Source organism: Perca fluviatilis, chromosome 14 (assembly GCF_010015445.1).
Source record: "Perca fluviatilis chromosome 14, GENO_Pfluv_1.0, whole genome shotgun sequence".
In the NCBI taxonomy this organism is placed as follows: Eukaryota; Metazoa; Chordata; class Actinopteri; order Perciformes; family Percidae; genus Perca; species Perca fluviatilis.
The window spans coordinates 8,702,966-8,837,006 of NC_053125.1; the positions used below are offsets into that span (position 1 = coordinate 8,702,966).

At 40.7% G+C, this 134,041-nt stretch overlaps 13 protein-coding genes and 3 pseudogenes across 17 annotated transcripts; 6 read left to right on the plus strand and 10 right to left on the minus strand.

Moving 5' to 3' along the window:
* Positions 1-2,684: 2,684 nt before the first annotated feature.
* On the plus strand, positions 2,685-4,432 carry LOC120572374. Its single transcript, XM_039821672.1, has 7 exons — positions 2,685-2,830; positions 2,946-3,293; positions 3,446-3,487; positions 3,761-3,799; positions 3,886-3,996; positions 4,173-4,207; positions 4,307-4,432. Exons 1-7 carry the CDS (start codon positions 2,788-2,790, stop codon positions 4,409-4,411), a joined length of 723 nt encoding a protein of 240 aa, XP_039677606.1. The 5' UTR covers positions 2,685-2,787; the 3' UTR covers positions 4,412-4,432.
* Positions 4,433-12,175: 7,743 nt separating this feature from the next.
* On the plus strand, positions 12,176-18,482 carry LOC120572391 (T-cell surface glycoprotein CD8 beta chain-like). Of its 3 annotated transcripts, XM_039821693.1 has the most exons (8): positions 12,177-12,264; positions 12,335-12,402; positions 13,045-13,123; positions 15,584-15,791; positions 15,951-16,295; positions 16,411-16,521; positions 18,079-18,110; positions 18,274-18,482. In XM_039821693.1, the coding sequence occupies exons 4-8, from the start codon at positions 15,752-15,754 to the stop codon at positions 18,394-18,396; spliced, it is 651 nt and encodes a 216-aa protein (XP_039677627.1). In that variant the 5' UTR covers positions 12,177-12,264; positions 12,335-12,402; positions 13,045-13,123; positions 15,584-15,751; the 3' UTR covers positions 18,397-18,482. The 3 variants fall into 3 exon arrangements, with proteins under 3 accessions (XP_039677626.1, XP_039677627.1, XP_039677628.1); XM_039821692.1 differs by having other exon boundaries at positions 12,176-12,402; XM_039821694.1 differs by lacking the exon at positions 12,335-12,402.
* Positions 18,483-21,664: 3,182 nt separating this feature from the next.
* LOC120572389 (T-cell surface glycoprotein CD8 beta chain-like) lies at positions 21,665-24,019 on the plus strand. 2 transcript variants are annotated; one of them, XM_039821688.1, is made up of 5 exons: positions 21,665-22,126; positions 22,289-22,633; positions 23,049-23,159; positions 23,240-23,274; positions 23,383-24,019. In XM_039821688.1, the coding sequence occupies exons 1-5, from the start codon at positions 22,087-22,089 to the stop codon at positions 23,503-23,505; spliced, it is 654 nt and encodes a 217-aa protein (XP_039677622.1). In that variant the 5' UTR covers positions 21,665-22,086; the 3' UTR covers positions 23,506-24,019. The 2 variants fall into 2 exon arrangements, with proteins under 2 accessions (XP_039677622.1, XP_039677623.1); XM_039821689.1 differs by having other exon boundaries at positions 23,118-23,159.
* A 2,764-nt stretch (positions 24,020-26,783) lies between these two features.
* Positions 26,784-29,199, minus strand: LOC120572384 (annotated as a pseudogene).
* Positions 29,011-40,576, minus strand: LOC120573552. Its single transcript, XM_039823342.1, has 6 exons — positions 40,567-40,576; positions 31,897-32,019; positions 31,591-31,698; positions 31,095-31,439; positions 30,872-30,982; positions 29,011-29,218 (listed from the first exon to the last, which is right to left on the minus strand). The coding sequence occupies exons 1-6, from the start codon at positions 40,574-40,576 to the stop codon at positions 29,193-29,195; spliced, it is 723 nt and encodes a 240-aa protein (XP_039679276.1). The 3' UTR covers positions 29,011-29,192.
* A 3,078-nt stretch (positions 40,577-43,654) lies between these two features.
* On the plus strand, positions 43,655-45,935 carry LOC120572381. The gene is made up of 6 exons (XM_039821679.1): positions 43,655-43,700; positions 43,821-44,168; positions 44,621-44,665; positions 44,752-44,862; positions 45,670-45,704; positions 45,809-45,935. Exons 1-6 carry the CDS (start codon positions 43,658-43,660, stop codon positions 45,911-45,913), a joined length of 687 nt encoding a protein of 228 aa, XP_039677613.1. The 5' UTR covers positions 43,655-43,657; the 3' UTR covers positions 45,914-45,935.
* A 17,103-nt stretch (positions 45,936-63,038) lies between these two features.
* LOC120572395 lies at positions 63,039-64,843 on the plus strand. Its single transcript, XM_039821696.1, has 6 exons — positions 63,039-63,153; positions 63,269-63,616; positions 63,773-63,810; positions 64,212-64,317; positions 64,494-64,528; positions 64,634-64,843. Exons 1-6 carry the CDS (start codon positions 63,111-63,113, stop codon positions 64,736-64,738), a joined length of 675 nt encoding a protein of 224 aa, XP_039677630.1. The 5' UTR covers positions 63,039-63,110; the 3' UTR covers positions 64,739-64,843.
* Positions 64,844-70,726: 5,883 nt separating this feature from the next.
* On the plus strand, positions 70,727-71,640 carry LOC120573553 (vegetative cell wall protein gp1-like). Its single transcript, XM_039823343.1, has 2 exons — positions 70,727-70,819; positions 71,149-71,640. The coding sequence occupies exons 1-2, from the start codon at positions 70,727-70,729 to the stop codon at positions 71,638-71,640; spliced, it is 585 nt and encodes a 194-aa protein (XP_039679277.1).
* Positions 71,641-72,849: 1,209 nt separating this feature from the next.
* LOC120573554 lies at positions 72,850-75,454 on the minus strand (annotated as a pseudogene).
* Positions 75,455-79,247: 3,793 nt separating this feature from the next.
* Positions 79,248-81,342, minus strand: LOC120573555. The gene is made up of 5 exons (XM_039823344.1): positions 81,241-81,342; positions 80,405-81,097; positions 79,524-79,646; positions 79,391-79,434; positions 79,248-79,286 (listed from the first exon to the last, which is right to left on the minus strand). Exons 1-5 carry the CDS (start codon positions 81,242-81,244, stop codon positions 79,248-79,250), a joined length of 903 nt encoding a protein of 300 aa, XP_039679278.1. The 5' UTR covers positions 81,245-81,342.
* Positions 81,343-84,825: 3,483 nt separating this feature from the next.
* On the minus strand, positions 84,826-95,894 carry LOC120573556 (signal-regulatory protein beta-2-like). The gene is made up of 5 exons (XM_039823345.1): positions 95,846-95,894; positions 95,421-95,756; positions 86,504-86,635; positions 86,369-86,400; positions 84,826-85,043 (listed from the first exon to the last, which is right to left on the minus strand). The coding sequence occupies exons 1-5, from the start codon at positions 95,892-95,894 to the stop codon at positions 84,882-84,884; spliced, it is 711 nt and encodes a 236-aa protein (XP_039679279.1). The 3' UTR covers positions 84,826-84,881.
* A 9,771-nt stretch (positions 95,895-105,665) lies between these two features.
* LOC120573557 lies at positions 105,666-106,827 on the minus strand (the record flags this gene model as incomplete). Its single annotated transcript, XM_039823346.1, has 3 exons — positions 105,666-105,751; positions 105,830-105,943; positions 106,104-106,827. Coding segments are annotated over 3 exons (924 nt in total), but the record flags the coding sequence as incomplete, so codon positions are not given.
* Positions 106,828-108,125: 1,298 nt separating this feature from the next.
* LOC120572414 lies at positions 108,126-109,685 on the minus strand. 2 transcript variants are annotated; one of them, XM_039821709.1, is made up of 4 exons: positions 109,524-109,685; positions 108,689-109,393; positions 108,483-108,608; positions 108,126-108,404 (listed from the first exon to the last, which is right to left on the minus strand). In XM_039821709.1, exons 1-4 carry the CDS (start codon positions 109,576-109,578, stop codon positions 108,319-108,321), a joined length of 972 nt encoding a protein of 323 aa, XP_039677643.1. In that variant the 5' UTR covers positions 109,579-109,685; the 3' UTR covers positions 108,126-108,318. The 2 variants fall into 2 exon arrangements, with proteins under 2 accessions (XP_039677643.1, XP_039677642.1); XM_039821708.1 differs by lacking the exon at positions 109,524-109,685 and having other exon boundaries at positions 108,689-109,492.
* A 2,817-nt stretch (positions 109,686-112,502) lies between these two features.
* Positions 112,503-114,335, minus strand: LOC120572416. The gene is made up of 4 exons (XM_039821711.1): positions 113,981-114,335; positions 113,136-113,831; positions 112,947-113,054; positions 112,503-112,862 (listed from the first exon to the last, which is right to left on the minus strand). Exons 1-4 carry the CDS (start codon positions 114,033-114,035, stop codon positions 112,777-112,779), a joined length of 945 nt encoding a protein of 314 aa, XP_039677645.1. The 5' UTR covers positions 114,036-114,335; the 3' UTR covers positions 112,503-112,776.
* Positions 114,336-117,846: 3,511 nt separating this feature from the next.
* On the minus strand, positions 117,847-119,564 carry LOC120572415. The gene is made up of 5 exons (XM_039821710.1): positions 119,501-119,564; positions 118,666-119,370; positions 118,418-118,543; positions 118,289-118,332; positions 117,847-118,193 (listed from the first exon to the last, which is right to left on the minus strand). The coding sequence occupies exons 1-5, from the start codon at positions 119,553-119,555 to the stop codon at positions 118,074-118,076; spliced, it is 1,050 nt and encodes a 349-aa protein (XP_039677644.1). The 5' UTR covers positions 119,556-119,564; the 3' UTR covers positions 117,847-118,073.
* An 11,552-nt stretch (positions 119,565-131,116) lies between these two features.
* On the minus strand, positions 131,117-132,765 carry LOC120572417 (annotated as a pseudogene).
* Positions 132,766-134,041: the final 1,276 nt, after the last annotated feature.

Genomic DNA, 134,041 nt, shown 5'->3' on the forward strand with positions numbered 1-134,041 from the left:
TGTATCTCACGTTATGGCTCCGTAGCAGACGTTTTTGTAAAAATAGGCTAACAATTGTGTCATAACCAAGTGACTTACTGTCGCACAGTAGAGGAATTACCGTAAAGTACAGGAGAAGCTCGCAGGCAGTTTCGACTTCCATTAGCTGTTTAGGTTTAATTACTAATGTTAACTAGCATGTTAGTTAGCAATAATTAGCCTATGCTTATGTTATCTCCTTATATATACCTACACTCTCCGTCTCCGTCCGATTGGGAATGATTGAGATTTCTCTTGGCACAGCTACCAGAACACTTACAACTTTCAGACACGTTGCAGTAAAGCTGGCCATCACCGGAAAAGTGCTTCTAATAGCCTTCACTGGTCTCCGTCCAGAGTAACGGGCTCTGTTGGTCCATTATATATATATGTCAATGGCTATACCCCACACATGGGCAAGTCGCAAGCAAGTCTGAAGTCTTAACCTTCAAGTCTCAAGCAAGGCCAAGTCATTTTTTGTGACAATCAAGCAAGTCAAGTCACGTCATAGCTTTGGTCAAGCAAGTCACAAGTCAAGTCATACAAAAGTTTCCATTTTTAAACAAGCTAAAAGACAGTGGTTATGAACTGCTGGAGTTTTATTTGCATTTTTTACTCAAAAGACTTTGTGTCCACATACATCTGAAGAGTTTAAATTAACAGTTAAAAAAATCACAGCCTAAAACTGATATTAGGCCAACAATAAATCAACATTGTTCAATATGCCTCAAACATGACATTAAATCATGAAATTCCTTCAAACAATTAAAGTATAATGGTTCCTAAGTCAAATAATATTCTTCAAACATGCCTCACTTTTATGAGACAGAAACGCATCCTTTAACCTTTCCTTCTCTTAAAGAACAAAGCATATTCTTTGAGAATAGCTCAATCCCACCACATTTGCTTATCACATGGAATGGAAAGTATATGTTGATATTTGACAGTGTATTTGTGAGTGAATGTGTGCGTGTTTGAGAAAGAGTGAGTGACAAGTTATTAATATTGGTGAGTGAATGTGCGTGTGTGTGAGAGTGCGTTGTATGTGTGCCTAGCTTTATTCACATACTTACGTCTGCGTTTATGAGAGAGAGAGAGAGAGAGAGAGAGAGAGAGAGAGAGAGAGAGAGAGAAGCGCAGTTTGTGTTGTGTGTGTAGGCCTATGTGTGCCTAGTTTTATTCGCTCTACCGCCACCTTGAACAAAGAGGGGAGGGTGTGCTTATTCATGGCCAAAAACTGAAGGGACTTCTGTCCATCACAAACGTCCAAATAGTGGTTCAGCTGAATATGGGGACTGGAACCCGAATCTCTCCCGATTTGAAGTGTCTGATGAAATTCGACGTCGGAAATAAGTACTGCAGACCTTGCAAACTGCCGTTTCTTTTTTTTCTTTGCCTGGTCAGATGTGTAATCCTTATAGCCAAACTTTATTATTTTCTGTGCAGAGGGATAGGCACCGATTTATGTTTTCCTCCGTGGGTGCTCACACCCTTTACAAAAAAGGGTTTGCATTTCAGAACCTTAGGAAACGGACAGCGGCCGACACGAACACACACGCCATAATAAAGCCGTAAAGTAGGCCTAGCCTATAGGCTATCTTTCAACTCAGGACAGCGCCACTTCTCACAAATACAGATAGGATCGGAGATGAAAAGTTTCTAATCACACTATGACAGACGCTCCACAACTGCAGTGTTTAATTTTAGATTAACGTAAAAATGAACTGGCAGTCTGGCACTCGTGGGTGGTCAGTATTTTCCGTGGGTGCTCCGGAGATCGAGCACTCACGGTATCGGCGCCCATGAGAGGGATCCATGATGTTAAGTTAGGCTACTAGCCATAGCCAGTGTTGTTTACTGACGGTCTGCCGCCGCGCGCCTCGTCATCATATCAACGGTTCCTGCACATGCAACAGCACTCAAATCGTAAATTTAACTCCTCAATATCAGAGGGGGAAAAATATATTACAGAAAATAAAGTAATTTCAAGTCATTTGACTCAAGTCTAAGTCAAGTCTCAAGTCATGAATATCAAGTCAAAGTCAAGTCGAGTCTTTTATGAATGTTAATCAAGCAAGTCTCAAGTCCTAAAATTTGCGACTCGAGTCTAACTCGAGTCAAGTCATGTGACTCGAGTCCCCCATGTCTGCCAATCAGCATTCATTAGCAGAATGCTAGCGTGTTATGGGCTACAATGACTCCCCTGTAAGAAATCAAAAGGACATAAGTACTTGTTCATTCAAATTTCGACCTATAATCCATGTTGAACTTGCAAAAACTACAATCAAATCTGAAATTTCTCAACGACAATCAAAGACACATTTAGCAGACTAGCTCCATAGGGTCCCATTCATTTTGCACTGGACTGCAATCACCCCAAGTGGAACTCTGGTGGAACTGCAACCAAATTCGGTACAATGGGACTGAATAGGGAGTGGAACGGCTTTCCGTAGACCGGCTTTGGTTTAACATATAGACTGTCTGAAAGTCATTTTATGGTCAATATCAACCAAGGTTATGCGAATGTTATTTTGTATTAGTGGATTTGTTTCGACCGTCTTACATAAAGGCCTTGATGTATCTGTTGTAAATTGGATTCAATTGGTTTGAACATTACTCTGGCAGCTTAATAGGAAATGACCTCAAGAATAAGTTGTTCTGGTATCTGTTGAGGCGATCATTTGTTGTCAAAGACTCCACCTCTGAAGTTGAGAGCAGCCTTCCTGGAGCACAGTTAGACATCACAGAGCTGTGATCATACGCACCACGATGAAACGGAGCCTGATAACAGCTTTAATTCTCTGCAGCATCAGTAAGTACTGACAAGACTTTTCTCTTAACTTGATAACTTCCAGCATTAAAACTTATTATATTAATTAAGAGGTATTGTTTACCTTCCTATAACAAGTCTCTGCTGTTTGTTTCAGGCTGGATCTCTGTCTCAGGTTCTGAGTCTCACACTGAGACTGTGGAGGGTCGGCCGGGTGGAGAAGTCACACTCACATGCTCTAACACGTCTAACCGAGACGCTGCAACACTCTGGTTGAGAGTGGTCAACAGAACCAAGGCCAGCTTTATCTCTGTGATGTTAAGCTCTACAGTAAAACCTTTATACAGTGATGGAATTCAAAATGGAAGATTCAACATGAGTACCAACATCTCCACTCTCTTTCTCCAAATCAAACATGTGGATGTATCTGACTCTGGACTGTATTTATGTGGATTTTACATTGGAGGACCTTTTCATTTCAGCACAATACATTTCAATGTTAAAGGTAAGATTATAAAAATCCTGTGTTTTGTATTCTTTTTTATATATGCTAATATAATTGGCAAAAAAGAGAGCACATTTCATCATTTTAAAACAATAGTGATACCATTTTTCAAGGTAAAATCAGACATGAACTTATCTTGATTTTGTTTAAAGACAGTGATGATTCTCATGATGACGCTGACAGGAAGTCTGAAAGTAAGATTATCTTTCACATTTCTTTAGTTGTGCCGAGTGACTGCTAGTCCTTTTAAGATAAAAGCAATGTGTCTATCCTAACTTTGGTTAATGTTCTCACAGTTCTCAAGCCTGTAAATGATAAACAGTCAAAGTCTTTCTACGTTTGCTAATTTATGAATTGCCCAAAAAGAACACATGTGGCTATTTGAAAAGATTCCAAATAAGAGAGTGATACAATATTTCAAGGTATAATCAACAGTAAATATATCTTTTATTTTGTTAAAATAAAAGGCAGCGATGAATCTCATGACGACGACAGGAAGTCTGAAAGTAAGATTCAACATAAAAGATTGAATGTTCTCACAGTTCCTGAGCCAGTAAATGAAAACAGAGTAATTCTATTCTCTTTCTTTCAGCAGAGTCTGATGGAACAGCAAAGCTGATGAGTTTGATCCTGGGAGCTCTGACTGTTCTCCTCTTAATGGTCATCATTGGTCTGGTTGTTACAATCACGAAACTTCAGAAAGGTACTTCCTGAAAGCTACCCTTTCCATTTTGTTTTCCATTTTGATTTCTTCACTACTTCTCTAAAATTGTGTGAATATGTTGAAAGAAAAAGGTTTGCTGAAACAGAATAACAGCAATGTAACAATGAATAATGATTGTCAGTGACCTGATTGGATGTTTTGTCTCTTTCATTCAGCTGCCAATGAAGAACAGAATCCACAACAGTCTGAGGTGAATCAACTTTTATCATTTACTTATTAGTTGTATCATTTTAAATTGTGTCAAGTCATTTCGTTCAAGATAAGGGAGTGTAAATATTCTCTTTGACAGAACCGGGCCTCTGAAGAGCTGAACTACGCAGCTGTGGCTTTCCGTCCAAAAACAAGAAAAACAAGAGAAGTGGAGCCCAATGTTGTGTATGCTTCTACTAGATAGACTCAGGATGAAACCAGAGAAGAGGTTCACAACAAAACTGATGCTTTATCATATTCATCTGCAGATGGTGGACAGGAGGACTGACCATCACTTTGTCAAAAGAAGGACAAAAGATGTGCAACCTTCTTCCTAGTGCCGAAGTTTGAATTTGTATCTCTTTTAAAGATGTAATTAGTGCACATCAATCAATACCGAAAGAAGATTGTGTAAATGATGACTTGATAGCAGTGTGTCTATGCTGGTATGGGGAATACAATTCCAGAGATACAGCAGCAATCCAGTTTTACATTTGACTTACAAAATTAAAAATAAATAACTACTCGCTTTTCTTTCACTACTTGTCTCTATTAAACTCTGACACGGTTTCATCGGTAGTTCCACTTCCCCTCAGATAATACAAAGCAGCATAAGTCACAGGGAGGCAGTTTCTGTTAATGTCATGCACCTCATTGGAAAGTACTGCTTGCTGCATTAGCCTACTTGTAAGAAAGGTGCTATAATATCACGAGACACGCGGTTCAACCCAACCCAGTGTTGGCTGTATTTGGAGTACCGGGAGAGGACCGTCCTCTTACAGGACCCCTTCTCTCGGTAGCAAGATTCATAACCCTTCTAGCACCCACATTCATTCTATTGAACTGGAAACAGACACCACCTCCCACTTTCACTATGTTGATCATACATTATGCACAACCTGTTCTCACTCCGAATTCGTAAAATACAGACGCTTGGACAGTGGCTGTCAGCATCTGAAGTGATGAAAAAAAAGTTTGTATAATGTACCGGGGAGAGCAGCAGCTACACGGGGTTTAGCGAGTAGTATGTAAAGCCAAAATTCCGCGTGGGGAGGTTGGTTGGGGTGGCGGATGGGTCAAACACAGGACTTTCACCCAGGAGATCGGGGTTTGTGTCCTGAGTAAAGACACTTTCTTCTTTAACCGTTCCGTTATACCCACGTGTCACGGAAACGTAAGCCCACCCACCACCTATTCCTAAAACCAACTATCCCGTACTTGACGCGTGTCACAGAAATAGAAGCTAGGCAATACATATCCCCTTGGCTCCTCCCTTAACTCTTAGCTCTGATAACTACCTGTGTGTTCACACACACACACACACACACACACACACAAAGCTTGGATATGTGAACAAGTCAATTCAGAATACTACTGCACAGTAGTATATATACACTGTATATATTCCATTAAAAAAAAAAATCTTGAATTTTGATATGGCTGGGTGCTAATAGTGTTCCAATATATGTAGAAACACATGCAAAATATTTTTCCAGTACATGATGATTTAGGGGTGCCACCACACATCTGTTTTTGTTGGATAAAGTGGTTAACAGTGCTCAATGGTCACCATGGAGATCTGAGGTAAACAATACTACAGCTCAAGAAAACTGAGGTGATCTTTCTGTTTGAGGTGATCTTTCCGTGTTGGGTATGTATTATTACATATTACTATCACATCTGTAGTTGTGTCTTTGTATACTTATTTATCATAAGTCATATTTATAGGTATTGGTGCTCATTACATCTAGCTAACGTTAGCTAGCAACAGTTTGCTAACCACAGTTAGCCATCTATGTTGTTATGTGGTTGGAGATTCAGAGCGGCTGAAACTGCTTGGTGTCCCGGCGTCTAAGAAGCCGAACCAATGAGGCATGTGGAGTGATCGTTGCCCAGTTGACATGCAAGTTGCTGCAGGACTGGTGCTGCGCTGACCAGCTTGTCAACATGGCATTTGACACCAGTGCGTCAAACACCGGCCATCTCACAGCAGCCTGCATTGCCACACAGCTCTCACTGGGCCGACCACTGCTTTGGTCTGGGTGCCGGCACCACAGTGGTGAGGTCCTCCTGAACCGGGTTTTCACAGACCTGAAGGTGGAGTCATCACGCTCGCCAGAGGTTACCTTGTCGCCCCGTGAGAGAGAAAATGGAAGCTGTTACCACAAGAATCCAGCAGCCAATGGTCCTGCTACATTTCTGGCAACACCGAGCAACCACTCATCAGCAAATTTTACGTGCTGAACTTGTCAGGTATGCAAATTAAGTCACTGACCACAAGCGAGGGACTACCATGAGTTTGTGCAGCTGTGTGGTGTCCACAAGGCACAATGGATGCGCCAAGCTGCTCTATACTCTCAAGCTGGCTTTGATGGAGCAGCACATCGCGTTGCTTCCCCAGGGCACAATCACCACACGGCAGCAGGTGCCAAAGATTCGGGCATTTGCCGTTTTCAACACACACACACACACACACACACACACACACACACACACACACACACGGTTGACCTGTGAGAAAGCTGTAGATGCTGCCTGGAATGACCCAACACTCTACCACCACCTGCAGGCATACAAGGCTGTAGATGAGGGCATTGCAGCATCAGCGATCAAGGCGCTGGAGAGGCATCGCTGGTAATCGACAGGTGAGATGCTACCCCTGGCTCTCTTCAGCAGCAAGGTGCCCAATGATGACAAGCGTGCACTTGCCAGAGCGATCTTGGAGCACAAGCCCGCTGATCTCCCCATGCACATCCCTGAGCAGCGCTTTGGCACTGGCTTTGGCAAGCCAAAGTTCCCCACCCTCTTGCCAACCACCAGCATGGCTGACCTCGCCAATAAGGATTGCTGGTTTGGGATGCACCAGCTGAACATTGATCCAGAATTTATATCTCTCGATGTGAAGGAATGGACGACCAATGCTGCGTTCAAAAAAAGTGAGGTCAGCGTACGTGCAATGAACGTGGAATGACTGTGCCCGAGCGTGGCGTCAAGCTCACATCCGACTTTCGTCGCAGTGGCAAGGAAGGAGCAGCACCTGCAGAATGTGCTGCAGGCAGTTGAACATGACCGCAACCAACAGCCAAACCTTCGCCGCTGCAAACGCAAGCCAATCCCTGAATAGGACGGTTACTCTTGGGTGGCGGGTGGGGAGACATATCTGGGGGGAGACGCACTAGCTAGGTTCAGAGTTCAGGTTCCATTTCCTCGCTCTTTCTCCCTGGTGATGTTGCTCAGTGGAGCAGACTCTGGCACAGACTGAGCAATTAAGTTTGAAGTTTAGTTAGTGTCAGCTCTTACCATTAGGCCCTGTTAGTTGCCAGTGAGTTAGCCACTAGAGAGGGTTTGTTCTTTTAAGTGTGTCAGTATTGCCCCTTGTGTTTAACAATAAAGTCAATTAAACTTTATATGTGTGTCCGACATCCATCACTGCTGCACAAAATTCAGGGTAAGGCCACGTGAACATGTCCCATTGACCTCCATTCATTTTGTCTATAGGACAAATTAATTGAGAATCTTGAAAGTTGAATTCTGAGAAATGCCCAAGTTGCCCAAAGGGCAAACAAACAACTTTTACTTTGATAAGCCTATAGAACATGTTACTGTATAAAAGTTCACTGTACTCAACATTTCCAGGTCAACCTTTTGGCAATTAGACTAAAAAGTGCACATTTTTGTGCACAAAGTTCATGTGTTAGGTGGCACCCCTAAATCTCAATGGAATTCATTTTTATGTTAATTGGAACAAAATGCAATGCCAGCCAAATTTATCTCTCTCTCTCTCACTCTACAGATCACAAATAAAGGCTTCTAAACCAAATACTACACAACCTGATGCGTAACTTTCAGTAAGCAGGGTAAGCGGTGCTTACGGGCCCGGACCAATCAGGGGCCCGCGTGACTGGAAGATACTGATCGACAGCCGGGGCCCCCTATCGCATTTTATTACTTGCGACAATCTCAGCAGTCCCACGTGCAGCCACTGACTAACTGGGAGTGAGAGAAGATCAAATTAATTTCCTTGTTTCAGAGCCGTTCTCTTAATACATCCATGGACGAGACACGTGTGACTCGAACATCTCACATTTACCAACAAAACAGAGCGAAAGACCGTGCAAAACATTTTAGACCGTCCTGCCAACCTGTATACATTTTAACATCACTGTACACTGCAAAGAGTTTATGGTTAACTGCTCCTCAGATCTCTGCAGGGTAAATCCAGACAGCTAGCTAGACTGTCCAATCAGAGTTTTCTGCTGCATGACTAAAACAATGTTTTAAAAGTACACATGTTCCATCAAAACAAAGTTCCTTCCAGAGGCCATTAGCACCGCCCAAGACGATTTTGATTGTGAAATCCCAATAAACCAGAGCACGTTTGCTCCCATCCCAGAATGCTGTGTGCACTAGCCATACCTTCCTCCGCAGCGCTGTGGAGGAAGTTCTGGCAATGGGAGACTAAGGTGGTGCATACAGCACTAAATGAATGGAATACAAAAATTACAGTGCTTTACTTTTCATAGCTATGAGCGAATTGTTCATGAGAACAGCCTGGCCACTGTGGTCACAAACAGCACTGTCTGCATCTGTATCATTGATGAGATCTGAACCAGAGGAAGCTCGACCTTCAGCTCTCTGCATCATAACCACACACAACAGAGACCTCAATGTTCCAAGAGACACTCATCGTCACACTTTACAGACTCAATACGTGCACAAACTCACATCTCTGCTTTATGGTGAAAAGATGAATGCTGCAAGGTGACACTTGCTCACTTGTCTCGTATCAAAGTGTTTACTCTGCTAAAGGCTGCACATGATTCGGATATGACAGGTTGCACCAAAGCTACAGCAGGTGGAGACATGCATTTTAAACCTACGAAGCCTTTCATCTCACCCCCCCACACAGCTGCAATACCAGGGTTAATCAGCACCACACAAACACACAACATGTCACGTGTCAGCGCTTGCCCTATCAGCTAATGCCTGGCTCACATTAGAGTTTTAGGCCGATTTATGCCCGATTTACCCCTCCCGAGAATCTGAGAAAAAATCTTGTCGAGGACCTTGATCGGTTCCGATGTTCGGCGCAGATTATCTGGTAATGTGAGGCGTTCACAGATCGAATCTTGCACCTCCCGATCTGCTCGCCGACACATCGGGGCCGCCCCGATAATATCAAAGATGTTTGATATCTAGGATTATAATCGGGCGTGAAACGACTATGATACGTCAGTAGTTCCACAATAGCCAATGAGAGACTGGTCTGCAAGAACACAGAAGTGACGGAAACTTTTGAAAATGTCCGCGAAAGCAGCTGGCGTACGGGTCCGGTGGACAACTGAGTTGGAAGAAAGGATGGTGGAGATGTGGCAACAGCACGAGTGCCTGTTTAATGTCTCATCAGAAGAGTATCATAATCGGAATGATAAAGACAAGAGCTGGGGAGAGATCGCTTCAGATTTGGACCTACCGGGTGAGTGTACAAAGTTGCTAGCACACTAGCTAGCAAATGTAAACATTAGATCTAAGTCAATGATCATCTGCTACATTCAGGTCTAACAAAAGATGCATTACACATACCGTATTTTTCGGACTATAAGTCGCTCCGGAGTATAAGTCACACAGAACAACTAGCAGGGCGTGGAAACGTAACTGCATCGTTGACAAGCCCCTCCCGGCAGCACGTTGTTCAAGCCCCCCACCTGTGTACTCGTTCCTCCAGCTCTGGCCGTCTTGCTTTCAGCCCGCGATTAGCCGATTAGTTTTCTTTGGTTTCTTCATTGCAGTAAGAGTCACCTTTTCGCCAGTCCCTCACAAGTTTCTCCCTCATTTCAAACTTTCTTTCTGCTGCTCGATGACCGTTTTCGGCTGCATATTTTACTACCTGCAGTTTATCTCTTTTCTTTCTCAGTTGTCTTTAGGAGCAGCATATAGTTGTCACAAGCCTAGAGCGCCCTCTCGCGACTGTAGACTGTAATGTTTTCAGTATGAATTAACATTTAAAAACATGTTAAATTATATATATTTTGATATAAGTCGCACCTGACTATAAGTAGCAGGACCAGCCGAAGTAGGAAAAAAATGCGACTTATAGTCCGGAAAATACAGTAGTTTGTTTGAAAATGGTGGTGCCTGTACCCGGCTCACAGTCACTTGTTGGAGGCTAAACAACTTCCGCTGATAGCCGGCGTCCCGGAGCTCTGTAGCGGCTAAATACAACCAGCAACTTCTGCTCAGATTTTATCGTTCTATTGCTCTATAGACTGTTCACGTTACTATCACTTTCTGTCCTGTTGTTTCCCATCATGCCACTGTGGGTTCATATCATATCGTACGTAAACGTTTGCACATGATATCCTACGAAATTAGGCGACCCCCGGCTGATCCCGTGACGACCGGTTAAGTTTAGCTGTCTTTACAGTTAAATTTACCCGACAAAAGGTTACTGGGAGCTGGATTCAGAGCACCGTGTTGTTGCAGTTCGTTGCAATTGAGTTTAGTCGACAAAAAGTGAGCGTCATGCACCAAAATGGTTGTTAAGAGCCAAAACTAAAATGATTTGGATTAAAACACTCCCGGGAAATGAACACGCGTTTCCCGGGTAACATTTGTGCGTTTACCCTGGGATGCAAACCCTGCTCCCCAGGTTGAAAGTTCAGAGTTTTCAGTCCAGAGCGCTCTTTACAGCAGTGTCAACGCGATGCTAGTCTTTATCGACAACGTTTCATTTACGGGATTGTTCAGGTGGCGCTGGAAATTCCGTGGGATGTCCCTCTTTTTCGGCTGGCTGTCCGTTACCTTCCACTTTCTTTGTGGTGTTGTTCTAAACTCTGGTGGATTTATGAGGACTATGGTTAACTGCTCCTCAGATCTCTGCAGGGTAAATCCAGACAGTTAGCTAGACTATCTATCCAATCTGAGTTTTCTGTTGCACGACTAAAACAACTTTTAAACGTACACGTTCCACCAAAACAAGTTCCTTCCAGAGGCTATTTTGCAGCGGCACCGTGGCTCCGTCTGGCGTTAGCACCGCCCAAGATGATTGTGATTGGTTTAAAGAAATGCCAATAAACCAGTGCACGTTTCTCTTCCATCCCAGAATGCTGTGTGGACTAACCAGACCTTACTTCGCAGCACTGTGGAGGAAGGTCAATGCGAGACTAACGTGGTGCATACAGCAATAAATGTGTGGAATACATACGAATGACTGTGCTTTTCGTAGCTATGTGAACAAATTGTTCCTGAGAACAGCCTGGCCACTGTGGTCACAAACAGCACTGTCTGCATCTGTATCATTGATGATATCTGAACCAGAGGAAGCTCGACCTTCAGCTTTCTGCATCATAACCACACACAACAGAGACCTCAATGTTCTAAGAGAACAAAAATACTGTATATAGTGAAGATACGTTTTTAGAGACATGATCAGTAAGCCTCCAGTTCTAAAAACGATGTCACTGCTCCACTGATCACACTTTGTCACACTTAACAGACTCGATACTCACACAAACTCAACTCTCTGCTTTATGGTGAAAAATGCATGTTGCAAGGTGACACTTGCTCACGTACCAAAGTGTTGACTCTGCTAAAGGCTGCACATGATTCAGATATGACAAAATACAGCAAAGCTACAGCAGGTGGAGACATCCATCTCCTCTAAGACAGGCATTTCAACTTTTAATTCAATAACCAACATTGGCAAGGTAAGATTTAAACTGATGTTACTGATACAATTGTTGAATCAGCTTCTATTTTGTGAATGTAGCAGTATAGAAATAAGGTTGTCTTGTTGCAGTTAAGTGCGCCTGCTGACCACTAGGGCGGCAGTATATAAGTGCGGCCTTCCTTCTCGCGCTCCCACTGCTGCATCATTTCCGGGTCAGGTGTCTGTCTGTGCAGGTAATGCTCCGCGCTACTGCTGCGGCTATTGCTTTGTTTCGGCCTATTTATCTATTATGTCCTTATGCTTAAAGCCTGTGTGTTTTCACTGCAGAGCAGCGACCGAGTGCTCCGTGTGGCGTGCTCAGTTTTATTTCCTGGTTCTCTCGAGCGGTGGTAAGTGTTCAATCTCTCTTCTCTGTTTAAACAGAGTGCTATCCTGTAGCTAATACTAGTGTGGTCACAGGTAGAGGTCTGCTGTCGTGTGGGTCTTTCTCTCCCTCCCTCTGCTGTGCAGGTTTGACTTGAAAACAGGTATGCTACCTTAAATCTAGCCCCCAAAAACCTTCATTAATGTAGCTTAGCCATGCTAATTTTATGTTTATTGACAGGGAATGCACATCAGCTGGCTGAAGTCTACAGGTGGTGATTGATGTGACTCCACCACCAGCTGATTGGGGCCACTGCTGTTTTGTCTCCACTGCTAAATGCTGCTAATTGTACAGCTTTCTCTGCTGCCAACTACACAGTCTACTCTCTGCTGCTAATTGTACAGCTTTACCTACAGAGCCTTGTCTGCTGCTGTGTCTCGGCTGCTAACTGCACAGCTTTGTTTTTGCCGCGAACTACACAGCGTGTCGCTACTGCTTGGCACTGTTGTTGCTGGCTTTTGGTTTGCATGGTGAACTGCCGACACCAGACTTTTAACTTGTTTATTCCTTCAATTTTAGCTGAATGACTGAGGAGTTAATCCTTTAGTTTGCATTATTGTTTTTTTCTTTACTTTGTTGTTTTGATCAAGTAAATTGTTTTATTTTCTTTACCGGTTTTGATTAAGTAAATTGTTTTTGTTTACTTTATTGTTTTGGTTAAGCTGATTTTGTGAATTATTTCCTGTTTTGTAGTACATTTTTGAGATTAATTTTGTTGTAACCTCCTTTTGTTTGTCCTTCCCAGTGGCTGCAGGTGGTGCTGGTGAAGTGGTGCTGGTCTTCCTCCTTGTGTGCCGTGTTTCCTTTGACTTGGTGATCTCACTGTGTGTCTGGATGAACCCTTTTTCTTTTATCAATCCATCCATCCATCCACACACACACACACTTATTGAATAAACTATTTTTGTAAACTGGGAACCACATGTTTTTGCCTATTGAGTGGAACAAACCTGTGTGCTTTAAAGATCTTCGGCCTATCCCAAGTGGCGTTGTCGGAAATCTTAAAATCTCAGTGTCATCAATCCCATTCGCATTGCCACATGTACATTGTAGTCAAGCAAAGATCGGGGGCGTTTCTCAATACCAAGAATGCAAACTACGGACTTGTGTTCTTGGGGAGAACATTCTTGCTGGTTGTTCTTGGAAGAATAACTCGCAAGTTCACAAGCACAGAAAACGCTGTTAACAGTTTGAGACGATGCATTCTTCCTGTTATTGCTCAACACTCCCAGCACAGAGGCTACCTGCAAGGCTCCAAAATACCAGCTAGAAATAAAAACTACAACAATAGAACCACTTTGTATTAAAACAATCTCTGGACAAGAAAACCTTATAATGCTAAAACTATTGCAATAATATTGAAAAATAAAACTAATTGAGCTTTAATTTTATTGTTTATGGTTTAGCTCAAACACCCCTTATTCAAAAGCGTGGAACGCGATCCCTACTATTAGCATATACGTTTAAGTCAGTTTAAATTAAACAAATAAATAGGCATATGCACTGGTGTGTCCCATGTGTTCCTATTAGTGTTATGTGGAATTATCATTTCAATATTATTGTGGTGCACTGTATATGCCCAGGGAGATGGAAATTAGAAATTCCTTATCCCCTTTAGTATACATAACATGTCATAGCATGTTACCACTTTATGTAGGCTACAAACTGTTCATTTATCATAAAGACTGAAACTCAACTTCTAATAAATCAGAAAACAAATACACCAAAAATATGAACTAAATACAAAATATAATGTGGGCTATAGCCTATGGCATAAGTCTCCCGAAAGGAAACGGGTATATCTCAGACTAATATACAGTCTATGGTATATCTCTCCTGTGTGTGTGTGTGTGTGTGTGTGTGTGTGTGTGTGTGTGTGTGTGTGTGTGTAGTGTGTTAATGTATGTGTAGTGTTGGATATTTAAACAAACGATCCGAAACGGCGAAATAAAAGCCTCTTATTTACGGGACCGGTCTAGAAGACCTCCGTCTTACAGCGGGATCTCCGAGTGTGACTGTCCGAGCGCTGAGCAAGCGGCCCCGGCAGGCGCAAGCTGGCGGCCGCGTCATTTTATGGAGCTCCGAAAACTTTGGAGCAAATTGTCAATTCGGCAAAGATTTTCGCAAGACTGCCTATATTCTAAATCTAAACAGTTCATTTCTCGCCTAAAATGTTCTCAGAAGTGAATTTAGTGATGAATAAGATGGCGAAAATAGTTTTAAAAAATCGTTTTTGGGCTGTCTATGTACTGGAAATCCAACCATCGAATGCCGAAATGAATGTTGGGATACAGGTGCTGCGAAGTTCATACAAGTTACCAACCGATGTATCCTCGGTAAATGGGCGTGTCAAGAATACATCCGGGAATTTTAACTGTTCTTGGCGAAATGCGAACTTGTGTATTGGGAGAGTACTTTGGCAACACGAGATGACGTTTCACAGGGACACAAGCACACAAGTCAATAGAAGAACACATATTGGGAAACTCCCCATGACTAGCACTCTTCTGAGTTACTGGAGCCGGTTGGCCACTGTTCATCAGTAACATCAGCATCTCTGCACTTTTTCATTTTGTAGCCGTTCATATCAAATACAAAATGAAATGTACCGGTAAATACAAAACTTCCTTTAACATGACAACAGAAAAAAACTTGCTTCTGAATGGTGAGTCTCTTATAATTGTATAAAAGGACACAAAAAGCATGGCTCCTTCTGGTTAAGTCTTGATAAAGGAATATTAAACTGTAGCTTACAAAAGTCAGTGTTATGCTACGTACCAGTTATGGAACTCTAACACATGAAACTTGGCTGAAATGGGTTAAATGGAAGAAAAAAAAAAAAAAATATAACCACAGCTTCTGGTTTAACCTGTGGTAACTGGACATGGCGATATGAAATATCGTGGATACTTAAAAATGTATTTAAAAATACTACTGTTGGTGTATAAAGCACTGAAAGGTTTAGGGCCAAAATAGAATGTCTGATCTGCTGCTACATAATGAACCATCCTATGAAGAGCTCTCAGGTGGTCTGGGTCAGCTCTGCTCTCTGTCCCCAGAGTCACAACTAAACATGGGGGAGTTCAGTTTGTATGCACCACATATCTGGAGCAAACTCCCAGAAATCTGCAGGTACGGTGCAACTCTCACTTCTTTTAAATCAAGGCTGCTGCCTTTTTTTGAGTCATTGTTCAGTTCTTACAGTGCGACTTTTAACTCCTATTCAAAAATTACTTTGGATTGTCCAAAGTGTAAAACATAATTTTGTCCTGCTCTCCTTGCAGCTATCAACTTGAAATGGTTTTTTCGTGACAGCATTTCTATTGTGACTGTGAGCAGCCGGGTAGACAAACTAAAGATCAGCCCGCCCCTCTTTACGGTGAGACTTCTCTTACTGGAGCACAGTTCACTTCCAGGCGTTGAAGTGGTGCAGACATACTGTTCACACAAAGATGAAGCTCACCTCGATAACAGCTTTGCTCTGCACCTTCAGTAAGTACACTTTGGTTCTCAACACAATTGCTAGTTTTCCTTCAGTACAGCAATCTGCCAGAGCTGAAACTTCCAGACTGATTCATCAATGATTGAATGTGCGTGCATTGTGTTGAATTCCAAGTTGAAGTAAAGGAATGAGCATGTTGTTTGTTTCAGGTTTGATCTCTGTCTGTGTTTCTGAGTTCCACACTGTGGAGCTCCAGCCTGCTGAACAAGTCACACTGATGTGCTCCAACTTCAGCAGCTCTACCGGGCACATATTCTGGTTCAGACTGGACAGCAGACCCAACATCAGCCGTATCTCCTCTATGCAGAGCTCTGATTCAAATGCTTCACTCTACGATGGATTTCAAAATGGAAAATTTAACATGACATCCAACACCACTACCCTCTTCCTCAACATCACCCATGTGGATTTAGCTGACTCTGGACTGTATTTCTGTGGATTTTACTCAGATGGAAAGCCAATAATTGTTAGTGCAACATATCTAAAAGTTCAAGGTAAGATTTTTTTTTTTAACTGTGAAAAAAAAAAAAAAAAAATAGCTTATGTATACTTTCTACTAACAAATATGGACTGATCTCAACCCACAAGTTTCATTTTAATTTCCTGTAGAAGTGTTTGATGGAATAAAGAGTCCGACCAGTGTGATCCTCTGTGCTTTGACCGTTTTCCTTGTTCCAGTCCTCATCAGTCTGGTTGTCATAATCAGGAGACTTCATACAGGTAAAGCAGTTCTGTCAATATGATGAATTATTCCAGAACTCTTTGTTTGGTAAATTGCATTAACATCAATGGGCCTCATTCACCAACCGTTCTTACGAAGAAATGTGTTCTTAAACCCTTCTTACGCACTTTTTACGAAGATTCTGGCATTCACTAATGTTTTCTTAACTTGGATTTGTTCTTAGCTAAGAACAAAATCTACAAACACTGAAAAGCACTCTTATGCACATTTGAGTGATGACAATTTGCTCCAAATGATTGCTAACTGCATTTTATTTAATTCTACAGTCGTTTACAATGATAGTATTGTACTGTAATGTATTTCTGATCATTTTTTATAAAAAAAAAAAAAAAAAAAATCATATTATGCAAAAAAACTAACACTGCAATTTACATCAGCAATTAAACTGATTAAATCCTGCGTTATTTGGTGATTGATCGCTATTTATAGGGCCAACATGCAGTGGTAGAATGTAACAAAGTACAAATTCGTCCTAAGTGTACTTAAGTACATTTTTCACGTATCTGTACTTTACTTAAGTAGACTCAATAGTGCATAGCCTACTTTTGACTTTTACTTTGTTACATTTTGCAGCAATTATCTATACTTTCTACTCCACTACATTTCTACAATGTTCCGTTACATTTTCTGATCAGTTTCCCCCTGCCAAAACGTCTTCCTGACCGTCACACGTTTGTCTCACCAGTGAAGTTTTGTTGCCGTAGATACTGTATATATGGGGCACCGCTGATCCAGTGCTGCAGAGCCCGGGCACAGCGCCGCTGACCCTCGGTGATACAGCCTCCGGTAAAAGTGAAAATTAAAACATTTGTTTTTATTATTCCCGTTTTTAAATCATAGTTGCTATATCTATTTCTCTCCACAGCGTCGTTTACTCCTCCGCCAGGCTGCGTAAGACGCGTTCATATCTTATTTATTTGGCTGGACCTCTTACATCTACCCATCTGCGCTGCTTCACACACTTTATTTGCTTACTTGCATGGTTACAGAAAATAAAATACATCCATGAATAAAACCAACCGCATTCCGATTCTAACACATTTCCGTTTTATGCTGGTTAGGATAGGAACTTTTTTTAAAAGCCAGGCCTTGTTTGTGGTAGTGGACACCTTCTACTTTTACTAAAGTAAATATGTCTCTGGTTATTTGTACTTTTATTTAAGTACTGAGATTCAGTACTTCCTCCACCGGCGTCCGGCCTACCCCCGAAAACCTGTCTCCCAGGATGTGCACAGGAAGGTGTTGTGTCCTTATATGGCAATTTGTGGTTTTTTATGCTTTTTAGGTTTAAAGACTGAAAGTGCCACGCGTATGAAGAGGACGTGGGATTCATCAATCCTAAAAACATAGATGCGAACAAATCTGCTGTTTAAGAACACGTCATGAATCCAACGTAGACTTTTCTTAGGAACCTTCTTAAGAACATATTTAAGAGAAAACTTAGGAAGATATTGGTGAATGAGGCCCAATGTTTGAAAAGGATCAATTAATGAATGAAATTGACCGGATGCATTTTTTGTTTTTGTATGTTATAGCTGATAATGAACAGAATCCACAACGGACTGAGGTGAATTCCATTTAAATGTTGAATAAAGATTAAGGTTACATTTTCTTTTATGTTTTGTGGTTTAAATGTGCTTGAATCACTTCGGGTAATTTATGAGCGAATGGTTTTGTTTCTTCTCACCAACGTTGCAGTGTGTGACTGTAAATACTTTATTGATCTACAGAATGTGGGCTCTGATGATCTGAACTCTGCAGCTCTGAGGTTCCTTCCAAACACAATAAGGAACAGGAGGCCTGCATCAGAGAGAGAAGTGGAGACTCAGGTTCTTTATAGCGCCAGCAGATAGACACAAGCAGCAATAGGACTGTAACTCTCAGTGGAACTGATGCTCTATATTCATCTGCTGCCAGAGTCAATAGCAACATTCTTTTATTAAATAAAGTTCCTATACTCATGGTCAGTTTGCATTTCCTTCCTTGGGTTTCTTTCCGTTTCTCTCTTAGCAAAAACTCTTAGTGTCTTTCTTAGTGTCTGCCTCCGATCTTTATGAGAGTAATAACAATGAGGCTAGGCTAGCAAAGCTTTATTTTTTGGTTTATTTAGAATTAGATTCTGTATTTGTACAGACTGAAAGTATAGTAAGTAAATAAATAGATAGAATGAACCAGCGCCCTGCTGTGACAAACATGTTCTGTATGAGTTCCATCACAGGAAGTCTTCAGCCATGACCACAAACACCAAATGACTCGCTGTTTTCACTAACCAAGAGTAATGCTGCTATAAAAAATAAAAATAAATAAAATGACACAAAAAGCATATTTAAATCCTGGAACATTGTTATGTCCCGGTTCTTGGGCCACAATAAATAGGAGAGGGAGTGATGGATGTGTGAGAGTAAAGTGCAAACAAACCATAACGATAAACTGAAACAACATAACCAAACTTAACCAGCAGAAATGAAGGGAGAACTGGAACAACAACAACTAGCAGGCAGAGAGAGAGACACTGCAGCCAGGCTTAAATAAACTGGGAACACTCAGCTGTTCCAGGTTAGCCTAACGAGCACCAGAAATCTTTGATCTTTTAGATAGGTTTTCCCTGCGTGTTGCATTCAACATGAAAATGAGACTGCACTTGCCTGGATGAGTGCATGTCCTTCCTTCTTCTAGAAGGGTTTGTGCTGTGTTAAACTGACTCACCCAGACACTACATGTGTTGGCGTCTGAAGAGGTCTGCTTGCTTCGGTGGCCACGCCTTCTCTCCGGGGTACACTGCCCTGCGTGCTCCGTCGACGTCCTCGCTGGGCCAGCCCCCCGCTCTTCCTCGTTGTTGTACTTTAGGTTTCAAAAGTTGTATTTACAAAAGTTTGTATGGTAGGAGAACAAGAACAGTCAGTCAGCGTTTTGTCTTCGATAGTGTTCTCTGTGTAGAAGGCGTCTGGTTTGCGGCCGTCAGCGTGCGGTTTCCGCGACTGCCTGAGACATGAACAATCTGAGACATGTCCTGAATGAATCTCACCCCCCCACACAGCTGCAATACCAGGGTTAATCAGCGCCACACAAACACACAACAACAACACGTCACGTGCCAGTGATTGCCCTATCAGCTAACTTCTCAAAAGACCTCTCGTAACAATACACCGAAACATAACCAAACTAAACCAACAGAAATGAAGGGAGAACTGGAGCAACAACAACTAGCAGACAGACAGACAGAGAGAGAGAGAGAGACACTGCAGCCAGGCTTAAATAAACTGGGAACACACAGCTGTTCCAGGTTAGTCTAACGAGCTCCTGCAGAGTCAGACACACAGGTGAATCACATTAACACAGCCGTGGTCGTCACCAAGGTAACAATAGTTTTAAATTAGTCTTTATTTGATTTTAGTTTTGGCTTTATGATTTCATTTTAGTTTAAGTTAGTTTTACAAGTGTGTTTGCTAGTTTTACTTTCAGTTTTTCTTTAGGGTTTAGTTTTACAGTAGTTTTAGTGTTTGTTCTGGCCAGGAATAATGTTTTAATATTATGTAGCTACATAGACATAAAGAAAACATGGTTGGAGAATAGCCATGATGTTTAATGTTTAATTTTTGCGCTAATTTAGTGTCCGATGTGAAGCAGTTACGACACCATATAGCGCCATCCAGGGTGAGATTTGTGAATAAAGCAGATGGGGGGTGGGGTTTGCACAATAAAACAAAACATGCAAGAATTAAATCCCCCTTCCAATACCATAGATATAGAGCCACTCGGCCAGTAATACCAAAACACTTTTTTTTTATGCACTTCAATATCCAATATAAAATAATGTCAGAATGAAATAGCACAACGTGGTGTCAATATAAAACACAGCGCTTTCAAACCGGAGAGTGGAGTTCACTTCACGCCAGAATGAAGATGTGTGTGCAGCAGTGGTGGTGAGGAGTGAGTGTGACTGGTTTGACAGGAAGAGACAGCACCATGTGGTCTGAACACTGAGGGGGGAAATCATGAGGCTTCAAATCTCTGTGAGAATAAAGTCTGACATGAAGCAGTGAATACTGGCTAACTTTTTTCTGTCCTGTTTCCCATCATGCCACTGTGGTTTCATATCATATCGTACGTAAACGTATGCACATATGATATCCTACGAAATTAGGCGACCCCCGGCTAATCACATGATGACTAAGTTTAGCGGTCTTTACAGTTAAATTTAAAAAGTGAGCGTCATGCACCAAAATGGCACCAAAATAACTAGTTAAGAGCCAAAACTAATATGGTTTGGATTGAAACACACGTTTCCTGGGTGACATTCTTGCGTTTACCATATTATGCAAACCCTGCTCCCGAGGTTGAAAGTCCTGTTTTCGGTCCAGAGCGCTCTTATACAGCAGCATCAACGTAATGCTAGTCGTTATCGATTTAGTCAGTACTCGTTTCATTTACGGGATTGTTCAGGTGCCACTGGAAATTCCGCCGGATGTCCCTCTTTTTCGGCCGGCTTTCCATTAGCTTCCACTTTCTTTCTATGTTGGCATTCTAAACTCTGGTGGATTTCTGAGGACTATGGTTAACTGCTCCTCAGATCTCTGCAGGGTAAATCCAGACAGCTAGCTAGACTATCTGTCCAATCTGAGTTTTCTGACTCAGACTAAAACAACTTTTAAACGTACACGTTCCACCAAAACAAGTTCCTTCCCGAGGCTATTTTACAGAGGCAACGTTGCTCCGTCCGGTGCTTAGCACCACCCTAGACAATAATGATTGGTTTAAAGAAATGCCAATAAATAAGAGCATGTTTCTCTCCCATCCCAGAATGCTGTGTGGACTAGCCAGACCTTCCTCTGCAGCGCTGTGGAAGAAGGTCAATGCGAGCCTTCAGCTCTCTGCATCGTAACCACACACAACAGAGATATCAATGTTCCAAGAGAACAAAAATACTATACACTCACCTAAAGGATTATTAGGAACACCATACTAATACCATATTTGACCCTGTCCTATCAATATGGCCCAACATTTCTAAAGAATGCTTCCAGCACCTTGTTGAATCAATGACACAAAGAATTAAGGCAAATCTGAAGGAGAAAGGGATCCCCCACACCATTACACCACCACCAGCCTGCACAGTGCTTTCTGTCCCCATAGTCACAACTAAACATGGGGGAGTTCAGTTTGTATGCACCACATATCTGGAGCAAACTCCCAGAAATCAGAAAGGTACGCTGCAACTCTCACTTCTTTTAAATCGAGGCTGAAGACTTTTCTTTTTGATATTGCCTTTTTTTAAGTCATTGTTCAGTTCTTACAGTGTGACTTTTAACCCTTCTTCAAAAATGACCAAAGTCCAAAGTGTAAAACATAATAACTTTGTCCTGCTCTCCTTGCAGCTATCAACTTGCAATGGTTTTTTCGTGACAGCATTTCTATTGTGACTGTGAGCAGCCGGGTAGACAAACTAAAGATCAGCCCGCCCCTCTTTACGGTGAGACTTCTCTTACTGGAGCACAGTTCACTTCCAGGCGTTGAAGTGGTGCAGACATACTGTTCACACAAAGATGAAGCTCGCCTCGATAACAGCTTTGCTCTGCACCTTCAGTAAGTACACTTTGGTTCTCAACACAACAATTGCTAGTTTTCCTTCAGTACAGCAATCTGCCAGAGCTGAAACTTACACACTGATTCATCAATGATTGAATGTGCGTGCATTGTGTTGAATTCCAAGTTGAAGTGAAGGAATGAGCATGTTGTTTGTTTCAGGTTTGATCTCTGTCTGTGTTTCTGAGTTCCACACTGTGGAGCTCCAGCCTGCTGAACAAGTCATACTGATGTGCTCCAACTTCAGCAGCTCTACCGGGCACATGTTCTGGTTCAGACTGGACAGCAGACCCAACATCAGCCATATCTCCTCTATGCAGAGCTCTGATTCAAATGCTTCACTCTACGATGGATTTCAAAATGGAAAATTTAACATGACATCCAACACCACTACCCTCTTCCTCAACATCACCCATGTGGATTTAGCTGACTCTGGACTGTATTTCTGTGGATTTTACTCAGATGGAAAGCCAGTAATTGTTAGTGCAACATATCTAAAAGTTCAAGGTAAGATTATTTTTAAACTGCGAAGAAACAGATAGCTTATAAGCATTTTTTACTGTCACATATGGACCACCAGTTTAATTTAAAGGAATATCCCACCGTTTGTTGAAATAGTGCTTATCACGGTCTACCCTGGCTGTAGATAGGTGGGCCAACGCATTTTTTTGTCTCAGTGCAAGTAATTAGGTTGTTTTTTTGTCTTTTGTTGGCTCACTTTTACTCACAACATGCTAACCGGCAACATAGGATTCCATTCACAACGCTAAGTTAACTAGCGGTGGTGCTGCCGGTGTTGCACCGGACTAAAACAATGCATGCACAAAAAATGCGTTGGCCCACCTATCGACAGCTAGGGGAGACCGTGATAAGCCCTATTTCAACAAACGGTGGCGTATCCCTTTAATGATCTTTCTTGTAGAAGTGTTTGATGGAATAACGAGCCTGACCAGTGTGATCCTCCTTGGTCTGATTCTTTTCCTCGTTCCAGTAATCATTGGTCTGGTTGTCATAATCAGGAGACTTCATACAGGTACTTTTTTTTTTATGTTAGTTGTAAAAGCAAAACTTTGTGTTAGAACAATTTAGAGATGATCTGTTTCTGTCATTTAGCTCAGAAAGAGGGACAGACTCCACAACGCAGCGAGGTAATCACATTTTAACCATATAAAGATTATTTAAGATTCTCTGGTACAAGTCATTAATCATTTAATGATTTTTCTTACAAACTGACTGTAAATATTTTTATTTTTCAGAACCTGGACTCTGATGCCCTGAACTATGCAGCGCTCAGTTTCCATCCAGAAACAAGAAGCAGCAGAAGGCCTGAATCAGAGAACCAGCTGGAGCCAGATGTTGTGTATGCTGCCACCAGATAGACTCAGGAAACATCTGGAACTGCAGCGCAGAGTGAAACTGATTCTTTATCAAGTTAATCTGCTGTTGAGGTTTTGTTCGGGTGGCAGACAGGAGGAAGTACCTTCACTGTAAATACAAAAAGATACAATCCTGTAATGAAGATTCTTTATACGGGCAAATAGTGCAATCTCTGCTCCAATTCTTATTCTACTTTGTTTGGGTTCCATCCTAATCTGAGAACAAAAGAGTATGATTGGTGTTTAATGGAGGAGACTGTCCAGAGTCTCTTATACTGAGAGTTAGATGGAGGGAGAGAGCTATGCATCACTTGTCTGACAGGAAGAGACAGCGCAGTGTGGTCTGAGGTTTGTTAACTCAAAGCTTTGTGGAAACCAAATTTGAAAATGCAACAGTGAATGCTGCTGTGCCGTCTATTGCCAAGTAGACAAAATAAGAAACAGGTGTGTGAAATACATAAAATACATCCATGTTAAAACTGAATCCTTTGAACAAATCAATATGTCAAAGACACCACAGCTGTATGGGTATGATAATGATTGCAAAATAAAACTGTTTCCCCTTTAGATATGTTTTTCCTTTTTCTTCTAACCTTATTAAAAACCAACGTAAAACTCCAATAACGTTAATGCAAATGCACTTATATATTCATTTAACTAACTCAAAGTTTTACAGCTGGGGACTCCAAAAATCCCACACAGAAAACTGTCACAAAGTATGAAGATGATGAAAACAACATTACAACAACTGTTTATTATTATTAAGATCTTTTTTTATTACTGAATAGCCAAATTGAAAAGATTGATGTTGGAGGTAACCGGATCACCCGGAGTAAACCCATGCAATCACTGCATGGATTAATGAAGGTTTTAGGAATATTTGCCAAATTAACAAAGTGTGTATGGGTGTGTGGGACTCCATGCTACTAAAATATGACCCCACAGTATCACATCTGGGAGCTGATGAGCGGTTCTTTCAGGGAGTCCTGTTGTCTGCGTTTGTTCTCTGTCTTCCACCTCATCGCCGTACACTTACCCTCCAGAGCTTTTTCTTTGTCGGCCTTTTTAGTAACCTTCTCTAGTTCTTTATGAAGGTTTTTATTCAGCCGGTTCAAGGTGTTTTTTTCCACTTTCAGGGAGTCGTATGTGTTGGCCCAAACGCTCTCACCTCGGAGTGTGTCACCGAGCTCCTGAACTTTAAGCTGCAGAGCGCTGTTCTCTTGGCTCACAGCTTCGTTCTCTGACTTCAACTCGTTGGTTCTTTCCTCCAGAGTTTCTTCTTTGGAGAACTTTTTCTCCAGCTTCTGAAGTTCTTTCTGCAGAGTGTTGTTCTGGTTCGTGAGAACTTTTTTCTCTGCCTTCAGTGATTTATAATTTGCCTTAAAGGCATTCAAAACTCTGAGGTTTTCATTGAAATTTTGGATTTCCTCCGTGGCTTTGTTGTTCTGGAGCGTCAAGGCGTCTGTCTGTTGTTTCAGAACGTCGTATTTGTGCTTCCAGTCTTGTTCATTCAGAAGCTTCTTAAAAAATTCAGAATGGGTTTTACCCAGGGCTCTGTTTTGTGCCTGCAGAACCTTCTCTTCATCTTCCAGTTCTACGTAATTGTCCTTAAATTTATTTTTAATCCTGAGATGTTTGTTCACGACTTGGATTTGGTTAATGTAATCATCATTGTCTTTCTTCAAAACGCCCATGCGGTCCAAGGTTTCCTTGTACATGTCACGCCAGATGTTTAAATTGTCAGATTTATTTTTGAGAGCCTGGAGTTCCTGCAGCAAGGCGTCATTTTCACAGCTCATGTATTCATTTAATGCCTTCACGGCCTCGATCTCTTCCTCTTTCTCGGCTTTTGCATCGTTGTAGGATTGCTGATGCCTCTCCTTGAGCTCCAGGAGTTGTCTTTGCAGGGCGGCATTTTGCTGGCTCATCGCCTCTGTCTGCCGTTTTAATGCAGCACACATTATGTCCACACTAGTCTCATTTTGGAGTTCATCCTGCAGGTAGTGAATCTCACTCTGCAGCTCCTCGTGCTCTTGCCTCACGGCCTCATATTCTGCTTTCACTTCATCAAAGTTGTTGAGCCGGTTTTTGAGATCACCTACTGTTTGTTGCAGAGTTTGACGCTGCAGGTCCATCGCCACATTTGAAGCTTTGGTTTCTTTATACAAAGCCTCAATAGTGCTGTAATTTTGGACCTTGTCGCTGAGCTCCCTCACTTCTTTTAGAAGGTAGGCACATTTCTTCATTGCAGCGGTTTCCTCTGCCTTCCCTGCGGTGAACTTTTCCTCCAAATTTTCCCAGCCGTTGAACGGTCTCTGGCGCTTGTGAATTTTGTGGCGCAGGGTCTTCAGCTGTTGGGTGATGGCCTGTAGGCTCACCCTCATTTCATCCTGGTTGCTACCCATAACTGTCGGTTCCTGGCGGAGGGCCATGGTGTTGTTCTTCAAGGACTCCAGAGGAAGGACCATGTTTTGGTTGTAACTTATGTTCTGCTCTCTTAAAGCTTGTCACTGAAAAATACTTCTCTGTTTAGCACAGAAATACAGAAGCAAGCTGTATTGTCGGTGTTGAAGAGATGATAATCAACGCAGTAGTACAGTAAAACCGTGATGAGATTCTCAGTACTCAGTGAGAGATCGCCTGTCAACCAACCTTCTGACACATAACTCTGATCCTGGTAAAGGTAGAATGTGTCACTTAGAATGTTGACATGAAAGGCACATGCACAGGATGTGACATCACTACATTCTATTTCTATGATGCAACCTATAGGCAGCTGTTGCCTTGGTGACAAGGAACTGAGGTGCATTATGGGTAACAGGCAATAAAATAAATGCTTACAATAAAAAATGTATTATCTCTGGTTGTGCTGCATAAATTGTTTTTTTTTCTTAAAGGGGTGATAGAATGGTTATATTCAGTATTTCACGCTGTTCCTTAAGGTCTCCTAATAGGGTATGTAACATTGGTTGGGCTGAAAATGTCTCTTTTGCTGTTTATTTTGGCCATAATGCTACCCTGCTCATGAATATTTAGATGAGATGCATGGTAATTGGTTGAGCTTAGCACGAACACACACACACGCACACACAGAGACACAGACACACACACGTGTGTCAGCGATTCGGGCAGGCACTGCGCCGCTGTCACAGCATACTGTGGAGCTGCTGAACTCTGAAACAGTCATACTAAATTTGCAATTAGCCATCAATTTTTGTAAAACGGCCCATATTTGAGCTTTATATAGTTGATTTCTCGGTTTTAAACAGTGTGCTTGAAAAAATAACAACAGGTGCTTCCTGAGTCTATCTGGTGGCTGAATAAATAACAGTTGACACCACTTCTGTCTTTGGCGCCAGCCGGTGGTTTCTTTCTGTTTTTGGGCGAAAGGTCACTGCTGCATAGTTCAGATCATCGGAGCCCAGACTCTGTGAATAGAAATATGTTCAGTCACTATTCTCAACATGACATTATAACTGACAACTTGGAAGTGGTTGTAGCACCTGCTGAAATACATTTTCAGATAAAATGGAATACACTTCACCTGTGTCTGTTGTAGATTCCGTTCCTCAATGTGAGCTTAGTGACAGAAACAATATGGCCAGTCAATTCACTATCACTGGCATTTGACACTGTATTGCACAATATTGCTGTTAATACATTTTGTTAAATAGGAAGTTGTTTAAAAAAGTTGTGAAAATACAATACAACTAAGTATAACTGTCATGTTGTCCTCGGGTCAAATCTGACCCGTTTTCAACATTTTTTATATCAGAAATATGGGTTTCTTTCAACCAAATTGTCCAAAAATAAAATGGATGGTTCCATACAAAACTCTTCGCAAGTACAAAATTAATGATCAGTTTAATTTTGTGTTATTATTCAATTTCATAGCATTTGAGAACATAAAAAAGGTTCAAAACAGTATTCTGACTTAACTTTGACAGTCTGTACAGATCTTAACAAAATAATTCATAATTTCATTTTTTTTAAACAAAAAAAGTTGGCCTAATTTCATATCAATGAAGTTTATTGACCATGAATTCAAAAAATCAGTGTAAAATTTGTGGTAATAAGTTGGTGTTAGTGGTAGTACAGAAAAGCTCCAAAGAAGTCGAAAAAATAGTGACATAAACTTTGAAAAAAAGCATTAAAAACTAGGGGTGGGGGAGAAAATCGATACAGCATAGTATCGCAATATTTTCCGTGGAAATACTGTATCAATACACAGACGTCAAGTATTGATCTATCATTATATATGTGTTGGTCAGTTTGTCTACTTGACAATCCCATTTTGCAGCAATGAAATGGAAGTGAGATGGACAAACAGAGAAATGTATCTTTTTAGATAAAACAGATGTTGACAAAGTTTCCTTTTGGGGACATCATTTGAAATTGGGAAAAATTTGAAGTTGGAAAAAAGGTAATAAATTGCAATATATTGCAGAATATTGCAATATGTTCAAAATCACAATATCATATCGTGATTCGTGACATAAGTATTGTGATGATATCGTATCGTGAGGCCTCTGGTGATTCCCATCCCATAATAAAAACGGCAAATCAAGGAGGACAAGTAAAAGTTGCACGGTCAGCAGTAAGACAACACAAGGGATAATTACCTTTCTGAAGCTTTTTGATTTTAACAGCCTGACAAATGATGATCATAGCGAGGAAAGCTGTCAGAGCGCCCAGGATCCCACTCATCAGCTTTGTTATTCCATCAAACATATCTACAAGAAAAAATAATATAATAATTTAATAATCATTAAATTAGACTCTGTACATTTAACCTAAATAAATAAATCTAAAGGTCCACATTACCTAAATTAAATGCGGATAGTATTCCATCAGTAGGCCACATCAATCAAAACAGACAGACCAAACTTTGCAACACTCTTACCTTGAACCTCTAAATATGTCGCATCGACAATAACCAGGTTTTTTGTTATGATATATCCACAGAAATACAGCCCAGAGTCGGATGAATTCACTTGTTTGATTTTGAGAAAAACAGCAGACGTGTTGGATGTCATTTCAAATTTTCCATTTTGAAATCCATCACAGAGTGTAGCAGGCTCAGGAGCCTCGAACATGAAGGAGACACAGCGGGGCTGGGATCTCTTACCGCTCTGAACCAATATATCTGAGAGGGAGTACTGGAAAAGTTGGAGCACAGGGCGCGGAAAGGCGTCTTCCCCAGGCTGAACCTCCACAGTCTGAGACTCAGAAACTGAGACGGAGATCCAGCCTGAAACAAACAGAATTATTCATAATTTTGCTGACAGAGCAACAGGAATGCAACCAGTGCCTTTATATGATTTAATGCAGTCAATGCTGTGGAGTAATCCAATGGCAGCACTTACTGAGGCAGCAGAGAAGTAAAACTGTCATCAAGGTGAAGTTCCTCATTGTGCGAATGATCGTGGCAGTGCAATGGTACTTTACACTGAGCTCCACCCCCACCACACACACACACTCCCCCACGCATCCATACACATCCACACACACAGCCTGAAGAACTTGTGTGACTTACAACAAACCGTGCTGTTTGTGAATGTCACATCTTGGGATAGGAATGAGTAGTGTGTTGAGTTTGAAGGCTTACCCATCATGTTGTTAGTCCACTCAGTAATACTCTTTAACGTGATGTTATTTCAGGTGCTTTTAAACAGCTTGTCAGTGCCCATTTAGATTTCCATTTGGTCATATTGTTCTGATAGGGAAAAGCAACCCGAACAAAAAGGGCCAGAGATCATGATTGTGGACATCAAAATTAACATTGATATTTTTTTTTTGCTTTTTTTTGCTGTTTATGTTTTAAGTACTACTGGCAGTTAACTTTAGCCCCTCGGTCAAGTTTAGCGGTTGTTACAGTAAAGTGTAACCAACAAAGAGGAACTGTGAGCCGGTGTAGCGCTCACCATGAGGTGGCGGTCGTGACAGTTATGTTTAGCTTCAGAAAGGTGACTGTCTTGTGACGACAATTACGGTCTTTCCATTCTTTTTAATTTGGTTAGTGTGTTTAGGCCGCACGGGGGACAATTTTAAATCAACGATAGAGAGCTTTTCCCGCTTCAGTCCCCCTACAGGTTGGAAGCAGAATTGTCCATTACATTATATTGTCCAGTTCATTCAAACTAGAGGGGAGCGCGGGGCACGAAGTAACACTTTTTGGTTTTGGCTAAATATTCGAGTTTTACTGCTCATATTTTTATACAAGCAACATACATATCTCTGCTACAAATGTGCACTGGAAGTTTGTTTGTAGGACCTACCGTTCTTGAACAATTCCACAGAGAGTGGCGATAGGTGAAATATTACAACCTGCCCCATATGCAGGTTTAGTTGTAACAGATAGAGGGTTAGTTGTAACACTTGTTAAAAAGTTGGATTTAACACAAATAATTCAATAGCATTGTGCTATACACCTAATAAAATTCTATAAAACACTTCCTTACTAACTCTGCATAATATAATAGTTAAATGTATGGATCTATTAAAAAAGTAATAAAAATAAATAGATAAAAAACATTTAAAAAAAGAAATGTGGACAAAAGAAATGCAATACACAGTTGTTCACGCTTGCACTCGCAATACTTTCAAAATATTGGTTTTGAAACATTAATGCACATAAAAGACTTTGTGAGTTAAAAATGGCTCCTTTTGTAGTATAATTATAGGTGCGGCTTAGTTGTAACACCGCAACTAGCCCCGCTGTGACGCGTTTACCTCAGGACTGGCTAGCACTTGCTAAGCGATGGTCACATCTTTTAAAATGGTACGATGTTTTAGCCAAGAGGATGGTGATCAAGACAATATAAGTTTAGACACACTGACTTTCACACGCTCTTTAGAAATCGAAAAATACTTACATGATGCCAAAACACAGTTTCTTCTCTCTCGGAGACAGCGAAGTAAACAGAATTCCAAGTTGGCGGGGAACACGTCTAATGGCAATGTCATTACATGCCCTGAAGCACATCCGTTCTACCCTGTGCAACCATCTAAAAAAACGTGTTACATTTAACCCCGCGCTACTTTTTGTCCGCTCCCCCAGATCCGCTACCCAATCTGGCAAACTTGCATTATGTAACGTAATGGACAATTCCGCTTCCAACCTGTAGGGGGACCGAAGCGGGAAAAGTTCTCTAGTGTTGCTTTAAAACAATGCTGTTTTTTCACTTTTTGACGGAAACTGAGCGCTGCATAGTTCAGAGCCCAGGTTCTGTAAGAAACATATTAACAGTCGGTTTGTAAGAAAAAATAGAATCATGTCCCTCTTTCTGAGCTAAATGACAAAAACATCATCTCTAAATTGTTCTAACACAAAGTTTTGCATTTACAACTAACATAAAAACACAAGTACCTGTATGAAATTTCCTGATTTTGACAACTAGACCAATGACGACTGGAACGAGGAAAAGAATCAGACCAAGGAGGATCACACTGGTCAGGCTCGTTATTCCATCAAACACTTCTACAAGAAAGATCATTAAATCAAACGTGTGGGTTGAGATCAGTCCATATTTGACAGTAGAAAAGTGCACACATAGGCTATCTGTTTCTTCACAATAAAAAAATAATCTTACCTTGAACTTTTAGATATGTTGCAGTGACAATTACTGGCTTTCCATCTGAGTAAAATCCACAGAAATACAGTCCAGAGTCAGCGAAATCCACATGGGTGATGTTGAGGAAGAGGGTAGTGGTGTTGGATGTCATGTTAAATTTTCCATTTTGAAATCCATCGTAGAGTGAAGCATTTGAATCAGAGCTCCACATGGAGGAGATACGGCTGATGTTGGGTCTGCTGTCCAGTCTGAACCAGAACATGTGCCCGGTAAAGCTGCTGAAGTTGGAGCACATCAGTGTGACTTGTTCAGCAGGCTGGACCTCCACAGTGTGGAACTCAGAAACACAGACAGAGATCAAACCTGAAACAAACAACATGCTCATTCCTTCACTTCAACTTGGAATTCAACACAATGCACGCACATTGTTATTAAAGGATTGTTTTACGTTTCAGTGCTGCTTTAAAAAGACGTTAACGATTGTTGTATTCAAAAAAGTGGTGGAGATACTTACAGAGTAAAGCTGTTACCAAGGCGATGTGTACAGGAGACTGCAGCAGACTGAACTGTGCTCCAGTAAGAGTGCTCTCAGCGGGGGTAGAGGGGGGAGAGGCGGGGTTTCTTTAGCCTATCCAGCTGCTCAGACTAACAACATAGATGCTTTCAGAAAGATGGCAGTCACAGCCACAGCTGTTCTTATTAAAAGCTGATTTATTCATCTGACATTACTATACAATGGTTGGGTCATTCACATTTTGATGTGAGAAACCCACCATGTCACGTTATATATCTTTTCACTTGAGTTATGTTCACACCACACCTCTGTCTCTTCCTGTCAGACAAGTGATGTGTAGCTCTCTCCCTCCATCTAACTCTGACAGGAGACTCTGGACAGTCTCCTCCTCCATCAAACACCAATCATCTTTTGTTCTCAGATTAAGATCTAACAAACACAAGCAGTCAGAAGGAGACTTTGGCTGGAATGTAGAACTAGAATTGTAGCAGATATTGCATACTTTAAATAAATATAAAATATTTATTCCAAAATTAGATTTTTTTTTCCCAACAGTGACAGCTGTTTAGTAGCAGGTAAAGCATCAGTTTCACTCTGAGCTGTAGTTCCAGATGTTTCCTGAGTCTATCTGGTGGCAGCATACACCACATCTGGCTCCAGCTGGTTCTCTGATTCAGGCCTTCTGCTGCTTGATTTACACATTTACATTTCTGCAGTGGTGGAAGAAGTATTGAGACCCTTTACTTAAAGGAATATGCCACCATTTGTTGAAATAGGTCTCCTCTATATTTATATAGGTGGGCAAACGCATTTTTGTCTCAGTGCATGCATTGTCTTAGTCCAGCGGCGCCGCCGCTAGCTTAGCTTAGCGTAATGAATGGAATCCTTTGTTGCCGTTAGCATGTCGTGAGTAAAAGTGACCCAACAACAACAAAAACAAAACCTAATTACTTCTTGTGGCCTGTGTATTCACAACAAGTAAAAATGGCAATGCAGATTAAGACTAGACGATTTCCTAGGTAGATATTGACTTGGGACTATATTGGGTGGAAGTAGGCTACAGTCGAGCACTGCTACCGGGCAGCTAGTACCTAACCTGTGTGCAGTAGGCTACTCTCAGACATGCCGTGACCCAACCGTTTCTACAGTCGATATCTAAAGCAGCTGGGTGCTCTCCTGCTGCAGTCTAGTAGTCATTGTGTTTTGTTTCATAATGAATGAGTTTTTGAGATTCATGTCACCCAAAAAGAAAAAGGTCTTCAGCCTTGATTTAAAAGAACTGAGAGTTGCAGCGAACCCTACATTTAGGTGTGGATCATTAAAAAAATGTAAACAAGTCTCCCAAGAGAAACGGCATCTCTCTCTCTCCCCCGCCTCTGCCTGCGCTGGTGGCTGTGTGTGTGTGTGTGTGTGTGTGTGTGTGTGTGTGTGTGTGTGTTGATAGAGAGAGTGAGTTTAACTCCGAAAATGCAATGAACCACAGGTTCCCCTTAATCTTATGATGGACATGTATTGTGATATTTAAAACAAACTATCCGCAAAATTAAAAGCCTCTTATTTATGAGACCAGGTCTGAGAGACCTCCAGTTTACAGCGGAGTCTCCGGAAACGCGAAGTAGCTGCCCCGGCAGGCTTGAGATTGTATTTTAAGTATTTCTATTTATTTTGAGTTTTATATTTGATGTTTCTGTCATTCAATTAAAGATTTCAAAGATTTCAGTTTAAGCATTTCTATTCAAGCTTTGCATTTTAAACTTGACTTTTTACATTGAACTTTACATTTTCAAATTATCATTTTACATTTCAACTTTGTCTTTTCAGTTTCCCTTTTCTTTTTAAAATTTATATAGTATTGATTTTTCCTAGTAGAGTAGTAAAATAATATTTTTAATTTGATCTCGCTTCGTTTTCTCTTTGACTTTCAATTTGAATTATGAATAAATATTTCCTCCATAGTCTTTAAACACGTGAAATCTTTCATATGAGGATGTGAGAGTCACACTACTTCAGTGTGGCCTCTTCGGCCAAGTTTATATGCTCATGTGAAGATAAAGTGTAGCATGCTCAAGTCTGTCCCAAGTGTAAAGATACAGAGACAGAAAGCACCCCCGCTTGTGACCACAGTTCAAACTGCAACAAAGGGCATGTGGGTGCTACATTACTTATTAAAAAAAGCTAAACCAATCTTTTAAATTAGAGAGAGAGAGAGAGAGAGAGAGAGAGATGAGATACATGAGAAAAGTATAATCTCTTAGAAAGATCATGTTTGCTACATCTTGTTAATGAAGAGTGTTGACAGGTACAGTAGGTTTTCCATGCAGCTTGTAGGCAGAGAAAAACTTACATTGATAGTTTGGCTTTGAGTCTTCTAGCCTGATTTTGTTGGTGTGTCTTCCATTGTGTGTGTGTACAAGAAAAGCATGTAATGAATAATCTTCATCATGTTAGATATAGTATGTAAGAGAGAAAAATAGTTAAAAGTAAACTGTCGGTGCCATGCATGCTGCGCTGCTGAGATTTGCCCAGACCCAGGAGGTGAATCGTTTTTGACCGGGTTTATCGCACTTGGCTATCACTAGCGGCTAAAAATGAGGCCTATACTACGAATTAACATGCCCTGATTTATTTGAGTTACCACAGCTTCAACAAACCTTAACCACCGTGTGTCCCGTGACAAGTTGTAAGTCACGGTAATGAAGTGTTAACAACTAGTTCAATCAACCCAGGCTTCCAATCCAGCCACCCACGCTCACATAAAAGAGGCGTGTGTTTACTAGCAATTACACTTCTATCTAGCCTACTGCTAGTCTAGACTTCCCTCGCTATCAAATATTCAGCAAAGCACCGCATCAAGTGAGTATCTACTGGCGCATGGGCTTAATTCCCAAACAAAGATGGTACAGAAATGAGATGACTCACTCTCGTGGCTACAAAACAGAGACCTGGAACATTGTGGGTGGAAAAGGAGCTTCTTCCTGTCCTATTCTGGGTACAACCTCCTAAATACAATTCATGAACCTGAAAATGAGCATAATATGGGCACTCTTTAACAACTTATGATATATGGGGAGCCGGTCCTTACGGTAGAAGATCTGTCATATGTCATGTCATACCAGACTGTATATGGATTGGGTAAGGCTGCTGCTTTAACGTGTATGACATAAGATCCAAGAACCAAATGTTTCTGAAAAGCTTAAATATAAGTTCCAAGGCATTTGCATTGGCAGCCCATTAGTATCTTGGAAAAAAAAAAAGAAACCCCGCCTCTCCCAAACTCTTTTATAAGAGATCAGCCGAGGGTACAAACAATGAGGATCTCTTTACCCTTGTTAACAGCTTTTACTTCTCTGCAGCTCTCGTGCAAGTACCTCGACACTTGGTTATTCTCAGCACCAAATAATGTCACAAATAACCCGCCACAGAATTCAACTTTCAAATAAGGAACTGAATTATTGTTGCCGATTGCATTGGAATACATTAAGTGCTGCATTATACGGCAAGGATAACTCTCTTTTCTGTCTCTGCTGTTTGTTCCAGGCTGGATCTCTGTCTCAGCTTGAGTCTCACACTGTGGAGGTCCAGCATCTCTTTCCAACATATTTATAGAATCTTTGCATTTATTGTCACAGTGGTATGAAAACAGCATAAAAGAAAAAACAGTAAATCAATGTGTTCAAATTTCACAATACTTTGTTTTTTCAAAGCTACCGGTGAATCTCATTTTGCGAGTGGATTTAAAGACTGAACGTAAGGTTCTGCTTTTCACTGTGCAAGTGTCCACAGAGCCAGTCATTTCAATCTCAAACATCTCTTTAAAAACAGACTCCTAATTCTGTGCGCTTTTCTCTTGTAGAGGAGTCTGATGGAATAATTGTGATCCTGGGTGTTCAGACGGTTTTTCTTCATGATAGCTGTCATTGTTCTGTCTGTTAAAAACAGGAAACTCCAGAAGAGGTATACAGGTGCGTGTTGCACATTCAGTTGTATTAAGTTTTAACAGACAAATCCACTGCTAAGTATTTGGTCGTTGCCACTAATCAGGCTTATGTTTTGTCACATAGCTGCTAAAGAAGAACGGCATCCTGAAATCAATCAATCAACGTTTTTATTTCCAGACTCAAGGTCCATTCAAAGAACACAGACATGACATACAAATATACCTTAAAAAATAAAACATATAGCAAGCCAGAAGAAACAACAATACTACATTTCTACTTAAAAGACACTTATATCAGTGTTTCCATAGTGATGATTGGTATGCATGGCACTAAACCTAGGATTTACTAATAGCATAAAAATGCTATTTGGGAGGTTCGAGGCGACAAGCCAAATAAATTTGTAGATGAGACTCCTCAACAATGCCTGGAAGGTGCTGGACCCCGGCTTTACAGAACAGGTCACTTGCACTAGAGCACCTGGGTTTTGAGCAGTATCCTCATACAGTCATTATAAGCAACCTTGAGCTTCTGTATGCTTGCCTTTTTGAACTTAGTCCATAAGGGAGCAGTATACAGAGGAGTACAATAAGCTTTAAAACAGACTCATTTTTGATCGTCATCCCGTGCACATAATGTGGAATTTTCTTACCAACATGTTAGCTTGGGCATATAATATGACATATAATACATTGAGAATAATAAGATCTTTATTTTAAATTTCAATTGTACAGCGCCCTAGTCAACCCCAGTCCTGATGACATTTATCACTAAGTCTAGCTTCTTGCCCAGAGGACAGCCACACCCCTGATATCAGTCTCTCTCACTATACCCATAGTAAGGTCCGCTGTGGATTCCCAGCTCCATGGAAACTGTCATTAAAAAAGTTCAATTTTCCTAGATCCTGCTTAATAAAAAGTTTCTTGCAGATGTGGTGTATCGGTAATGATGCTGTAATGCTATGTGGAGAGGAATCCGCTGACACTGTTTCTTGATCATAAAGGTTTATTTACATCCAAGAAATCAGCATCATGTACAAGTTTCCGGCAGAGCTCCGGAGAGGACCTGTTTTCCCAATTCTCAGTGGTCCTCTGGCTTTGTTTGAACATGGTATATATTCTATAACATATGTAACATAGATGGGGAGGAAACAATACTTTGGACCAATGACTACAAGCCAACTGGCTCTTATCTCCGGGAAGGCCATTGATAATGCATCCCAGATGTTTCCAAAGAGGTGTCTTCTGGAAAGTAAAGTTCATACTGAGGTCTCCTGTCGAATCTTAGATACCAGTCCTAAATGTTCAGATAAAGCTCAAATACATGTAGCCGGGGTTGTGTGAATTTGAACACCATCACATTTATTTCTGGTTTGTTTCAATATGTATTTTGCGTTCAAAAAATGAAAGAAATGTGCATTTGTTTTGTTTGTTGGCAGAGGATACATTTTTTAGTTAGTTATTCCAGCCAATTAGTGTGGCGGTGTCACACGCCAAGAATTGCGTGGTGCCTCTTGGTCGCTCTCTTTTCCTTTCGGGCCGGTCATCAGGGAAAAAAACAGCACGGTGGAGAATCCTGAGTACATTGTGTGGAGTAAAAGGGTAAATATTGGCGAATTGAAAACATGTATGTACAAAAGGCTAAAATGATATCTGTATTCATCTTTTAACTGGATGATATGTTATAGATGAGATTGACTTTGGATGGATGTCGATGGATTTTGTGTGTAGCTGCCAACGCCAGTGTTTCCATGTTGTTAGCGTGGTATTGTTAGCATGCATTAAGCCTCACCTATGCTAGTTTATATGGTTATTGGTAAAGTATTAGTGTATTTAGACATCAGAGTGACAAGTGTGTACGTTGGCGTCGTCCCCTGGTGAAGAACCCGTTTTCAGAGTCTGTATTCTGGGGAAATGTATGTGCTTTCTAAGTCAAACTGTACATTTAAGAATCAACTGGAGTTTATTTTGAAGGTATATTAATATTGTTTTATTTTTGGGTTTCTGTCAGTGTCCTTAGCCACCGCTCGTATGTTTCGGGGTAATTTTGTGTTAATTATTTTATTTATTTTTGGGTTTAGGCCTTCTGCCAAATTGAAAATACTGCCAATGTTGCAGAAATAAACTAACCCCTCAAGAAGTTATTGTGTCCTGTGTGGGTCTTAGTTCAGCAGGCTACATACATGTTATATAGAATGATCAGATAAAATAGGGATGAAAATACACCGCCACAGACTACAAATGTCGCATTTTTGCAGCAGGTTATCCACAACCATACGCCGAACCATATCTCCAGCAGTATTGCCAACACGCAGCCCACGACAGTTATAGGATGCAACACGCTTGTTTGTAGATTAAGATAGCGGGGCCGCAGCTCCAACGGGCCCCATTGCAACCGGTGTAGAGATGGTCGTGTTGGACCCTTTAACTCTCGCTGTGCGTGGCTCATAATATCGCCGCACAATAGAGCCTTCAGGCCATAGCTCCGGATTATACACCGTCGCAACATCCTCACACTCAACAGTCACTTTAAAAGAGCTGTATCTGGTGTTCACAGTTACAATACGATCACAGTGGAAATCCCGGCTGAGTTTTTCTTTAAGATATGTACACAGCACCTCTGCATGAAGATCCAGTGAGAATTTTGTAGCAAACACACTAACCTGTTTTGTTCGCACCACTTTTATGTTACTTTGCGACTCGTACATAACAGGCTTTGGCCTCTTGCGCGCAGGTTTGTCAGTGCGCTGCTTTACCGGGGCAGACCGGTTTCTCAACCCCTGTTTCGGGCTTGCTTCACCACAAGGCTCCATTTAGGTGAGTTTGACGTAGCACTCAGTCTCTTGCTTCCATTCTACCGCGACACATCCCAGCGCCGACTACCCCAGCTGCCTCCATAGAGACTGCTGGAGCCGGTTGTGATATTGGACGTGGAATGTCCTGTATCAGGAGACCCAAGGGGCTTACATCCCCATACAACTCCCCGCCTGATACGCGTCCCAGAAGAAGCCCCAACCATTAGGCCCTACATTGCGGCTGGAGATTCCAACTGCACTCAACATATCCTGGGTATGCTTCTACTAACACACGGCACCAGATGCCGCTCCATTTTAGCTACTCTGCATCAATAATGGAGGTGACAGACCGCAGATCCCTCGCCAACATCAGCCTGGAATTTTTACTGAATGCCTCGCCCAGATCTCACTCGCGCAGACGCTTCCATCTTGCAGAGTAGATTGGAAACAGGGCTGGACTGGCCATCTGGCATACCGGGACTTTTCCGTGGGCCGACGGACTTCATGAACGAACCGCCCGATATAAATAGGCCTTTATTGAATTTTTTGGCCGGGCCGGGCCCTTAAAGGAACCTTCAATGCGGCCCCATTGGTTAATTTTCTTTATTGGCACTGGCCCTGACCCAATCAAATCCAGGAACCCCATTCCGCGGCAAATTTACTAATCCCACTATGGCCGCCTCCCGGCCCTGAGACACGAAGCTGTAATATTATGCTGGAAGTTTAGCATTCACGTTATTATGGACAAACAACCACCAAAGTGCAAGGGAGGTGCAGAGAAATTACAGGAGAAAAGGTTAAGAGAATCTACAGGCGATTCCTAAAAATTTCCGGACATGTTTGGGGCTGTAGTAGCTTCTTCAACATCAGCATTACCTGTAGTAAGGAAGGAAGGAGAGGAGGAGGAGAGGTGGCTGGCTATACAGAGAAGCAGAAACAACATGATCATGAAGAAGCCCGAGTGACCATGACAGGGCCATGGGAGCGAAGTGAGGAAAAGATGGAAGAGAGAGTAGATGATGTGGTAAGGAGTAGGCAAATTAACAGGGACTCTCATGAAGGGAGGGAGGCTGTGTGTGTGTGTGTGTGTGTGTGTGTGTGTGTGTGTGTGTGTGTGTGTGGGGGTGTTCGCGGGCGCTAGCGCGGCCACATCATAACGATAACAAGCAGTTTGGCGGCTGTAACATTAAAGTTAGTGGCTGTCAGGTAACCTGTTTAAGCTTACATTGAAAATGCTGGCTGTTAGCCTGTTGGCTAGCTGAAAAGTCTGTGGATCTATAAAAATCGTGTTGATATAAGCATCAGTGTTCCTTGAATGGCTTAATTAGCTTCTCTTGCATTGGTGCTCTTTTCCAGGGAGTACATGTACTACTTTCAGCTTTATTGTAGCTTTTGGGAAGGGTTATAGTTATGGTTATAGTATTTAGCAGACACTTATGTCCAAAGTGACAAAATATGAATCTTACAATAGTTAAAAATAGTTAAAAATTAACAGTAAACTGTTTTTAAAGTTGCTAAGCCAATATTAAGCAAAATAGTAATAATATCAATAATGACAATACAATATCAATAATAAAAACTAATAAAAATACCATAAATATACAAATCATAACTCTAAGAATGAATGAATTATTTAAGTGTAAGACCAACAGATAAGTCTTGACACCCCTCTTGAAGGATCCAAAATGATCACATGAACACTGAACACTAGGCAACTCATATCATAGCATGCACGCATATTTTAAGAGGACTGTCTGCAGGGAATGTGTCTGACCAATCACGGTGGGTGTGGGCCGCCTGGGCCAAAAATGCCAGGGCCAATTTTTTGTCCCAGTCCAGCCCTGATTGGAAACATCCATGTTGTTAAACGTCACAGGCGGCAATTCATCCAGGTAATGGGAAACAAACCGTGGGATGTTTTCCACACACTCGTTTAATACTTTAAGGCAAGTTTTGATGTTGTTTACATCCTTCTGGTTACCTTTAAAAGTCACATTGCGTTGCTTCGTGTTTGGGCAAAGTTCAAACAACACTTTCTTTGAGGACTCAATCCACTCAGATTCAAAGTTGTTTGACGCTAGAAGGACTAGTTCATCCTGACTCAAAGTCTTTATTTTAACCGCGAGGAAGTTAAGAAACTCATCCTCTACGATAGTTTTCCCATCAACAGTCTCATAGATCAACAGTTTTATTCGAGGCTGACTAACACCATGATCAGCAGAAGGAGCAGCTGCACTCTGCTGTTACCTTCCGCCATCTTTGTGAAAGAAACAAGGTGAAGTATTACAGTAGTTAATAATATATGTTGGTATATTTAAGGTTTAAATCATTAACCAGGGCCAGTACAGATTCTGCACTGCCTTCTGAAAAAAGTAGTTCCAGTGTGTGAGATATGTGATACTAAATACTGTATTGATCTACAGAATGTGGGCTCTGATGATCTGAACTCTGCAGCTCTGAGGTTCCTTCCAAACACAATAAGGAACAGGAGGCCTGATCAGAGAGAGAAGTGGAGACTCAGGTTCTTTATAGCGCCAGCAGATAGACACAAGCAGCAATAGGACTGCAACTCTCAGTGGAACTGATGCTCTATATTCATCTGCTGCCAGAGTCAATGGCAACATTCTTTTATTAAATAAAGTTCCTATACTCATGGTCAGTTTGCATTTCCTTCCTTGTGTTTCTTTCCGTCTCACTCTCAGCAAAAAGTCTGTGTCTTTCTTATTGTGTCTGCCTCCAATCTTTATCTGAGAGGAACAACAACATATCTGATGTTTGATGAGGAGGAGCCAGAAAGACACAGATGATGATGATGATGATGATAAAGTCAAACTTGCATCTCTTCACAGGAAGAGACCGCACAGTGTGGTCTGAGCACACCTGACATCATAGTGACGAGGCCAGGCTAGCAAAGTATAAAAAGAAACAAAATCATAACAGCTTCTGTCTTTTGTACAGATTGGAAGTATAGGAAATAAATAAATTGACATAGCGATAGAATGAACCAGCGCCCTGCAGTAACAAACATGTTCTGTATGAGTTCCATCACAGGAAGTCTTCAGCCATGACCACAAACACCAAATGACTAATGCTGCTTCGAAGCCATGTTGTACAGTTTACTGTTACCTTGTTTTAGAGTAACCTCTGGATTCTATGCCAACATGTTGTGTAGTCTGCATTCGACTTTAGCTTAAAGGATCCTTACTGATCCTCTCTTTGTATTTGTATAAATACCCAGTGTATTAAGCATAGGGCATTAAGATCACTTTTTTTTAAATCTAACTGTGGAAAGAAATTAAATATTAAAGTAAATATATTATTCTTCCAACTGTTTGGATTCAATTCTCACATGCATCTTTCTCTCAGTTTGTCTTTTGTTTATTATCTTTGTATTCTCCTTGATTGTAATCTGAAGATGAAAATAAAACATATTTGAGGTTTTGTGGAGGAGGAGCCAGTGAAGGAAACTGATCTCTGTCAAATGTCCTTATAGGGAGAGTCTGCAGGGGAGGTACACTGTACTGTTTCTCTATTTGGATTTACTGACTTTTATTTTTTAATTGTCTCTATTGTACAGTATGCTGACATAGTGAATGTGTATATGAGAAATATTAAGGTAGCCCCTGACCTGGCTGTGTTTGCATGCACATACAGTATGGGCAACAACAAGTGTTGTGCCCCCACCTCGTTATTTTCCACTGTGGTTTTAACACTTTGTGTATCGGCTAAAGCGAAAGCAAAAGGAAGACTGGCCTTCAGCTCTCTGCAATAAAACCACAAGCATCAAAAGTTGTACTACTTCTCACACAAAAGCTTTACTGCTTTCATTCAAATGTAAAGATATTTTTGTTATAAAAAGCAATCACCTTCTTCACAGATGACACTGTCCAATTTATTCACACTCATTTTACTCTTTTACCTTCAAACATCTGCACCCTGCGTGCAGAAAATATCGCGCTGCTGTGCAGCCTCATACCTGCACCAGCTAGATGACAGTGTTATTAAACTGAGAGCTAGGAGTCTCCCACTGGTATGTGGACAACATGCTCATACACTACTTCCGTGACCCTTCCAAATCTTCCAGTATTTATGTAAAATGTACATATTTCTGTTAATGATGACTTCCTATTGTTTCTTTATTGTTCCTTTCAAACTCTTCTCCTGTCACTTTGCCCATTGGACACAGATGACTGTGGGACAGAGTGGAGCAGTGAGGTACACATCACTTGTTTCACAGGAAGAGACAGCACTGGTGTCTGAGCACGCTTTTAAAGTTGATAATGTGTCTAAAAATATAATTTAACCACTGCTTAGATTCTGTCATGTAGAGAAAAAAGAATCTGTGGCGCGATGTATTGAAAGACGCCAACCTGCAGGCAACAAATAGTAACAGTAAAGTCTCAACCACAGGAAGACACATAACCACACACATCAAAAGCCTAGCAGTTTGTTATAAGATCAAGAATGATGCTACCTAATGAGTTTCCAGTATTTATCAACCCCATCTGACACTGTTTCAACATCAATATCTGATTTCAGACTTGTGGAAAGCTCCAAACTCACACGTGCACAACCAGATATGAGAGCATTTACTGTGTGCATCTTAAAAGAACAAAGAAGACAATGAAGCTGCATTTTGGCAATCGGAGAGATAATGATGATGATGATAATGAATGATGATACGCGCATCACAGATCGACCGCTGCAGTTGTAGGCTGCTACGTGACGGTGGCCGACGGGCAAACACACTGCAACTTAATGAAATAGACAAAACAAGCAAATTGAGAAAACCTCTTCATTAATTTGACAACACATGCGCCAGCATTAAGCAAATGCGCTGCAAATACACACAACACAACCAGAAATAAAGAAACACGCGCTGCAAATACAGAAACGCCAAACGAAAGCACACAAACGCAGAAAAGAAACGATGCAAAAGAAAAGCACACAATAACCCCCGAAAACAAATGCCAACAAAAAACGCTGCATCCAGATTACACAACAGAAGTTCTCCAGGCCTCTAGGGGAGCACTAGTAATGGAACAGCTTGATTTTCAAGCCCTCTAGCGTGCAATGCTGGGAAGTGTGGTGACCCCTTCTGTACAAAAACACCACAGTGGACACGTACCATGAGTGTGAATTTGGTCGCCAGTCAGATGGTGTACAGTGGGCATACAGCCATTAGTGACTTGCTGCTTAACTTAATAGGAAATGACCTCAAGAATAACTTGGTCTGGTATCTGTTGAGGCGATCATTTGTTGTGAAAGACTCCACCTCTGAAGTTGAGAGCAGCCTTCCTGGAGCACAGTTAGACATCAGAGCTGTGATCGCACCACGATGAAACGGAGCCTGATAACAGCTTTAATTCTCTGCAGCATCAGTAAGTACTGACAAGACTTTTCTCTCAACTTGATAACTTCCAGCATTAATAAATATAATAATAAGCAAAAAAGTTTTAAGAGGTATTGTTTACCTAACAAGTCTCTGCTGTTTGTTTCAGGCTGGATCTCTGTCTCAGGTTCTGAGTCTCACACTGAGACTGTGGAGGGTCGGCCGGGTGGAGAAGTCACACTCACATGCTCTAACCCGTCCAACCGAGACGCTGCAACACTCTGGTTTAGAGTGGTCAACAGAACCAAGGCCAGCTGGATCTCCATGATGACCAGCTCTACAGTAAAACCTTTTTACAGTGATGGATTTCAAAATGGAAGATTCAACATGAGTACCAACATCTCCACTCTCTTTCTCCAAATCAAACATGTGGATGTATCTGACTCTGGACTGTATTTCTGTGGATTTTACATCGGAGGACCTTTTAATTTCAGTGCAATACACTTCATTGTTAATGGTAAGATTATAAAAATCCTTTGTTCTCTTTTTTGTTATATATGCTAATATCATAATTGGCAAAAAAAAGCACATTTCAAGAGAGAGGGATACAATTTTTCAAGGTAAAATCAGACATGAACTTATCTTGATTTTGTTTAAAGACAGTGATGATTCTCGATGGATGACGCAACGGAAGTCTGAAAGTAAGATTCTCTTTCACATTTCTTTAGTTGTGCCGAAGTGACTGCTAGTCCTTTTAAGATAAAACAATGTGTCTATCCTAACTTTGGTTAATGTTCTCACAGTTAGCCCGTAAATGAAAAACAGTCAATAAACGTCTTTCTAGGTTTGCTAATTTATGAAGTGCCCCAAAAGAACACATGTGACTATTTGAAAAGATTCCAAATAAGAGAGTGATACAATTTTTTAAAGTAAAATCAAAAGTAAATGTAGCTTTTCTTTTGTTAAAAGGCAGCGATGAATCTCATGATGACAACGACGACAGGAAGTGTGAAAGTAAGATTCAACATAAAAGATTGAATGTTCTCACAGTTCCTGAGCCAGTAAATGAAAACAGAGTAATTCTATTCTCTTTCTTTCAGCAGAGTCTGATGGAACAGCAAAGCTGATGAGTTTGATCCTGGGAGCTCTGACTGTTCTCCTCTTATTGGTCATCATTGGTCTGGTTGTTAAAAACCAGAAACTTCAGAAAGGTACTTCCTGAAAGCTACACTTTCTATCTTGTGTTCTATTTTTATTTCTTCACTACTTCTGTGCAACGTGAGAAAACTTTTTTGCACACCTCTTTTGTCGGGCAGGTGCGTAGGATATGATAAAGAGTAGCAGATCAACATTTTTTAGAGAAAATCCCGCACACTGACCATTACGCAAGCAATAATTTATTAGAAAAATACAACGTGTCGGTCTCAGACCTTCATCAGTTAAATTCACACATTTACCTCAACCATAGCCTTAAATAGATTGGTTGACTAATCAGGACCAATCAGGTCCAGCTCTTGAATGACGTCATTCATTCATTCACAAAAGTGGCACTCCCATCACGGACTGTGAATAGGAAAAAGGCAGAAAAAATACCACTCAATACATTTTAAAAAACAATGGATGATCAGTGCATTGTCATTAGCCCAATATGTTTCTATACTTAATCAAAGAAGACACAGTCCATTCAAAAGTAGATCATCACATTGGTTAAATTACATTGTAGCAGTCCACATTCACATGTACAATTAACAGTTACTGAGGATAAACTAGTGAGGAAAAAAGAAGGAAAAAACTAGTAAGGAAAAAAGAAGGAAAAATGTCACATTAGTACAACATAATGTTGAGATTAAATTCATCATTAAGGCCTTTTGGCGATAGCGTCTGCAAAGTAAACTTCTCACTACTTCTCTAAAATTGTGTGAATATGTTGAAAGAAAAATGTTTGCTGAATAAGAGCAAAGTAACGATGAATAATGATTGTCAGTGACCTGATTGGATGTTTTGTCTCTTTCATTCAGCTGCCAATGAAGAACAGAATCCACAACAGCCTGAGGTGAATCAACTTTTATCATTTACTTTTATTTGTTTTATCATTTTAAATTGTGTCAAGTCATTATATCATTCAAGATAAGTGAGTGTAAAAATTCTCTTTGACAGAACCGGGCCTCTGAAGAGCTGAACTACGCAGCTGTGGCTTTCCGTCCAAAAACAAGAAAAACAAGAGAAGTGGAGCCCAATGTTGTGTATGCTTCTACTAGATAGACTCAGGATGAAACCAGAGAAGACGTTCAGAATAAAACTGATGCTTTATCATATTCATTTGCAGATGGTGGACAGGAGGACTGACCATCACAAAAGGACAAAAGATGTGCAAGCTTCTTCCTAGTGCAGAGTTTGAATTTGAATCTCTTTTAAAGATGTAATTAGTGCACATCAATACAGAAAGAAGATTTTGTAAATGCTGACTTGACATCAGTGTGTCTATGCTGGTAGGGGAATACAATTCAAGAGATACAGCAGCAATCCAGTTTTACATTGGACTTAAAAAAAATAAACTCTTTTCTTGTTTATTTTCTTTCACTACTTGTCTCCGTTTCATCGGTAGTTTCACTTCCCCATCTTTTACTTTGAATTAGTTTTAGTTGGTTTGGGTTTGTGTATTGTAAACAGTATTTTTGTAAAATTATTCCTGTAATATTTTATAGAATTTGCATGCAGTGCTCGCTTTGTAAAATACCAATACATAGACATTTAAAAAAAAGAAAGGTGCAATACAAATTTTACGTATAAACGTATTTTTATTATTATAGTATTACTGCTTCATACAAATCACCATAAATGCATAATTTCAATGAGCTGTATGAGATTCTGATTTAAAAAGATGAAAAGAGTTTAACTTCTGAGAGCAAATAATTATCTCTAATTCTACCATCAGTTGCATGACAAAATGCGGCAATGCTGATGTTGCTATTAGACAAGACACTTTGCTACCTGCAGGCAGTGAATGCTATTTTCTTTCATTATTTTCTTTTTATTGGGAGGTCCTCAGTACTGTCACTTTAAAAAAAGAAAAATCTGATTGTATTATAAAGATTCTATTATATTCATGCAAATTGTCCACTTTTTATTCTACTCTCCAGCCAAAGTCTCTTTCTTACAGTGTGTTTGTGACCTTAATCTGAGAGAAAAGATGATTGGTGTTTGATGGAGGAGACTGTCCAGAGTCTCTTATACTGAGAGTTAGATGGAGGGAGAGAGGTACGCAGCACTTCACAGGAAGAGACAGCACGGTGTGGTCTGAGAACAACTGAGGTAAAGATCATGAGGTGTCTGAAGTCAACACTCTGTGGAAAGAATAAAAGGAAGCAGTGATACTAGCTTACTTGTTTATGAGAAAATTAAACTGCTATATTTAGACTTCAACATCTGTAAAGTGGCCTGATGCAACTGCTTAATTTTTGACAGAGTACACTGCTCTCCATTTTATCCATACTCAGCCATAATCTCAGGTTACACTCGCAACTATCAGGTTCCTGACATGTGTGCACTGAAACAGTTTCACTAGAGTTCAGGGAAGTAAGCTGGAAAAAGAAAGTCATTTAGGCAATGATTTGTGCTAGACCGTTCAGCACGCTAACATGGTCACAGTATCTATGTTAGGGGTCATACTATTGCATTGCAATCCATCCAGCAGCTGCTGTGATATTGGGATACATCCTCTGGGGACTATTATCCCCAACTTTGACCAGACACACCTGCCTCCCGAACTCTGCCAGCAATGACGGCCATTCAAGACAATGCTTGTTATGGTACGTGTCCATATAGGCGTTATATTTTTTTTTTACAGAAGGTATCACCCCGCTTTCCAGCACTGCATGCTAGTGGACTTGCCACCACCAGTTTCTCTTCACTGACCACTGACAAGCAAAGAAAACAGGCCACACCCACCACGATGGCTGCACCTGATTGGACAATTCAATTCAATTTTATTTATAGTATCAAATCATAATCATAGTTATCTTGAGACACTTTACAGATAGAGTAGGTCTAGACCACACTCTATAATTTACAAAGCCCCAACAATTACAGTAATTCCCTCAAGAGCAAGCATTAGCAGTGGCTATTGCGACAGTGGCGAGGAAAAACTCCCTTTTAGGAAGAAACCTCGGCAGACCCAGACTCTTGGTAGGCGGTGTCTGACGGGGCCGGTTGGGGATGTGATGAACAGTGGCGATAATAGTCACATTAAAGATAGTGGAACAGTGACTTCGAAGGTAGTCGTAGTCCATGTCATAGCAGGGCACATCATGTCATACTGAGTAGTGCAGTCTCCTATACCGGATCCTGACTACTCTGTGCGTATGAACATCACAGCAGGACGTTGCAGGATGAAACGTGGCGCTGCAGAGCATGGGTGGAAGCGGCGGACGCAGCGGGACGCGGCTGGACATTGCAGGGAATAAAGAAGAAGAAACATAAGGACTCCGTGGAGTAAACTCCCCAGAGCTAGGTTAGTAACAAGCAGTTCTGGGACAGGATGCATACAAAAGGAAACAAATGAAAACATTGATGAGAGGCTGTACTGGCCTGCCTCCCTCTACTCTCACTATATTATTGATTATATGATGAACAAATCTGATCACTACGAAGAGAAGCAGGTGGGCCGGGTTAGGCCGGAACTCGCCCTACACCTCAACTATAAGCTTTATCAAAGAGGAGAGTTTTCAGTTTACTCTTAAATTTGGTGGTGGTGTCTGCCCCCCCGAACTCAGACTGGGAGCTGGTTCCACAGGAAAAGAGCCTGGTAGCTGAAGGCTCTGGCTCCCATTCTACTTTTAGAGACTCTAGGAACCACAAGTAACTCTGCATTCTGGGAGCATAGTGCTCTAGTGGGACAATAAGGTACTAAGAGCTGTTCTAGATAGGATGGTGCTTGACCATTTAGGGCTTTGTAGGTCAGGAGAAGGAAAATCAATAAGTCAATCCTGAATTTTACAGGAAGCAAATGCAGAGAAGCTAATACAAGAGAAATATGATCTCTTTTCTTAGTTCTCGTCAGAACACGTGCTGCAGCATTCTGGATCAGCTGGAGAGTCATAACGGACTTATTTGAGCAACCTGACAGTAGGGAATTACAATAGTCCAGCCTGGAAGTAACGAATGCATGGACTAGTTTTTCAGCATTGTTTTGAGACAGGATATTCCTAATTTTGGCAATGTTACGAAGATGAAAAAAGGCCGTTTTCGATGTTTGTTTACGATGGGCGTTAAAGGATATATCCTGATCAAAAATAACTCCTAGATTTCTGACAGTAGTGCTGGAGGCCAGGACAACACCATCCAGAGTAGCTATATTTTTAGATAATGAAGTTCGGAGGTGTTTAGGGCCCAGAACAATAACTTCAGTTTTGTTACAGTTTAACATCAGAAAATTATAGGTCATCCAGAATTTTATATCTTTAATACATGCTTAAAGTTTAGGTAACTGACTGGTTTCGTCTGGTTTGATTGATAAGTATAATTGGGTGTCGTCCGCATAGCAGTGATAGTTAATTGAGTGTTTCCTAATGATATTACCAAGAGGAAGCATATATAAAGGTGAATAAAATTGGTCCAAGCACTGAGCCTTGTGGAACACCATGGTTAACTTTCGCGTACTTAGAGGATTTATCATTAACATTAACAAATTGAGATCGATCAGAGAAATAAGATTTAAACCAGCTTAGTGCAATTCCTTTAATTCCGACTAAGTGTTCCAATCTCTGTAACAGGATTGTATGGTCAATAGTGTTAAAAGCAGCACTAAGATCTAGTAAAACAAGTATGGAGACAAGTCCTTTGTCTGCAGCAGTTAGAACGTTGTTAGTAATTTTCACCATTGCCGTCTCTGTGCTATGATTCTTTCTAAATCCTGATTGAAAGTCTTCAAATAAACTGTTGCTATGGAGAAAATCACATAACTGATTAGCAACTACCTTCTCAAGGATCTTGGAGAGAAAGGGAAGGTTATATATAGTGCTATAGTTTGCTAAGACCTCAGGATCGAGGGTGGGTTTTTTCAGAAGAGGTTTTATCACAGCTACTTTAAATAACTGTGGTACATAACCTGTTAATAGAGACATATTGATCATATCTAGTAGTGAAGTGTTAACCACGTGTAATGCTTCTTTGAGTAGCCTCGTTGGGATGGGGTCTAAGAGACAGGTAGATGGCTTAGCTGAAGATACCTTTACCATTAGTTGTTGAAGGTCTATAGGATAAAAGCAGTCTAAGTATATGTCAGGTCTAGTCGTTCTTTCTAGCAGTCCTGCGTTGAAAGGTGAACCGTTAGAAGTTAAGGGCAAAAGGTGATGAATTTTATCTCTAATTGTTATAATTTTATCATTAAAGAAGCTCATGAAGTCGTCACTACTCAGAGCTAGAGGAATAGATGGCTCAGTAGAGCTCTGACTCTCTGTCAGCCTGGCTACAGTGCTGAAAAGAAACCTTGGGTTGTTCTTGTTTTCTTCTATTAATGATGAGTAATAGTCTGATCTGGCATGTCTGAGGGCCTTCCTATAGGTTTTCAGACTGTCTTGCCAGTCCAAACGAGACTCTTCCAGTTTGGTGGAGCACCATTTATTTTCAAGTTTTCGCGAGTTTTGCTTTAATTTACGAGTTTGTGAGTTATACCAAGGTGCTATTTTCCTTTGCTTCATCTTCTTTTTGAGTGGAGCAACAGAATCTGAAGTAGTCCGTAGGCAGGCCGTAACACCATCTACACCATTGTCGATTTGAGAGGGACTAAAGTTTACATAAAGGTCCTCTGTTGTATTAAAACAAGGTAATGAGTTTAGTGCTATTGGAATGTCTTCCTTAAATTTAGCTATAGCACTGTCAGATAGGCATCTAGTATAGAAGCTTTTATCTAATTTCGTATAATCGGGTATTAAGAATTCGAAAGTAATTAAGAAGTGGTCTGATAATAAAGGATTTTGCGGGAATACTAATACATCTTCAATTTTGATACCATATGCCAGCACGAGGTCGAGGGTGTGGTTAAAACAGTGCGTGGCCTCATGCACACTCTGACTGAAGCCAATAGAATCTAGTAGTGAGTTGAAAGCAAACACCTCACTCGAGGGGCTGTCTGCTTCCGGATTTCAAAACAGACCATAATGGCGGCTCGTTTGGAAAACGAGAAATAGTTCTCCCCTAATATGTTTCTGAAAACATTTTATGCAAAAGATAGGCTGTGATGAATCCGTCTTCATTTCAGATAAACAACGGTCAGTTTGAAAAGATTAAAAGTTTTGAGAGGCATTTCCATAAAGTAGCCTGGATTCAGTTTTATGCAAATGAAGAGTGGGCAACTCAATGCCCCGCTTCTTCAAAGTCCCCGCGACGTTACCAGAATGCATTGCATGGCTGCTCCCATCAAAAATGAATGGGACCAACTGCGACGCAGTACATTCCAGGACTGAGAAGTGGCTCTCCGCTCCACTAAAAATACACACCATGTCTATTCTTCATTTGAGTCGCTGGCCATTCGACAGCCGGGGCAAGAAGTGGAAGGATGAGAGCATACAGTCTAGTTACCAAAAGGAATCCTAATAACATATATATGTGTCCTCTACTTTCAGTGAGTCGGGCAGCAGTCGGGCCCTCCACTTCTGAGACGCTCTCGGTGTGGTATGGCGCGTAGCAGAGAAGGGACAAAACAGCGGTGCAGCCGGAATGCGCCACTTCCGCATCTGGTGGAATTTCGGGGTTAGAGTAGCAAATAATTTAATAGTTGATGAGATTAGGCTGTTATCAAGAACTATTAAAAAATATAGCCATGAAAAGTAATGCATTGTAACTCAAATTTATTACACATACTTACTGCCGTTTGCACCACATTGACTGCTACTGTATAAGGATGCTTTGGTCTGCATAGTGTGGAGGTCAGAGTGTAAGGGGGGTTTCATAAAACACAGGGCTTTCAAGCAGGGGAGCGGAGTTCATGTCCTGGGAGAAGTTAAGGGGAAAGCACATTAACCAATTAACTGTAACTGTAAACCATTTAACTGTAAAGTCTGCTAAACCTTCGTGTCACAAAGAAGTTAAGAAAACACATGACTTTGACCCAGGAATTGTGTCTGTGTCCCAGGAGTATTACATAAGGGGCCCTGTGTTTTAACCCAAACCACAATCTTTTTTTGAATCTTAACTAGGGGTTTAGGTGTCTTAAAGGGGTGATAGAATGATTATACAGGGTATTTCACACTGTTCCTTATGGTCTCCTAATGGGGTATGTAACATTGGTTGGGCTGAAATGGCCTGGTTGATATTTTCCTGGCCCTTATGCATCCCTGTGTTTTGGCCCTATTTGTAACAAGAGCTTTTCTTCCAAATATGGTATGGTCATGAATATTTAGATGAGCTGTGCGCTGATTGGTTGAGCGACTTGCCATACGCAGACATTAGAGACGCGCGCTGAATGGTTGAGCGAATCCCCAATACACATACATTAGAGAAGCGACAGAATCTCATATTCCAGACACTGCAATGTTTCATTACCAAATTCACTTCTGAGACTTTTTTAAGCAAGAAATCAACTATATAAAGCTGAAATATGGGCCGTTTTACAAAAATTGATGGCTAATTGCAAATTTGGTAAGACGTGTCGGACTTTAGGAGCTCCACACAGTCTGACGAGAAAGCGGAAGCCTGCTGGGCTCCATACCCAGCGCAAAGTCACCCTTTGTGGATACTGCACTACGGGGCTCCGCGGCCAGCTGCCGGCATAACTAATATATTTACGGTTTGAATTTCGTCACGCCACTTATATAACATCATTCTCCAATGTCTTATAAAGCTAACCGTTGTGTCCGATTTGATTTTAAGGCATTTTTACGGACGCGAGGCGTCTTTGTAGGATGAGCAGCTGCTTGCTCTATGTCCCATTCATTACAATGGGGAAATACCGCAGCTAGCTAGCTACACTGTCGCCATAACTAAATTATATTTACAGTTTGAATTTCGTCACGCCACTTATATAACATCATTCCCCAATGTCTTATAAAGCTAACCGTTGTGTCCGATTTGATTTTAAGGCATTTTTATGAACGCGAGGGGCATCTTTGTAGGACGAACGGCTGCTACTATATGTCCCATTCATTACAATGGGAAACAAAACACAGCTAGCTAGCTACACTGTCGCCATAACTAAATTATATTTACAGTTTGAATTTCGTCCACACTTATATAACATCATTCCCCAATGTCTTATAAAGCTAACCGTTGTGTCCGATTTGATTTTTAAGGCATTTTTATGAAAGCGCGAGGAGTCTTTGTAGGACGAGCAGCTGCTTGCTATATGTCCCATTCATTACAATGGGGAAATACCGCGCTAGCTAGCTACACCGTCGGTTAACTAAATTATGTTTACAGTTTGAATTTCGTCCGCCCTTATACAACATCATTCCCCAATGTCTTATTAAGCTAACCGTTGTGTCCGATTTGATTTTAAGGCATTTTTATGAACGCATAAAGGCGTCTTTGTAGGGACGAGCAGCTGCTTGCTATATGTCCCATTCATTACAATGGGGAAATATCGCAGCTTGCTCACTTCGCATAACTAAAGTATATTTACAGTTTGAATTTCGTCACGGCATGAATATTACAGGTTCCTCAAGGTCTTACAAAGCTTAGCTAACACTTGTCCGATTTCGGATTTCAATTGAATGTATTTTTGTGAATGTCAGAGTTAGGAAGAGGCTAGCTAGCTCTCATTGATGGACTCCATCTCACCGTGGCTCTATCAATGAGACTCGCGGACAAGAGGCATTTATTTCCACGATTGTTTGTTTAAATAACTCAACACACATACCCATTATAAGATTTACTGGAACCTGCGGGCTGCGGTAAAAGAATGCGGGCGTAACAAGCTCGCTGACACTGCGGTCAGGGCGGCGATGTAGCAACCCAGGCAGCACCAACACCAGCACTAAACTCCGACACACAGTCGGACAAAATTTGCAATTAGCCATCCATTTTCGTAAAGCGGCCCATATTTGAGCTTTATATGGTTGATTTCTCACATAAAAAAGTTTCAGAAGTGAATTTTGTAATGGAATAGCAGAGATCTGCGTGACCTAGCTAGATTCAGAAAACTACCTGATCTCAGGTCAGTTGTGTAGCCTATGTAAATGTTGGGGCGTGACCGTTCTCTTAATACAACCATGGGCTGACAAAGGTTCCGGTTTTTGGGAGGTTGACGTCAACTTCCAGCTTTGTTGGGATTTGCCCGTTTTCAGCGGCAGTTTCAAAATATGACATTTTCATAGTAAAGGGGTGTCAATGGGATTTTGAGCTTCTATGTATGTCCTATTTACCCACCGAACTGTCCTCATTCAACTATGACAGGGTAAAATCGGTTTTGCATTCTATCACCCCTTTAACTTAACTGTTGTCACCGCGTGACGCTCACCTTTTGTCAGACAAATTCGACTGCAACAGCCTTTGAAAGGACCGGCACCTCATGGTGCTCTGTACCCGGCTCCCAGTCACCTTTTCTCTGCTAAATTCAACTGTAAAAGAACTCTAAACTTAACTTTGATGTGACTGGTCGTCACTGGACCAGGCCGCGTTTGCTGTAATTTCGTAGGATATCATACGAATTGTTGTGCATTGTTGTAATGATATACAAACCCCCTGCAAAATGCGTTGCGGTAATTCAGTCTGTAATAAAGTGGTGGACCAATTGAAATTAAAAACACATCCCCTTGTCAAGTTTCCATTTACAGTAATACAAATTGTAACTGAATTTTCTAAAGATTAGTGCACATCCACTAATCCACTAATGTTAAAGGGGTGATAGAATGCAAAACTGATTTTACCTCGTCATAGTTCAATAATGACAATAAAGGACATGAATAGAACCTCTAAATCCCACTGACACCTCTTTTCTTTGCAAATCTCACTATTTGAAACTGCTTCTGAAAACGGGCGAATCTCAACGAGCCTCATAGTTGACGTCAACTATTGCGGCTCCTCCTCATTTGGCTTTAGTCTGTGTTTGTCACGCCCCAACATTTGCATAGGCTACACAACTGACCTGAGATCAGTTAGTCTTCTGAATCTAGGTCGTGCAGATCTCAGAAATTGTATACATTGTTCATATATTGTATTTTACCATTAAATTCACTTCTGAGACTTTTTTATGCGAGAAATCAACTATGTAGAGGTCAAATGTGGGCCGTTTTACGAAAATTGATGTCTAATTGCAAATTTTGTCCGACTCTGTGTCGGACTTCAGAGGCCGGTGCTGCCTGTGTAGCTGCCTCGCCGCCCGGCCTGCCTTCCTTCACAGCCCCCGGCCTGCTGTGAGCTCGAGTGAGCTCCGTTACGACTGGCAACCCACAGCACTCCATACCTGCGCAGAGTCACCGGTAACACCGCTAATGGACTACTAAACGCTGGTGCTCTGACAGAGCTCTAGGGCCTGCAGCTCCCCTCTTCCTGCTAGCTAAATGGCCCGTGTGTGTGAGTGAGAGCGCGGTCAGTGAGTATGGGCTGAAATATGTGCCACCAGAAACTGAATTTGAATCATTTATATTTGAATTTGAATTGCTAAACTTGAATAATTGCATTGAAAAACTGAATTTGAATCGCATAATTTGAAATTGTATTGTTTAATTTGAATCATTGCATTGAAAAATTGAATCTGAATAGTATAATTTGAAATTGAATTTATTCGTTTGTAACTGAAGTCCAATAAAATTTGATCTTCAGTGAAAATTCAACTCTCTATATATCCCACATTCACCTTCTACTATTCAGATTCAGATCAGCAAATTCAATTTCAAGTTACTGAGACAGACATCCGGGTACTTGGAGGATAAAGGAAGAGCAATCGAGCGCAGATCGATAGGTAGAGTTCAGTGGCGCAGATACACAGGACTCCTCTTTGGCCAGCACATACGTTTTGGAGCACAGCCTCGCCTTGACCCAGAGACTCATAGAGAATATAATCTACCTGTTCACAATGTTCAAAATGTAATGCCTGGTGTTAGTAGGCCTAGGTTTATTAGTCACATTCTTCCACTTAAGTAAACTTAAAATGAACTATCGCTCTATCGAGTTTATACAAGATGTTTCCACATTAAAACGCAAAATAGTTAAAATTATTATTTGACTATTTTTAATCAACTCTAATATCTGATCGAGTGTTCTCTTTCCTTAGAGCGTTTATATACATATTAAAGTTAGTTTTGTTTGTGATTTAAAAGTGTAGCTTTATCGTCATGTGCAGTAACAAACAAAACAAAGAGACTAATTCATGTGTTTATAAAAAGAATATTTATTATAATCAGTCCAAACAGAAACTTCACCCTTCTGAACTAAGAGGTTCTGCTTCAAAGTGAAGTTTAAACAGACTGAAATGTCCAGGCTCACTCCTCCACTATTCATTCATTTATTTCTGCATGTAGTTATTTATTTAACGAGACTTAAAATCATGTTTCGTCGTCCCACAGTCCGAGACCCGCCAGACTCCCTTTAGGAAACCTCTGATTTAAACTTCAGCAGGGCTGTGACAAGTCAGGCCCGCTGAGTCCTGGTTCTAGCTCGCCTCCGGCTTCCCTCCAGCCGTCCCAGCAGTATGGGCCCGGGCCTCCAGCAGCGTAGTGTCGGTTTTGGCTTCCAGGAAGCGGGCAGTGAGCTCCAGATCCTGCAGCCGCAAACAGACTCTGCTGCCCCGTTTAGCTTCTCTCCGTCGCCAGCAAACGGAACTGGAACCCAACGACAACTAATTACATACAGGTCGTCCTGGACTACGTGGAAGATCCTGCCGATCACCACTCTGTCTTTGGCCGGTCCGATCTGGATCAGCGGGGACCGGCGCAGCAGCGAGACGAAGCGGTGTTCCTGCCCGGGGAAAGAGACGCTGTCGCCGGCCATGGAACTCTCCACCTCCCGCTGCCGCCGGAGCTCAGATTGAAGGTCCAAGGCGGCATATATATCATAAAACACATTCTCACCCGTGAACTGTTATCCCCTGCTGTTTGGTTTTTGTCATTTCTTTCGTTCCAACATCCAAAAACAGTTTGGCATCTTTAGTGCTAATCCTGCACCACTGAACTCTACCTATCGATCTGCGCTCGATTGCTCTTCCTTCATCCTCCAAGTACCCGGATGTCTGTCTCAGTAACTTGAAATTGAATTTGCTGATCTGAATCTGAATAGTGAGAACTGAATGTGAGGATATATAGAGAGTTGAATTTTCACTGAAGATCAAATTTTATTGGACTTCAGTTACAAACGAATAAATTCAATTTCAAATTATACTTTTCAGATTCAATTTTTCAATGCAATGATTCAAATTAAACAATACAATTTCAAATTATGTGATTCAAGTTCAGTTTTTCAATGCATTATTCAAGTTTAGCAATTCAAATTCAAATATAAATGATTCAAATTCAGTTTCTGGTGGCACATATTTCAGCCCATAAGTGAGCTTGTTACACCAGCAATCTGTTACCACAGGTTCCAGATAATCTTTTAATGTGTGTAATTATAATGTGTTGAGTTATTTAAACAAACAATTGGGGAAAAAAACGCTGCTTGTCCGTGAGTCTCATTGATAGAGCCTGCTGCTGGATGGAGCTCTATCAATGAGAGCTAGCTAGCCTCCTCTTAGAATTCCTCTGAAATTCACAAATATTCATCAACTTGAAATCTGACACCGTTGTTAGCTTTATAAGACATTTAGTTAAATGTTGTGTAATTGGCGTGACAAAATTCAAACTGTAAATATACTCGAATTACGACCAAAATGAAGCTAACTAGCCGCAATCTGTACACATAGGATTGAAGGGACAGTCGCAGCTAACGAAACCCTTACAGTTCACAAATATTCATTAACTTGAAATCGGACACCGTTGTTAGCTTTATAAGACCTTTAGGTATGCTGTATAGCTAAGTGGCGTGACATGTGTGTAACATGTGGTAAGAGATTACTGGTGTAACAAGCTCGCTGACCGCGCTCTGACTCTCACACAACGGGCCATTTAGCTAGCAGGAAGAGAGGAGATGCAGGCCCTGGAGCTCTGTCAGGGCAGCGGCGTTTGGTAGTAGTCCCATTAACCCAAACGGTGACTTTGCGCGGGTATGAGGTGCTGTGGGCTGCAGCAGCCGTGCCGGAGATCAATCGAGCTCACAGCAGGCCGGGTCTGTGGAGGAAGGCAGGCCGGGCGGCGAGGCAGCAACACAGGCAGCTGAACTCCGACACACAGTTTTACCAAATTTGCAATTAGCCATCCATTTTCTTAAAACGGCCCATATTTGAGCTTTATATAGTTGATTTCTCGCATAAAAAAGTCTCAGAAGTGAATTTGGTAAGGAAACATTGCAGTGTCTGAGATTCTGTCGCGTTTCTAATGTGTGTGTATTGGCGATTCGCTCAACCAATCAGCGCGCGTCTCTACGCTTGTGTACGGGGCTAAGGCTCAACAAAGCAGCGCGCAGCTCATCTAAATATTCATGAGCATACCATATTTGGAAGAAAAGCTCTTGTTACAAATAGGGCCAAAACACAGGCATGCATAAGGGCCAATAAAATATCAACCAGGCCATTTTCAGCCCAACTAATGTTACATACCCCATTAGGAGACCATAAGGAACAGTGTGAAATACCCTATATAATCATTCTCACCCCTTTAATATTAGTGAACGGGGATATATTCATTAATCATTGCAGATTAAAAGAGTGCCAATCAAATCCCGACATTTCTAACGAGTGATGTTTAAGTCACATACTTGATGCACGTGATGATTCATTAGCCGAGTTGGTTTCCAGTGGACTAAGTGGCATTTCATTATTATTGATACACCACCTTTTTCCATCTCAGCAAGGCATAAAAACTGTTTATTTTCAAGTTTATTTTCAAGTTGCTATCATGTTAAGCAACTGAAAGGGTTTCAACGTATGTGGAGAATGGTACAGAAATCTAAGAAAAAGTAATGTTGGACAGATTTGTGCATCAACAGGAAAACTCCATTTAAACAGAAAGATGCTGAGTGAATGAATCCTTTACCAACATTATTATATAGGAGCAGGTCTCTGGTAGAAGATCATAACTTGACCAATGGAAACCTTTAGAATGAACCCAAACACTATCCAGAGATTGCAGCATGCACCAAATGACAAAGATATAACGTGTTATCATAAGAGACTTAAAGAACCAAATGTTCTGAGCTTAATTGTGTGCAAAGGCATTGCATTGGCAGGTTGTGTGAGTGGCAAGATGAAAAGAAGACACCCCGCCTCTCTAAACTCCTTTATAAGAGCTCAACGGTACAAACTATTATTGCAGTGAAACGTTTAAACGGAGAATGAGGAGCGTCACCTTGATAACAGCTTTACTTCTCTGCAGACACTTATTTAGTAATAACTTATAGGTTATTCTCTAAAATTCTATCTAAAAGTTCAAAGTAAGATTGGAGAGCTCTTTTTCTTATCATATTAACAGTGTATCTCACATGTATTGTCACAGTCGTATGAAAACAGCATAAAGACGAACAATAAATCAATGTGTCAAATTATTTCCTTTATACTGTATATGTTTTAAAGATAACAATTCTGTAACAGATCTGATGGTAAATACTGAAAGTAAGGTTCTGCTTTTTCGCTGTGCAAGTAACCACAGAGCCAGTCATCTCAATCTCAACCATCTTTTTTAAAAACAGACTGCCATTCTACCATTAACCTAGAGGAGTCTGATGGAATAACAAACGTCATGATTGTGATCCTGGGTGTTTTGACAGTTTACTTCACTATAGTCATCAGATATCAGATAGACTATAGTAAGATCAGGGGTCAGCATCCTTATGGCCTACCATAGAAGACTTTGAAAAGAATAAAGTCTGACACCATCTCACATCTCAAAACCATCATCTCACATCTAACGTTAAAGACATGTCCTAATATGTAAAGCTATCCTGCAGGTTCACACATTGCACAACTACAAGCTTAGCTTAGCGCTGCGCCATATCAACCATAAATAACACACTCCAGCCGTTTGGTGCTTCCTGTTTGGTGCTGGAGGGAGCACCCACTGGTGGTTGACAATGTCCACGTGATTTAACTTAACTACCAAGACTTCAAACTTACAATAATATCAAACAGGTTTGATTTTGTCGGAACGTCAAGAAGTGAAAAAAGACTGACTCGGACTGAGTTTGATGACCACCTTACACCAAACGATTGAGACGACAGCAGCGCGCCCCAACTCTAACAAGACTCATGATTTCCTTCCAATAATGGAAATAGTCTGCGACATTGGAACCGCTTGAAAAGTTGTTTGGTGTAAGGTCAGCATTAGGCACCCAGGCATTGCTAGTGTGCCATACTCCGGATTTCCACTTGATGCAGAATGGCTGCGGACCGGCTCCGCTGCGTGTCTGCTGCATGGTCCGCTGTCCGTCAATACCCACTAGGTCCGGATTTGTTGCGGCACGGCTGCGGCCATGACAGCTGTAGTCACGAGGACCCACAAGTTCTAGAACTCAAGAAATTGGTTGATAGTGTGCCATGCAGAGTTTTTTGGAAATGTTCCAGTCCACTTGCAAAATGACCTTTTTTACAGCCATTTACAGGAGAACAGACTTATTTACGGTAGTTTGACTTCTTTTTCCCAATCCGCATTCAGCGAAGTCCCACCCTACTCTGCCTCTGATTGGCCAGTACTTGTTGTCTTCTTTACAGAATGCGGTGTGAGGTGAAAAACAAAAGTAACACTGCAGGCTGATGGCAGGCTTTATGCTGATATGGCACAATGATTAACAACATTATTTTAAAATGGCACTTCATATTACCAAGGTTGCTGACTTCTGAGTTAGATTAAGGAAGGAGTGAGTGAGTTACACATCACGCATCAGTCAATTTGGAATCATGTGTATAACAGTGTGTTAAATGTAATTTGTATCATTAATAAATACTAAGGCCTTCATGTTCCCAAAGAGGGTATTTCACACTGTTCCTTAAGGTCTCCTAATAGGGTATGTAACATTGGTTGGGCTGAAAATGGCCTGGTTGATATTTTATTGGCCCTTATGCATCCCTGTGTTTTGGCCCTAATTCTAACAAGAGCTTTTCTTCCATATATGGTATGCTCATGAATATTTAGATGAGCTGCGCGCTGATTGGTTGAGCAAATCCCCATACACACACATTGGAGACGAGACAGTAGGTCTCATATTTCAGACACTGCAATGTTTCATTACCAAATTCACTTCTGACCCAGGGCAAAGTCACCGTTTGTGGGTTACTGCTCTACCGGGGCTCTGCGGAGCTGGGCGGCTGCCGGCATAAGTATGATATATTTACGGTTTGAATTTCGTCACAGTACTTATATCACAGCTACCCCAAGGTCTTACAAAGCTAACAGTTGTGTCAGATTTCAATTTAAGGCGTTTTTATGAACGTGAGGAGTCTTGTTAGGAGGAGCAGCTAGCTAGCCATGTGTCCCATTCAATACAATGGGAAAAGATCGCGGCTAGCTAGCTACACTTTCGGCATAACTATAGTATATTTACAGTTTGAATTTCATCACGGCACTTATATTACAAGTTCCCCAAGGTCTTACAAAGCTAACAGTTGTGTCCGATTTCAATCTAAGGCATTTTTGTGGACGTGAGGGGTCTTGTTAGGAGGAGAGCAATATGAGAGGTTTCGTTAGCTGCTAGTGTCCCTTCAATCCAATGGGTAAAGATAGTGGCTGGCTAGCTACACTTTCGGCATAACTATAGTATATTTACACTTTGAATTTCATCAAGGCATGTATATCACAGCTACCGAAAGGTCTTACAAAGCTTAGCTAACACTTGTCCAATTTCAATTTAATGCATTTTGGTGAATTTCAGAAGTCTCGTTAGGAGGAGGCTAGCTAACTCTCATTGATGGACTCCAGCTCACCGCGGGCTCTATTAATGAGACTAGCGGACAAGAGGTGTTTATTTCCCCGATCGTTTGTTTAAATAACTCAACACATATCCATTATAAGATTAACTGGAACCTGCAGTAAGAGATTGCGGGCGTAACAAGCTCTCTGACCGAGCACAGTCACACACCGGCCATTTAGCAGGAAGAGGTGAGAGAGCTGCAGGCCCTGGAGCTCTGTCAGGGCAGCGGTGTTTGGTAGTCAGATGTAGCAACCCAGGCAGCACCGGCCGCTGAACTCCATCAAATTGCAATTAGCCATCAATTTTCGTAAATATTTGAGCTTTACATAGTTGATTTTTCGCATAAAAAAAGTTTCAGAAGTGAATTTTGTAATGGAATAGCAGAGATCTGCGCAACCTAGATTCAGAAGACTACCTGATCTCAGGCCAGTTGTGTAGCATATGTAAATGTTGGGGTGTGACAAAGAGAGAGACTAGAGCCAAATGAGGAGGAGCCGCCAAGTTGACGTCAACTAGGCGGCTTATTGAGATTTGCCCGTTTTCAGAGGCAGTTTCAAATTGTGAGATCTGCAGAGGAAAGAGGTGTCAATGGTATTTAGAGGTTCTATGTATGTCCAATTTACCCACCAAACTGTCATTTTTCAACAATGACAAGGTCAAATCGGTTTTGCATTCTATCACCCCTTTAACCTGTTAGCTGTAAATAATTGTTAAACTTTTAACCACTTCCCTCTTCTTTAAATTCACACGCCCTGCTATACCTTCACATAGTGTCTCTGTGTCTATTAACAGGTGTCTGAAGCAGTGTGACAGTTGGACAGTCAGATATAAAAGCTTTACTCCGCCTATTAGTGTTAAATGATCATACCTTATTACTGGATGAATCATTCTAATGCATGCATCAAACAACAGTTACAGTTTAACAATGTACTACTGAGAAAGGAGTCACTTTAACTTAACAACAGCCACAAAACATAATAATTAAAGAGGTAATCCTTTTGGTCTGTATTTCACTTTGGTTGGTGGTGACTGTAACGTTGCAGCTCTTGGAGACACAGTTATAAGATTCAGTAAGATTGTTGTTGCATTTGTTTCCTGTCCGCTTTCAACTTCGACTCAATAAAATCCATAAAATCACAGAATCTGTTGTCTGTCCTTAAAATTTTAATAATGTCTGTGGGCCAGAGCCAGACTGGCCACCATCCTTACGCTTACAGAGCGTGAAAATGTTAAGTTTAAATAGAGACGGTCTGCTAAAGTCATTTTATGGTCAATCAAGGTTATATGAATGTTATTTTGTATTAGTGGATTTTTTTTGACCGTCTTACATAAAGGCCTTGATGTATCTGTTGTAAATTGGTTTCAATTGGTTTGAACATTACTCTGGCAACTTAATAGGAAATAACCTCAAGAATAACTTGGTCTGGTATCTGTTGAGGCTATCATTTGTTGTCAAAGACTCCACCTCTGAAGTTGAGAGCAGCCTTCCTGGAGCACAGTTAGACATCACAGAGCTGTGATCATACGCACCACGATGAAACGGAGCCTGATAACAGCTTTAATTCTCTGCAGCTTCAGTAAGTATTGACAATACTTTTCTCTCAACTTGATAACTTCCAGCATTAAAACTTATTATATTTATTAAGAGGTATTGTTTACCTTCCTATAACAAGTCTCTGCTGTTTGTTCCAGGCTGGATCTCTGTCTCAGGTTCTGAGTCTCACACTGAGACTGTGGAGGGTCGGCCGGGTGAAGAAGTCACACTCACATGCTCTAACCCGTCCAGCCGAGACGCTGTAACACTCTGGTTGAGAGTGTTACACAGAACCAAGGCCAGTTTTATCTCCGCCATGTTCAGCTCTACAGGAAAACCTTTTTACAGTGATGGAATTCAAAATGGAAGATTCAACATGAGTACCAACATCTCCACTCTCTTTCTCCAAATCAAACATGTGGATGTATCTGACTCTGGACTGTATTTATGTGGATTTTACATTGGAGGACCTTTTCATTTCAGCGCAATACACTTCATTGTTAATGGTAAGATTATAAAAATCTTTTGTTCTGTAGTCTTTTTATATATGCTAATATCATAATTGGCAAAAAAGAGCACATTTCATTATTTTAAAACAAGAGAGTGATACCATTCAAGGTAAAAATCAGACATGAACTTATCTTGATTTTGTTTAAAGACAGTGATGATTCTCATGATGACGCTGACAGGAAGTCTGAAAGTAAGATTCTCTTTCACATTTCTTTAGATGTGCAGAGTGACTGCTAGTCCTTTTAAGATAAAAACAATGTGTCTATCCTAACTTTGGTTAATGTTCTCACAGTTCTCAAGCCCGCAAATGAAAAACAGTCAAACGTCTTTCTATATTTGTTAATTTATTAATTGTCCAAAAAGAACACATGTGGCTATTTAAAAAGATTCCAAATAAGAGTGATACAATATTTCAAAAGTAAAATCAAAAGTAAATGTATCTTTTATTTTGTTAAAAGGCAGCGATGAATCTCGTGACGACGACGACAGGAAGTCTGAAAGTAAGATTCAACATAAAAGATTGAATGTTCTCACAGTTCCTGAGCCAGTAAATGAAAACAGAGTAATTCTATTCTCTTTCTCTCAGCAGAGTCTGATGGAACAGCAAAGCTGATGATTTTGATCCTGGGAGCTCTGACTGTTCTCCTCTTAATGGTCATCATTGGTCTGGTTGTTAAAATCATGAAACTACAGAAAGGTACTTCCTGAAAGTTCCTCTTTCTATTTTTGTGTTCTTTTTTATTTTTTCAGTACTTCTATAAAATTGTGTGAATATGTTGAAAGGAAAAGGTTTGCTGAATCAGAGTAAGAGCAAAGTATTGATGAATAATGATTGTCAGTGACCTGATTGGATGTTTTGTCTCTTTCATTCAGCTGCCAATGAAGAACAGAATCCACAACAGCCTGAGGTGAATCAACTTGTATCATTTACTTTTATTTGTTTTATCATTTTAAATTCAAGTCCAGTCATTATTTCGTTCAAGATAAGGGAGTGTAAATATTCTCTTTGACAGAACCGGGCCTCTGAAGAGCTGAACTACGCAGCTGTGGCTTTCCGTCCAAAAACAAGAAAAACAAGAGAAGTGGAGTCCAATGTTGTGTATGCTTCTACTAGATAGACTCAGGATGAAACCAGAGAAGTGGTTCAGAATAACACTGATTCTTTCTCATATGACCATATGATAGAGCATCAGAATATGACCATCACTTTGTCAACAGAAGGACAAAAGATGTGCAGTGTGTCTATGTCTGTCTATGCTGGTATGGGGAATACAATTCAAGAGATAAAGCAGCAATCCAGTTCTACATTTGACTTTTAAAAAAATTAACTACTCAATTTTCTTTTTTCTTTCCTTTCACTGCTTGTCTCTATTAAACTCTGACACGGTTTCATCGGTAGTTCCACTTCCCCTCAGATAATACAAAGCAGCATAAGTCACAGGGAGGCTGTTTCTGTTAATGTCATGCACCTCGTTGGAAAGTACTGCTTGCTGCATTACTTGTAAGAAAGGTGCTATAATATTTCGAGACACGTGGTTCAACCCAACACAGTGTTGGCTGTATTTGGAGTACCGGGAGAGGACCGTCCTCTTACAGGACCCCTTCTCTCGGTAGCAAGATTCATAACCCTTCTAGCACCCACATTGATTCTATTGAACTGGAAACAGACACCACCTCCCACTTTCACTATGTTGATCAAAGACATTATGCAGCACCTTAGCTCTGAGAACTACCTGAGGTCTGATGTCAATACGTATGTGGAGCAGCTTTGTACTTATTATCTAATCTGATTATCTACAGTACAGAGGGCTATTTCACAAAACCAAGATAAGGGATTAAGCCGGGATTTCCCAGTTATCCTGGCTCAATTTAGCCTTGATTCGGTTTTACAAAAGCAGAGGTACCTAAATTACCATGGAGATTTATTCTGTACAGCTAGCCTGCTCCTGACCAGGCTAACAGGCAGGATTTATTAATCCTCGAGTCTTTTCTGTTCACTCAGCAGTGGTTTTCCCTTATTGTTATCAGCCTGCATTAAAATAAAATAGGTGCATATTGCTGTTCATCCAAGTACTGTTATTATTTAAAGTTGTGACCATTATTTTTTATAATTATTCATGTGACATTGTTACTGTTATATTGCTGTTCATATAGTTGTTTGAAGTTTGGTGTATTACGGCAGTTGTTGAGATATTTAGAAAAGGCTGATAAAGTTGCCAAATGTGTTTTAAATGAAGTCTGTTACTAAGGGCACTATATATAAAGTGCTTTACATGTGTGTTTCAATAGTGGACCAATGCACCTTAAATTATTTTAGTTGTATAATTTGGGATGATTGTACAATTTTAAGAACCTATCGTAATTTTAAAATTTAACAAAAATTATAGACTTAGTTCACTAGACCAGTAACTATCTAGTGTTGTAGGCTACTGTACATTCATGTTACAGGGAGAGGACACCTCAATGGTTTTTGACCTTATATTTTGCTGTGGGTAAATAACTGATGCATATACTCTGTTACATTCATGTTTACAATGTGTATGAAATAGATTTTAGAGTCCAATTTCTTCAGTGTCTTTCTTTTCTATGTCCATATATATGAGGGAACAAAGCATATAATATGTAAAGAAGGAACCTCGTCCTCTATAAAAAAATAAATGAATAAATAAAAACACATGAGAAAAAGTGTGGCAGATAGCGGCCCGACTGAATGATAGTCCAAAAATATACATTTACAAACTACTGCTCTTAACTGAAACCATTCAATGCGTCATTTGCAAAAATGAACATTTGTACACTTTGCTTTAAAAGTGAGCAGTGAACGTTAATATGACTTAAGTAATTTATATTTTAGCCCATGAGAGAGACAGAGGAAGAAACCGAGTGAAAGATATTTATACATCATATTCTAGCATTGTAGAAAATTGATCTTCATGGTAAATTTCCTGAGTAACATTATCTTCTGCTTACCTTTAAGGCAAAGAGTACAATGGTTAATTTGTGCAAATGATTAGTAGCCTAATCCTTCAATGGTATGATTATGACGGTTTCAATTCAGAGCAGTCATCAGTTAATGTATATTTTTTGGCTACATACGACCAGTCGGTCCGTGATCGACGCAAGCGCATTTCTCGGCTGTTTCATTACAGCGGTCATGTTTCTTTTTTTTAGAAATAATGTGTTTCATATTATCATACTTCCACAAGAAGCTGCTGCTCACTCTGTATAAAGTATGAACAATGCGTATTCTCCATTTTAGCCTCAGTAAATCTGTTATCGACCTTGCGGTCTGTTAAGGAAAGCCGTGAACCCGCATCTATCCAAATTACTTCAGCCTGGCTCGACCTATTTGCTCCTCCTCAGCCTGGCTTGGCCTTCGTGAAATGCACCAAGCCAGGCTGCACAGATTAGACTAGGTCAAGCCTCGCTTTATCGGTTATCCTGGATTTTTAATTCTGCTTTTGTGAAACAACCCCCAGGTTGTGTTTGTGTCTGTGTATGTTAAAGGGGTGATAGAATGCAAAACCGATTTTACCCTGTCATAGTTGAATAACAACAGTTCGGTGGGTAAATAGGACATACATAGAAGCTCAAAATCCCATTGACACCCTTTTACTATGAAAATTTCATATTTTGAAACTGCCGCTGAAAACGGGCGAATCCCAACAAAGCTGGAAGTTGACGTCAACCTCCCAAAACCGGAACCTTTGTCAGCCCCATGGGTGTATTAAGAGAACGGTCACGCTTCAACATTTACATAGGCTACACAACTGACCTGAGATCAGTTAGTCTTCTGAATCTAGGTCGCGGAGATCTCAGAAAAATGTATACATTGTTCATATGCTATTTTACCATTAAATTCACTTCTGAGAATTTTTTATGCGAGAAATCAACTACTTAGAGGTCAAATATGGGCGGTTTTACGAAAACTGATGTCTAATTCAAATTTTGTCCGACTGTGTCGGACTTCAGAGGCTGGTGCTGCCTGTGTTGCTGCCTGCGCCGCCTGGCCTGCCTTCCTCCACAGACCCGGTGTAACACCGGCTTGCTGTGAGCCCGATTGAGCTCCGGCACGGCTGCTGCAGCCCACAGCACCTCATACCCGCGCAAAGTCACCGTTTGGGCTGGTGGACTACTACCAAACGCCGCTGCTCTGACAGAGCTCCAGGGCCTGCCACTCCCTCTTCCTGCTAGCTAGCTAAATGCCCGGTGTATGTGAGTTAGCGCCGGTCAGCGAGAGCTTATACGCCAGCATTCTCTTACCACAGATTCTAGTTAATCTTATAATGTGTGTAATTATAATGATTACAAACGATTGGGAAAATAAACGCCGCTTGTCCATAAGTCTCATTGATAGAGCCTGCGGCTGGATGGAGCTCTATCAATGAGAGCTAGCTAGCCTCCTCTTAGAATTCCTCTGGAATTCACAAATATTCATTAACTTGAAATCGGACACCGATTATAGTTAGAAATATAGTTAGATGTTGTATAAGTGGCGTGACGAAATTCAAACTGTAAATATACTCGAATTACGACCAAAAATGAAGCTAACTAGCCGCAATCTGTACACATAGGATTGAAGGGACAGTCGCAGCTAACGAAACCCTTACAGCTCACAAATATTCATTAACTTGAAATCGGACACCGTTGTTAGCTTTATAAAACATATAGTTATATGTTGTATAAGTGGCGTGACGAAATTCAAACTGTAAATATACTCGAATTACGACCAAAAATAAGCTAACTAGCGGCAATCTGTACACATAGGATTGAAGGGACAGTCGCTAACTAACGAAACCCTTACAGCTCACAAATATTCATTAACTTGAAATCGGACACCGTTGTTAGCTTTATAAAACATATAGTTATATGTTGTATAAGTGGCGTGTCGAAATTCAAACTGTAAATATACTCGAATTACGACCAAAAATGAAGCTAACTAGCCGCAATCTGTACACATAGGATTGAAGGGACGGTCGCGGTCATAGCAGAAACCCTTACAGCTCACAAATATTCATTAACTTGAAATCGGACACAGTTGTTAGCTTTATAAAACATATAGTTAGATGTTGTATAAGTTAGGCGGAAAAATTCAAACTGTAAATATACTCAAATTACGACCAAAAATGAAGCTAACTAGCCGCAAATCTGTACACATAGGATTGCAGGGACAGTCGGGGCTAACGAAACCCGTACAGCTCACAAATATTCATTAACTTGAAATCGGACACCGTTGTTAGCTTTATAAAACATATAGTTATATGTTGTATAGCTAAGTGGCGTGACATGTGTGTAACATTTGGTAAGAGATTGCTGGTGTAACAAGCTCGCTGACCGCGCTCACACACGGGCCATTTAGCTAGCAGGAAGAGAGGAGATGCAGGCCCTGGCGCTTTGTCAGGCGGCAGGCCGTTTCAGTAGTAGTCCACCAGCCCAAACGGTGACTTTGCGCGGGTATGAGGTGCTGTGGGCTGTGGAGGAAGGCAGGCCAGGCGTCGAGCCTAACACGAGCAGCTGAACTCCGACACAGTTTTACCAAATTTGCAATTAGCCATCCATTTTCGGTAAACGGCCCATATTTGAGCTTTATATCGTTGATTTCCGCATAAAAAGTCTCAGAAGTGAATTTGGTAAGGAAACATTGCAGTGTCTGGAATATGAGATTCTGTCGCGTTTCTAATGTATGTGTATTGGAGTTCGCTCAACCAATCAGCACACGACCTCTAATGCGTGTGTATGGCGAGTCGCTCAACCAATCAGCGGCGTCTCTATGTGTGTGTAATGCGGGGCTAAGGCTCAACCAAGCAGCCGCAGCTCATCTAAATATTCATGACCATACCATATTTGGAAGAAAAGCTCTTGTTACAAATAGGGCCAAAACACAGGGATGTAAGGGCCAATAAAATATCAACCAGGCCATTTTCAGCCCAACTAATGTTACATACCCCATTAGGAGACCATAAGGAACAGTGTGAAATACCCTATATAATCATTCTATCACCCCTTTAATGTTTTTGTAACACTATTTCTGTAATATTTTATAGAATTTGTATGCAATGTTTGCTTTCTAAAATACCAATAAATAGACATTTACAAAAAAGGAAGGTGAAATACAAATGGTATTTATAAAACGTATTGTTATTATAGTATTACTGCTTCATACAAATCATCATTAATACATAATTTCAATGAGGCTTGGTAATCGGCTGCATGAGATTCTGATTTAAAGATGAAGAGTTTAACTTCTGAGCGCAAACAATTATCTCTAATTCTACCATCAGTTGCATAACAAGTGCAACGTATGCTGATGTTGCTATTAGATAAGACACTTTGCTACCTGCAGGCAGTGAATGCTATTTTCTTTCATTGTTTTCTTTTCATTGGAAGTCCTCAGTACTGTAAAAAAATCTCATATTTTAATAAAGATTCTAAACTTAGCACAAAAGTAAGGAAATGTGTGTTTGGTATATTATTTCTCTGTGGTAACAATGTTTTTTGGCAATAAATCTTATACCATTGTATAAGATTTCCTTTCAAATGGTGCCCCATTTGTAAGGAACATGCATTTATGGGATGAGCAGCAGGATTACATGGGTTATGTGGGGTTGCCCATGAAAAATTTGCCAAATCTTCTGCCATTGCCCTTCACCGTCCGGGCCCATTTGCTCTGGTGTTGTCAACATGCACTGGAACATGTGCAGGAACGTGTTATGTTCAGTGATGAGTCCAGATTCGCCTACGACCAATTGGTATAGTCAAAGTGTGGAGAAGACGCAGAGAACGCTTATGCTGATTGCTGCACGAGTAACACCTTTTGGGGAGGGCAGTGTGATGGTGGGGTGCATCTCCCTCCCTGGAAAAACAAGGCTTGTCATCATTGGAGGCAATCTCAATGCAGAGAGATATAAAGATGAGATTCTGCAACCAGTGGCAATCCCATATCTCCACAGTCTGGGACAGAACTCTATCCTCCAAGATGAAACCGCTCACCCCCAGCAGCGGACGGGTTTATCAGAGACTCCAGAATGTGGGAGTGGAGAGATGGAATGGCCTGCCCAGCAGTCCTGACCTCAACCCCATTGAACACTTCTGGGATCAGCTTGGGCATGCGGTTCATGCCAGGAGTGACCAACACAACCACGTTGGCTGACTTGCGACAAATGCTGGATGAAGATTGGAATGCCGTCCCACAGCAGTGTGTGACCAGGCTGGTGACCAGCATGAGGAGGAGGTGCCAGGCTGTTGTGGCTGTGTATGGTTCTTCCACACGCTACTGAGGCTCTCTCTTTGTGAAATTAATAAATTGTTAAATTGCCAATATGTCTTGTTCCAATACACCTACAATGGACACAATACAAAGCATAAAAAGGAGCACAAAACAACAGTCTGTGACACCAACAAAAGAACGGTCCGTCCATCACCAAAACCAAACGATCGATCAACAATGCAATGACAACAACGGGCCCGGCCCCATGTCGGCAGCCAGCGACGCAGATCGCTGACATCCTGGTGCCGGAATACCCCACAGGAAACACCGCCACACTCCACACCGCCTAACGCAGCTGCCAGCACACCAACCACTGCATCCAATCCAGCCAACAGCCAACAGCAACGCAGTGCCCCTCACCGCGAGCGACACGGCAAACGAGGAACCGAAACCCCCGGCCCCACTCGGCCCCTACCCATCATCCACGCCGGCACCCAACCCCATCCCCACACATACCGGGTGCACCCGAGCACCCCGGGCCATCACGCAGGTACCCCACAAGGGGCAGGCCCCTGGACGATAGGAACCCCGGGATCGGCGGCGCCCTGCTGCCCCACGGCCCCCGGGCCCAGAACCCGCAGCCCCCCGCCAACACCCTGTAGGCAAGGCCACCCAGCACAGGCCAGATGCCCGCATCCCCCAACCCCCCGCAGCCCTCCCTTCCCAGCGCAGCCGCAGCACCCCACACACACACCCCCGCCACCCCCAAAGGAAAGGGACAGCAGTCCCACAACAGCTGCAACAGCCCCCTAACCCCAGGGGGTCAACAGATGCACCCAGCCCCTATGAGCCACCCACTGACCGCGCATGAAACCCAGAGCAGCGAGGGCCAAAAAAACCCACCCTGACTAAGTGATAGAGTTGATCAGGCGAGGGACCAGAATGACTAGAATTTTGTCAATTAATTTTTTTGAAAGAGCTTTACCTTGGTAACAGCTTTACTTCTCTGCAGCCTCAGTAAGTACTGATACTTGGTTATTGTCAACACTTTTGGTTATTGTGTGTTATGCTTTTAAAAGATGCTTAACCAGAAGATATCTTGTCAGGAAAGAGAACATGTATCCTTCCTGCAAGTTGAGAAAATGGTAAGTTAAAACAAATATAACCACTGTAGGATGCAGCAATTTGAGTTATGTTAATGAGCATTTGTCATAAAATGTGCACTATGTCCCAATTATTTCAAAGTTTTAATTTAACAACAAATTTTGTTTGAAAACCTATTGATTATTTTCACAAAATAGTTCTCCGAAAAGGGTTTCTGTAAACAGTTTGCGCTAAAATAGGCTATGCAGTTTATGAATCCGTCTTCATTTCAGATGCCACAATGTTCAGTTTGAAAAGATCTTCATGACTTTTTGAGAGGCATTTGCATAAAGCCTGGATTAAATTTTATGCAAATGAGGAGTGGGCAACTCAACCCACTTCTTCAAAGTCCCTGCTGACGTTGCACGTTGTTTTGTATTGATATTACACAAACCCTTCATGAAAAAGTGTTGTGGTAATACTCTGTAATAAAGTGGTGGGCCAATTCGACTGACCAATCACCACATCACTCTATTAAAAACACATCCCCTGTGAAGTTTTCACTTAAAAGCTACATTGTGTCAAGAATTATTCACCATCTAAGCGTGTTGAGATCATATCGCAATCAATCATCTCTCGCCACGCAGTATTGCAGCTACGTGTCTTTCCACGCTTCAAAAGTGAAGGTGTACAAAAGGCCAGTCTATCAGCCATCATTGTTGGAGTTCATGTTTCGTTTCTTAATACAATCATGAGTTCGGCGAGAGTGGTGCTGACACCACGAGCGGTATGATGGCACGCTAGCCACTCCGTACGGAAAGGAGAGAGAGCAAAAGGAGCTGCAGCGGTCCAGAGGATAATTAACTAGTTGGGATTTGGTGTGTCTTCCGAAAGCAGGCCAATGTTCACTCTTTTTCCGGGTCTGTTGCTCTTTCAATATCAGTTTCTTTTCTGCAGGAGAAGAACAATTTGGATTTTGAATACGTGTGGTCCTCCATGTTTCCTTCTTCAAACTCGGTCGGCCCGGTTTTATGATACCACCAGCAACAGCCGTGAGCTCAAAACGCCAAAGGCGGAGCAGTATAGCCTGTGGCGTCCCTTTACCGAACTTAACGGTGGTGACCCGATTCGACATGTGACCAGCCAGATGTCACTGTATTTTTGTACAATATCATACAAACCGTTGATGAGGCCCATTGAAAAATTGATTACCTGATTGGCTTCAAAGAGATCCATCCCTGGATCGGATAAAATAAAAACAAAAAGATGACTTCTGTCACTGCTACTGCAGAATATAACGAGACATATCGCTTTGCTTTAGATGTTTAGAATGCATGAATTTGTTCATACCTGTGGGATCTTTTCTTGTGGTTTTGCAAAGTGTCCATACAAGCACAAGTGTCCCAATCCCAAGAGCGGTGTTTGACAGCATCAGTGCAATAACAGGGTTGGACTCAAATCAACTGTTTGGTCGAGAGAACAGCGTCTCCTTTGAAACATATGAAATTAACAACGGTATTCAATAATAGCCTCTATAAATGAAAACATAGAAACTTTGAACCACAAATCTTACTTTCTTAAATGACAACATTCATAAAACCGGTGCTGGATATGAAACATACATTTTTTATTTAACTTCTAACACGAGAGAATATTTCTCGAACCTGGTCATAAGTAAGCTAAAACTTGAAAAGCTTATTAGCTTTAGGACAGCCAGTAGCAATTATTGCCTGCTGGTACTGAGATTTTAATTAATTTGATCTATACAATATCAGGAAATGGTGACAAATGTTTAGTATGTTTGCTTGGAAAAGGACCAACAATGAATCGATTATCAAAATAGTTGCTCATTATATTTCTGTCGATCAATTGAAGGAATCGTTCTTCCTTTCAGATCTAGCTGGCTTTGGACTTAATTTGGGGTTTTACAGCATTGTTCAATATGGACCTAACATTTTCTCTTGGACTAATTGTCCAAGAATTTGGACTAAAACGCTACATGTATAGTAGGGGTGTTGAAATTAAATTAATTAATCGAAACCAAATTTGTTAGACCAGTGAAGATTCACACTCCTAATTTATATTGACGGTTCCTGTCTTACTGTGAACAATAATCCTGGTCCCGTTTCCAAACAGCGTCTGTCCACATGAAGTCAGGACACAGTAGAAGGTTCCAGCATCATCAGAGCTGAGGTTCCTCAGGAGAAGCTCGTACACACAGCTAGTCTCTCCACTCTCAGTCCTCCGGCAGCTCTTATTTCCAGAGTAGTAGATCATTTGCGGAGCAGAGTGATGAGAGTTTTTCAGCCACGTGACACTAATGTGTTCTGCTGCACAGCGGCCAGTGTGAACAGAAACAGCTGAGAGTCACAGAGTCTCCTGGCTGGACGGGTTCAGACTCCCGCTGCTGGACGCCAGAGTCACTGATCGGGTTCGTACCTTGGGGAAGAAATCAAAGAACCATTTAGCTCACATTCAGCCAGTGGTGGAAGACGTATTCAGATCCTTTACTTAAGTAAAAGTACTAATGTAAATGTTGCTGTTGTAAAACTATGTGACATCAGGAAAATGTTATTAAGGTATTAAAAGTAAAAGTACTCAATGCAGAAAAATCCTCACATTTTAGAAACTTTACAGATAGAGTAGGTATAGACCACTATCATTTACAAAGACTCAACAATTCCCCACGAGTAAGCATTTTGTGCGAGGAAAAACTTCCTGTTTCAATTTGTAAAGTAACTAAAGCTTTCAAATGAATGTAGTGGAGTAAAAAGTACATTATTTCCCTCTGAAATGTAGTGGAGTAGCAGTAGAAAGTGGCATGAAAAGGAAGGACTCAAATAAAGTACAAGGACTTCAGTGAATGTACTGAGTTACATTCCACCACTGCATTCAGCTAAACTTATCAAAAAATGTTTTAATCTTAAACTGTGGAGAATAAATACCTGTTATCATCAAAAACGTTCCTTGTCCAAACTGAATGTCTCTTAAGTCCATCACTCCACAGTAATATGTGCCAACGTCTTGCCACGTTGTCCTCGGGATAGTCAGAAAACTGCTGATGTGGTCCGATTGGACTTCATAACGGTGTGATTTCTCTTTAAATATTGTCAGATTATATAAAGTATCCGTGGAGGCCAGCAGCTGAAGTCTCCTCTCAGTGTTTAGTGTGTACCACACCCTGGTTCTTGCAGCGCTTTTAATGTTACATGTAAAAGTAACTGTGTGTCCTAGCTCTACTGCTTGGAAAGTATCCGGCTGAGAGACGTCAAGCCGTGCTTCACCTGAAAGATACAGAAAAGAAACTCAAAGTCACTTTGATGTATGGAAATCCTCATTAGAAAAAGACCCAACAGGTGGAATTTGAGTTACTTACACACAGACCAGAGCAGGGAAATATGTAGAAGGCACACGGTCATCTTCTCAGCTTGCATCCCCATCCTTCACACATCAGGTCTGACAAAGTACCAGCAGTGTCAACACTCTCACCATGCAGGAACATACGCTGCTGACTGTTGTCTGATTGGTTCAATAGATTCATCTACATTCACCTGATTGGCTGCTTGGGAAATCAAATAAGGTTGGTCACAAAGCAGCGGTAAAAGCTCCACTAGACATTAGATTCATGTCATCAATATAGCAGTAACCATTCATATTTTTTTATTTTAGTGTCATCTTTAGCTGTGCTCAAAATCAAAATGTAATCTATCTGTCTGTTTACTGTATCTATCTATCTCCATTCGTATCCATAAACGAGGAAAGGTAATCCATACAATTTAAGTGACAAAATTAGGAAATACAATAATATTAAATAAGAGAAAACAGTTGCTTTGCCCCAGTGCTGTTGCTGTAGTAAGTTCAGCTGCTTTTCTTCTCATATGTCCTGAAACAGGAAGAACAGAAGGTTACTATACAACCACATCCTTTTCATACTACATCTATTTAAAAAAAAAAGCACCTGTCCATCATCAGTCTACTTGAAAAGTCTGTCTCTGTGAGACATCTTTACAGATCTGGATAGACATGAGGATAATGACTGTAACAACTGTGGCAGCAGCATTAGGCTTCAGATTTTCTCCAGCAGTAATCATGACATACCAAGTTATATGTCTAATACCTGGATCGATTCGGGTATTAGACATTTTTACACACAGACCTGAGACCTGTGGTAGTGAAACAAGACTAGACTAGTAGACTATAATTTAGTCCCAGTCTGACTCAGGTCCTGGATCAAGTCTTCCTTAAAACTGATTGGACCTGTGTACCAAGGGCGATTCCAGAATTGTTTTTAAAATTGGGGTGGCACAGTGGGGACCAATAATCAGTCATATTTAAGGTGGGGGTGCGGCCCCCTAGTATCCACCCTGCTGTGCAGACATCTAGCTGGTCCCCCTGCTGCTTACAGTAATCGTGATGTTCCTTATTATTTTGTCATGGACTGGAGATAATTGTAAGTGTTACTGGTCTGGCCTGCAGTCCAAAGATGGAGAACGTAGATCAAATGTAGCAGATATTCTCTCTAACTGTTGAGGGATTCAGAAGGGAAATGTTACTGTAAAAACTTAGAAAGTTGGAGTCCTTTAGTAGCTGTATGGTTACCAAGCCACAGTTTGATTCAAGCCGGGGACCTTTGTTGCATGTCACATCCATCTCTGCCCTTGTTTCCTGCCTACGTCTGCACTACTGTCAACTAAAGGCAATAAATAAACCACTGTCTTATCTTGGGAAAGGTCCTTGTGACCGAAACAACCAAATATACAATGCAGAGGTGACAAGTGTGTCAGGAAAAAAAAAGAATGTTCAAATGTGTCAGCAGCAGCTTCAAGCTGTATGCACAAGGTGCATTCAGACACAGTTTTGAGTGTGGGTCACCTGCACATTGGCAGTACGCAGAGCCATAAGACAATAAAAAGTAGAAGAAAATAGACTCAAAGTTTGAAATTACACTGTGGGTCACAGTTGGGTGTTGCTTAAGTAAAATGTGACCCAGCACGTGGCTTGTGTAGACGGCTGTAGTAGAAAGGGGAGAAAGAAAAAGTACGAAATAGCCCTTTTCAACCTTAACAGGAAATGAAGGTGGGGAAAGTGATTAATGAGACACACCTGTGAGCTGGGGGAAGCATGGAGGAGAACAGACAGAGGAATGAGAGTGGCAAAAGAATGAAATCACTAAAAGTTGAATCCAGTTTTGGATATTTTTTCTGAAAAAAAGAAGAAGAAAAGGAAAAACAATGACATAGTTTATAAATGGAGTGGCAGATATTCCAAGAACCGGCTGGATTTACCAGACTTTTCCTGGGCAACAATGTGGTGCTGGAAGTGTGCTGATCCTTTGAAGCGGGTTTGGATGAAATCTCCAGATGGGATCGTGGACTTCCTTGATTCGGTTGGACCTACCCAAGTCAAGATAAGTCTCATCTCTTGCAACTTTCTTGGCTTCTCATATTCTACTGCCTCTTCTGTTAATGTGCATTAGCCCTCATGTTCTGCCAACGCCAAATTCCATCTGTGTTTACACTGCTCCTCAACCTGATCTTTTCCTTTTTGGACTGACCTAATCTGAACTGCGTTATTTTCTGAACATTTCCATCATGTTATATTATGTCAGGGCAGGAGACAACATGATCACATTATGGAGCAGGGCTTGTGTTCTAACTATTATAGAGTATTTTCATATTGCATAAATTGTTTAAGTATGCGTCTATGAAACCGTCTCGGAAAGCAAGGTGTGTGTGTGTGTGTGTGTGTGTGTGTGTGTGTGTGTGTGTGTGTGTGTGTGTGTCCACCGTTCATCCAATCTACTTTATACTTGGAGGGTATATTGCTGGGTACCCAAAGGAACTTGTTGTTTGGAATTTGGAGCAGTTTGGACAGCGTTGAATATTAATAAATATGAATGAAACTAAGTGATGGCACAAGAAGCTTGCAGCTTTAAGCTGCAGGGGCATTTACTTAAAGGCTGTTCAAGGTGAAGCTTTCAAGTCTAATAGAATATTTGAAAATGTAATATTTTCTGAGTAAAATCTGTAAATCAATGTAACCAGTAACATTTCTCTGCCAGGTAAACTTACATAGTAGTAAAATGTTCTCTTCTAAAGTACAAGTACAAAGTAAGTCATTAGTAGTACAGTGCATTGACTCAAATACTGTACTTAAGTACAAATGTTGAGGTACTTTACTCAACTTTTCTTTTCAAACCACTTTCTACTTCTACTGCGCTACATTTCAGAGATAAATATTGTACTTTTGACTCCACTACATTAACCTGACAGCTTTAGTTACTTTACAAATTAGGATTTTGCACACAAAACACATGTAGTTTATAAAATCTTATGAATTAAACTACCCAACAATATAACAGCCTACAAGTCCAGCTGAAATAATTAGCTGATTAAACACAGAACAGTTTGGATTGTTTCCAGTTTCTAAAATGGGAGGATTTTTCTGCATTGAGTACTTTAGGTACATTTTCCTGATGATACTCACATACTTTTACTTAAGTAACATTTTCAATGCAGGACTTTTACTTGTATCAAAGTATTTTTTACAGTGTGGTATTAGTACTTTTTACATAAGTAAAGGATCTGAGTAGGTGAGTTGCATATTACGTGCTATGAGCGCCTTGTGTGAGTTATTTCAGGGTACAGTGGATCTGGAGAAAGCTGCAAGCAGCAATACAGGAGGCCAAGCAATCGGCCGGGGCACTGCACTAGTGGAGCAAACACACCTTAGTCTATACTGTAGGTGCGAACTGAGAAGTACTGATGTAAAGACATCCTGCCTGAAACCGCACAGACGCCTGACATCTCTCTTTACCGTTACCTGCAGAGAGCTTCTTATATCTCTGGGGTTTGTGGCAGCATGTACGAAAAAAACAACAACCTACAAAGAATGTTCTGTGGTAACTTTGGCCTTCTGTATGTACTGGACATGTGATGTCAAAGGTGCAGGGCTGGTTAGAATAATGGAAAGTCTCAGAGTAGCTAAGCCAAGCAGCACAGCAGAGGTGTGAGTGTAGTTCTTTCAAGTTGTGCAACAAGTGGTATGACAGTGGAAATCAGTGAATCTCTCCGGCAGTCAGAAGACAAGTGTTTTATTTTCATTTTTTTCAGTGGAAGAGCTGAGCTTTTTCAAGGCAAGGCTTTATAATTATTTAATTTGCTGAAATCATAAGCTTTAAAGTTTCGGGAAAATTCAAATGACCCTTTTGTCAAATGTCTTGGTACACAGAAACAAAGTACAGACACGTGTCCAGCTCTACTGCTTTACACTGGATTACACGCATTCAGTCATGGTGCTGTCCCTCTGTCTTCTTGATGTGTTGCCGCTGTGATCCCTTAAAGCGCGTAATGAAGGTTGTCTGCGTCTTCGCGTAACTGGTGACAAAATATAAAATGGTTCATCACTATTATTAAAGATACAGCCCAAGAGGGATGTGAAACACGGCAGGTGTCATGAATGGATAGAAAATGATACTTACCGCTATGTTGGGAGTAGAAGTCGCTGAAAATGTGACATTACATTCTGGTTGTGATACACAAAATGAAAGCCATGTTATTTAAATGAAATATGCACTCCAATACTTGCAGTCAGATTTAAAGAGTAACAGTTACCTGTACATTGGCAGCTTCTTTTGTTCACCTTGTACACTGAGAAAGCCAGCAAAACACTCAGGATGGTGGTGAATGCTAAAGCTGCACTCAATAAATAAACCCAGACAGGAGAGTCCACCTCATCTGTAGAGAGACGGACACCAGGAGATATTAGAGCTTTTAGATGTCTTCTCAAAGTTGACTATAGGATAGGTGTGTATTTTTTTTCAATTATGTCTTATATACATAACCATGCTGCCATTCCCATTTGTACATTGAAAAGTTATTGGTTATTTTTCCTCCTAGTGTGCTAGCCACAAAGAGATCTCTTCAGTCATTTTGATGTAATGAATAGTGGACAGAAACACTTCAGCAGTGCGACTTAGACAAAACAAAGTGGGTATCTTCCAAATACAATACTTGATGCCGACATGCCGATTGAAATACATATTGGACAGTTTACCTCCAGTGAAGAATCCTTCAGGTACAAAATCCCTTGTTTATCTTCCAATATTAATTGTTTTAGTAAAAAAATCCCATCTTTGGGTTTCCATGGAAATTATTTCCATGCTGAGCTGTGGCGAAGAGATACTTGCTAGAGAAGTGTAGGCATGTTGGATGCAAAACACCAGCAATATTCTTTTCATGCAATGCCACTTGATCAGGCTAACTCAGAATGCTGAAGCCTCATGATGGCTTGGGCTAAACTTTGGAATATGTGCACGAAACAAGGACTGTAGATTTTGTCCCCTATCTCCCACTGTGGAGTAGCACTAAGGAACCGCTTCATGGTCAGTAAAGACATGAAGACAGTATAATGATTACAGTGAGCAGTAATTCCCAATGCCTGCATTTGAGTATTGTAAGAAAGACTTAAAAAATACACTTAGAAAGTTACTAACCTTCTAAGTCCAGCTTGGTCCCGTCTCCAAACAGAATGTATCCACATGAGGCAACAGCACAGTAGTAAGTCTCATGAGAAAGATTCAGACTCTTCATCGGCAGGTTGTAGACACAGGTGTGTGTTTGTGTGTTGGGTTTCCTCTCACACTGATCAGTCCTGCCTCCATGGGTGTAAATGAGTCCTGGCTGAGATTCTTCAGAGTTCTTGAACCAGTAAACACTGTGTTCTCCATTACAGGTCCCAGTGTGTACTGTACAGTTGAGAGTCACAGAGCCTCCTGGCTGGATGCTCTCAGATGAAGACTGATGGACCGTAGCTGGGACGTTTAAACCTGAACCTTTTACGTTGACTGTAGTACCCTCACAAAATTCAAAGTCATATAAGTTGCTCCCAACGCAGTAGTAAGTCGCTGAGTCTGAAATTTGCAGATCTGAAACCTTCAAGTGATATTTATCCTTTACTTTGGTCAGTGAGAAGCGTGGATTGTTGTTGAATTCATCTTGAAAGGTTCCATCATCATTATGCCTATAGAACGTAGACATCAGCTTTGGTTTCTGTCCCAGAGTTTGCTTATACCAGTGATACATCACTGCCATTGCATCATCGTCACAGACGCATGGCAAAGTCACACTTTCCCCAGCATTAGGTGAGTAAAAATGTAATGAAGACGGTTTGGAAGTTGTCATGTGAGCTGAGGAGAAAATGAGACAAAGCAAATACACAAGTTCATTTGAAATGTAATGCTAGTATGCTGTTGTGATCTGTATTACAGAATGCATGGAAACATATGGTTATAGTTTAAAGTAAACCACAGGCAATAGAAAAACAACTTACCCATATTTGCCCACGAACAGACATGTGAAATACAAAGCAAAGTTCGGAGGTGTCATCGTGCTTCAAATGCTGTGCGGAATGACTTGAACTCTGTACGTTCTCCACTCTTCACAGAGAAGGCTGTGTTTGATTGGCCAATCAGATTGGGAAACAGTGAACACAAGTTCATTGGCCCCCCCACATTGGCAATGGTGTTCTCATCCACAACAACAGTAATGACAACATGATGCTTGAACCTGACCTTGATCATTGAAACATAAATCACATATTGTGTATATACAATGAGGCCCATGTCTACTAACATTTAAAGATATTGTGACTGATTTACTGCATGTGGGCAAAATACTAACTGTTGTAACTGCTTATCATTGCTTATTGGGAACTACTTGCCACATAAACATAGGCATACAGCATTGGAGGGAACAATTTTCAAGTTATTCAAGAACATTTACCCCAATTTCAAATGTTATTCCTCTGACATTCTGCTGTTTGATTCACAGTTAGTGGCTTTTTCCATGGTCCAAACACAAAGTCAGTAATCACTGGTGTTGGAAGAGACCATTTAGCATCAAATGTAAGGCTTACCGGTCATTTACAACTAGAACTAGACGATGACTGTTCAATATTCTACATTGGGGTCTACTAAAAATGTACAGCATGCAGGGTTTGACATGTGAAAGTGTGTTCACATAGATAGGTACATACTAGTGATGCACGGGTCAGAGTTCTTTAACACCCGCACTCACCCAACCCGTTATGAGATCCAATCCACACTGCCCAACCCGTCAGAAAAAGGATCACTTTTGTGATTTGGCAACATATAGTTGAAAATGTAAAATCCGCAAAAAAAATAAATCAAAACTGACAAAAAAGAAAGAAATAAATGTATAAAATAATAAACTAAGCAATGTACATAAAGGTGCATAATGTTCATCCCAACTTGTTTGCAATGTCTTCCTTGGTGACTATGTAAGTAACCACACAGAGACATTGCTGATTGGCTGACCGTTGACAGTTAAGGAAGTACGCTACACATATGTGTGAACTCCTGCAGGCCATGAATTAAGGAAAGCTTCACTCTCAGGGGGAGTACAAGTTAACATAAGATGCTACTCTGCTATTTTACTTCCCATTGCATCATTGCAGCGTTAACCACTCCCTCTTTTCTTTGTGTGATTATCTGCATTTAAGACATGAGTCTCATTTCACACAGCTGAATGCTCGTTTGCTCTCGGCTTCTGTCTGAGCCGCTGCACGCTGTGGCCCGCTGGCCACAGGCCGCTCTTCCTGTGTTCAAGTATAGGACTGAAGTTTCCACCAGCGGAAACCTGTTCTCACTAGTTCAAACATGATGCACCACAGGAGTCAGAACAACAGTCAAATGCAGAGAGCTGGCAACTTTAAAGGTTGCACCCTCCGCTTAAGGGTATAAATAGACCAGAGGGGATTTCTGAGCATGTTCTACCTGTGTCTGCAATGCTGTGTATTACAGTTTGTTTGCTTTTCTTTTGGCACACACTCAATTCCTTTTGCAGCCTAGACTGCACGTTTGACACCAAAGTGTCCAGCTGAACCTCTTTTTTTCTTCACATACAGTACTGTAGTTTGATTCTTTTGTGTTGTAAGCTCTGCTCTTTCTGTTTGATGTCTTTTGAGAAGCTTCCAGTGGGTGAATGAAAGGCTCTCTAACTCCAGAGTAATGTCAAGCAATGTGACTTTGCAACTTCTCACTTACTTTATTCTGTTGCTAGCATAAATAGTAACTGTTTACTTTTGTCTTTCTTTAGACAAACTCGCCCCTGGTGACGTCCTCACTTATTCAGTGAAGCACTAATATTTAAAAAAAAGCTGTCACAGTCAGAATCAGATTTATTGGTATGACATATGTGTATACATACAAGGAATATGATTTTCGTTTGCTTTAAATGTACATAAAACATGAACAAAGCTGGACAAAGGTTCCCTTACATACAACAATGGCATTTGTAAGACTGTAGTGCAATAGAGCAGAGTGCAAGGGGTGCTGGAATAATCGAACATGTTCCCTTCTATCGTCTTTTGTCTACTTCTGTTTATACTATGCTATGCTACATTAAAGGGCCAGCTTGCTTAAATTACAATCACACATTCTTCCAGCCACCCCAACAGTATGCAATGTAGTTTGGGTTTTATCTGCTTGGACTTTAAATTACGCAGATATATAATTCATGGTGCTACCTATGTGAAGGGGAAATATCATTTTTTTTGTGTTGCTAAAAGCTTTGAAACATAAGTTTTGTTATTCCACAGATCTAGTTGTTCACAACTTTACAACAACTTTATTGGAACTGTTTTACTTTATGGAAAGTTTCATGGACGTGCTGATGGTTGATTAAAAAGTCATTGAAGCCCAAATAATTTTGTTTATTACAATACAGTACAGCATTCATTCCATATTCCTGCCTGACAAATTCGGCCTCTGCAATTGATTTAGTTATTTCTTCAGGGAAAGCATGCCCAACAATAAATGTTTACTGAATTATAACACTTTATTAATTACATGTCACAGAAGTATGTTATTGGATTTGGCACATTCAAGTCCTCAGTATTTAAATGTAGGATATTTTGAGCTGCAAAGATGTGAAGTGGCTGAGTCATAAGGGTCGCATGGCACAGGGGGCCTCGCTGCCCTGGGGGCCTCGCTGCCCCTGGGGGCCTCGCATCTCCCTGGTTTGCAATAATGCATTTTTTTTTTTTTGTACATTCAATAATTTTTTATGCCTGTTCTTGACTCGATGTGCTCTGACTTTATTTATCTTTTTCATTTAAGATGTAACAATGTTACCACGGTTAGATCAGGCGCCCAGCCAGAGTGCGAGCAGGGAGAAACAGCTACAGGAGAGCGCAACCGATTTTGCAAACATGATCGGGTGTTAAGAAAAAAACACATAAAAAACAATAACTTGCTAATGAGGGCAATATTTATTGGACATATTTAGCTACTCTGGTGAAACAAAACAAAACGTCCCGTGATCCTGTATCATAAGTGCTGCAAATCCAGCATGGTACGTCGGACGCTATATAAAGCTGTAGAAAGAACATGAAGTGACCTGTAGCTGGGCTGCCATTCCATAGATCAGACGGCTTATTATTTTGATCTAAATAGTCTGGAATCTCTCTTAACACCAGAATACAAACACAACTATCTTTGACAATGCCTTACATCTATTTTGGTACGTATTTCAGCACCATGGACAGTTCCACGGTACGTCCACATTTAACACAGCAAGGCACATGTGAACACACACACACACACACACACACACACACACACACACACACACACACACACACACACACACACACACAGAGGATATGACTATATAGCTGTTGTAATTAAGTGTCATCCCCGGGTGTGGGTTGACAGTGATTCTTGTGCATGCATGGTATATGTCAACAAGTAGGACCTCGCACGTTAAGTTCGCACAGGGCCTCGCACCACGCTTTGCACCCCACCTGCGCCGGCTCTGGGCTGAGTGCAGCATTAACTATAGTCATGCCAGTGGCAGACTTCTTTATATTTCATACAGATAAAGCGGTCTTTGGTCATATTTCAAACTTGTGTAAATATATACATTTAGGCATTCCTACTCCTTCAGTCTTCATTCTCCCTGGTTTGTCTGTCTTCCCACCTGTCGGTTCTGTTGACAGTATCTGATGTTAGAATAAACTACAGAGTCTCCACAGTAGTTCCCTCTAGCTTGTCTGGTGGGGAAGCATCTAGGGGCCGAACACACAGCTGCATAGGTTACTGTATCAGTAGTCTGTGGAAAAAAAAAGAAAAAGAAAAACACTTGAGACTGGCCATAGAAAGACGTGGTGCAAATCAAACCAACACATTCTTGATCCCTACTCTTCTTGGCATTACTATTTCACTTTCTGAGAAGCCCTTTGGCAGCATTTTTCAATGCACTTCGTCAGAACCTCTTGCTGTCATTTTTCAAAGCACTTTGAAAGAACCTTTGGCATAGCTTTTGAACTCTCTGGGTCTGGACTCCTTGGCGTCACTTGTTGACGTGCAGGGTAAAGCCACTTAGGGTAAGTAAAGGTCGTGGGTGGGGTTAAAACATGTTAGTTTAAGGACACGCAAGATAAGAATGGGACACGAAGCCTGGCCTCCTGGGTGATAGTCCTGTGTTGTTTGGGTTAAAACATGTACTTTAAAGTGACATGTAGGACCAGTAGGGACAAGAACCCCAGTCTCCTCTGTGATAGTCCTGTGTTTGTTTGTGTTAAAACATCTACGTTTAAGAGACAAGAACGGGACACAAACCCCAGTCTCCTGTGTTTGTTTGGGTTAAAACATGTACTTTGAAGTGACACGTGGGACAAGTAGGGACAAGAACCCCGGTCACCTGGGTGAAAGTCCCTATGTTGTTTGATCTATCCCCCACCTGCGCAGATTTTTAAGTATTTAAAACTACCCCCTATCATTGGCGCTCTCATCCTACATCATCTTAAGTCACTGCGGTCAAGATGCTGCTATGCCTGAGGCCCCCAGGAAGTGTGGCGGGCTTTGAAGTAAATTGAACAATAGTGGACCAACGGTGGAATTGCAACTCTGGTCTGTCAGGCAAGACGCTCCAGTGTGTTTTCACTGATACTTGGCAACAGATGCATCTGTAAATCAGAAGTAAAATCAAATCCATTTTTATTTTTTTTGAGCGTCACAATCCCAACGAAGTGACTCCTATCACTATTATTGATTATTAATTTGATCCATTTGGTCTGATAGCATTTGTAATGTCTATAAGAGCCGCATCATTAGCCTAAATGATTTAATCCTCATTCAAGTTAGCGTAGTGCTAAACCAGAAGTAGCTGACTCAGCCGGTGGAGGTCTCTAGTGCACCTGCTCTATGGTCCGCACAGTGTGAAAGTGGCGCCGATCATCCCGTTAATTTTGGACTCGATGAAGGCTTTATGCGCCACTGAGCAACTCTCATAGGAATGAACGGGCCTCCGCCTCATACGGGCATTGTGCGTCGGTATCTGACTCTGAGGGCCACTGACCAGGCGTCAGTATTTGAGGAGTTGGGAGTGAGGAAGGCTTGATCAAACACAAAGGTTACACCAAGCTGATGAATTACCTGATTGCCTTCAGAAGATCCATCCGTTGCCTCTGAAGAAACAAAGAGAAGTAAATTTCAGTTACTGCAGAATGTAACCGAATGTGTTTGTTATTCTGCTGCAGAGATACAGCTGATCAGTACGGTTTGAAATACCTGTGGAGTCTTTCCTCTGACTCTTGCAAAGTTTCCATATAAGGAGGAGTGCCACAGTCCCCAGAATGATGTTTGACAGCATCAGAGCAATCACAGTGGGACTCAGTTCAGATAGTTTGGTGACAGCATTTTCTGCAGAAGAAAATAAACAGTGCTTAGTTTGAACACAAATAACTAGCAGTGCAATATTCTCCATTTAAAAAAAATTTGACATTTGAGTTACATATTCTCTTTAGGTCACTTACTGTTGACAATATCCTGCAGTATTCAATATATATAAAGGGTCAGTTTACCCAAAGTGCAGAAAACATTCCCCTATACATATGGTATAAAGCCTTAAAAAAAGGTTTGGTTTATTTAGGATAGCTGTCACCTCATGTCAATACAGCAGCATAGTATTCCAAAAGATTGCATTCCGTCACAAGAGACTTAAGTTTTTTTTAAAAGTAATCTTGAATATTTAAATATAACTGTGTTATTGTTGCCTTACCCTGACCATTCATTACCCATAGTTTATTTGCCATAACCCCAATTTTTCCCAAACCTTAACCATACCGTAATAGTGGAGCGGCTAAGTGATATAATCGTTCAGTTTATGATACAAGTGTGAAAATTGGCATGAGCAGTCTCCATGGGTCACTTGACAAGAAAATTGTCCGAGCCACTTGAAATTTCAAGATGGCGGCCATTTTTCAAGATGGCGGACACCTTAGTGGAGCAGCTAAGTGATATAGTGGTTTATTTGGTGATACAAGCATGAAAATTGGCATGAGCAGTCTCTGATGGTCACTAGACAATAAGCCACCTACAGCTACTTGAAATTTCAAGATGGCGGCCATTTTTCAAGATGGCCACCATCCAGTGAAGCAATTAGGCTTAAGAAATCATTTAGTTGGTGATACAAGCATGAAAATTGCCATGAGCTGTCTCAAAGGGTCATTTTTTTTAGATAGACATTTATTGATCCTTTCGGAAATTCATCTTGCACCATACAGCTCATCAAATAGACAGACAACAGACCATAACCAACAGACAACAACAAAACCACCAACCCCTCCTGCCTCTCCACACAACCCTAATACACAATCCCAAATATCTCCACATCATACACAAATAGCAAAGTGCAATGTCATTAGCACCAATGGGCTATCAACAATAAAGTGCATCATAGCGTTTTGGTATTATACAAACGTTCAATATTATTACCCAAAAAGGGTCAAGTTATTTTCCCTAATTTATTCAGTAATGTAATGCTGGTAGGAATGAATGATTTGCGAGCCCGGTTGGTTTGTAAGGATGGCACCCTATATCTTCTGCCTGATGGCAGCACCTCATACGCCTGAAATAGGGGATGTAACCCATCACCACAAATAGCTTGCCCTTTCCTCACTACCCTAGCTTCGCAAATTGTGGTCAAAGAACTTAACTGAAGTCCAGCAATCCTGCTGGCCATGTTAACTATCCGGTGTAATTTACTTTTATTTATCACTGACAAAGACAAGTACCAGGCAATGGAGCAGAAAGTCAAAATACTCTCAACAAAAGAGCGATAGAAAAGGACCATCATGTCTTTCTCTATTCTGAACTGTCTCAGCTTCCGCATAAAATACAATCGCTGCAGATCCTCTTTATAGATGGCATCAGTGTTGGTGTTCCATGATAGCTTAGCATCTATTATTGTCCCTAAGTATTTATACTCCTCTACCACTTCAATCCCTTGCGCCTCTATAATCATCTGCTGGTGGGTCGAGCTCCCACTTCTAAAGTCAAATATCATTTCTTTAGTTTTGTTTGTGTTTAACAGAAGACAACTGGACCTGCACCATTCTATAAACTGATCAACCCAAGCCCGGTAGTTGGTTTCATCGTTGTCCCGTATCAAACCTATAATCGCTGTATCATCGGCAAATTTAATGGTAACATGTTCCTGTGTGTTACTCCTGCATTCATTTGTGTACAGGGTAAATAAGACTGGGGAGATTGTACTTTCTTGTGGAGACCCTGTGTTTGTGATAATAGGAGAGGATACGGCTTCATTTACCCTGACACACTGCACTCGGTCAGTCAGAAAGGACTCAACCCATCTGATGAAGTCACTATGCACTCCCAACCGCAATAGCCTCTCCATCATAATGTGAGGCCTAATGTTGTTGAAAGCGGATGAGAAGTCCATAAATAACACACGTACATATCGTTTGGGCTGATCAAGATGACAATAAATATTATGGAGCATATACAATAGGGCGTCATCAGTTCCCCTTTCTGTCCTGTATGCAAATTGTAGAGGGTCAATCACCCTTTGCACATCTCCTAGAACATGTTTTAGGATAATCTTCTCAAGACTTTTTATTACAATTGATGTTAGGGCAACTGGACGATAGTCATTTAAGGTTGAGGGTTTTGCCACTTTTGGTACTGGCACTATCAGTGAGGTTTTCCAGGCCTTTGGAACGTAATGTGTGTCAAGAGACATTTGAAAAAGCTGCCCAAATATAGGGCTAAGTTGTTCCCTATACTCCTTTAAGATCCTTCCTCTAATCTTATCAGGACCAGCTGCCTTTTTTGAATCAATCTTTTTGAAGATTCTATGCACCTCCTCAGTTGTTACAACCAGGGGAGGGCCACCATGAAGATGTTGTCTGATAGAATTACGCTCTAAGGAGAAATCTAATGTATCAAATCTTGCATAAAAAGTATTTAATTCATTTGCAAGGGTTACATCATCTCCATTTGTGTTAATGTGCCTTCTCCTCACCTCCTTCCCTATCATTGTGTACATCCCTTGCCATGCCTGTTTTAAGTCATTACCCCTCATTTTCGCCTCAATCTGTAATTTATATTTATGCTTACACATATTAGTTAGATGCCTTATTTCCCTTTTGTACAACCTTCATCTGGGCCATATTCCCTTGTTAATAAACTTCCTTTTTAGTGCTACTTTGAGTTCTTTATTTACCCATGGTTTGTCGTTGGGAAAAACTCTAATGCATTTGTCTGGAATGACACAGTCCACACAAAACTGAATATAATCGGTCACCACGGAGTTTAATTCCTCCAGATCCCTGCAAGTGTCAAAGAAGGTGTCCCATATTGTACAGTCAAAACAGCCTTTAAGGCTCTCAATCGCCTCGTCGCTCCACTTCTTAATTGTCTTAATTTCGGGCTTGCTGGATTTAAACTTCTGTTTGTAATACGGAACAAGATGAATCACATTATGGTCGGAATCCCCCAGTGGCGGTTTTGCATAGCCCTTATAAGCCTCTTTAATGTTCCCAAAGCATAAGTCAAGGGTTTTTTCTCCTCTCGTGGGACAGTCGACATATTGATAGTAGTTAGGCAGGACTTTTTTTATAGAACAACCATTGAAATCTCCAAGTATAAATTTGGGCGCATCAGGTGCGATATTTTCTAGCTTGGCCACTGTGTCATAAATTATACTTGCCGCGATCTTGGTGTTAGCACGGGGATGGATATATACAACAGTGACAAACACTTGTCCAAATTCCCTGGGCAGATAATAAGGCCTAAATGACAGGGATAAAAGTTCAATATCCTCCGAACAATGAGTCTCTGAGTGTGACATTATTACACCACTCCTGGTTAAAGTAAACACACACTCGGCCCGTCACCTGTGGATCACGGTCCAATCTTATAGGGTCGCTAAATCCTGTAATCTTAAGTGTAGAATTGTCAATAGACTCTCTGAGCCACGTTTCGGTAAAGCACATTAAACAACTTTCTCTGTACTCTGAAAGGTACCTCACTGCAGTCTGCAGCTCCATGAGTTGCTTGGGCAGAGAGCGGGTGTTTGCCAGAATCAGCGTGGGTAGAGGTGGCTTATATCCGCGGGCCCGGACTCGCTGTCGTATCCCTCCACGCCGTCCTCTTTTCCTCGGTGTTTTCGTTGCTCTCCTGCATTCCTCAGGTAGATCGAGTGGAAAGTTACCGCAGTAACACTGCTCCCTCACTTGCCAGAGCTGGTCTCGGCTGTAGCGGAGAATTCCATTTATTGAAGCTGTCTGCCGCGTAGCCCCGTAAAATTTGTGAATGGATGTCGATGGGCAACAACAGGATTGTCAGGTAGACAAAGAAGAGTCCTGTTAGATGCATCTTGCCTTCCTTAAACTTCTCTCCTCCCTCAGCACTTTACCAATCTATGCTGATGTTGATAACTGGGTTTGTGTAAAAAAAATAAACAACGACGACGAACTACAAACAAACAAACAACAAACATTTCTGACGTGCTGCAGGCACTCATCGCCGCTGTGCAGCGCCGGAAGTAAGCAAGAAACCGCCCACAGCCACTTGAAATTTCAAGATGGCGCCCTTTTTTTTCAAGATTACCACCACCTAAATGGAGCAGTTAAAGGGATACTTCACCGATTTAGCATTCAGCTTTGTATCAGTAGAAACCCGATAGTATTTCTGAATGACCGTGCCTCCCTCCCTCATGTCCCCCTGAGACGAGAGATTTCTGCATTTGGGGCCTGGAAAAAATCTTCCGATGACGTAAAATGACGATTTTTGCGTCATTGGAAGTTTGCCACAGCAGGCAAAGGACTACAGCCAGTAGTAGGATCTACTTCCGTATGTTTTCAACACGCCCACAGGGGTTGGACTGCCGAGTCTGGCCGAGGTATTCCGAATGAAAACGACTGTCAGCCATCTTGAATCTTCGCTAAACAGGCTTTCGGTTTTCAGCAGAAAACATTTACAACAATTATCTGCATTCAAACTACCGGACGTGTGTACCACCCGGATACATCGGTACAGATCGGAGAATATGGAGGAAACGTTATTACAGACGGCAATTATCGGCACACTACGTGAGCTTCGCCTGCCGCGGAGACCAGCGGTGTCGCTCAATGCCGCTAGCCGGCTAGGGGACATCCTCATCGGCTAGGTGGAAAGCTAACGCTAGCTGTCCACCTGTCCCAGCCATCCTGCTTGCAAGTGTCTGCTCATTAAACAACAAGCTGGACTACATCCTCCTTCAACGAAAACCCCAACCCGTGAGTTCAGTGACTGCTGTGTTTTTGTTGTTGTGGAAACATGCCTGAACAACAGTGTACCGGAACCGGATTCTATCTACCTCAGGCTGGCCCGGCCCGTGGAGGTGGGCTGTGTTAAACAGACTGGTGGGGAAAAAAAAAACCCACCAAGCAACGGCTAACTGGTGGTGGAGCTTGTGAAAAAAAAAAAAAAAACAAAAAAAAAAAAAAAAAACTGTTAAATGCCGACCATTAGACATTCCACGCTAATTCACGCCTGTGTTTATACTCTGTGTTTAGCTACACCAATGCTAGTATGCGTTAGCTGAACCTTACCGGATCCTGCTTGCAAGTATGCGCTCATTTAGACCACAAACTGGACTACATCCAACTACCGACACTCCCAACGTGAGTTCAGAGACTGCCGTGTTTTTGTTGTTGTGGAAACCTGCCTGAATAGTGTACCGGACTGTCCAGCTACCAGGCCTGCTAGCCCTCCGAGCTAGAGATGCTCTGTCGCCAGGTAAAAGAGGTGGGCTGTGTTAACACCGAAGTGCGCACGAAATGTGGTGATTTGTATCCATTTAACTGCTAACTGCTGGTGGAGTTTGTGACTGTTAAATGCCGACCATTCTACATTACACACTAATTCACGGCTGTGTTTATGCTCGGTGTTTACAGCCCACCAAAGGCGCCTAATGCTAGTATGCGTTAGCTGAACTTTACGGAGCCTATAAAGTGTGTGTACTAAATGTAGCCTGTTTCGTATGTCGTTTTTATATAATGTCGTTTTTATATATGTTAAATGTGTAACACATCTTGAGTCACGATGAAACGTTTCGTGTATATGGTTGAAATGACAATAAAACACGCTTGAGTTGAGTTGAATACCTCTGTCGGTCTGTCAAGCGGTAGGCGTGGCTTGGGAGTGGACTCAAAGCAACGAAGCAGGTGCATTCTGGGATTTGGTGTTTTTCATCCATATAAGACCAAAACACATTTTCTGGCTTTTCTCGGCCTAGAAGGCACCAATTTCAATTTTTTTTCACATTTCTACTACATAAGTGACCCAATTTAAAGATATATTCAGCTTTCCAGCGGTGAAATATTCCTTTAAGCGATATAATTGTTTAGTTAGTGACATAAGCATGCAAATTGGTATGAGCAGTCTCTAAGGGTTGCTTGACAAGAAAACACTCTCAGCCACTTGAAATTTCTATTTTCAAGATGGCTGACCCCTGGATCCTCAAAAGATAAATTTTCCGATAGAAATGTATTGTTTTTTTTTCATTAAGGACGATTTGGTGTCATTTTATTTTATATGTTTTAGATTATTCTAAAGAACAACTTTTAACGCATCAAAATACAGTTGTGTCGATTTGTTGATTATAGATAGATTAGACAAGAGTGAATATCTGCACTACCAGGGCATACTGGTGATATATCACTGTTGTTAAACTCAGAGTGGGGTTCAATGTCAGCTAATTGTAAAGTTAGTATCCCAAATGCTGTCTAATCTACCCCAAAACAGTTAGATAGCCGCACCTGAATTGACAGGTTGTGCCAGCGCGGGAGAGCCGAGCCAAGGTTAATGGGGTTTTAGTTAATCGGATGGTATACAGATCGCACGGGATATTTAAGGCATGAACTTAGTTGTATCCCATACATCAAAGTGCTTGGTAAAAGGTGGTAAAAGGATAAACCCTCGGCCTCTGCCTATACATTTGCTGCAGACATGGCAGAAGCCATCATAACAGTTGAGAAAACTAACTGGGACAGATGTTTCATTTGTCAGCAGGACACCAAGGAAAAACTCATTCATCCGAGTTTATTCAACAGAGAGCACGATCGTACTAGTTATGATACCATTGCAAGAAATGTTCCATTATTTCATAAGATCAATGCTCTGCCTATCTTACAAGCTGTAAACTTATGTTCAATAACACAAAGCTGGAAAGGGCCCAAAAGAGAGCATCTACTGCTGCTAAAGACACTGAAGATACCAAAGATATCCATGTCAAGAGGCCAAGAGGATCCCAGCCCTCGAAAGCTTTGTGCTTTATATGTGAAGATGAGAGTGCAATGTCCCCCTTACGAGAAGCAATGACGATGAAACTTAACGAAAGAGTCAATGAACGTGCCAGGAATCTAAGCGACATGAAGCTCCTTGCAAAGCTTATTGTTGGGGATGTTGTTGCACAGGAATTTAAAAACCACCCTGCCTGTCTCGTTGGACTGTACAACAGAGAGCAAGACCATCTTAATGCCATCAAGCAAGAGCAGAGCCTCAAAAGCTCAGCTTTTGACTGGTATCCCTCTATTTGTTCAGAACTTGTCATCTACATCACGGACATGAAGACCACAAGTGACGGCACGGATCCAGTTATATTTAAGCTTGCAGATCTAGCCTTTCTCTACAAGCAACAACTGCAGCAACTTGGTGTCGAATCACCAGATGTGAATTCAACCAGACTGAAGGAGCAGCTGCTTTCTAGCATACCTGAGCTAGAAGAACACAAGGCAGGACGTGATGTACTGCTTGGATTCAAGAAGGACATCAGCTCTGTTCTTTCTGATGTTTTCCGGTGTAGGCCTATGGCTCGGCTTCCCCTCGCCACATCGGCGCATCATGTTTTATTTTGTCACCAGACTATCACTGTGACATTTTCAGTTTAGTTCCTTAGTATTGTTTGAGATACTTTCTGTTTGTCATGGTTCCATGGCTGTGTCAGCCAGAGTCGCTGTTGCCTCTGGATCTGTTCTTATTGACATTCAGTATTAGTCATTGCTCAATTTTTTGTTTGGTGCACTGTCCGTTCAGAACCACAACTGTGCTAATTTATTAATCTTATTTTTGTTCCCCCACCTCTCAGTATTAATTTCACATGTTTAATAACTGTTAGTTTAAAAAGAAAACTCCCTTGTGACTGTTACCTTGTCGTGGTAAGGGAGCTTGTGTACCTCAATGAACCCTGAGAGCTATGCCGGTGGGAGGCAACTCCTGACAGTCTTTACCAAACTGGACAGGTCATGGATGAGGAGTCAGACAAAACACAGACAAACTACCTCTCTTGACAGAGTCTTTTGAGGAACCCAATACATTTCTATGAGAAAATGTATCATTTAAAGATCCACATGGCGGGCGGCAGTAATCCTGAAAAATTGCCGGCATCTTGAAATTTTATGTTGCTGTGGGCGGTTTCTTCTCAAATGACCCTTTGAGACAGCTCATGGCAATTTTCATGCTTGTATCACCAACTAAATGATTTCTTAAGCCTAATTGCGCCACTAAGGTGGTGGCCATCTTGAAAAATGGCAGTCATCTTGAAATTTCAAGTAGCTGTAGGTGGCTTATTGTCTAGTGACCATCAGAGACTGCTCATGCCAATTTTCATGCTTGTATCACCAAATAAACCACTATATCACTTAACTGCTCCACTAAGGTGTCGGCCATCTTGAAAAATGGCCGCCATTTTGAAATTTCAAGTGGCTCGGACAATTTTCTTGTCAAGTGACCCATGGAGACTGCTCATGCCAATTTTCACGCTTGTATCATAAACTGAACGATTCTGCCAAACATAAGCACTTAGCCGCTCCACTATAAAAACACTTTCCATCATTGATTAATCTGCTGATTATTTTCTGGATTAATCATTTGGTCAATTAAATATCAGGAAATAGTGTTGACAAATGTTTCGTATTTTTGGTTGAAAAATGACCAACAATGAATCGATTATCAAAAAAGTTGCTGATTATTTTTCTGTCGATCGACTTAAGGATTAAACAGCCAATCGTTTCAACTCTAGCTGGCTTTGGACTCCATATTGACGTACATTTTTTCTGTGTTCATGATTTATATTATTTGCTAGGAATTGGAAGTTCTTTGGACTACAACTCTACATGTATAGTTACGGTTCCTGTCTTACTGTGAACAATAATCCTGGTCCCGTTTCCAAACAGCGTCTGTCCACATGAAGTCAGGACACAGTAGAAGGTTCCAGCATCATCAGAGCTGAGGTTCCTCAGGAGAAGCTCGTACTCACAGCTAGTCTCTCCACTCTCAGTCCTCCAGCAGCTCTTATTTCCAGAGTAGTAGATCATTTGCGGAGCAGAGTGATGAGAGTTTTTCAGCCACGTGACACTAATGTGTTCTGCTGCACAGCGGCCAGTGTGAACAGAACAGCTGAGAGTCACAGAGTCTCCTGGCTGGACGGGTTCAGACTCCCGCTGCTGGACGCCAGAGTCACTGATCGGGTTCGCACCTTGGGGAAGAAATCAAAGAACTATGATCATCAGCATTATGTTCACATTCAGCTGAAATCATGGTGCTGTCAGGAGAGAGAATGAATACCTTTTAGCATCAAAAAGCACGATCCAAACTGAATCTCGTTTAACTGCATGACTCCACAGAAGTATGTTCCAACGTCTTCCCATGTTGTTGTAGAAATGCTCAGATGGCTGTTGATTATGTCAAATTTGACTGAATAATGGCGCTGAGAATCGTCAGGAAATATACTCCGATTAAAGAAATGATTGAATGCTGCCACAAGCTGCAGTCCCTTCCCTGTGGTGAATTTGTACCACACTCTTTTTTTCAGGTCACTCTTTATGTGACATTCAATAGTAGCCGAGTCTCCGAGCTTCACTGTTTGGAAAGGAACAGGCTGAGAAATTTCTACCGCACCTGAAATATACAGACAGGATGTAAGTGTGTGTCTGTGTGTGGACGCTCAGGAAAAGATTACACAGGTGGATGTCTGTTACTTACACAAAGGCCAGAGCAGGAGAACATTCACAAAGTAAAGCCTCATCTTCGTCGGCTTCACTGGTCCGGCTTCTCCTCCTCAGCAGTTCTGACTGACTGAAGCAAGAGCAGCAGCACACTTACCAGATTCACCACTTGTCCTACATTCTGCCACCTCCGTCAGGTCTGATTGGTTCATCATCCTCACCTTGCGGAATATGATTTGCTAGTTCACATCTAAGCAAAAAACCCCTCCACCATGGCCCGTTTTACATCAAGATGTGTTGGCACACTGTCTCTACAGTCTGCTTGCTCTGTCTATAGAGACAATAAGGCATGGCCTGTTTTGATATTAAATAAAAGCAGGTAAACCACAATGAGGTTGGCAAAATGGAAACTGCAATTTAGATGCATACTTTCCAGAAGAATGGAGGGAACTGAAAGTGTGTCTACATGCAAAAGGCTGGTAAGAAAGAAAATGTAAGTATGGGTAACAGATCAAGATATCTTATATCTATGTAACAGTGGCTGTACCATAGTACTTGGTTGCACTGACCTGAATGTGGTGAGCCAAGGGGAGAAATAAAACCTTTTAGAAAGGGGGGGGAAGAAAACCCCCCCCGCTGCATCTCTTTTTTTCCAGAAACTGTGACCTTAGTTTTTTTTTTTAGAGGGACTATTTTTCAGTACAAATTACTTCCACTTAAACCTGTATCAGGAACACTATTTTATGCTTCTGCTGATTTTTTTTAAATAAATTATTCTTTTCCCCCCTTATTGCGGGGAAGGCAGAAATCTCGAGAGTAATATTCCAAAACTGGGACCCATCGATTCATCTACTTGGTAGATACCATTTGATGTAAACAATGAATTGTGTTTTTTGTAATTTGTTTGTACTCACTCCTAATAAATGCAATTTCTGATAACAGACGGCTTGACGGAACATTTTGAAAATTTGAAAAAAATATGTATTTGCTTTTTTGTTGACAATTAATTGAGAAGATTAATACTACTACTCTCTTGTCTATATGAACTGCACTATTTTACATTATTGTCAGGTTTTTTAGAGCCTCCATAAGGCAAGGCACTACACAAGAATAGGGTAAAGATAATACATATCACCATTCAACTTTCCCAGTTGATTACTTGCGTTAACATTTTTATTATTACAAGTTTTTTGAAATTGTAGTCTTTAATATGCACATTAAGCATTATCTAATTAAATCTGCGATAATTTGCATACATTTCTAAAAACAGTGAACATTGGATGAATTCTTGTTTCATGTTGTTGACACATTAGTCAAAGGTTTTTAGGTCATTTTGGATATCTTTTGCCATGTTTTTAGGAATAAAATGTTATATAAATCAAGCTTTGGATAATATAAGAACAAACCCCTCTGTAAAAACCTTGAATGTAGCGGCATATTAGCCTGGGAAAACCCTGATGAACTTCCGACAAATTTGAGATCTGCTCTGCAACTCAGTCTGGCCAAGAGCCCATTCAAGCCCATTTCCGATTTTTCCAAATCGGTCAATCACCACTTGAGGCGGGCTTTACATGATGACGATAGCGCAGCGACGGAAAGCAGCTTTTTGTTTACCTTCAACCTGGCGGCCACCGAAGCGCAGCAACCCTTTGATGCCGCTGTCGCTGCTACGTCACCCAGATCGTTGGTCTGATTGGTTGAAGGACTATCCAGCACCCAGAGGCATTTGAGCTGCGTCCGTTGGTGACGCCCCTTTGGAAATGGGCTGTGAATGAAATTTGTCCAGACCCACTCTCAGCTACAACTGAGGAGGGTCTGGTGGTGTCAACCAGGCCAGCAGCATCATATGTTAGTGCTACTAAAGTAGACTTCTCGCTCAGAGTATGAGAAACAAAACATTTTGAGAAAACAGCCTTTGGTTGTGGTTAGGTCTATTTTCTTCGGACCTTCTTAAAAACAGACCGTCGTAAAACCCCAATACCGTTAATGCAATTACATTAATGCAGTTAGACTTATTATGTATTAATTTAAGTTTTACAGATCAGGACTCGAAAACCCCAAACAGAAGACAGTCACAAAGTATGAAGATGATAAAACATAAGTTAAGTGTGTTTCTGAGCTGTTAAAGTCGACCGGAGAGACGGATCAAAACTTAAGAAACTTAATTTATATTTACACATGACACTTACAACAACTGTATATTGATTTTTACATTTTTTTTTTATTATCATAAATGGCCAAATTAAGAAGATTGTTGAGGGAACAAATGGGGTGTAAACCTATGCAGTCACTGCAGGAATTGATAAACTTTTTAGGAAAGGAGGCCACTTTAGGAAAAATTTTTGGTGTGGGAGGGAACCAGAGGACTTGGAGTAAATCCATGAAATCACTGCATGGAATATTTACCAAATTAAGAAAGTGTGTATGAGGTGAGGGACTCCATGCTACAAAAATATGACACCACAGTATCACATCTGGGTGCTGATTTGTTCTTTCAGGGAGTCCTGTTGTCTGCGTTTGTTCTCTGTCTTCAACCTTATCGCCGTACACTTCCCCTCCAGAGCTTTTTCTTTGTCCGCCTTTTTAGTAACCTTCTCTAGTTCTTTATGAAGGTTTTTATTCAGCCGGTTCAAGGTGTTTTTTTCCACTTTCAGGGAGTCGTATGTGTTGGCCCAAACGCTCTCACCTCGGAGTGTGTCACCGAGCTCCTGAACTTTAAGCTGCAGAGCGCTGTTCTCTTGGCTCACAGCTTCGTTCTCTGACTTCAACTCGTTGGTTCTTTCCTCCAGAGTTTCTTCTTTGGAGAACTTTTTCTCCAGCTTCTGAAGTTCTTTCTGCAGAGTGTTGTTCTGGTTCGTGAGAACTTTTTTCTCTGCCTTCAGTGATTTATAATTCGCCTTAAAGTCATTCAAAACTGAGGTTTTCATTGAAATTTTGGATTTCCTCCGTGGCTATGTTGTTCTGGAGCGTCAAGGCGTCTGTCTGTTGTTTCAGAACGTCGTATTTGTGCTTCCAGTCTTCTTCATTCAGAAGCTTCTTAAAAACATCAGAATGGGTTTTACCCAGGGCTCGGTTTTGTGCCTGCAGAACTTTCTCTTCAGCTTCCAGTTCTACGTAATTGTCCTTTAAATGTCTTTTAATCCTGAGCTGGTCGTTTAGGACTTGGATTTGCTGATTCAAATTGTCATTGTCTTTCTTCAAAACGTCCATGCGGTCCAAGGTTTCCTTGTACATGTCACGCCAGATGTTTAAATTGTCCGATTTATTTTTGAGAGCCTGGAGTTCCTGCAGCAAGGCAGCATTTTCACAGCTCATGTGTTGATTTAATGTCTTCACGGCCTCGATCTCTTCCTCCAAATCGTTATCATTCTCGATCTCTTCATGCATCTCCTGAATCTGATGTCGCAAAGCCTCATTCTGCTGGCTAATCGCCTCTTTCTCGGCTTTTGCATCGTTGTAGGATTGCTGATGCCTCTCCTTGAGCTCCAGGAGTTGTCTTTGCAGGGCGGCATTTTGCTGGCTCATCGCCTCTGTCTGCCGTTTTAATGCAGCACACATTATGTCCACACTAGTCTCATTTTGGAGTTCATCCTGCAGGTAGTGAATCTCACTCTGCAGCTCCTCGTGCTCTTGCCTCACGGCCTCATATTCTTCTTTCACTTCATCAAAGTTGCTGAGCCGGTTTTTGAGATCACTGACTGTTTGTTGCAGAGTTTGACGCTGCAGGTCCATCGCCACATTTGAAGCTTTGGTTTCTTTATACAAAGCCTCAATAGTGCTGTAATTTTGGACCTTGTCGCTGAGCTCCCTCACTTCTTTTAGAAGGTAGTCACATTTCTTCGTTGCAGCGTTTTCCTCTGCCTTCCCTGCAGTGAACATTTCATCCAAATTTTCCCAGCCGTTGAACGGTCTCTGGCCCTTTTGAATTTGGTGGCGCAGGGTCTTCAGCTGTTGGGTGATGGCCTGTAGGCTCACCCTCATTTCATCCTGGTTGCTACCCAGAACTGCCGGTTCCTGGCGGAGGGCCATGGTGTCGTTCTTCAAGGACTCCAGAGGAAGGACCATGTTTTGGTTGCAACTTGTGTTCTGCTCTCTTAAAGCTTGTCGCTGAAAAATACTTCTCTGTTTAGCACAGAAATATAGAAGCAAGCTGTATTGTCGGTGTTGAAGAAATGCTAATCAACGCAGTAGCACAGTAAAACAGTGATGAGATTCTCAGTACTCAGTGAGTGATCGCCTGTCAACCAACCTTCTGACACATAACTCTGATCCTGGTAAATAGGCGGCTGCATATATGAAAAAAAAACACCTAACCCTAAAAAAATTCTAACAAAAGGTTTCTCAGCTGTTTTTTGTAGTATTAGGTGTCCTTAATAACATACTAAAAGTTTACCAAAGTTTGACCACTATAAAAGTGTAATTTTCAAGATGGCGTCCAAGATGGGCAGGAAGTCCTCAAAATATCCTAACTCCTTCATTATTTGACCTAGCCAAGTAATCTTGGTGTCTAACCCCATGTTTTCTGGGTCTATGAATCCATTGGACTTGTCTAAATTGCACTGACATGATGACATACATATGGAATACATTTTGTGAGATAACTGTAAGGTTTTATCTTTTTTGGGGTGAATCAGAGATGTAAACCATTTAACCTATGTCATGTAACTCCTATTCAGTATGCGTTTTTGGACACATTGCTAAAACACAGACTTGACATTCAATGTAAAAGTTATTCCACCCAAAACTAACTTAAATTACTTTTACCCCCCACCACCACCTCCGTGTGGTGGGTAAAAAAAAAAAAAAGTACACTACGGTCAAAAGTTTTAGAACACCCCAGTTTTTCCAGGTTTTAATTGAAATTCATGCAGTTCAATGTCTCATTGTACTCTCAAATGAAAGAATAGAACAAATTTAAGTTAAAGAAATCATGGAATCAATTTATAAACCAAAATGTAGTCTAATTTTTTGACTCATCAAAGTAGCCCCCTTTGGCAGATATAACAGCTGAACACACTTGTGGCATTCTTTCTACAATGGAAATCAAATATTCTTCCGAAAGTTCTTCCCAACTCTGTTGCAGAAGTTCCCATAAATTTGTGGCACTTGTAGGTTGCTTTGCTTTCACTTTTGTGTCCAGTTCATCCCAAACCAGCTCAATGGGGTTTAAGTCTGGTGACTGTGCTGACCACTCCATGTTTTTAAGCTTACCATCTTGTTCTTTTTTGCTAAGGTAGTTCTGGCATAGGTTGGACTTATGTTTTGGGTCATTATCTTGCTGTAGGATGAACCCCTGACCAACTAGGCGCATACCAGAGGGTACTGCATGACGCTGCAAAATGCTGTGGTAGCCGTTTTGGTTCAGGGTGCCTTTCACTCTGTACAAATCACCGACCGTGGATCCAGCAAAACAGCCCCAGACCGTCACGCTTCCTCCTCAATGTTTGACAGTTGATGTCACACACTGAGGAACCATCCTTTCACCTACTTGATGGCGTACAAAAATCCTGCGTGATGAACCGAAGATTTCAAATTTTGATTCATCAGTCCATAACACCTTCTTCCAGTCTTCAGTAGTCCATTGGCAGCGTTTCTTGGCCCTGTCAAGCCTCTTTTTCTTATTCTGACGTCTTAGCAATGGCTTTCTTGCTGCAACTCGACCTATCAAACCTGCAGCTCCAAGTCTTCTCTTTACAGTTGAAACTGAGACTTGCTTATTACGACCACTATTAAGCTGTGCTTGAAGCGGTTGTCCTGTGAGCTGCCTATCACGCAAGCTGTTGACTCTCAGAAACTTGTCTTCTGATTCTGTAGACCTCTTCCTGTCAGAGTTTCCCCCAGTTTCTAAGTGCCTTTTGATGGTGAAGAATACTGTACTCACTGACACCTTGACTTTCTTCGCAATTTCTCTGTAGGAGAGACCAACATTCTTAAGTGTTATGATGGTCTTCCATTGTTAATTTTCTTTATCCCACCATTTTTATAGCAACATACTACTTTCTGCAGTACAATACTGTTCATACAATGCTCACGAGGGTATGGTACCACAGTGTGTTCCAACAATACTTTTATACAAACCGAGCGGGTTGTAAGTAATCCAGACAAGTTGGAACACCTGTGGGAATTGGTAGCCCCAACATTCAAAGCTTGATCATATATGATCAGTGTTGGGGAGTAACGGAATACATGTAACGGCGTTACGTATTTAGAATACAAATTATGAGTAACTGTATTCCGTTACAGTTACAATTTAAATCGTTGGTATTTAGAATACAGTTACATTGTTGAAATCAATGGATTACATGACGATACTTTTCTGTTTCACGAGTTTATTCACTCTGACCAAATTAAGGCAACTCTATGCATTTTCCAGAAGCCCCGATATGAAATCGAAAAAAATGGCTATTTGCGTGATCAGTCACAATGGAGTCGGAGTCGGAACCGGCACGACAGAGCCAGGACAGGAATAAGTTTCTATCTTGGAAATTCAAACAGCATTTCACATTAAAGAACGAACAGGGAGAATGAAATATAACTGTGCAGTGCAACCTCTGCTTGCCAGCAACCAACCTCCTTTCAGCGTCCAAATTACTCCACCTCCAACCTGAAGAAGCATCTTAAAGTAAGCTATTTTTTAATTAGCCAGGTGTAGTCGTCTGCTGTAGTTTTACTGGTCACCTTGCTATTTTAACGTTGACGTGCGACTTTACATTCTCCTACGTGCTGATTTACTAGCTCCAGAGCCGTTTAAAGACTGACTAGCCCCGTTTTACATGCTAGCTAACGTTAGCTAAAATTAGCTCGTGGTAGTTTAGACTGCGGTTATATTTTTGTAGTATGCAGTTCGGGACTACCAATACAATAATCTATCTGCTTGTTCAGGTACACATTCAGCTAGTTGGAATAAAAAGAACACACCATTATAGGCCTGTTTAGTAAGCTGGATGTGATAGCTGTATTCCTACACTTATAAAACGCAATTCAATGTGGAAGTAATCCTGAAGTAATCCAAGTATTCAGAATACGTTACTCAGATTGAGTAACGTAACGGAATACGTTACAAATTACATTTGTGGGCATGTATTCTGTATTCTGTAACGAAATACGTTTTGAAAGTATCCTTCCCAACACTGTATATGATATATATAAAATTGTGCTTATTTATCATACAAATATGCTAATTAGAATATTAAATGGCCAAAACATGTATAAGGTACCAGTGTTCATGGTGTAGTAGGAATACAAAGGAGTAAGGGTCTTTTTAAGGACCTGGCGGCCGCCATTTTGAAAATGGGGCCTTTCTTGAAGTCAAACTTTGGTAAACTTTTAGAATGTTTTTAGGTACATCTGATACTACTGTAAACCACTGAAAAATCTTTTGTTAGAATTTTTTTGGGGTCAAACCATATTTGCAGCTGACTAAAAGGTAGAATGTGTCACTTAGAATGTTGACATGAAAGGCACATGCACAGGATGTGACATCACTGCATTCTGTTTCTATGATACAACCTATAGGCAGCTGTTGCCTTTGTGAGAAGGAATGAGTTTCATAATTGGTAACATAGGTCTGTAAACAGCTGTTGCCTTGCTGACAAGGAGTGAGTTGCATTTTGGGTAATCTAGGCAAGAAAGTGAATGCTTAGAATCAAAATGTTGTTGACTCTGGTTGTGCTGCATTGATTTAATTCTTTTTTTAACTGATTACATTATGAGTCTGCTGATGTTAAAGGAGTTATACTGTGGGAGTCTGATAATAATGTCACACACACACACACGTATCATGTCAAGTCATGTTTTGCCACTCATGATCACAGTGATAGACATTTGCCATTGTTGGACCATTTTACTTTTTACTTATGGGAACCAAGCTATGTAAATAAAATATTTTGATAATGATAAGTGCTGTTCAGTAGCCTGGATGCCAGCCGAACTTAGCCCCGCCCACAACATTCGAGGTCGGGAAGTTCACATTCTGACTAGAATCTGAGTAGGACCACGTCAGGCTAGCTGTTCAGGCCAGTCATGAGTAAAATGGGTATGTTGTCGGGCAGTCTGGCAAATATGCAGCCATGCTAAGATAAGCCATTACATTTGATCTGTGTGTGTGTGATGGAATCCTCCAAGCAGCTGCAAACACTGTTGCACTGAGTACATAGAGTGCAACGCATTCATTATGAACTGGATCTTACGATATCATACGAAAACGTATGCCCAATAATTTGTGTGCTAAACTACAAAATTACAGTGAGGTGCCGGTCGCTCGTTGCAGTTGAATTCTTGCCGATGAAAGTTGACCGTCATGGGCGGAGACAGTTTAGTTTAGACACCAAACTGTCTAGTTAAGATTAGAAAAAATGATGTGGTTTGGATCTTAACACCGGTCCCCTCAAAGTTATAGGCTATTGTAAAATCCCATACATTATTTACATGTTTATTGAAAACCACCATTTACAGACATATCTGATCAAATCCTTGAAATGGTTGCCTGCCCTAAGAAACTTGTTAATAAGAGCTTTAAAGGTGCTGTCAGAGTGTCTGCTGCCCCCCAATACAATGACGTTTCTTTTATCTGTGTTGTTTACTTCAAAAAAGGTCAACCACAACATCTCTGCTCTGTACAGAAGCAGAACTCTTTACTTCTCTAAATGCATCTCTGTGAAAACGTGGCTTCCTTCCAATGTGGCTTCTGAGAACCATCTGAGGCTATCTTACCTGGAAACCACAGAGCAGTTTAAAGTAGAATTGTATTTATCTTAATATGTTTTTACTGGTTTTCAGCCAAATACACATAAAGCTTGGGTCAGTTTGGTTTTGTATAGCAGTTTATATTTTCGTCACCCCACTTGAAGATAACTTTTTGTGGTTTGTTGTCGGACATACACACACACACACACACACACACACACACAATTAGTTTGGTCAATATTGAAATCACGATTATATTTAACACATATTGACTTTTGAAAGGATGTTGCATTTATTGAACTTAAACTGTGTAACACTTATACAAATCAACAGTGAAAACACCAAGACCTGTGCAATTTCCCTTAATATGTTCCCGTTGAACTTTAATTCCCCTTAAAATAAACAAAACACACACACACACATTATATTAATACATTTCCCATTGAACTTTTGAATTCCCCTTAAAAAAACAATATCATTTTGTGATCGTTGGAGCTGAAATTGCAGAGCCCTGATACAACACAGCTTCATTTACAAACAGTATTCATTTGCACACAATGATGTAGAGATATAGTGAGATTCATGTTATGTCTTAAGAAAAGCATGTTTAATGAGATTACTGCAAGGTGAGGCTTTAGCAATACAGAGTTAAAATGTATAAATCATATTTACAAAACCGCTACATTAAACTATTAAAGTGAGACAAATGTGGTCATCATGTATTACCCAGAGACGGAGATAAAACATGGCCAGCTCTACTGCTTCACACTAAAGTACACACATTCAGTCCAGGTGTCGTCTCTCTGCGTCTTTGATGCGTTCATCTTTGTTTCGGAGGAATCTGAAAAACAGAAAGAAAAACTCACTGCCATGCCATGATCAGTGAGTAGATGCTGTAGATACAAACAGTACTACTAACCTGCACACAGGCAGAGGTTTCTGTTGTTCATCATACACATTAAGAAAGCCAGTAAAACACTCAGGATGGTGGTGAATGTCAAGAAATACACCAAGACAGGAGAGTCCACCTCATCTGTAGAGAGACGGACATCAGGAGACACTACAGAGCAGCTTTTATATCACTCTGTGTTTAGATGAGGCAACCTCCGCTGCAACAAAAACTCAACTTAAATCTGAAGCTAATTTCTACTCTTTAATACTTATCAATTGATGTCTGCTAGAAAGTTCCTTACCCTCCAAGTCCAGCTTGGTCCCGTTTCCAAACAGAATGTGTCCACATGAGGCAACAGCACAGTAGTAAGTCCCAGCATGAGAAAGATTCAGACTCTTCATCGGCAGCTTGTAGACACAGGTGTGTGTTTGTGTGTTGGGTTTCCTCTCACACTGATCAGTCCTGCCTCCATGGGTGTAAATGAGTGCTGGCTGAGATTCTTCCGACTTCTTGAACCAGTAAACACTGTGTTCTCCATCACAGGTCCCAGTGTGTACTGTACAGTCCAGAGTCACAGAGCCTCCTGGCTGGATGCTCTCAGATGCTGACTGATGGACCGTAGCTGGGACCTTCAAACCTGAACCCTTTACATCGACAGTGATGCCCTCTGTAAATTGAAACTGGTTGGCATGCATACTTACGCAGTAGTAAGTAGCCGAGTCGGAAATGCGTAACTCCGAGATTGTCAAGTGATAATTTCCATTTTTAGATTCCAGTGTGAAGCGTGGATCGTTTTTTAATTCATCAATAAATGTGCCCTTTTTATCATGCTTGTAGAAGGTTGAGATGAGCCTTGGTTTCTGTCCCAGAGTTTGCTTATACCAGAAGAACATTACTCCGACATCATCCTCATAGAAACACTGTAATGTCACGTTATCGCCAACATTAGCTGATATAAAACCCGTCTCTTGACGAACACTTGGGGAGAATTTAAGACCAGTCGTCTGAGCTGAAGTGAAATGAGAGAATGAGCAATTGTAGAGTTAATGTAATGCGTCTTACTTCAGTGTAATCACTACATTAAAATATAAGAAACGTCACACAGTCTACTTACCCATTTTCCCCAAGAACAAACATGTGAGAAAGAGCGCAAACACTGGAGACGTCATCGTGTTGAAGTTGCTGGGTTGAATGACAGAATGTCGCTGGTTTCTCCTCTTCAGAGACAAGGAAGTGTTTGACGGGCCGACCAATTCGTTATGAAGGAAACACGATCACGTGCTCTCTGTGACGTATACTGCCAAGTTTAGCTCTTGAAAAAATAAATTTACCACAGACATCACTTGTTAAATGACATGTACTCACACATTTACTCACTTTAAAGTCGTGGTTTTTGTCTCTTTCGGAAACACCAGTTTACCATAGACTGCAGTTCACTTATGCTTAACCTTTTTCAATGAAACAAGAGAGCAAATAACATGCAGGCATACTTATTTATTAAAATCCACTCAGAATACAGCATGGTAATCATTTGTCAGGGTTTTTTTGTTACATTTGCTGAAAACAGATGGCTCTGGTCCTCTGACAGAAGGCTCAGTGATGAAACAATCTAAAACTGAACATTAACCTCCTCTAAAGTTATGACTAATACACTGCCTAATTTATTTAAAGGTGTGTTGATTCCACCTCAGTGTTTCTACCAGCTAATCTATGATATTAACCTTCCTGACCTCTGTAATGTTTTCTAATCCAGAGCAGATCTGCTGTCTGCTTTTCTCTGATCTGAAACAAATGTCACTTCCTCCCAGACCTTTCTTAGAACCACCTGAGGCCCCTCTTACCTGGAAACCACAGAGCTGCTTACACGAGTAGAATTGTAAATCTCTGTGCTATATACTTCCTGGTTTTATATGACGCTATGTTTGTTAAAAACCCCAATGAAATATTTTAAAAAAATATATACTTTTATTTAGCACTTTTCAAAAATAAGTCTACAAAATGCTTCACAGACATAAAAACTCAAAAAAAAATCTCAATATTCATTAACAATCTAAGCTTGTCTTTTGTTTACATTTTCCTCACCACAAAATTATAATTTATTGTTTGCACACACGTACAGACACACAAGTACACAGACACACACGTGTGTACACGCACGCGCGCACACACACACACACACACACACTTATACCTTTCCCATTGAACTTTTTGAATTCCCCTAAAATAAAAAATATAAAAAATATTCTTAAATGTTCAAATAGCAGGACAAGACATAAAAAGAGTTTACTTGCTAAATGTAATTTGCATAATTGTTTTTCTCGGTTACATTGTTTTTGTGATTGTTGGGAGCTGAAATTGTTTATTAATTGCCGAGTCCTGATACAAAGTGTCACATTAGCGCAACACAGCTTCATCAAATTTTAACATCATATTTACAAAACCGCTACATTACACTATTAAAGTGAGACAAATGTGTTCATGTATTACCCAGAGACAGAGATAAAACATGGCCAGCTCTACTGCTTCACACTAAAGTACACACATTCAGTCCAGGTGTCGTCTCTCTGCATCTTTGATGCGTTCATCTTTGTTTCAGAGGAGTCTGAAAAACAGAAAGAAAAACTCACTACCATGCCATGATCAGTGAGTACATGCTGTAGATACAAACAGTACTACTAACCTGCACACAAGCAGAGGTTTCTGTTGTCCATCATACACATTAAGAAAGCCAGTAAAACACTCAGGATGGTGGTGAATGTCGAAGTTCCACTCAAGAAATACACCAAGACAGGAGAGTACATCTCATCTGTAGAGAGACGGACATCAGGAGACACTACAGAGCAGCTTTTATATCACTCTGTGTTTAGAGAGACAACTTTTGCTTACCTTCGAACTCCAGCTTGGTCCCATTTCCAAACAGAATGTGTCCACATGAGGCAACAGCACAGTAGTAGGTCCCAGCATGAGGAAGATTCAGACTCTTCATCGGCAGCTTGTAGACACAGGTGTGTGTTTGTGTGTTGGGTTTCCTCTCACACTGATCAGTCCTGCCTCCATGGGTGTAAATGAGTCCTGGCTGAGATTCTCCCGACTTCTTGAACCAGTAAACACTGTGTTCTCCATCACAGGTCCCAGTGTGTACTGTACAGTCCAGAGTCACAGAGCCTCCTGGCTGGATGCTCTCAGATGCTGACTGATGGACCGTAGCTGGGATCTTCAAACCTGAACCTTCTACATCGACTAAGGTTCCCTCCCCAAATTCAATAGTTAATTTATTACTTGCACAGTAGTAGGTAGCTGAGTCTGAAACGCGCACATCTGTGATCTTCAAGTGATTTTTACCAGTTTCAGTATCCAATGTGAAGCGTGGATTGTTTTTGAATTCATCATGAAATATTCCATTTGTTTCATACTTGTAATAAGTAGAGATGAGCTTTGGTTCCTGTCCCAGAGTTTGCTTATACCAGTAAATCCTTGAAGCAACATCGCCTTCATAGAAACATCTCAAAGTGAAGTTATCCCCAGTTTTAGCTGATACTAAACCACTCTCTTGATGAAGAGATGAGGAGAGTTTTGGATCAGTGGTCTGAGCTGTAGCGATAGGAGAGACAAAGCAAATGCACTCTATTAACACGTGAAAAACATAACGGAATATCAGAACTAATGTCATGAGTAGTGGCTTAACAAATTCAAACTTGCAGTTGCAAAAAATACAGCTCACCAACTTTTCCGAAGAACAAACCCATCAGATAGAAGAGAAATTTTGGAGATGTCATCGTGTTCAAATTGTCGTGCTGAATGAAAAGAATCTGTATTTTGTCTCCACTCTTCAGAGACGAGGATGCATTTGACGGACCAACGAATTCATTATGAAGGAAACACGATCACGTGCTCTCTGTGACGTATACTGCCAAGTTTAGCTCTTGAAAAAAATCAATTTACCACAGACCTCACTTGTTAAACATCATGTACTCACACCTCACACATTTACTCACTTTAAAGTCGTGGTTTTTGTCTCTTTTGGAAACACCAGTTTACCATAGACTGCATTTCGCTTATGCTTAACCTTTGTCAATGAAACACAACAGCATATAACATGCAGACATACTTATTTATTAAAATCCACTAAGAATACAGCATGGTAATCATTTGTCAGAGTTCTTCTGTTACATTTGCTGAATACAGATGGCTCTGGTCCTCTGATAGAAGGCTCAGTGATGAAGCAAACTAAAACTGAACATTAACCTCCTTTAAAGTTATGACTAATACACTGCCTAATTCATTTAAAGGTGTGTTGATTCCACCTCAGTTTTTCTACCAGCTAATCTATGATATTAATCTTCCTGACCTCTGTAATGTTTTCTAATCCAGAGCAGATTTGCTGTCTGCTTTTCTCTGATCTGAAGCAAATGTCACTTCCTCCCAGACCTTTCTTAGAACCACCTGAGGCCCTCTTACCTGGAAACCACAGAGCTGCTTACACGAGTAGAATTGTAAATATCTGTGCTATATACTTCCTGGGGCCTGTTTCACAAAACCAAGATAAGGGATTAAGCCGGGATTTCCCAGTTATCCTGGATGAATTAAGCCTTGATTCGGTTTCACGAAAGCAGAGGCACATAAATCACCATGGAGATTTATTCTGTACAGCTAGCCTGCTCCTGACCAGGCTAACAGCCAGGATTTATTTAATCCTGTAGCCTTTTCTGATCACCCAGCAGTGGTTTTACCCTATTGTTATCAGCCTGGATTAAAATACAACAGGTGCATATTGCTGTTCATTTAAGTACTGTTATTATTTAAAGTTGTGACCATTATTTTTATAATTATTCATGTGACATTATTACTGTTATATTGCTGTATGAAGACTGATGTTCATATTGTTGTTAGAAGTTTAATTAATATATTATGGCAGTTGTTGAGATAATTAGAAAAGGCTGATCAAATTTCAAATGTGTTTTAAATGAAGTCTGTTACTAAGGGCAATACATACAATGCTGTACATTTCTATAGTTGACCAATGCACCTTGAATTATTTTGGTTGATTCATTTTTTTTTTTTATTCTTTAACAATAAGTATCATGTTTGTTCCACTTCCATGTACATTGTATTTGGCATTCTTAGCACACAATTTGTGTTGTCCAGTAAACTGCAACTATAATTTGGGAGGATTGTACAATTTTAAGAACATATAATTGTACAGTCCTCCCAAATTATAGTCTTAGTTCACTGGACCAGTAACTATCTAGTGATGTAGGCTACTGTGCATTCATGACAACAGGGAGAGGACACCTCAATGGTTTTTGACCTCATATTTGGGGGGAAATAACTGATGAATATCACTCTGTTCCATTCATGTTTACAGTGTGCATGGAATTTATCACTTAATTATCTTCATAGTTTCTAGATTTTAGAGTCTAAGTTCTTTAGTGTCTTTATTTTCTATGTCCATATATACAGGGAGCAAGGCATATCATATGTAGAGAAGGAAACTCGTCCTCTATCAAATAAAAAAAAAACGCGAAAAAAGCGTGGCAGACAATAGCGGACAGACTGAATGATAGTCTAAAAATATACATTTATGAACTACTGCTCTTAACTGAAACCATTCAATAAGTCACTGTCATTGGCAAAAACGAACAGTTGTACACTTTGCATTAAACGCGAGCAGTGGAAGTTAATGACTTAGGACATTTATATTTTAGCCCATGAGAGAGAGAGGGAGAAACAGAGTGAAAGAGATATTTACGCATCATATTCTAGCGTTGTAGAAAATTGATCTTTATGGTAAATTTCCTGAGTAACATTATCTTCTGCTTACTTTTAAGGCAAAGAGTACAACTGTTAATTTGCGCAAATGATTAGTAGCCTAATCCTTGAATGGAATGATTATGACGGTTTCAGTTCAGAGCAGTTGTCAGTTAATGTATATATTTAGGCTACAATTACGCATTCAGTCGGTCCGCAATCGTCTGCCACGCTTTCTCGCTGTTTCATTACAGCGGCCGTGTTTCTTTTCTTTTTATACAAATGTATTTCATGATATCATACTTCCATAAGAAGCTGCTGCTCACTCTGTATAAAGTATGTACAATGCGTAGTCTCCATTTTGGCATCAGTAAATCTGTGATCGACCTCGCGGTCTTTTGAGGAAAGCCGTGGACGCGCATCTATCTGAATTACTTCAGCCTGGCTCAACCTAGTCGCTCCTCCTCAGCCTGGCTCGGCCTTTGTGAAACGCACCAAGCCAGGATGCACAGATTAGACTAGGTCAAGCCTCGATTTATCAGTTATCCTGGATTTATATATTCTGCTTTTGTGAAACAGGCCCCTGGTTTTATATGATGCCATGTTTTTTAAAAACCCCAATAAAATATTTAAAAAAAAAACCTTTTTATTTAGCGCTTTTCAAAAATAAGTCTACAAAATGCTTCACAGACATAAAAACTCAAAAAAGTATCTCAATATTCATGAACAATCTTAGCATGTCTTTTGTTGTTTACATTTTCCTCACCACGATATTATCATTTATGGTTTGCACACACACGTACACACATACACACACACACGTACACATACACAAGTACACGTGTGTACACACACACACACACACACACACACACAGACACACAGATTAATACCTTTCCCATTGAACTTTTCGAATTCCCCTTAAAATAAACAATATAAAAAATATTCTTAAATGTTCAAATAGCAGGACAAGACAAAAAGAGTGTACTTTCTAAATGTAATTTGCATAATAGCTTTTCTCGGTTACATTGTTTTTGTGATCGTTGGAGCTGAAATTGCAATCAAAATTGGATTAATTGCAGAGCCCTGATACAAAGTGTCACATTAGTGAAACACAGCTTCTTCAAATTTTAACATCATATTTACAAAACCGCTACATTACACTATTAAAGTGAGACAAATGTGTTCATGTATTACCCAGAGACAGAGATAAAACATGGCCATCTCTACTGCTTCACACTAAAGTACACACATTCAGTCCAGGTGTCGTCTCTCTGCGTCTTTGATGCGTTCGTCTTTGTTTTGGAGGAATCTGAAAAACAGAAAGAAAAACTCACTGCCATGCCATGATCAGTGAGTACATGCTGTAGATACAAACAGTACTACTAACCTGCACACAGGCAGCGGTTTCTGTTGTTCATCATACACATTAAGAAAGCCAGTAAAACACTCAGGATGGTGGTGAATGTCAAGAAATACACCAAGACAGGAGAGTCCACCTCATCTGTAGAGAGACGGACATCAGGAGACACTACAGAGCAGCTTTTATATCACTCTGTGTTTAGATGAGACAACTTTTGCTTACCTTCGAACTTCAGCTTGGTCCCGTTTCCAAACAGAATGTGTCCACATGAGGCAACAGCACAGTAGTAAGTCCCAGCATGAGAAAGATTCAGACTCTTCATCGGCAGCTTGTAGACACAGGTGTGTGTTTGTGTGTTGGGTTTCCTCTCACACTGATCATTCCTGCCTCCATGGGTGTAAATGAGTCCTGGCTGAGATTCTTCAGAGTTCTTGAACCAGTAAACACTGTGTTCTCCATCACAGGTCCCAGTGTCTACTGTACAGTCCAGAGTCACAGAGCCTCCTGGCTGGATGCTCTCAGATGATGACTGATGGACCCAAGCTGGGTCCTTCAAATCTGAACCTTTTACATTGATAATAGTGCCCTCTGCAAAATCCAAGACAACTGCATTGCTAGTTGCACAGTAGTAAGTAGCCGAGTCTGAGATATTTAAATCAAAAATTGTCAAGTTTTTGTCTGCAGTATCCAATCTGAAGCGTGAATTGTTCTTAAATTCATTATAAAAAGTGATTTTTATACCATACACATAGATGGTTGAGATGAGTCTTGGTTTCTGTCCCAGAGTTTGCTTATACCAGTAAAGCCATGCAGCTTCACCTTCACAGAAACATCGCAGAGTTACCTTGTCTCCAACATTAGCTGATACAATACGTCTCTCTTGACGAACAGATGACAATTCCTGAACGGACATATGAGCTGAAGTGAAATGGGAGACCAAACCAATGCACAATTAATTCAATTGAATGAAATTAAATTATTGCAGCATAAAAATATTAGCAGCATTTCCGAGAATAGCTGTTATAAACTAAAACATAGTAACTGCAACCACAAAACCAACAACTCACCCATTTTGCCCAAGAAGAAAAAAGCCAGATACAAGAGAAACTTTGGAGATGTCATCGTCTTCGTATTCTTGTGTTGAATGAGAGAAATCTCAATCTTTTCTCCACTCTTAAGAGACAAGACTGTGTTTGATTGGCCAGCCTGAAGTGACACTGTACGTCCTACTTATGGAAACATGATGACGTGCTCACTGTCACCTACAGTGTCAAGTTTGGTTGATGAGATTCACATGGTGTGAGGTATATAAAGAAAATAATGACTCTTTACCTTGGTATCATATTTAACATTAGGGGGGGAAATAAATTACAGGTTATATAGTTCATACCCCATAATGTTTACAGTGGAGTCTAATCATGCTCAGGACTCTGCAGTGGGCTAACTGTCATGTCTAGAAGATAAGGTAACATGCAGGTCTGATAGTTTTTCTGAAAAAAAGCATTTTTAGCGATAATAAAGTTGAGTATTCATTAAAATTTAAGTATATATATATATATATATAATAGAGAGAGAGAGAGAGAAATTTGACTGAAAATCTATGCTTCTATGGTTTCGGAGAATTTTGCTGAACTTACCCAACTTTAAAATACTTTAAAGCTATAGTGCATAGATTCTGTCCTCCTCATGAGGAATTCTAAGTAATGACCATAAAGCTGTCGGCGCGACCACGTGAAACAAGACTTCTGTGATCGCGTACGTGCCCGCACCCCTCCTCCACGCAGTTACTAGTATGCAAGGAGGATGACATGATGGACTCTTCAGAAGAGGTCATTATCTTCACTCGAGCTTCTGCTCAGGTTCTTGATAGGCAGCTTGTAGACGCAGGTGTGTGTTTGTGTGTTGGGTTTCCTCTCACACTGATCAGTCCTGCCTCCATGGGTGTATATGAGTCCTGGCTGAGATTCTTCCGAGTTCTTGAACCAGTAAACACTGTGTTCTCCATCACAGGTCCCAGTGTCTACTGTACAGTTCAGAGTCACAGAGCCTCCTGATTCATCATGAAATATTCCATTTGTTTCATACTTGTAATAAGTAGAGATGAGCTTTGGTTCCTGTCCCAGAGTTTGCTTATACCAGTAAAACCTTGAAGCAGCATTGCCTTCATAGAAACATCTCAAAGTGAAGTTATCCCCAGTTTTAGCTGATACTAAACCACTCTCTTGATGAAGAGATGAGGAGAGTTTTGGATCAGTGGTCTGAGCTGTAGCGATAGGAGAGACAAAGCAAATGCACCTTATTAACACGTGAAAAACATAACGAATATCAGAACTAATGTCATGAGTAGTGGCTTAACAAATTCAAACTTGCAGTCACAAAAAAGACAACTCACCAACTTTTCAGAAGAACAAACACGTCAGAGAAATTTTGGAGATGTCACCGTGTTCAAATTGTCGTGCTGAATGAAAAGAATCTGCATTTTGTCTCCACTCTTCAGAGACGAGGATGCATTTGGCTGACCAACGAATTCATTATGAAGGAAACACGATCACGTGCTCTCTGTGACGTATACTGCCAAGTTTAGCTCTTGAAAAAATCTGTTTACCACAGACAACATCACTTGTTAAACATCATGTACTCACACCTCACACATTTACTCACTTTAAAGTCGTGGTTTTTGTCTGTTTCGGAAATACCAGTTTACCAGAGACTGCAGTTTGCTTATGCTTAACCTTTGTCAATGAAACAAGAGAGAAAATATCATGCTGGCATACTTATTTATTAAAATCCACTCAGAATACAGCATAGTAATCATTTGTCAGGTTTTTTTTTTTGTTAAATTTGCTGAAAACAGATGGCTCTGGTCCTCTGATAGAAGGCTCAGTGATGAAGCAAACTAAAACTGAACATTAACCTCATCTAAAGTTATGACTAATACACTGCCTAATTCATTTAAAGGTGTGTTGATTCCACCTCAGTGTTTTTACCGACTAATCTATGATATTAACCTTCCTGACCTCTGTAATGTTTTCTGATCCAGAGCAGATCTGCTGTCTGCTTTTCTCTGATCTGAAGCAAATGTCACTTCCTCCCAGACCTTTCTTAGAACCACCGGAGGCCCCTCTTACCTGGAAACCACAGAGCAGCTTACACAAGTAGAATTGTAAATCTCTCAAATTTTTATATATATATATATATATATATATATATATATATATATATATATATATATATATATATATATATATAACACACACACACACACACACACACACACACACACACACACACACACACACACACACACACACACACACACACACACACACACACACACACACAGAGAGAGTACAGGCCAAAAAGTTTGGACACACCTTCTCATTCAATGCGTTTCCTTTTTATTTTCATGACTATTTGCATTGTAGATTCTCACTGAAGACATCAAAACTATGAATGAACACATGGAATTATGTACTTAACAAAAACGTCGAGAAATAACTGAAAACATATGTATTTTAGATTCTTTCCAAGTAGCCACCCTTTGCTTTTTTATTAATAAGGGAAAAACTTCCACTAATTAACCCTGACAAAGCACACCTGTGAAGGTAAAACCATTTCAGGTGACTACCTCATGAAGCTCACTGAGAGAACACCAAGGGTTTGCAGAGTTATCAAAAAAAGCAAAGGGTGGCTACTTTGAAGAATCTAAAATATAAGACATGTTTTCAGTTATTTCACACTTTTTTGTTAAGTACATAATTCCACATGTGTTTATTCATAGTTTTGATGCCTTCAGTGAGAATCTACAATGGAAATAGTCATAAAAATAAAGAAACACATTGAATGAGAAGGTGTGTCCAAACTTTTATACTTACTTCCTTACTTACTTACTTACTTACTTACTTACTTACTTCCTGGTTTTATATGACACCATGTATGTTAAAAACCCCAATAAAAAATATAAAAAAATACTTTCATATAGCTCTTTTTAAAAATAAGTCTACAAAGTGCTTCACAGACATAAAAACTCCATAAATGATCTTACTATTCATGAACAATCTTGGCTTGTCTTTTGTCATTTACATTTTCCTCACCACAATATTATCATTTATGGTTTGCACACGTACACAGACACACACGTACACACACATACTGTATACACACATACACACTTCCTTTATATGCACACACATACTGTACACAAACACACATACTTTACACAAAAACACACACACACTGTATACACACACATACTGTACTCTCTCTCTCTCTCTCTCTCTCTCTCAAGCTCAATATGTCACAGTAGTTCAGAACAAAGCCTTACAAAACCATAGAGAGATTTTGTCATTACACGGCTGACCACATGGAAACAATAAAAAGAGTTTGGGTTTGTGGCATGCCATCAACACAATCAAAGCTGAAAACTAAAGGTATCAGAGCTTACCAAAAGACGCATCTTTTTAGTCAAGCTTGCAACTAGCCACATTGTTTTTTTACGATTTATTTTTGGGCTTTCTCTGCCTTTTCATTTGACAGGACAGCTAGGTGAGAAAGGGGAGAGAGAGGGGGAAGACATGCAAGAAATCGTCACAGGTCAGATTCGAACCCTGGACCTCTGCGTCGAGGCATAAACCTCCCAGTATATGTGCGCCTGCTCTACAACTGAGCCAACCTGGCCACAATTAGCCACATTGTTGACCGTATTACTCTATATTTTTATATCCCTTGCCTTTGTGATTTATTGAGATTTTTAGTGAGGATCATTGGGTTTTAACCTATTCATTTATTAGGCCTGTGAAGTACTTTGTAACTATATGTATTAGGTGCTATATGAATAAAATGTACTTACTTACTAAGTAAAGCAACAAAATGCCATCATAATTTACCTCTCAGATGATTTGGGTTGTTCCCTATGCTAAGAACAGCACCAGAATCTAATATGTAAGGTTATTGCAAACCACTGGGACAGACACAGTGGAAATCATTGGACTAGATACATTATCATTAGAAAAGCTTCTTTTGGCTTGTATTAGTTTATTAGAAGGTAAAACCCTTACATCATACATTTATAGGTAAAATAATGTAAGCAATTTTTTTCCTGTTTCAAGAAAAGCCAAATTACAAAACACTGATGATGACAAGATGAAGACATGTCCATTTTTATTGTTTCACACCGGCGTACACACATTCATCCTCTGTGTCATCCCTCTGTCTTCTCGATCTGCTTGCCTTGTTTACCCTCAAAGCAGCGTAATGGAGATTTTCCTCATTTTTGTATCCCTAGCAATGAAACGTAAAACTGTAAATCACAATTTTCTACACAGCCATTGTTAAGTTATATAAATATGTTAGGTAGGTTAATCAGCCAAAAATACCTCTGCATTCGTTGTTGAGGATGCGGAAATTCTTGTGTGAGACCCTGAAAGATAATGGAAAGCTGTGTTTCTGTACTGCCATGTTGAAAAATGACACTCTGTAGATAACGTACAAACAGCAGCATTTACCTGTACATTGGCAGCTGTTTCTCTTGTTCATAATGTACAGAAAGAAAGCCAGTAAAACACTCAGGATGGTGGTGAATGCCAAAGCACCACTCAAGAAATACACCAAGAAAGGAGAGTACACCTTATCTGTTGTGAGACATTAGGACAAAGTACAGAGCTTTGAAATTGTATTCTCTTTTTATCTAAGATGATGGTTAACACAATAACAATTCATTAGCTGAGACAACTTCTCCTAGAAAGTTCCTTACCCTCTAACTCCAGCTTGGTCCCGTTTCCAAACAGAATGTGTCCACATGAGGCAACAGCACAGTAGTAGGTCCCAGCATGAGGAAGATTCAGACTCTTCATCGGCAGCTTGTAGATACAGGTGTGTGGTTGTGTGTTGGGTTTCCTCTCACACTGATCAGTCCTGCCTCCATGGGTGTAAATGAGTGCTGGCTGAGATTCTTCAGAGTTCTTGAACCAGTAAACACTGTGTTCTCCATCACAGGTCCCAGTGTCTACTGTACAGTTGAGAGTCACAGAGCCTCCTGGCTGGATGCTCTCAGATGCTGACTGATGGACCGTAGCTGGGATCTTCAAACCTGAACCTTCTACATTGACTAAAGTTCCCTCCGCAAATTCAATAGTTAATGTATAACTTGCACAGTAGTAGGTAGCTGAGTCTGAAACGCGCACATCTTTGATATTCAAGTGATATTGACCAGTTTCAGTATCCAATGTGAAGCGTGGATTGTTTTTGAATTCATCATGAAATGTTCCATTTGTTTCATACTTGTAATAAGTAGAGATGAGCTTTGGTTTCTGTCCCAGAGTTTGTTTATACCAGTAAAACCTTGAAGCAACATCGCCTTTATAGAAACATCTCAAAGTGAAGTTATCCCCAGTTTTAGCTGATACTAAACCACTCTCTTGATGAAGAGATGAGGAGAGTTTTGGATCAGTGGTCTGAGCTGTAGCGATAGGAGAGACAAAGCAAATGCAACTTATTAACACGTGAAAAACATAACGGAATATTAGAACTAATGTCATGAGTAGTGGCTTAACAAATTCAAACTTGCACTCACACAAAAGACAACTCACCAACTTTTCCGAAGAAAAAACATGTCAGATAGAAGAGAAACTTTGGAGATGTCATCGTGTTCAAATTGTCGTGCTGAATGGAAAGAATCTGCATTTTGTCTCCACTCTTCAGAGACAAGGATGCATTTGATTGGCCAACCAGATGTGACTCTGTACGTCCTATTTAGGAAACTTGACACATGCTCACTGCCACAGTAGAAATACAGGTTTACCATTCATGGTGTCCTTTGTTACAGTCCTAAATATATTGATTCATGTCAATCATTGTGTGGTTTTATGATAATGTTAACACTAATAACATACAGTAGGGCTTAGTCGTCCTTAACATTTGGCAATAACCCGATCATATATTACAACAGGGCATTATCAGTTGCCAGCTTTTAATGAATAACACTTGACACAAGTACAACTGAACAAATATAGTGCAAACTCACATTAAAAGATGTGCACGTATACCAACATGTCAATATAAACACAGCAAGCTTTCACTCACATAAGCTGATACAAACCCACTCTCTCTTGATGATGAAATGAGGAGAATGAGGAGAGCTGTTACACAGTCTGGAGAAGCAGCCATGAAGGCATTTTATTTTATTTTTACCCCTACACACATACATACTTATGCATACATACGTACATACGTACGCACGTACGCACGAACAAACACATACATACTTTTCTTTTCCTGTCGTATTTGAAGTGGAGGGATGTTTGAGTGGTCTTTGTCTTTAAGAGCATCTATAGTATGTCAGAGTGCAAACTCTGTTACATCCTGTAGAAAACCACAAAGCCAATTGCACTAAAAACGATACAATAAACAAGAACATAGGGGTAAGCAGAGGTGGAAAAAGTACTAAACTATTGTACTCAAGTAAAAGTACCAATACTTTGATTAAATATTACTCAAGTAAAAATACCTATCTGAAAAATTACTCAAGTAAAAGTAATAAGTAGTTCATTTAAAATGTACTTTAAGTAAAAGTTACTTAGTTACATTTAAAAAACAAACAAAAAAAAACTGTAAAACGGAGGGGTGGGGGGGGGGGAGGGTTGCAGCATAACTAGCAAAGCTTCAGATGTCGGTGCGCACTCAAGTCATTTTTGAGGGATAACCGCTCATTTACGTCCATGCTAACGTCTCCCACTCAGTTCCAGGTCCGACCGTTACATCCATGGGTCCGACGGTGCGACCATGTACACTCACCTTAAAGATTATTAGGAACATCTGTAAGATTTCTCGTTAATGCGATTATCTAATCAACCAATCACATTGCAGCTGCTTAAATGCATTTAGGGGTGTGGTCCAGGTCTAGACAATCTCCTGAACTCCAAACTGAATGTCAGAATGGGAAATAAAGGTGATCTAAGCAACTTTGAGCGTGGCATGGTTGTTGGTGCCAGACGGGCTGGTCTGAGTATTTCACAATCTGCTCAGTTACTGGGATTTTCATGCACAACCATTTCTAGGGTTTACAAAGAATGGTCTGAAAAAGGAAAAACATCCAGTATGCTGCAGTCCTGGGGGGCCGAAATGCCTTGTTGATTCTAGAGGTCAGAGGAGAATGGGCCAAGTGATTCCTACGGAGCCCCCCTGGTCCCACTTTGTCAAAAAAATTAATTATAACTATCTTGTGGCCACGAGATAGTATCTTGAGGCCTCAAGATAACTATCTTGAGGCCTCAAGATAACTATCTTGAGGCCTCAAGATAACTATCTTGTGGCCTCAAGATAACTATCTTGTGGCCACGAGATAGTATCTTGAGGCCTCAAGATAACTATCTTGAGGCCTCAAGATAACTATCTTGTGGCCACGAGATAGTATCTTGAGGCCTCAAGATAACTATCTTGTGGCCTCAAGATAACTATCTCGTGGCCACGAGATAATTCTTCTTCATATTTTATAGCCTATATTTATACTTTTTACATGTGTGTGTATATATGTCACAAAGTGGAGCCAGGCAGCCAGAGTTGCATATAGTGTGGTGTTTTGGTTTGCCTGGCACAGAACATAAGACTCCTCCCAGCGCACCTGAGGCAGATCTCATCTGGAGAGATGCTGGAGGAACACGGAACGCGCTCCAACACACCGGGAGCGCATTTTAATAATGAATGCTGAGACACAAGGAGGAAAGAGGAGCGGATAGAGAGCGAAAATGAAACGTTGGGGACGCTACACTGCCCTACAAAGCAAAAAGGCAGTAACTACGCAGAGTGCAGAACTGAGAAAAATGACTTTAAAGTTATCCTGTCATCCAGCTAAGTAGTTGTAGGTAGATTATTGGACATGTGGCTGTTTTTGTTACTTGATATTAGCTTATTCTTTGTACATATCAATCCTCATATTTAATTTGATATTTTACCCCTATTTTGCAGTTACTGTATTCTTGCTTTGTATTACTTACCAAAAACGTGGCACCATACCAAGGAAAAAGGCAGTAACTACAGATTCTCCAAAAACTATTTTGGGTGTGTTAGATACACTGTATTTGAAATAATTGGAACCATTTGTTTTCCTGAACATGGATATACCAAAACCAAAACTAATTTCACCATTTTAGGTTAATATAATTAAGGGGAATCCAAATTAAATATATAATTGTATATTCAGAAGAAAAAACCGTTCAAAAAATAATTGCTTAGGAACAGGAACCAATGTGTTTGAGCCCGAGAGCTAAGGGGGTCGTAAATACCTGCCGGCTCGCAAGCAGAAGTTTGTTTTTGTTGAAAGGATGCTTACAGTAAATCGAATATGTCAGTTTTGCTCACAACTCGCTAACTTCTCTAAACAGTATTCGAATATTTTTCCACCGCTGGTTGGATTATAACTTTGTGACATGAACAACAAAATGATGACATGGCATCGGCGATGATGTGAAGTTACAGAGGATAAAGTTACAGCTAGGAGCAGGGAGGATCAGGGGCAGGTAAGCAAAGCTATTTAAAACATCGCCTGTTAGCATAATGCTATCTGAATGGACCTCTGAGAGAAAGTCCCGCCCTGGCGGCTGACAGGTGTTTATATTGTGATAGCCTAGCCTCTAAATGTTTAATTTAATAAATACATTTGTGTGAAGTTAGAAGGGTGAAATCGCAAATGTTAAAACCGTCTTGTGAGGATGCCGCGAAATCAGCTGTGTGTGTTCACCATGGAAACAGTAACTTCACTGCGCAGCAACACGGTTATTTTTTGTTAGGTAAAACAGAACAAGAATACAGTAATGGATGTTACTGTACTCTTGCTTTGTTTCACAAGGGCTTTTTGCAGTTACTGTACAAACGACTACCATTTTTCTCCAAAACGACACACATTTGAGATAAGATGTTTTGTCACATAACAAAGGATGCCTTGAATGTTATGAAAATGATAATAACTCATTTTTGACCAAAAATGCAGTTACTGCCTTTTTGCTTTGTAGGGCAGTACAGGAGTGCAGGACAGAGCACAGATCTGCCTCAGGTGCGCTGGGAGGAGTCTTCTGTTCTGTGCCAGGCAAACCAAAACACCACACTATATACAACATAAGAAAACTCTGGCTGCCTGGCTCCACTTTGTGACATATATACATGTAAAAAGTATAAATATAGGCTATAAAATATGAAGAAGAATTATCTCGTGGCCACGAGATAACTATCATATGGCCACAAGCTAGTATCTTGAGGTAACTATCTTGTGGCCACGAGATAGTTATCTTGAGGCCACAAGATAACTATCTTGTGGCCACGAGATAGTATCTTGAGGCCTCAAGATAACTATCTTGTGGCCACGAGATAGTTATAATTAATTTTTTTGACAAAGTGGGACCAGGGGGGCTCCGTAGATTCCAGCTGATAGAAGATCAAATTTGATTCAAATAACCACTCGTTACAACCGAGGTATGCAGCTAAGCATTTGTGAAGCCACAACACGAACAACCTTGAGGCGGATGGGCTACACTGGCAGAAGACCCCACCGGAAGCACTCATCTCCACTAAAAATAGGAAAATGAGGCTACAATTTGCACGAGCTCACCAAAATTGGACAGTTGAAGACTGGAAAAATGTTGTCAGGTCTGAAGACTCTCGTTTTCTGTTGACACATTCAGATGGTAGAGTCAGAATTTGGCTTGCTCGGCGCTCGGACAGTCACACTCGGAAATCCCGCTGTAAGACGGAGGTCTTTTAGACCGGTCCCGTAAATAAGAGGCTTTTATTTCGCCGTTTCAGATAGTTTGTTTAAATATCACAACACATGTGGTTAACTGTCTTTTCGGAGTTAAACTCAACAACACACACACACACATACACACACACACACACACACACACACACACACACACACACACACACACACATACACATACACATACACACACACACACACACACACACACACACACACACACACAGCAGGCAGAGGAGAGATATACCATAGATAAACTGTATATTATTAGTCTATGAGATATTTTAGCCAAACTTTCTCGTTTGGCTCTCTGTGAAGGCGGTCACATTTTTCTCCCTCTCCTCCCGTTGCCTACCCTGCTTTGCTCTCTCGTCTAGTCTTTGTCTCTGTGTACCTTTAGAGTCTCTCTCTCTGCACTGCTCCTGAACTAAGAATTATGGATTTGAACAACTGGTCTCTCAGCGCAATTGACACCATCTTCTCGACGAGAAGCTCGGGTTCGGGGGAACCTGACTGCCCTGCCGGAACGTTCGCAGCTGTCTACACGATGGACGCGTGGGAGAGGTGGCGGATCGTGTGTCTGGCGGTTCTTTCCGTGGAGGACATTGAAGATATCTACCTATTCGGAACCATGATAACAGGTCTTTTGCTGATTGGCTCAGGCATTGCCCTGGTTTATCGAGAAATTAAAAAGAAGACGGGAACCGAGCAAAATACCAGGCTGCCCGTCATGGTTGAAGCTGTGGGCAGAGCTGTTGGGACTCAAATTGTGACTCTGACCACTATGAGCCACAAATTGGATACTGTGATCACCATGGGCCAAAAATTGGATACCATCTTGGAGAGACTGTCAGCTCTGGATAAGCTGGACAACATTTTGGGGATACTCATGGTTTTGGCAAGGAAATTTGATCGATACGGAGACCAGTGGGGACATTTCAGAGAAGTCGAGAGCTACTAACTGCGGCTTCCTGGCCCGAAGATAAAACCAATTCCAATCTTATCTTTTTCGGCTCCCTGAACCAGCGCTGGCCTTGGCCGAGGCCGGTGTTGAATAATCACCTCCCCTGTAGCACTGCAGCGAGGCACACTCTTGCGTTCCCTACCCGATTCCCACTGACACCTGTTGATTGTTGACTCGGACTGGATCCTGTTCAAGGTTGACTCCATGGCAACCTGCTGTGTATCGCTGTAACATTCGTGCGGACTTGAGACAACGTGATTACGGGGCTAGACGTGGTTTGACTACACAGGCCTACACATACACGAACCCTTCCATGTAAACTGATACGCAATCACCATCCCCAGCCCGTCCCGCCCCGCGCGGAAACCCCAGTCGGGCGCGTGCGGGTCCGTGGACAGCGCCTGGTGGCTGCAGGACCGGACTGCTGCTTACCTGTGATGGATTACCTCCACCCCAACACTCCCCTACCCCATGGCTTGTCTTGTGTGCTTGTACTGGTTATGTGCTTATGTTGCTGAGGTGTTTTTATTTTTCCTGTTCCCACACTGTACTCCTATTCAGGGGCATAGTCTGAGAGTTGCCTTTTTCTCCTCACCTCTCCTCATGTTATGCTGTATTTTTTTCCGGTCTTCCTGTCCTGTCTACCCCATGGTCATATTGTATGTTTGTGTATGTATGGTCAGGTTGATGTAAAAACAATTTCCCCTTGGGATTATTAAAGTATTTCTGATTCTGATATACCCGTTTCTTTTCGGGAGACTTGTTTAAATTATGCCATAGGCTATAGCCTACATTATATTTTGTATTTAGTTCATTATTTTGGTGTATTTGTTTTCTGATTTATTAGAAGTTGAGTCTTTATGATAAATGTACAGTTGTACATAAAGTGGTAACATGCTATGACATGTTATGTAGACTAAAGGGGAGACACCAACCTTTATAATTTGAATTTCTAATTTCCATCTCCCTGGGCATATACAGTGCACTACAATAATATAGAAATGATAAGTCCACAACACTAATAGGAACACATAGGACACACCAGTGCATATGCCTATTTATTTGTTTAATTTAAACTGACTTAAACTTATACTCTAATACTCTTTTTTTTTTTAACCTTTATTTAACCAGGAAGAAATAGTAGGGATCACGTTCCACTCTTTTGAATAAGTAAGGGGTTGTTTGAGCTAAACCATAACCACTTAAATTAAAGCTCAATTAGTTTTATTTTTCAATATTATTGCAATAGTTGTAGCATTATGAGGTTTTCTTGTCCGGAGATTGTTTTAATACAAAGGTGGTTATATTGTTGTAGTTTTTATTTCTAGCTGGTATTTTGGAGCCCTGCAGGTAGCCTCTGTGCTGGGGGTGTTGAGCAATAACAGGAAGAACACATCGTCTCAAACTGTTAACAGCGTTTTCTGTGCTTGTGAACTTGTGAGTTAATTCTTCCAAGAACAACCAGCAAGAACGTTCTCCCCAAGAACACAAGTCCGTAGTTTGCATTCTTGGTATTGAGAAACGCCCAATGAGTTCACTGTACTAAAATGGCCCCCACAGTCACCAGATCTCAACCCAATAGAACATATTTTGGATGTGGTGGAACAGGAGCTTCATGCCCTGGATGTGCATCCCACAAATCTCCATCAACTGCAAGATGCTATCCTCTCAATATGGGCCAACATTTCTAAAGAATGCTCCCAGCAGCTTGTTAAATCAATGCCACGAAGAATTAAGGCATTCACACCGCAAGTCTTAATGCAATAATTCAGATTTTTTGCTCAGATCAGATTTTTTGTTTGGCTGTTCACATTACCTTTTTAAAATGTGGCCTATATCAGATTCCAGTGTGAACGGTTTGCGTTTTTGAACTGACCCGCATGCGCAAAAGAATAATGAAGAGAAAGAGAGACAAATTGGCTATTTTGGCCTTTTGTGGGGTTATGGCTCCAAATTCACTACACAGGTCTGTGTGACCGGACGACCGATTTGCACGTCAGGACCGCTACGGGCCTCCAGAGTTTCATCTGGCTTCGCCTGCGCTCACGCTCCACCTCTCCGACGGTGCGGGCGAGAGATGGACCGGGATCCCACCTCAGCCGGGGCACCGGCCCTCACTTTCATTGCACCATGGGGCGACCCTCTGACTTACACGCGTGTTAGACTCCTTGGTATGTGTTTGAAGACGGGTTGGGTGGGTTGTCGACATCGCCTTTTCACGTGAGCCGATCCTCGCCCTAGCGACACAACGCGGTTGGGGCACACTGAGGACAGTCTGCCCCGGTTGACAGCCGCACCGGGAGCAGGGGGCCCTGCCCCTCCCCGGGGGGAGAGAGAGCACAGCGAGGGTTATTGAGGTAAAAGTCGCATCAAATCCGCCTTGGTTGTTCACACTGCGGCCGCATTGAAAAAAATCAGATCTGGGTCTGATTCAGGACCACATATGGAAGTGGCCTGGATCGTATTTGAAAAAATCAGATCTGGGCTAGATTTGAGTGTTCACAGTACTTCTGGGGGTGGGTTTAAAAAAAAAAAGGTTTGTTTTTTTTTTTTTTTGGGGGGGGGGGGGGGGGGGGGGGGGTTTTGTTTAGAAAGGAAAAAAAAAGTATATACTGGCATAATGAAGCAAACTTGGACATTCAATACAAATGCTGAAAGTCAATTGAAAACCTGTCTGTGCCATGTATAACAAATGAGCTTAGCTGGCAGGAATATTATTGAAAATGGGAAAGAATCTGACCAACTACACTATTAGTCGACGTAAATGTTGTTTAGACTTTGGCTGTAGCTCAGTTAACCACAGGGGTTTTGCCATATGTTGCAAAATTGATGGCAATTGGTGGCAGACAATGCTTTAGACACTGAAATCCATATTGCTCTCAATGGGAAAATCTAAGGCATGTTGAACAAAAATATCTGCCAAATTACTATAGTATACATGGGGCAGAGGTATGTGGAAGGTTAAGAGGTTATGCATTGGCTAGTCAATAAAACAATGGTGTGATGATCCAATGAATCCTTGATGGGTTTTGACAGCAAAAGAGTCTGAATATAATATAGCATTAATGGATTTTTACAGTTGTCATGAAGAAACACTGTTGTGCCCACAGGTCCCATTGCTACGGACCAAGGTCTCCATGATAATACAGCACTGAAAAGGGAGAAATTGATTTTAGCCATGCTAGCAGTATGGCTCTAAGGATGGCAGTCAGTTTGTCTTTCATTTGGGAGATCCACCACTTTGGTTCAGACTAACTATTGGATGGATTGCATTTTAATTTTCAACAGATATTCATGGTCCTTAGATGATAAATCGTATTACTTTGCTACATGTTCCTGTGTTGTCACTATGGGATTGACATTTGTGGTTCAGAGAGAGAAGAATGACATGGATTGCCCTACATTTAGCTACAGATATAATAGTTGACTAGAGGATACATTCTGATGGCTTTGGTGATCCCTGTGACTTTTCCTTTAGCACCATCAGCAAGTCAAACGTTTTCACTTATCCTGTGAAATATCTCAACATTTACATAATGGATTAGCACACAATTATGTACGGATCTTCATGGTTTCCAGATTATGTAGGACTTTGGTAATAACCTGACCTTTCCTCTAGTGCCACGATCAGGTTGCAATTTTTCCTTCAGAGTGAAATACTTGGACAACAATGGGATGGATTGCCATAAAATATGGTACAGACATTAATGTCCCCCTCTGGTTGATTCCTACCGACTTTGGTAATCCCCTGACTTTTCCCCCTGACTAGTGCCAGCATTAGTTTGATATTTTTGCTTTAACACTACTTGCATATCTCCACAACTATTTGAGCGATTGAAATGTGGTACAGTCACTGTCCCCAGAGGATTAACTGTAAAAAGTGTTATCCTGTCTTTTCATCTAGCACCATCACCAATTCAAAACATTCATTAATGCATGACAAAGCCAAAGTTACCTTACAGTACCAGGGACTGAACAGAAGCACACAAAGATTATTAGTGTTCATTCAATAGATTTGATTGATTTATTCTTATTTGACACAATATGTTCATGGAAATGCACAATACACGAATTAGGTCAAAGAAATTAAGGATAAAATGGTAACATTTTACAATAAGGTACACAAAAAAATAGGTAGTTAATGATTAGTTACTTTTTTTGAAAAATCAACAAATGATTAGTTACTGTTTTTCAGAATGGTAGTTACTGTTTTTCAGAAGGGTAGTTACTGCTTTTTGAAAGAGTAACTACCCTTCTGAAAAACTAACTAATCATTAGTTACTCTTTCAAAAAACAGTAACTACTGAGGTATATGGCCATCTTATTGTATCTGCATATTCTATATGATTTGTATGTAAGCTTTGGGTAACAAAGAAACCCAGATGAACTTTAGCCTACTTTCAGAAGACACATCTGGAAAAAGCATTATCAATGGACTCTTAGACAGAGCCAGTTGGCATGAAGCCATTGGTCAGTTATTGATCACACCCCAATTCATGGAATATACACATGTGGCACACACACAAAGAACTTTAGAGTGACTTTAGAGAATCTGAGAAGCTGTCCTCTCCGAGCTCTGCAGGGCTTGTAATTTGATGCTGAATTCTTGAATGTGAATAAACCTTTATAATCAAGAAACGGTGTCGGCAGATTCCTCTCTACACAGCAACACATCATCGATACTAATTAAACAACACTACCCTTCTGAAAAACAGTAACTAATCATTAGTTACTCTTTCAAAAAACAGTAACTACCCTTCTGAAAAACAGTAACTACCCTTCTAAAAAACGGTAACTAATCATTCGTTACTCTTTAAAAAACAGTAACTACCCTTCTGAAAAACAGTAACCAATCATTCGTTACTCTTTCAAAGACAGTAACTAATCATTAACTACCTATTTTTTGTGTACCTTACTGTAAAGTTTTACCGATAAAATACAAATAATGCCACTTACTGGTAAATTAATCCGAGCCCTTATAGCCAAAGACCAGGTTGTTGTACAGCATCAATCAATCTGGCTTTCTAAAGGAACTGACATCAAACCTCTTTGTTTGATGAATTATTCTCTAAAATTTCCTTTGCAAATCAACAGGAGTGTTGGAGAAGGGCCAATTAACAACCGTTCAACACTAGCTATGTTTCCATCGACCCGTTTTTATCCGAATTAAGTGATATCGAATGAAAAAATGCCTTATGGAAACAGTAAAATCCGACTGAATTTCATGGATATCGACTCAAATGAAATACGTTCGGTCTCATCGGATTTTTCTCTTGATCGATATACGGCTTATGCGATAAACGCTGATGGAAACGTTATTTGCCGAATAAATAATGAATTGCGATTAAGTTTTAGGTCATTTTATGGTTGCAACCCGCAATAAAACGAAGAAGAAGTTTCAGTTCATTTCAGCCCACTATTTCTGCTCTGTTTGCAAAACAAAAACAGATGTAGCCTAAGTGGAGAAGACGAGATACTTTTTTAATTTAATTTACCAGAAAAATATAACAGCTATGTTAGATAGAAAAAATCTAAGAAACGCCATCATTTATCAGGAGCTCGCGAAGGAAATTACCAACTGTTACGACAGGGACATTAAACGCTTAACTTGAAAAAACTTAACGTGGTTTAATGTATCTAAACAACGATGATCATCACCAGATTTATCATGGTTATATCTTGTCATGAACACTTAAGCCTGTCAAAAAAACTAAATCGAAATCCAACGATTATAGAAGTTATCTCACGTTAATATTGTCTTCATCAGTGGCCGTATTAATATTATTAATATGGCGAGGAAAAAGCTTAACGTGGTTTAATGTACCTAAACAATGATCAATCATCACCAAATTTCTCTCTCATATTACCCATCATAACCACGGAAAACTGTCAAATAATCTAACCCAAAGTCCAATGATTATGGACGTTATCTGACATAAAGCGTTTATGCTTCAGGGCAGCGGAGCGGCTGGGGGTTGACTCTCCACGGTTCTCATTGGCTTTATAAGTCCTAATGTGAAAAAGCTTAACATGGTTTAATGTATCTAAACAACGATCAATTATCAGTTTAGATATTAAACCATGTTAAGGTTTTTCACGTTAAGCGTTTTAGAATGTCCCCTTACGACAAGCCGTGGGACGTCCTGCGGAGTAAATGGAAGGCGCTCAAACAGCGATACACGGCTCAAAAAAGAGAGTTGTCTCTCAGCGGTGCCGGAGGGAAAATATAAGGCAAGTTCCACCTTTTTGATGAGCTGGATCATATCCTCAGCCAAAGGTCCATCGGAGCTTAGGCTATAGCTTGGCTTCTAATATTAACAACTACTAATAATAACTCTGTCCATTCCTATCAGTCTTCGCTTCACTCTTTACATCCTGGACCAATGAAAGATACAGATATTTATTCAAAGATCTACATCTATGTATGTACATAATCAAGGAGATTATAAGAAGAATCTTCCATCTTACTCAGAACGTAGAAATAATGTCCAGTTCTACTGCTTGATACTAGAGTACACACATTCATTGTTGGTGTTGTTCCTCTGTCTTCTTGATCTGTTGGGCAGGGTGACACTTAAAGCAGCATAATGGAGGTTGTCTGCATCTTTGTAACCCTGTTAACAAAATAGTTAAACGTAGATTGCAAATTATGGTTCCTCACAGAAATTATGTCGACAACACAGTTAATTGTGATGCATATAATGTGATTTTTTAATTTTTTTTAATTTTTTTTACGGTTAATGAAAATGTGAAAACTGTACACACCTCTGCACTCACTGTGGAGGGAGATGGAAATGTTGCGTGGTTTACTGGTTGTAGAACACAGAAAACATTTTATTTACAAGCAAAATTCAGTGAACACAATCTGCCAGATAGAAAAAGTACCAATTACCTGCAGTTTGGCAGCTGTTTCTTTTGTTCACCTTGTACATTAAGAAAGCCAGTAAAACACTCAGGATGGTGGTGAAAGCCAAAGCTGCACTCAAGAAATACACTAAAAGAGGAGAGTCCACCTCATCTGTAGAGAGACAGACTTTCAGTATATTTACTGTTTTTATCCCACGTTCAGTTAGTAAGTTACAATGACTAGTAGAGTCAATTTTATGCATATAGCTAAAATCAGAAATTTGCCTTAAAGGGTTTTGCAATCTCTACAACATACAACACCCTCCTCACAGCCTCGATTCAGATAGACAAAAACCTCCCCAAAGAAAAATCCTATAATGGGGAAATTACTTTCTACTTGTTACTACCCATCAGATTAGACAGCATATTCTAGAAAGTTCCTTACCCTCTAAGTCCAGCTTGGTCCCGTTTCCAAACAGAATGTGTCCACATGAGGCAACAGCACAGAAGTAAGTCCCAGCATGAGAAAGATTCAGACTCTTCATCGGCAGCTTGTAGACACAGGTGTGTGTTTGTGTGTTGGTTTTCCTCTCACACTGATCAGTCCTGCCTCCATGGGTGTAAATGAGTCCTGGCTGAGATTCTTCTGACTTCTTGAACCAGTAAACACTGTGTTCTCCATCACAGGTCCCAGTGTGTAATGTACAGTCCAAGAGTCACAGAGCCTCCTGGCTGGATGCTCTCAGATGCTGACTGATGGACCGTAGCTGGGACCTTCAAGCCTGAACCCTTTACATTGACTGTAGTGCCCTTGTAAAATTCAAACTTGTATGAGGAGCTTCTTGCGCAGTAGTAAGTAGCAGAGTCAGAAATTTGCAAATCTGTTATCTTCAAGTGATTTTTCCCTGTTTCAGTATCCAATTTAAAGCGTGGATTGTTGTTGAATTCATCATGAAATATAACATTTGTTTTATACATGTAGAAAGTAGAGATGAGCCGTGGTTTGTCCCAGAGTTTGCTTATACCAGTAAAACCTTGCAGCAGCATTGCCTTCATAGAAACATTGCAAAGTAAAGTTATCCCCAGTTTTAGCTGATACAAAAGCATTTACTTGATGGAGAGATGAGGAGAATTTCGAATCAGTGGTCTGAGCTGTAGTGATAGGAGAGACAAAGCAAATGCACCTTAACACATAAAAAACAGAGAAACTTGCAGTCTCAAAAAGTGCAACTTACCAACTTTTCCGAAGAACAAACATGTCAGATAGAAGAGAAACTTTGGAGATGTCATCGTGTCCAAATTGTCGTGCTGAATGGAAGAATTTGCATTTTGTCTCCACTCTTCAGAGACAAGGATGCATTTGATTGGCCAACCAGAAGTGACTCTGTACGTCCTATTTAGGAAACTTGATCACATGGTCACTGCCACTGTAGAAATACAGGTTTACCATTCATGGTGTCTTTTGTTACAGTCCTAAAGATATTGATTCAAAAATCATTGTTTGGTTTTATAATAATGTTAACACTAATAACATACAGTAGGGCTTAATCATGCTAAATATTTGGCAATAAACTGATCATATATTAAACAGGGCATTATTTTAATGGATGACATTATCACTTACAAGTACAAATGCAAATTGAACAAATATAGTGAAAATACACATTAAAAGATGTGCACATATATCAACATTTTAATAAAAACACAGCAAGCTTTCACTCACATTAGCTGATACAAACCCACTCTCTCTTGATGATGAAATGAAGAGAATTTTTGATTATTTGACTGAGCTGATGTGAAATGAAAGACAAAGCAAATGCACAATTACTTTTATGTGACATATCAATCAGTAATTGAAAAAATATTTGAACCATTTGTATGAGGAGTGACCATACTCCGTAAAAGTTGGAATTACAAAAACACAACTCACCCATTTACCCCCAAAACAGACATGTCGGATACGTCAAGTTTGGGGATGTCATAGTGTTTCAAATAACAGTTTGAAATGAAAATAAGTGATATTGTTTTCCCCCACTCGTCGGAGACAAGAATGCATTTGCAAAGTAATGGGATTGTTGTTTCTGGCAGGTTATTTGAATATTTAGATGTTAGTTTTGATTATACGCAGATGACACAACCACTGTATGCCTCGTCTCCTACAATGATGAAACTCAGTAACGCACTCAGGTGTGACTGACTCTTTTAAATTCCTTGGAACACACGTTAGCAATAACCTGAAGTGGAAAACTAAGACTGACCTCCATTGTACTAGGGGTTTGCCAGAAGTGAAGTGAAAGCAAATAGAAACCACTAAGGTAAAGTTGGACAGGCTTTGGAATTTAAAGTGACTCGTGTTTTCTGTTCATCCTGTTCAATATTTTTGAAAATATATTTTCTTAAATGGGTCTTTTTCTTTTACCATTACATCCTGTCAATATATTATAATATAATAATAATAATAATAATAATATTTATAATATTTTATATTATAATATATATCGAATGCGGTATATTATATTCTATTAGTAATTATTTCACTCAGTGTAAGTAGTATTTTAGTTAAGTAGTATT

Bases quoted from the DNA above. Each gene is read 5' to 3' on its own strand.
- LOC120572391 (XM_039821692.1), top strand. From the start codon at position 15,752: ATGAAGCTCACCTCGATAACAGCTTTGCTCTGCACCTTCA. The intron at 16,296-16,410 runs GTAAGATTTTTT...AATTTCCTGTAG, and splicing joins AACATATCTAAAAGTTCAAG to AAGTGTTTGATGGAATAAAG. The intron at 16,522-18,078 runs GTAAAGCAGTTC...TGTATGTTATAG, and splicing joins AATCAGGAGACTTCATACAG to CTGATAATGAACAGAATCCA.
- LOC120572415 (XM_039821710.1), bottom strand. From the start codon at position 119,555: ATGACATCTCCAAAGTTTCTCTTCTATCTGACATGTTTTTTCTTCGGA. The intron at 119,371-119,500 runs GTGAGTTGTCTT...CTATCGCTACAG, and splicing joins TTTTTTCTTCGGAAAAGTTG to CTCAGACCACTGATCCAAAA. The intron at 118,333-118,417 runs GTAAATGCTGCT...ATTATCTTTCAG, and splicing joins AAACAGCTGCCAATGTACAG to GGTCTCACACAAGAATTTCC.
- LOC120572395 (XM_039821696.1), top strand. From the start codon at position 63,111: ATGAAACGGAGCCTGATAACAGCTTTAATTCTCTGCAGCTTCA. The intron at 63,811-64,211 runs GTAAGATTCTCT...CTCTCAGCAGAG, and splicing joins CGCTGACAGGAAGTCTGAAA to TCTGATGGAACAGCAAAGCT. The intron at 64,318-64,493 runs GTACTTCCTGAA...TCTTTCATTCAG, and splicing joins AATCATGAAACTACAGAAAG to CTGCCAATGAAGAACAGAAT.
- LOC120572374 (XM_039821672.1), top strand. From the start codon at position 2,788: ATGAAACGGAGCCTGATAACAGCTTTAATTCTCTGCAGCATCA. The intron at 3,294-3,445 runs GTAAGATTATAA...TTTTGTTTAAAG, and splicing joins AATACATTTCAATGTTAAAG to ACAGTGATGATTCTCATGAT. The intron at 3,488-3,760 runs GTAAGATTATCT...TTAAAATAAAAG, and splicing joins CGCTGACAGGAAGTCTGAAA to GCAGCGATGAATCTCATGAC.
- LOC120572416 (XM_039821711.1), bottom strand. From the start codon at position 114,035: ATGACATCTCCAAAGTTTCTCTTGTATCTGGCTTTTTTCTTCTTGGGC. The intron at 113,832-113,980 runs GTGAGTTGTTGG...ATTTCACTTCAG, and splicing joins TTTCTTCTTGGGCAAAATGG to CTCATATGTCCGTTCAGGAA. The intron at 113,055-113,135 runs GTAAGCAAAAGT...GTCTCTCTACAG, and splicing joins GACCAAGCTGAAGTTCGAAG to ATGAGGTGGACTCTCCTGTC.
- LOC120573555 (XM_039823344.1), bottom strand. The intron at 79,647-80,404 runs GTTAGTAACTTT...GTCTCTCTACAG, and splicing joins GACCAAGCTGGACTTAGAAG to ATGAGGTGGACTCTCCTGTC. The intron at 79,435-79,523 runs GTAACTGTTACT...TATCACAACCAG, and splicing joins AAGAAGCTGCCAATGTACAG to AATGTAATGTCACATTTTCA.
- LOC120572414 (XM_039821708.1), bottom strand. From the start codon at position 109,472: ATGACATTAGTTCTGATATTCCGTTATGTTTTTCACGTGTTAATAGAG. The intron at 108,609-108,688 runs GTAAGCAAAAGT...GTCTCTCTACAG, and splicing joins GACCAAGCTGGAGTTCGAAG to ATGAGATGTACTCTCCTGTC. The intron at 108,405-108,482 runs GTTAGTAGTACT...TCTGTTTTTCAG, and splicing joins AAACCTCTGCTTGTGTGCAG to ACTCCTCTGAAACAAAGATG.
- LOC120573556 (XM_039823345.1), bottom strand. From the start codon at position 95,894: ATGCAGTTAAACGAGATTCAGTTTGGATCGTGCTTTTTGATGCTAAAA. The intron at 95,757-95,845 runs GTATTCATTCTC...TTCTTCCCCAAG, and splicing joins GTGCTTTTTGATGCTAAAAG to GTGCGAACCCGATCAGTGAC. The intron at 86,636-95,420 runs GTAAGACAGGAA...TTTCTTCTGCAG, and splicing joins GACCAGGATTATTGTTCACA to AAAATGCTGTCACCAAACTA.
- LOC120572389 (XM_039821688.1), top strand. From the start codon at position 22,087: ATGAAGCTCGCCTCGATAACAGCTTTGCTCTGCACCTTCA. The intron at 22,127-22,288 runs GTAAGTACACTT...TGTTTGTTTCAG, and splicing joins AGCTTTGCTCTGCACCTTCA to GTTTGATCTCTGTCTGTGTT. The intron at 22,634-23,048 runs GTAAGATTATTT...TCTTTCTTGTAG, and splicing joins AACATATCTAAAAGTTCAAG to AAGTGTTTGATGGAATAACG.
- LOC120573553 (XM_039823343.1), top strand. From the start codon at position 70,727: ATGCGGTTCATGCCAGGAGTGACCAACACAACCACGTTGGCTGACTTG. The intron at 70,820-71,148 runs GTGACCAGGCTG...AATACCCCACAG, and splicing joins ATGCCGTCCCACAGCAGTGT to GAAACACCGCCACACTCCAC.
- LOC120572381 (XM_039821679.1), top strand. From the start codon at position 43,658: ATGAAACGGAGCCTGATAACAGCTTTAATTCTCTGCAGCATCA. The intron at 43,701-43,820 runs GTAAGTACTGAC...TGTTTGTTTCAG, and splicing joins TTTAATTCTCTGCAGCATCA to GCTGGATCTCTGTCTCAGGT. The intron at 44,169-44,620 runs GTAAGATTATAA...TTTTGTTAAAAG, and splicing joins AATACACTTCATTGTTAATG to GCAGCGATGAATCTCATGAT.
- LOC120573552 (XM_039823342.1), bottom strand. The intron at 30,983-31,094 runs GTAAGATTATTT...TCTTTCTTGTAG, and splicing joins AACATATCTAAAAGTTCAAG to AAGTGTTTGATGGAATAACG. The intron at 29,219-30,871 runs GTACTTGTGTTT...TTTCCCTATCAG, and splicing joins AATCAGGAAATTTCATACAG to AACAATATGACCAAATGGAA.